This window comes from Gorilla gorilla, chromosome 1, assembly GCF_029281585.2.
Source record: "Gorilla gorilla gorilla isolate KB3781 chromosome 1, NHGRI_mGorGor1-v2.1_pri, whole genome shotgun sequence".
In the NCBI taxonomy this organism is placed as follows: Eukaryota; Metazoa; Chordata; class Mammalia; order Primates; family Hominidae; genus Gorilla; species Gorilla gorilla.
The window spans coordinates 187,883,076-187,985,855 of record NC_073224.2 but is presented as its reverse complement, the minus strand read 5'-3'; the positions used below and the strand labels follow the sequence as shown (position 1 = coordinate 187,985,855).

The window sequence follows — 102,780 nt, the reverse complement described above, 5'->3', positions numbered from 1 at the left end:
CTGAGGCAGAATTGCTTGCACCCAGGAGGCAGAGGTTGCAGTGAGCCGAGATCACTGCACTCCAGCAGTGCACTCCAGCCTGGGCAACAGAGCCAGACTCCATCAAAAAACAAAAAAACAAACAAACAAAAACCTCTCAATGGTTTCCCATTACCAGGAGGCTGTCAGCAGGAATAGAAAAATGTTCTTGCCTGGCCTGGCCCTAGGAAGTCCCACTTCCACTAGAGGAGGCAGATACAGGAGGCAATAAATACCCCACCCTCAAATCCTGACGTGGACTTCCAGTCTTCCTGAGGTCACAGGAGCCAGCTGAAGGCTTGGTCTAGAATCACTGTCTTTCCCCACACTTCTCCCCCATCTCAGATCTTAGAGGTCTGAGTCAAATACCAAAACAATTTTCCCCCCAAGTTCCATTATGACCCTGTCTACAGTGTACATCTCCAGCCTAGGAACCACCCAAGCTGACAGCTCCTCTGCTTGTCTGGCCTCTGCCTCAGACGCTTACTCTTCTGAGCTTCTTGCCCAGCCCTTTCACTCACATTGCCCACCACACTGGCAGCTCTTTCCTCTGTGCCTTCTAGAATCCTGTTCTTTTGTCAACAAACTCTCCTATACCCTCTGCTTCTTCAGAGTACTCAGGTGACTTCTTTGCCTGAGCCTCCTCCAGGTACTGCCTCCTTTGCTGCCCTCTGCTAGAAGGCTTCTCATTTTTCCACTCCCCATATACTATAAAACCAGGATGTGGGGATGGCATGGCCATTTCCACCCTTGTACAAAAATTGTTTTTCCTGTGCTCTCCAGCCATACCCCCCTCAACCCCTCCTCATCACTGACCCCCCAGTTGCTCCTTATGCATTAAAGATTGCAGCCCCTGGCTCATGGTCATCCTCACTTGCCCCTGTCCTGCCATCCTCCTGGTGACTTCAGTAGCTATGGGATTTCCTGGTCCCTCAGTCCTTGGCCTCCACATCACCTTGGCCACCAGCTCCCATGGTCACTCTTGAGCTCTTAATCACCCACTGCTGGTACCTCTGTAATAGCAAAATCAAACATGCTACTCTGAACTGCTCCCTCACTCCCTTTCTCTCACAAGGCCCTACTTTCCTCATTTCAAAATAGACGAGATGATAATGATTATTCTTTCTTCCCAGGAATAATGAGACAGCATATAGAGCCATCATTTTAAAGTTGTGAGACAATATGAGAACAGATGGTATTGCTTTTATGTAGCCTCAGTTCTTCTGGTTGCTTTCTCCTTCTCCCTCCTCTGAAAGGCAGTATAGTAAATTAGAAAGGGCACACACAGGCTTGGGGCCAGGCAGACCTGGTCTTCAGTCCTTGCTTGCTGTGTGATCTTATGCCAATTACCTCATTTCTCTCGCACACACACCCCTTCCTCATTTGTAGAAAGAGCAATAATAAGAGCTGCTTCTCAGAGTTGTCGGGAAGATCAAATGAGAACACAAGCTACTGGAGAGGACTTGATAGAGTGGTAGGCACACAGTAAGCATTCAATAAATAGGAAGCACTGTGCTTCGTATAACAGAAAAAAAAAAAAAGTGCTATTTTTAAACCACAACTTCCTTCCAGGAATGACAGATCCCAATGCACAGAAAGTCCTTTTGTCCTGCTTGGGGCCTCAATTGATGAGAGTGAATATGTAACTTTGGGAGAAGAAATTGCTCTCTATGTTTAAAAAGGGGGTAGGGGTAGGTGGGGCATGATGGCCCACGCCTGCAATCCCAGCACTTTGGGACCACCTGAGGCCAGGAGTTTGAGACCAGCCTGGCCAACATGGTAAAACTCTGTCTCCACTAAAAATACAAAAATTAGCTGGGCTTGGTGGTGGGTGCCTGTACTCCCACCTACTCGGGAGGCTGAGGCGGGAGAATCACTTGAACCTGGGAGGCGGAGGTTGCAGTGAGCCAAGATTGTGCTACTGCACTCCAGCGTGGGCAACAGAGTGAGACTCCATCTAAACAAAATTAGGCGTAGCAGGAGGCAGAGGTTGCGATGAGTCGAGATTGCGCCATTGCACTCCAGCCTGGGCAACAAGAGTGAAACTCCATCTCAAAAAAAAAAAAAAGGTGGGGGTGAGAGGGTTGGGGGAAAGCAAATTTGGAATTCACTTGACAAAATGGGAGGGCAATTTAATAGAGAGAGATCGGAGGGGAAAAGGAAAAAGATGAGTAAGAAAATCAATGTAAGGATAGGTGCTACATAGGTAAAGAGTCAGAAGAAACTCTCCCATGGTAGTTGACAAGAGTGTTTCAGCAGTGGGATGCCTAAAATGGGATAAGTTGTTTGTTACACTAGGACGTGACCATCCTATGTGACTCTCAAGACTTCAGGAAGGGCTATTACACCCAGGAACGCTTTTTGAGAGAGGGGAATTGTGAGAGTGCATGAGTAGGGAGTTGAGCAATGTGCTTTGTTAGGTCTCAATTGAAAAAGGAGACTGGAAGCAGAGGTAACTGTGAGACCACAAGCCCTTGTGGAACTTGCAAAAACTCGTGTAGGACTTTGCACTTACATGAGTTGGGAAATGTGAATATTGAGGTTCAAGCCCATTGCATTTGGATCTTGAAGAGGCAGAGAGGCAGCCAGACAGTGGCTCACACCTGTAATCCCAGCACTTTGGGAGGCCAAGGTCGGCAGATCACCTGAGGTGAGGAGTTCAAGACCAGCCTGGCCAATATTGTGAAACCCCATCTCTACTAAAAATACAAAAAAATTAGCCGGCGTGGTGGCAGGTGCCTGTAATCCCAGCTACTTGGGAGGCTGAGGCAGAAGAATTGCTTCAACCCGGGAGGCGGAGGTTGCAGTGAACCAAGATCGCACCACTGCACTCTAGCCTGGGTGACAGAGTCAGACTTGGTCTCAAATAAAAAAAAAAAGCCGGGGGCAGTGGCTCACGCCTGTAATCCCAGCACTTTGGGAGGCCGAGGCGGGCGGATCACGAGGTCAGGAGATCAAGACCATCCTGGCTAACGCGGTGAAACCCTGTCTCTACTAAAAACACAAAAAATTAGCCGGGCGTCGTGGTGGGCGCCTTTAGTCCCAGGTACTCGGGAGGCTGAGGCAGGAGAATGGTGTGAACCCTGGAGGTGGAACTTGCAGTGAGTCGAGATCGTGCCACTGCACTCCAGCCTCGGCGACAGAGCGAGACTCCATCTCAAAAAAAAAAAAGGAGGCAGAGAGGCCACATCTGACATTTGGGTTGTATCATTTATGCCCTCATAAGCTACCTTCTTATTGACTAACGTAACCACCTGAGGGAAGAACAACACAAATCAAATTATACTGGACTGTCTTCACTTCCAGATCCAAATGCCCAAGGAAGAATGGGAAGGAAAACAAAATTCTTTTTTTTTTTTTTTGAGATGGAGTTTTGCTCTTGTTGCCCAGGCTGGAGTGCAATGGCGTGATCTTGGCTCACTGCAACCTATGCCTCCCGGGTTCAAATGATTCTGCTGCCTCAGCCTCCTGAGTTGCTGGGATTACACGCATGTACCACCACACCCAGCTAATTTTGTATTTTTAGTAGAGACGGGGTTTCTCCATGTTGGTCAGGCTGGTCTCAGACTCCTGACCTCAGGTGATCTGCCCCGCCTCAGCCTCCCAAAGTGCTGGGATTACAGGCATGAGCCACTTCACCTGGCCCCTGAATGAAGACAAAATTCTACTTTTTGTCTTGGCTCAGATTAGTTAACAATTATATTCATTGAATCTTTAAATTACACTAAGATTATTCACATCTTTTATCTCATTTAATCCTCAATATAATTATGCAAGTTATAGATTATCATCTCTTTTTTATAGACAAGGAAAGAGAATTGAGAAAGTTTAAGTGACTTGCCCAAGGTCATACAACTGGTAAGTGGCAGAGCCAGATAGCAGGTCTGTCTGACTCCAAGGCCAGGGCATTTTCTGTTAGACTCTAAAATTATATTTTGATTGCCCAGCGAACATCATTGTGATTAAGAGTCCTGCAAGGGCAAGATGGCACCTGCCTGTAGTCCCAGCTACTCGGGAGGCTGAGGCAGGTGGATGATTTCAGCTCAGGAGTTCTGGGCTGTTATGTGTGTTATGCAGAACAGGTGTTCTCACTAAGTTCAGCATCAATATGGTGAATTCCCAGGAGTGTGGGGCTACCAGGTTGCCCGAGGAGGGGTGAACAAGCCAAGGTCAGAAACAGCAGGTCAGAACTTCCGTGCTGATCAGTAGTGGGATCATGCCTGTGAATAACCACTGTACTCCAGCTGGGGCAACATGGAGAGACCCTGTCTCTATATTTAAAAAATAAATAAATAGGCCAGGCACAGTAGCTCATGCCTGTAATCCCAGCACTTTGGGAGGCTGAGGCGGGCAGATCACCTGAGGTCAGGAGTTCGAGACCAGCCTGGCCAACATAGTGAAACCCCATCTCTACTAAAAATACAAAAAATTAGCTGGGCATGGTGGTGCACGCCTGTAGTCCCAGCTACTCGGGAGGCTGAAGCAAGAGAATCATTTGAACCTGGGAGGCAGAGGTTGCAGTGAGCCAAGAGCATGCCACTGCATACCAGCCTGGGTGACAGAGAGAGACCCTGTCTCAAAAATAAATAAATAAATAATAGAGTCCTACAACAAAATTTCCTTTTGTAGTTGCCAGAGTAATCAGCCTTCCAACTCCTAGTTTTATAAGAAGTATAGAATTGATGCTCTTTTGTTGTTATTAGGGTTGGGGGGGCGGTCTTCCTATATTGCCCAGTCTGGTCTTGAACTCCTGGTCTCAAGCAATCCTCCCACCTCAGCCTTCCAAGAAGCTAAGATCGCAGGTGTAAGCTTTTTATTGAATGATAATCAGTGGCTTAGAAAATGGCACAAGCGGATATCATTTGGAATGTTCAAATTTTCACAAGGTGAATCTTTACCCTAGTGTGAGTCCCTCATGGCCAGCTTAGGAACTCAGATGTGTTGACAGGTCAGACATTTCCATCCAACCCATTCAATAGATTGCTCCATGCAATAGGGTAGCTGAAGCAGGTACCTGTGAAACAGCTCAGAAATATAGGATTCATTGAGAGGAGTGATGGAAGATTGGGGAGGAAAGAGAAGCAGAGGCCAGATGGTCCAAGGCCTTGTACATCATATTAGGGATTTGGGACCTTACCTTGCAAACAAAAAGGTTTTAAGCAATGGAGTAACATGGTTACATATTCTTGTAAGAAAGATAGCTCTGCCTGTAGCAGGGGAATACAACGGACTGGATGGGAAGGATAGGGAGCAGAGAGATAGGAGACAGAGAAAACAATAGAGATTGCTGTAATAATCTAGATAAGAGATGACTAGGACCTGAGCTAATGTCATAGCAATGGGAAAGGTAGAAAGCAGAGGGATTTGATATATATTTAGGAGGTAAAGTTCCCTGGAATTGGTGACAGATTAAATGTGAGATATAAAGAAAAGGGCACCAGCCTAAACAACCAGGTAGATAGTAAAACCATTTACTGAAACAGGGAGCAAAGAAGTTGTTTCTGTCATCTATTGCTGCATTTAAAAAACACTCCCAAAAGTTTAGTGGCTTAAAACAACAATAATTCACTATTTCTCATAATTCTGTGAGTGGCTAACTGCCTCCTTTGCTGGTTTCACCTGCGATCATTCAGGAGCTGCATTCAGTTGGAAGGGCTGCTGGCCTGGAAGGTCTAAGATGTCCTTAATTCATAGGCCTGGCAATCAGTGCCAGCTGAGGACTGGCACCCCAGTTTTTCTGCATGTGATCTCTCATCCACTAGTAGGCTAGACCAGCTTACATGGTGGTCTCAAGGCAGCATTCCAAGAGTATAAAGGCAGAAGACACAATCTCTAAAGACCAAGCCTTAGAAATCGCACGACCTCACATATGCTGCATTATATTAACCAAATCAAGTCACAAGCCCAGTCCAGATTTAAGGGGTGGAAGAAATAAATTCCACTTTTGATTGGGAAGAAGAGCAAAGTCACATCACAAAAAGGCACAATATAAGGAACAAGGAGTCTATTGCCTTTAACCAAACTACTACAGGAGTACAAACAAATGTGGGTAATAAGAGAAAATGATGAGTATCTCAAATACCATCTCCTGCACAAATCATTCCTTTCTTCTCTGTGCTTCAGTTTCTTCATTTGTAAAATGAATGAATGTTCAAGTCCATTCCTCTCACCAGCTGCTGTTTACGAGGTGAAAGTGGTTAAAATCTACAACAAGGACACTGCTCCATCGCCAGGGCACACACTGTCAGCAGGGGTGGAATCTGAGACACACACATGGGAAACACTCAACATGTGAATGGTCAGAACCCTGGTACCGCCCACCACCCCTCCCTCCCCACCCCAACCCTGCCAATGCTTCACCAAGCCCAGCCCATTCTACTTCCCAGGAACTCTTCATTCCATAGCCACAGTCTCCTCACTATCCTGCTCCTGCAATAGCCTCCAATCTGCCCTTAGTCCGCACTCCACACTGCAACATAGGACGCTTCCTAAAGCCAGCTTGAAACCTCCCATTGCCCTACTCAGAAGCTTATCTGTTTAATAAGCCTAATGGCCCCTGGTGATCTGGTCTCATCTACCCTCCAGCCTCACTGCTGGTCACACCCCCTTCACACCCTGAGCTCCCACGACATTAAACTACTTGCAGTTCTTTGAATGTGGCCTGCTCCATAACATCTTTGTGAATTTGCATCTGTTTTTTTCTCTCTACCTAGAATGCCATTCAGTCATTTATTCAATAAATCGCTGGTTCACTCACCCAACTAGCAAATATCTCCTGAACACCTGCTGTGCAGAGATGAATAACATATGGTCCCTGACCCAAGGAACTCAGTGTCTGGTGCAGGACAGTAGACTACAAGATCCACTAATCTGTACTCCACAAGAGGAAAGGCCATACTAGTACCCAACACGGGGCCTCCTAAACCATTCTTAGAAGAGCTCAGGGATAAGTATATAAATATTAAATACTTATACTGATGCTGAATAAATAAGGATATAAGTATTAACAAAGGATTTCTTCTCATATCTGCCATCTCATTTAACTTTCACAATGAACCTATGAAGTTGGGACTGATTCATGCCATCTTAGATGTGAGCAAGTAGTAACTGGCCCATGGTTTCTCAGCTACTGAAAGCAAGGAAAACCAGGACTCAAATTAGCCACAATAAGAGATTTGGTGAGACGTGACTATTTTCTCACAGTGGGACAGATCAGCAGAGAGGAACCTGAGATGTTAGACCTGGCCCTGTGCTAGGTCCTGGGATGTAGACTTAAGAATTAATTAAACTGAGCCACCAAGGAAAAGTAGGAGTTAAATGCATGGAGAAGCCATCTAGGCAGATGGGCCAGCATGAACAAAGGCCCAAAGGGTGTGAAATAACGTGAAGTCTTCAGAGAACTTGGAGTCTCTAGAAGCATAGGCATAATGGGCAGAGCAGCAAGTGATGAGTGAGGCAGAAGAGCTAAGTCGGAGCCAGAGGTCAGGCAAGGCCTCAGTAGCCATGCTAAGGACAATGGATTCCATGATCAGGGCAGTGCAGGGCTGTTACAGGCCTTTATCCGAGGGGAAGACTTGGCAAAAGTTGTGTTTTAAAAAGATCTTATAGCCTGCACAATAGGGATTGGATTGGAGGTTCCAAGATACTGGGAGCAGGGACACCAGAGAAAATGCTGGTGGAGTGACTTCAAAATAGCTCAGCTGGCTGGGTGCAGTGGCTCATGTCTATGATCCCAGCACTTTGGGAGGCCGAGGTGGGCAGATTTCCTGAGCTCAGGAGTTCAAGACCAGCCTGGGCAACATGGTGAGAACCCGTCTCTACTAAAAATACAAAAAATTAGCCGGACGTGGTAGCACAAGCCTGTAGTCCCAGCTGCTTGGGAGGCGGAGGCAAGAGAATCACTTGAATCCAGGAGGCAGAGGTTGCAGTGAGCCAGGATCATGCACTCCAGCCTGGGTGACAGAGCAAGACTCTGCCTCCAAAAAACAAAACAAAACAAAATAGCTAGGAGCAGTGGCATGCATTTACAGTCGCAGCTATTTAGGAGGCTGAGGCCAAAGGACCGCTTGAATCCATGAGTTTGAGACCAGCCTGGGCAACAAAGCGAGACCCCACCTCGACAACAACAAAAGAAAGAGAGATTATAAGACCTGAGCTGGGAAATGCACTGGGACATGAAAGAAACAAGATTTGGTGACTGACTGGATGTAGATGAGGCAAAAGAAAATTGAGGCAACCAGGAGAGCTTTCTAACTTGGGTAGTGTCATTTGCTGTGTGAAAGAGAACAAAAGAGACAGTCATGGGGACAGACGGGCCAGAAGAAGGGGAATGGTGGTAAAAGCAGCAACTGCTCTGGAAATAATTATTATACTTTATTTATTGTATTTAAATTTAATAGAGGCCATTACTGTCTCAGTCAGGCCTCTCCCACAGAGCCCAGAAGCAGAATCTAGCACTATCCGTCCCCTGTCTCTGCTTCCCTGGCCCTTTGGGCCTCTTTTATTCCAGTTATTAAACAGAGAGAATACCCATTCCATAATTTAACACAATGACTGGATAGCATCCTGTTATCGGAGTATTAGTTTAAAACTTAATCAAGGTTTTAATGAGAAGCCAGAGGAACCTCAAATCAACCCCCGACCAAACCAACATGGGGGCCCCCTTTATAGCCCTAATCTGCTCACTTCCAAGGATGGGGAGACCACCTTCTCTAGGGCAGATCACCTTGCCTTGGGATAACCCTTATTGTTAGTAAAGTCCTCTGCTAAAATCTGCCTGTTTGTAGCTTCCACCCTCTGGTCCTAATTCTTCGTCATTACATTATTTGTTCATTCATTGCACAAAGATGTGTTGATCACTTAGTATGTGCCAAGCATTGTACTAAGCACAGAGTACACAAACGTGAACTAAACAGGCAGAACCTCTGCTCACACAGAAGTTAGGAATCTGCAGAGAAGAGACAAACAATCAGTACACAAATTATTTATGATAATTTCAGATGGTGATGACCATATTTAAGGAAATATGCCGAAGAGATGATTATCTTAGGATGATTAAACAGGGACAGCCTCTCTGAGGAAGTGACATTTTAGTTGAGACCTGATGGATGAAAAAGAATCAATCCATTTTAGAGATGATTTAGGAAATTAAGATGCAGAGAGAACCAGTGGTTTTCCCAGGGCAAGACAACGGGTAAACAACTGACTAGAACCTTCCCCCCTTGGCTGGGCACAGTGGCTCATGCCTGTAATCCCAGCATTTTGGGAGGCTGAGGTGGGAGGATCACTTGAGCTCACGAGTTCGAGACCAGCCAGAACGACATGGTGAAACCTCATCTCTACTAAAAATACAAAAATTAGCCGGGCATGGTGGCATGCATCTGTAGTCCCAGCTACGTGGGAGGCTGAGGCACGAGAATCACTTGAACCCAAGAGACAGAGGTTGCAGTGAGCCTAGATTGTGCCACTGCACTCCAGCCTGGGTGACAGAGCTAGACTCCATCTAAAAAAAAAAAATTGTGCTCACCCTAGGCACAAAGTTCTTCCTTGGTCTCACATCACCACTGACCAGACCCCTTTCTGGATGACCTCTGTTAAATGAGGGAATTGAATTAAAATAAGTATAATCGTCGGGGTGCAGTGGCTTCCACCTGTAATCCCAGCACTTTGGGAGGTCAAGGTGGGCAGATTGCTTGAGGCCAGGAGTTCAAGACCAGTCTGGGCAACATGACGAAACCCCATGTCAACTAAAAATAAAAAAAATTAGCCAGGTTTGGTGGCACGTACCTGGAGTCCAACTACTCGGGAGGCTGAGGTGGGAGGTTAACTTGAGCCCAGGAGGTCGAGCCTGCAGTGAGCCCTGATTGTGCCACTTCACTGCAGCCTGGGCAACAGAGTGAGACCCTATCTCAAATACATAAATACATTAAATAAATTAATTAATATAATATAATAAATTTAAGTTTTGGAAACAGGCAGTTCTGGGTTCAAATCCAACTTTTACCATTCACTAATTAGGTGATTGAATTTCTCTAGACCATAGGTTGCTTATCTGTAAAATGAGGATGAGGATTATTTCACTGGCTCATTGAGAGAGTTAAATTAAAGATGATAATGTATGTAAAATAGGTGGTGCATACTAGACTATTGAATAACATCAGCTACTTTCAGCATGATAACTAAGTACATTATGCTTGCCAATGAGTCCACCTTCAAATATGTGTCCAGGGAATGAAGAACAGTTACCAATGGCTTAGTATCTATAAAACAAGTCAGAGTAGGCCGGGTGCAGTGGCTCATGCCTGTAATCCCTGTGCTTTGGGAGGCCGAGGCAGGGGGATTGCTTGAGCCCAGGAGTTGAGACCATCCTGGGCAACATAGCGAAACCCCATCTCTACAAAATACAAAAGTTAGCTGGGTGTGGTGACGTGCACCTGTAGTCCCAGCTGTTTAGAAGGCTGAGGTGGGAGGATCACCTGAGCCCAGGGAGGTTGAGGAGTGATTGCACCATTGCACTCCAGCCTGGGTGACAGAGTAAGACCCTCTGTTTCTCAAAAAACACTCTGTTTCTCAGAAAAACAAAAATAAGACAGATGCCTTTCTAATTTTGGAAGAATGTCTCCTATTTGTCTTTCCTGGAGGGCTTGCTAAGTAAGGGAGGCTGTTAGGCAAGCCTGTGACCTTCGGCAAAGGTAAGTCTCATACTCCCTCTTGTGTCCGAAATTGGAACTGTACTCTCTCTGGACTGACCAGTAGCCACGGTGCTGAAATCAACCTGGGTATAGGGGCTGAATGGCAGGGAACTAGTGTTTGTTAAGCACCTGCTATATTCCGGGAACCTTCTGAGGTAACTTCCATATATTATCTCATGTCTCATCAACCATTCAACAGAAGTGAAAACTGAAACTCAGCAAGGTTAAATGACTTCTCCAGGTATTCGTGGATAATAAAGTACAAAACAGATCTAAAGGGAAAAACTGGAAAAAAGTCAGTGATATTGATTGTACTACAGGATAAAATCCAACCTCCTTAGCAAATATGATTAAATTCTTTTATCTTCAACTTTATTTTCAACCAACTAACCCCCTTGGTCCTTGTGCTCTGGCCACACGGAATGACTTAGAGTTCTCAGAAATTGCTTTAAATCTCAGCATTTTTGCCCAAGCCTTTGTCTCTTTCTTAGGTGACTTCCTCAATACCCCTCCCTGATCTAGAAAATTCCTTCCTACACATCGTGTCATCCCATCCAACTTACTTGGAGATAATTTAATCACCCCTTCCTTTGTACTACTTTAGGACCTCAGACATTATATATATACATATATATTCAATAAATACTTGTGGGATGGCTATATATATATATATATATATATATACCACATGTATATAATACACACACACACACACACACACACACACACACCAGGTCCTATACACTAGGTTTTGTTTTTTCTTTATTTCTTTTACAATATCCTTTTTTTTTTTTAAGACATAGTTTTGCTTTGTCACCCAGGCTGGAGTGCAGTGGCAAGACCTTGGCAGCCGGGCATGGAGGCTCACGCCTGTAATCCCAGCACTTTGGGAGGCTGAGGCAGATGGACCATGAGGCCAGGAGATCGAGACCATCCTGGCTAACATGGTGAAACCCCGTCTCTACTAAAAATACAAAAAAAATTAGCCAGGCGTGGTGGCGGGCGCCTGTAGTCCCAGCTACTCAGGAAGCTGAGGCAGGAGAATGGCGTGAACCTGGGAGGTGGATCATGCAGTGAGCTGAGATCGCGCCACTGCACTCCAGCCTGGGTGACTGAGCAAGACTCTGTCTCAAAAAAAAAAAAAAAAAAAAAGACCTTGGCTCACTGCAACCCCTCTGCCTCCAGCGTTCAAGTGATTCTCCTGCCTCAGCCTCCCAAGTAGCTGGGGTTATAGGTGCACACCGCCATGCCGAGCTAATTTTTGTATTTTTAGTAGAGACGGGGTTTCAACATGTTGGCCAGGCTGGTATCGAACTCCTGACCTCAGGTGATCCACCCGCCTCAGCTTCCCAAAGTGCCGGGATTACAGGTGTGAACCACCGAGCCTGGCCTCTTTCACAATATCTTCATGACATTCAATATACTAGGTTTTGAAGGCATATCAGTGAACAAGAAGACAGATAAAAGCCCTATCCTGATGATGGATCTTACACTGAAAGTGTCTAGGCAACAAATGCTGATGGTTTAGACCATGGTAGTAATGATGGGGGTGAAGAGGAGTGAATTCATTTGCTAGGGCTGCCATAACTAAGTAACACAGACAGGGTAGTTTAAACAACAAAAATTTATTTTCTAAGTCTGGAGGCTAGAAGTCCGAGAACATGATTGGTTTCTTCTGAGGCCTCTCTCCTTGGCTTGTAGATGGCCTACTTCTCCCTGTGTCTTCCAGTGGTCTTCCTCCGTGTTCAACTATGTCCCAATCTCCTCTTCTAATAAGGATGCTGGTGCTGTTGCATTAGGGTCCACCTATATGACTTCATTTTAACGTCATTACCTCTTTAAAGACCTCATCTCCAAATGCAGTCACATTCTGAAGTACTTGGATTAGGACTTTAAAATATGAATGGGGTGGCTGGGCATGGTGGCTATGCCTGTAATCCTAGCGTTTTGGGAGGCTGAGGTGGGTGGATCATCTGAGATCAGAAGTTCAAGACCAGCCTGGCCAACATGGTGAAACCCCATTTCTAATAAAAATACAAAAATTAGCTGGGCGTGGTGGCATGCACCTGTACTCCCAGCTACTCAGGAGGCTGAGGCATGAGAATTGCTTGAACCCGGGAGGCGGAGGCTGCAGTGAGCCAACATTGCGCCACTGCACTCCAGCCTGGCCAACAGAGTGAGACTCTGCCTCAAAAAAAAATAATAATAAAATATGAATGGGGAATGGACACTTCATGTATAACAAGGAGTGATTTTTTTTTTTTTTTTTTTTTTTGAGACAGAATTTTGCTGTCACCCAGGCCAGAGTGCAATGGCTCTATCTCGGCACACTGCAAGCTCCGCCTCCCAGGTTCACGCCATTCTGCTGCCTCAGCTTCCCGAGTAGCTGGGACTACAGGCGCCTGCCACCACGCCCGGCTAATTTTTTGTATTTTTAGTAGAGACGGGGTTTCACCGTGTTAGCCAGGATAGTCTCAATCTCCTGACCTCGTGATCCGCCCACCTCGGCCTCCCAAAGTGCTGGGATTACAGGCGTGAGCCACCGCGCCCGGCCTCGCTTTTCAATATGTATACACTACACTTTAAATACCACAGAAATTTGATACCCAGATTATCCACTTAAAACTAATACATGCACAAGTCCTTGTTAATAGCTGGAAATTTTACATCATTTCGTTTCCCTTTGAACTTGTATTTCTTTCACTCCACCTGAGCCAGAAATTAAAAAATAATAAGTGCTGCATTTATTCACTCCAAGAAAAGTAAAAGCTAAGGCCCAGAATGTGGCAAGGCAAGAGTTAAAAAAGAAAAGAAGAAGGCAGGGCATGGTAGCTCACGCCTGTAATCCCAGCACTTTGGAAGGCCAAGGTGGGTGGATCATGAGGTCAGGAGATCGAGACCATTCTGGCCAACATGGTGAAACCCTGTCTCTACTAAAAATACAAAAACTTAGCTGGGTGTGGTGGTGTGTGCCTGTAATCCCAGCTACTCCGGAGGCTGAGGTGGGAGAATCCCTTGAACCAAGGAGTCAGAGGTTGCAGTGAGCCGAGATCATGCCATTGCACTCCAGCCTGGTGACAGAGCAAGATTCTGTCTCAAAAAAAAGAAAAAGAAAAGAACAAGTTTTCCTCTGCTTAGCAGCTCACTTCAAGGACAGTTATAAGGTAACACTATCAGAAAAACCAAGGCCAAAGGAATGGGCTCCAGACACCACTCCCTCCAGAGCAAGGTTGACGGAAAAAAAAGAGAGGAAGACAAATTCCTTTACTGTTACTCCTTTCCCTGGCTTCTTAAGCATGACTATGTTTTACAAATGTCTGTATTTAGCCAGTTCTTGTTTTTCTTTCAACACAGCTACAAGGCCACCAGCTATGCAAGGCCACAAGTTATGCACTATATGATTAACTGCCTTTGTTTTGCTTTTGTAAGCCTGCTTATAAAAACCCTGCTCTGTCTTTGTTCAAGGCTCAGGTTTTTGGATGTGAATCCACTGAGCTGATGTGTACCTTAAAATAAATATCCTCCTGGTTTCCCATATCAGTCTCTCTGTTCCTCAGTTTACCACAACACACCCACAGAATCTTAACCTAATTGTGGAGTCCTAATTAGGGAAAAGGCGTTAGGCTGGTGGAGCAGGGAAAAGCAAAAAGACAAGGCAGATAAACTCTAAGTCTGCCTTTCTTCATGGTCCAGGACACATAGCCCTCCTGTGCAGATAACTCACATAATCCACAATCTTCCTGTGCCCACTTTGTAACCACCCAATGGGTTGACCTTGCCCGCTGCCTAGACAGAGCTGATTTATCAAGAAAGGGGAATTGCAATAGAGAAAGAGTAATTCATGTACAGCCATCTGTACAGGAGACTGGAGTTTTATTATTACTCAAATCAGTCTCCCAAAGCATTCTGGGATCAGAATTTTTAAGGATAATTTGGAGGGTGGGGGAGGCCAGTGAGTTGGGACTGCTGATTGGCTTGGTTGGAGATGAAATCATAGGTGGTCAAAGCTGTCTTCTTTTGCTGAGTCAGTTCCTGGGTGGGGACCTCAAGACCAGATTAGCCATTTTATCCATCTGGGTAGTGCCAGCTGATCCATCAAGTGCAGGGTCTGCAAAATATCTCAAGCACTGATGTGAGGTTTTATAATAATGATGTTATCCCCAGGGGCAATTTGGGGAGGGTCAGAATCTTATAGCCTCCAGCTGCATGACTCCACCTAAACCATAATTTCTAATCCTTTGACTACTTTGTTAGTCCTGCAAAGGCAGTCTAGTCCCCAGGGAAGAGGGGGTTTGTTTTGGAAAAGGGCTGTAACCGTCTTTGTTTCAAAGTTAAACTATAAACTAAGTTCCTCCAAAGTTAGTTCGGGCATACACCCAGGAATGAACAAGGACAGCTTGGAAGTTAGAGGCAAGAGGGAGTTGGCTAGGTCAGATTCCTTTCACTGTCTCAGTTACAATTCTGCAATGGCAGTTTCAAAAATGTTAAAAACTTGGCCAGGCGCGTGGCTCATACATATAATCCCAGTACTTTGGGAAGCCAAGGTGGGTGGATCACCTGAGGTCAGGAGTGAGCCAAGATCATGCCATTGCACTCCAGCCTGCGTAACAAGACAGAAACTCTGTCTCAAAAAAAAAAAAAAATTAAAAAAAAATTAAAAACATAACTCTCAAACAGATTCTGAACACATACCAACATTTTAATTAATTCATTAACAAAGACCAGCAAGAAGACAAACCAATTCAAAGGATACAAAAACTTGCATACATACATATTGTCAGTGACAAAAAGGAATACTAAAGTAAGATTGCTAAATCAGATATAAAACTGGTTAATGACTTACAGTCAATAAAGTCATAACATTTGAGATTATCTTCCCCTTAGGAAAGAAATCATTCACATCTAATTAGTGTCCTATAAATTAAAATTCAACTCTATAAAGTTGTAAAATGTCTGGATCCTAATTAACAATAAAAAAAAAAACCTCTTGGTGTCAGGTAACTTTAGACAGGCTTGTTACAAAAATGCTCTACAATTACATTAAAAGTTTTGAACTCCTATGCAAGGTGGTTCACACCTATAATCTCAGCACTTTGGGAGGCCGAAGCTGGTGGATTGCTTGAGCTCAGGAGTTCAAGACAGTCCTGGGCAACATGATGAAATACTAAAGAAATATATGACAGGCAGGACGTGGTGGCTCACACCTATAATCTCAGCACTTTGGGAGGCCGAGGCGAGTGGATCATAAGGTCAGGAGTTCAAGACCAGCCTGGCCAACATGGTGAAACCCCATCTCCACAAAAAAAATACAAAAATTAGCTAGGCTAGTGGCACGCACCTGTAGTCCCAGCTACTTGGGAGGCTGAGGTGGGAGGATCGCATAAGCCCATGAGGTCGATCACAGGCTACAGTGAGCTGTGATCAAGCCACTGCATTCAAGCCTGGGCAAAAGAGTGAGAACCTGTCTCAACAAAACAAAACAAAACAACAACAAAGTTTTAAATGCTTTTTCTTAACAGTAATTACTTCTAGAGATATTAGTGCTGAGAAACAATCTTCACATAAAAAGTACCTGAGAGGCTGGGCGTAGTGGCTCCCACCTATAATCCCAGCACTTTGGGAGGCAAGAGGATTGCTTGAGGCCAAGTGTTCAATACCAGCCTGGGCAATATAGAGACACTGCCTCTATCAAAAAAAAAAGTAGCCAGGTATGGTGACACATGCCTGTAGTCCTAGCTACTCAGGAGGTTGAGGTGATAGGATTGCTTGAGACCAGGATTTCAGCGTTACAGTGAGCTATGATCAGGTCACTGTGAATCGGCTATGTTTTGTCTGGGGTATATACCCTGGGGTTCATTGTCGTGTGCCAGGAAAATTTAGGACACAGACACAAGGAGTTTAAGAGCAGAGGTTTAAAAGGAAGAAAAGAAAGAGAAACAGCTTCCTCTACAGAGGAAGTAGTCTTCAAGTGGCAAAGACCCAGGGGTGGTGAATACACCAAATTTTTTTTTTCTTTTTTGAGAGGAATCTCGCTCTGTGGCCCAGGCTGGAGTGCAGTGGCTCCATCTCGACCCACTGCGACCTCCAGCTACTGGGTTCAAGCAATTCTCCTGTCTCAGCCTCCCGAGTAGCTGGGATTACAGGTGCCCACCATCACATCCGGCTAATTTTTTTATTTTTAGTAGAGACAGGGTTTCACCATATTGGTAATGCTGGTCTTGAACTCCTGACCTCAGAAGATCCACCTGCCTCGGCCTCCCAAAGTGCTGGGATTTCAGGCGTGAGCCACCGAGCCCTGCCAGATGCCCCAAATGTGATAGTTAGATTTGAGGAAGTGGTGTCCGATTTACGTAGGCCTCACAGATTGGTTCCATCAGCTATGATGGCAGGGAAGCCTGGTTGCCTAACCCTAATCTTATTATGCAAATAGACTTTCCAGTTGATCCGCGCCATTTTGTCTGCTTCTTACTGTACTGTGGCTGGCAGAAAATGGGAGATGGAGCCGCCATCTTGAACATGTCTAGTTCCTAGTTCCTGCCAACGTTCCCTGTGCAAGCTCCCAGCTTGCTTGTCTATGTCTGCGGCTGGATTTTACAGGCTGCTCTTTGTTAGAAAATGATTTGGGGCTGCTTTTTATTAAAAAGAAAATCCTGACTGCTTGAACCTGGGAGGCAGAGGTTGCAGTGAGCTGAGGTCGTGCCACTGCACTCCAGCCTGGGTGACAGAGTGAGACTCTGTCTCCAAAAAATAAAAAAGAGGCTGGGAGCGGTGGCTCACGCCTGTAATCCCAACACTTTGGGAGGCCGAGGCAGGCAGATCACAAGGTCAGGAGATCGAGACCATCCTGGCTAACACAGTAAAACCCCGTCTCTACTAAAAATACAAAAAATTAGCCAGGTGTGGTGGTGGACGCCTGTAGTCCCAGCTACACGGGAGGCTGAGGCAGGAGAATGGCGTGAACCCATGAGGCGGAGCTTGCAGTGAGCCGAGATTGCGTCACTGCACTCCAGCCTGGGGGACGGAGCGAGACTCCGTCTCAAAAAAAAAAAAAAAAAAAAAGAAAAGAAAAGAAAAGCCTTACTGAGGACTCCCATTCCCTTACTAGCTGCCTAAGTAATTTATTCTTAACTCCTGTATCAACTGTACTTCAGCCTAGGCAACAAAGTGAGATTCTGTATCTAAAAATAATTATATGGGAATAGAAGGCGTTTCTTCATTGCAATGGCATTAAATTCTTTGAACTCTGAGTTATATGCCCAAAAATCACAGCAATCTAATATCAAAAAAACTTTGAGACAAGGCCTCACTTTGTCTTCCCAGCTGTAGAGCAGTGGCACAATCTCGGCTCACTACAACCTCCACCTCTGGGTTCAAGCGATTCTCAGCCTCCGGAGTAGCTGGGACAACAGGCATGTGCCACCACGCCTGGCTAATATTTGTATTTTTATAAGAGACGGGGTTTCACCATGTTGGTCAGGCTGGTCTCGAACTCCTGTCCTGAAGTGATCCACCCACCTTGGCTTCCCAAAGTGCTGGGATTACAGGTGTGAGCCACCCTGCCCAGCCAAATGGATCAGTTTCTAAATCAGACTTTATTTCAGAAATAATTCATTTTGGAGAAAATTGGAATATGTGTTTTAAAATCAAATGTAAAGCTGGGCATAGTGGTTTATGCTTGTAATCCCAGCACTTCAGGAGGCTGAGGCTGGAGGATTGCCTGAGTCCAGGAGCTCGAGACCAGCCTGGGCATCATGGTGAGAGTACTTGTACTTATTGGCCTTATGTGTCTCTCCAGCCTGACTCCATGCTGTTAGCCTTTCCTCACCTCTTATTCTTCCTATTTATTTATTTATTCTGAGTCTGCTTGCTAGAGAACTCTTATTATTATTGTTAGACCAGGTCTCACTCTGTCAGCCAGGCTAGACTGCGGTGGCACCATCTCAGCTCACTGCAACCTCCGGCTCCTGGGCTCAAGTGATCCTGCCACCTCAGTCCCTTGAGTAGAGGGGACCACAGGTGGCTCCGCCACACCCCACTCTGTTTTGTAGAGACGGGGTTTTGCCGTGTTGCCCAGGCTGGTCTCGAATGCTCGTATTCTTTTTTCAGCCTCTACCGCTCCACTCCAGCTTCTGCTTTCACAATTCCACCCAAATGGCTCCTCTTAGATAAATCCTCTTAATAGGAGGAGATATAGGATTTGGAAGTGAGAGAGGGAAGTTTGGTTGATAAAATCATTTTTGAAATTTGTCTTTCTAATTTATACTTGCATGGATAATCCTTGATTCAACTCCCCAGGCCTATTGGGTACATGTGCCAATAAATATCCTGATAGGCAGCTGGGCAAACTAACGTATTTTTGTACGTTGTCTTAGAACCCCTAAAGGACCAAAAAAAAAAAAAAAAGAAAAGAAAAAAAAAAGAAATAGATTCTGGTAGTCCTAACAGTGATCTTTCTCTTTCTCTTGCAGTGTTCCTTACCGAATAAGTAAATAGCACCACCCTCTGCTGTTTTACATGCCAGAAACCTGAGACCTGTCTTTGACTTCTTCTAACCTCTCTCCTTAATCATCAGTTATTGTTTATTTTTTCTCTTAAATATTTAAAAAATTCACCCACTCCAGGCCGGCCACGGTAGTTCACACCTGTAATCCCAGCACTTTGGGAGGCCAAGGCAGGCAGATCACGAGGTCAGGAGATAGAGACCATCCTGGCCAACATGGTGAAACCCTGTCTTTACTAAAATACAAAAAATTAGCCAGGCATGGTGGTGCATGCCTATAGTCCCAGCTACTCGGGAGGCTGAGGCAGGGGAATCACTTGAACCCGGGAGGCAGAGATTGCAGTGAGCTGAGATCATGCCTCCAGCCTGGCGACAGAGTGAGACTCTGTCTAAAAACAAACAAACAAACAAAAAATCAAATATATTGAGGTATAAATTACACACAATAAATATTCACATGTCGGCCAGACGCGGTGGTTCACGCCTGTAATTCCAGCACTTTGGGAGGCAGAGGCGGGTGGATCACCTGAGGTCAGGAGTTTGAGACAAGCCTGGCCAACATGGCGAAACCCCGTCTCTACTAAAAGTACAAAAATTAGCCAGGCGTGGTGGCGCATGCCTGTAATCCCAGCTACTCAGGAGGCTGAGGCAGGAGGATAGCTTGAACCCAGGAGGCAGAGGTTGCAGTGAGCCCAGATGGTGCCACTGCACTCCAGCCTGGGCAACAGAGCAAGACTCAATCTCAAAAAAAAAAAAAAAATTCACATGTCTAGTTTATGATTCAATGTATTTTGACAAATATAAACAACTGTGTAACCACCACAATCAACATTTCCATCACCACAGAATGTTCCTTCTGGTGCCTTTGCAGTCAAACCCTTCTCACCCCCATCCCCAATGCCACGTAACCACTGATCTGCTTTCTCCTGCTATAGTTAAGCTTTGCCTGTTCCAAAACTTTATATAAATATACAATTTTTTTGGCCTGTCTTTTCACTCAGTATGTTTCTGAAATTCATCCATGTTGTTGCATGTTATCAGTAGTGTGTTCTGTTTCTTTTCTGTTTTTTTTTTTTCCGAGATGGAGTCTTGCTCTGTCACCCAGACTGGAGTGCAGTGATGCAATCTCGGCTCACTGCAACGTCTGCCCTCCGCCTTCCAGTTCCAGTGATTCTTCTGCCTCAACCTCCCAAGTAGCTGGGACTACAGGTGCACACCACCACACCCAGTTAATTTTTTTTTTTTTTTTTTGAGATGGAGTCTCGCTGTGTCGCCCAGGCTGGAGCACAGTGGCGTGATCTTGGCTCACTGCAAGCTCTGCCTCCTGGGTTCATGCCATTCTCCTGCCTCAGCCTCCCGAGTACCTGGGACTACAGGTGCCTCCCACAACGCCCGGCTAATTTTTTTTGTATTTTTTAGTGAGACGGGGTTTCACCATGTTAGCCAGGATGGTCTCGATGTCCTGACCTCGTGATCCACCCGCCTTGGGCTCCCAAAGTGCTGGGATTACAGGCGTGAGTCACCGTGCCTGGCCAGTTTGTTCTGTTTCATTCTGAGTGGTACCCTTTTGTATGAATATACCAAATGTTATCCATTTATTTGTTGATAGGCATTGAGGATGAATCGAGTTTTTTGGATATTATGAATAAAGTTGTCATAAACATACTTTTTCACATTTTATTTGTAAAGATGGGTCCCACTGTCACCGAAGCTGGGCTGCAGTGGCATGATCACAGCTCATTACAGCCTCAAACTTCTGGGCTCAAATGATTCTCCTGCCCCAACCTCCCAAGTACCAGGGACTGTAAGTGCACGACCCTATGCCTGGCAATTTTTTGTAGGGAAAGGGTTTCATTATGTTGCCTAGGTTGGTCTCAAACTCCTGGCCTCAAGTGATCCTCCCACCTCGGCCTCCCAAAGTGCTAAGATTACAGGCATGAACCACCACACCTGCCCATGAATATTTTTGATAAGCTTGTGTGTGGGTGTCTGTATGTGTGTGTGTTGTGTTCCTATGTTTCATATAATCCATATAGTCATATAATTCTGGGATTTGTGGGTTACATAGTAAGTGTATATTTAGCTTTATTAAATATTGCAAACTGTTTCCAAAGTAGTACCATTTTACACTCTTAGTAGCAATATATAAGAGTTCCAGTTGTCCCACATCCTCTCTGACACTTAGTATCATCAGTTTTTTTCTTAATTTTAGCAATTCTGGCAGTTGGGAAATGGTATCTCATCATAGTTTTAATCTGAATTTCTCTGATACCTAATAGTGTCACACATTTTCATGTGCTTTTTGGCCATTCATATGTCTTCTTTTGGGAAATGTCTGTTCAAGTCTTTGCCCAGAAGCAACATTGTAACTCTATTCTTCATTTTCCAATGCAAATAAATACGTTAACATAACTCTCTATGACAACTATCTTAGTTCCAAATTCTAATCCTAAAATGTTCCAAATTTTAATCCTAAAATATTCCAAATTCTAATTCAAGATATTCCAAATTCCAGTTCTAAGAGGTGAAGGCTTGTCATGAATTTCCCACCTGGATGACTTCAAAACTTTACCAATGCTCCTTTGAACTCTTCCTCAGGAGAAGTGCCTTCTTTAATAATACTTGAGGATTGGAGGAAGCAAAATTTCATCACTGCCAGTTTATTATGTCTAAATTCAAAATATCATCAAACTGTGCAAACTGTCCCATTGCTCATGTCAGGTTTTGCTCTTCAAAGAACCATGTTTGGACAGAACTATGTACAAGACAAAAAGCCTCTAATCAAGAAAGTTTAGTCACATTTTATTTTATTTTATTTTATTTTATTTTATTTTATTTTATTTTGAGACAGGGTCTCACTCTGTTGTCCCGGCTGGAGTGCAGTGGTGCAATCTTGGCTCACTGCAACTCCGCTTCCCAGGTTCAAGCGATTCTCCTAAGTCAGCCTCCCAAGTAGCTGGGATTACAGGCACACACCACCATGCCCAGCTAATTTTTGAATTTTTAGTAGAGATGGGGTTTCACCATGTTGGCCAGGCTGGTCTCTAATTCCTTACCTCAGGTGCTCCTCCCACCTTGACCTCCCAAAGTGCTGGGATTACAGGCATGAGCCACCTCACTGGGCCGCTTAGTCCCATTTTAGGTTTCCTTTGTTTGGCTTTTACAAAATAGGACAATGTAGCATATTAAAATTCAGGGTGAGTAAGAGGTATGCCTTTTTTTCCCCATAGGATGGGGAAAGGTGAGTAGTGACAAAGAAGGTGGGAATGAACTATCTTGATCAGTGATCCCCAACCTTTTGGGCACCAGGGACCAGTTTTGTGAAAGACAGTTTTTCCATGGACTGAGGCAGCGGGGTTGGTTTTGGGATGAAACTGCTCCACCTCAGATCATCAAGCATTAGTTAGAGTCTCATAAGGAGCACACAACCTAGATCCCTTGCAGGCACAGTTGACAGTAGGATTCGCTTTCCTATGAGAATCTAATGCCGCCGCTGATCTGACAGAAGGCAGAGCTTGGGCAGTAATGCTTGCTTGCCCACCACTCACCTCCTGCTGTGTGGCCCAGTTCCTAACAGGCCATGGACAGGTACCAGCATGCAGCCCGGGGTCTGGGGACCCTTGATCTTGATGACATTTCCTGGGAAATCACCTTTATTATGGTGAAATATACTTAAAATTTACTGTTGTAACCATTTCTAAATGTACAGTTCAGTGGTGTTAAGTACATTCACATTATTTGGCGACCATCACCACCATCCCTTTCCAGAAATTTTTCATTTTCCAAAACTGAAACTCTGTATCCATTAAACACTAACTCCCCATTCACCCTCCCACCAGCCCCTAGCAACCACCATTCTACTTTCTGTCTCTAGGAATTTGACTATTTTAGGTAGCTCATGTCAGTGGAATCATATAATATTTGTTCTTTTGTGCTTGACTTATTTCACTTGGAACATCTTTAAGGTTCATCCATGTTGTAGCACATGTCAGAATTTCCTTTCTTTTTAAGGCTAATAATATTTCGTTGCATGTACAAACCACATTTTTATTTTTATTTATTTTTTATTGAGACGGGGTTTCACTATGTTGCCCAGGCTGATCTGGAACTCCTGGGCTCAAGCGATCCTCTCTTCAGCCTCCCAAAGCGCTGGGATTACAGGCGTGAGCCACCTTGCCCAGTCTGTACATAACACCTTTTGTTTACCAATTCATTTGTCAGTGGCCACTTGGTTTACTTCCACCTTTTGGCTGATGCGAATAATGCTGCTATGAACACAGGTTTTACAAATAATCTGTTCAAGATTCTGTTTTCAGTTCTTCCAGGTATATACGTAGAGGGGGAATTGCTGAATCACATGATAATTTTAATTTTTTGAGGAATCCTAGGAAATCACTTTTAGGAAGATGAAGATCTAGAAAAAAATTCACTAAAGTTTCTATGTCCATGTATTCCATGTAAAGTCTTTATGTACCCCAGATTGAAAACTCCTGGGCTGAGTGCGGTAGCTCACACCAGTAATCCCAGCACTTTAGGGAGGCCAAGGTGGGTGGATCACCTGAGGTCAGGAGCAAGACCAGCCTGGCCAACATGGTGAAACCCTGTCTCTACTAAAAATACAAAAATTGTCCAGGTATAGTGGCACATGCCTATCATCCCAGCTACTCAGGAGGCTGAGGCAAGAGAACTGCTTGAACCCAGGAGGCGGAGGTTGCAGCGAGCTGAGATCACACCAGTGCACTCCAGCCTGGGTGACAGAGTAAGACTTCATCTCAAAAAAAAAAAAAAAAAAAGAAAAAAGAAAAAGAAAACTCCTGTACCCCGGCCTGGGCAACACTGTGAAACCCCATCTCTACAAAAAATTAAAAAATTAGCTGGGCATGGTGGCTGGTACCTGTGGGCCTAGCTATTTAGGAGGCTGAGATGGGAGGATTGCTTGAGCTTGGGAGGTGGAGGTTGCAGTAAGCCAAGATTGCACCCCTTCCCTCCAGCCTGGGTGACAGGGCAAGACCCCATCTAAAAAAAATAAAAAATAAAAAATAAAAAATGCCAGGCGCAGTGGCACACACCTGTAATCCCAGCACTTTGGGAGGCTGAAGCGGGTGGATCACTTGAGGTCAGGAGTTCAAGATCAGCTTGGACAACATGGTGAAACCCCATCCCTACAAAAAATACAAAAATTAGCCGGGTGTGGTGGCACACACCTATAATCCCAGGTAATGGGGAGGCTGAGGAACAAGAATTGCTTGAACCCAGGAGGCAGAGGTTGCAGTGAGGCGAGATCGCACCACTGCACGCACTCCATCCTGGGCGACAGAGCGATACTCTGTCTCAAAAAAAAAAAAGAAAAAAAGAAAGCAGAAAGAAAGAAAAAGAAGGGAAGGAAAGAGGGAAGGAAGGAAGGAAGGAAAAGCAAAACAAAGCAAAGCAAGGCTGGGCATGGTGGCTCACGCCTGTAATCCCAGCACTTTGGGAGGCCGAGACAGGCGGATCACCTGAGGTCAGGAGTTTGAGACCAGCCTGGCCAACATGGTGAAACCCCGTCTCTACTTAAAATACAAAAAATTAGCTGGGTGTGGTGGTACGCACCTGTAATCCCAGGTACTCGGGAGGCTGATGCAGGAGAATCGCTTGAACCCGGGAGGCGGAGGTTTCAGTGAGCCGAGATCGCACCATTGCACTCCAGACTGGGGGACAAGAGCGAGACTTCATCTCAAAAAAAAAAAAGAAAGAAAAAATAAAACTCGTTCCAATGAGACACCTCAGAACATAAAGGAAGTAATGTGGTTGGAAAACCATGAATATGGAATCAGACAATGCTGGTTAGAATCCAGTATTTACTTAGTTTAGAACCTGAAGACTGCTGAGCCTGGTGGCTCACACCTATAATCCCAGCATTTTGGGAGGCCGATGGAGGTGGATCACCTAAAGGTCAGGAGTTTGACACCAGCCTGGCCACCATGGTCTTTACTAAAACCCCATCTTTACTAAAAATACAAAAATTAGGCCGGGCACAATGGCTCACGCCTATAATCCCAGCACTTTGGGAGGCCGAGGCGGGTGGATCACCTGAGGTCAGGAGTTCGAGACCAGCCTGGCCAACATGGCAAAATCCTGTCCCTACTAAAAGTACAAAAATTAGCTGGGCGTGGTGGGGGGGCTCCTGTAATCCCTGCTACTCAGGAGGCTGAAGCAGGAGAATAGCTTGAACCCGGGAGGCAGAGGTTACAGTGAGCTGAGATCACACCACTGGACTCCAGCCTGGGCGACAAGAGCGAGACTCTGTCCCAAAGAAAAAAAAAAAAAAATTAGACGAGCATGGTGATGGGTGCCTGTAATCCCTGCTACTTGGGAGGCAGAGGCAGGAGAATCGCTTGAACCCGGGAGGCGTCCAATGTTGCAGTGAGCCAAGACCTCACCATTGCACTCCAGCCTGGGCAACAAGAGCAAAACTCCGTCTCAAACAACAACAACAACAACAACAACAACAACAAAAGAACCTGGCTAGTCTTTGCCTTCTCTAAAGTTCCCCCTAAAATGAGGTTACTAATACCTATCCCACAGGACCACTGATGGTGCTTAGAGAATGGATGAAAAGAACCTAACATAGACCTTGGCAAGTCACCCGAAAGTTTTAGATACACAGGACAGAGGACTAGCTTCTGCCCTCAAGGAGAATGGCCACCTGATGACAGCCCCAGATGTGCAATTGGGTTACTTCAATATAAAGTGGTCCAGGGCTCCTCTCCCTCTCCCTCTCCCTCTCCTCCTCTCCCTCTCCTCCTCTCCTCCTCTCCCTCTCCTCCTCTCCCTCTCCTCCTCTCCTCCTCTCCCTCTCCTCCTCTCCCTCTCCCCCTCTCCTCCTCTCCCTCTCCCCCTCTCCTCCTCTCCCCCTCTCCTCCTCTCCCTCTCCTCCTCTCCCTCTCCCTCTCCCTCTCCTCCTCTCCCTCTCCTCCTCTCCCTCTCCTCCTCTCCCTCTCCTCCTCTCCCTCTCCTCCTCTCCCTCTCCTCCTCTCCCTCTCCTCCTCTCCCTCTCCTCCTCTCCCTCTCCTCCTCTCCCTCTCCTCCTCTCCCTCTCCTCCTCTCCCTCTCCTCCTCTCCCTCTCCTCCTCTCCTCCTCTCCCTCTCCTCTCCCCACGGTCTCCCTCTCCCTCTCTTTCCACGGTCTCCCTCTGATGCCAAGCCGAAGGTGGACTGTACTACCGCCATCCCGGCTCACTGCAACCTCCCTGCCTGATTCTCCTGCCTCAGCCTGCCGAGTGCCTGCGATTGCAGGCGCGCGCCGCCACGCCTGACTGGTTTTCGTATTTTTTTGGTGGAGACGGGGTTTCGCTGTGTTGGCCGGGCTGGTCTCCAGCTCCTAACCGTGAGTGATCTGCCAGCCTCAGCCTCCCGAGGTGCCGGGATTGCAGACGGAGTCTCGTTCACTGAGTGCTCAATGTTGCCCAGGCTGGAGTGCAGTGGCGTGATCTCGGCTGGCTACAACCTGCACCTCCCAGCCGCCTGCCTTGGCCTCCCAAAGTGCCCAGATTGCAGCCTCTGCCCGGCCGCCACCCCGTCTGGGAAGTGAGGAGCCTCTCTGCCTGGCTGCCCATCGTCTGGGATGTGAGGAGCCCCTCTGCCTGGCCGCCCAGCCTGGGAAGTGAGGAGCGCCTCTTCCCGGCCGCCATCCCGTCTAGGAAGTGAGGAGCGTCTCTGCCTGGCCGCCCACCGTCTGAGACGTGGGGAGCGCCTCTGCCCCGCCGCCCCGTCTGGGATGTGAGGAGCGCCTCTGCCTGGCTGCGACCCCGTCTGGGAGGTGAGGAGCGTCTCTGCCCGGCCGCCCCGTCTGAGAAGTGAGGAGCCCCTCCGCCCGGCAGCCGCCCCGTCTGGGAAGTGAGGAGCATCTCCGCCCGGCAGCCGCCCCGTCCGGGAGGGAGGTGGGGGGCAGCCCCCGGCCGGCCAGCCCCCGGCCGGCCAGCCGCCCCATCAGGGAGGGAGGTGGGGGGCTTCTCCGCCTGGCCGCCGCCCCGTCCTGGAGGTGGGGGGCGCCTCTGCCCGGCCGCCCCTTCTGGGAAGTGAGGAGCCCCTCTGCCCGGCCACCACCCCGTCTGGGAGGTGTACCCAACAGCTCATTGAGAACAGGCCATGATGACGATGGCGGTTTTGTCGAATAGAAAAGGGGGAAATGTGGGGAAAAGATAGAGAAATCAGATTGTTGCTATGTCTGTGTAGAAAGAAGTAGACATAGGAGACTCCATTTTGTTCTGTACTAAGAAAAATTCTTCTGCCTTGGGATGCTGTTGATCTATGACCTTACCCCCAACCCGGTGCTCTCTGAAACGCGCTGTGTCCGCTCAGGGTTAAATGGATTAAGGGCGGTGCAAGATGTGCTTTGTTAAACAGATGCTTGAAGGCAGCATGCTCATTAAGAGTCATCACCACTCCCTAATCTCAAGTACCCAGGGATACAAACACTGCGGAAGGCCCCAGGGTCCTCTGCCTAGGAAAACCAGAGACCTTTGTTCACTTGTTTGTCTGCTGACCTTCCCTCCACTATTGTCCTATGACCCTGCCAAATCCCCCTCTGCGAGAAACACCCAAGAATGATCAATTAAAAAATAAATAAATAAAAAAAATAAAGTGGTCCAGGGCTATGATAGATGTATTGGGGAAAGGATATTTTATCCTCATGAGAAAGATCAGGGAAGACTCTCTGGAAGAAGTGGCTCAAAATGGGTATGAAGGAAGAACAGAAAGAACATATTTTAGGCTGAGGAAACAAGATGAACGAAGATAGAAAAGCATAAAACAGCATGTTGTCAGGAGAACTCAAAGCAATTTGATGTCACAAGAATACATAATGCAAAGACATAAATGGGAATAAATGAGGTTGAAGAAGTAGGCAGCTTCTTAAAGGCCATGGTAAAGATCTTGACTTTATCCTGTGTCTTGGCTTCCTCATGTTTCAAATTCTTCCTCTGTACTCTGGGAGTACAGTAGTACCTTTATCACAGGGCTGTTAGGAGTACTAAAGTGAAACTAAATGGGATAACATATATAAAGCACTTAGAAGAGTACTTGGCACAGACTGAGGTTCAAATATCTCCTACCATTAATACTATTATCTTAAAGATGGCAGGAAAGGTTTTTTTTTGAGATGGAGTTTCACTCTTGTTGCCCAGGCTGGAGTGCAATGGCACAATCTCAGTTCACCACAACCTCCGCCTCCTGGGTTCAAGCGATTCTCCTGCCTCAGCCTCCTGAGTAGCTGGGATTACAGGCATGTGCCACCACATCCGGCTAATTTTGTTTTTTTGTTTTTGTTTTGTTTTTTTGAGACGGAGTCTTGCTCTGTCGCCCAGGCTGGAGTGCAGTGGCGCGATCTCGGTTCCCTGCAAGCTCTGCCTCCCGGGTTCACGCCATTCTCCTTTTTCAGCCTCCGGAGTAGCTGGGACTACAGGCGCCCGCCACCGCGCCTAATTTTTTTTTTTTTTTTGTATTTTTAGTAGAGACGGGGTTTCACCGTGGTCTCGATCTCCTGACCTTGTGATCCGCTCGCCTCGGCCTCCCAAAGTGCCGGGATTACAGGCGTGAGTCACCGCGCCCGGCCTAATTTTGTATTTTTAGTAGAGCCGGGGTTTCGCCGTGTTGGCCAGGCTGGTCTCAAACTCCCTACCTCAGGTGATTCGCCCACCTTGGCCTCCCAAAGTGCTGGGATTACAGGCGTGAGCCACTGTGCTCAGCCAGGAAAGGTTTTAAACAGGGGAGTGATATGGATCGACTGCAGGAGGAGGGAATATTAGAGCCAATAGGCAAGTTAAGGGGCTATAGCAATAAATAGTCGAGGAGAGAAAAAGCCTGCCCCGTGCTAAAACAGTGATAGTGTGGACAGAGGAAATTCAGGTATGTAAAAAGTAAGAGATGAGCCATTGTGCTCATTTGAATGTGGGAGGTGAAGGAGCAGGAGTCCTAGGTTAGGACTCCTAGATTAGGTTCTCTAGGTTAGTTTTCTTCCTGAAGTGATCTCCATCCCTCCCTCCTTTTCCAATAACAAAAAGGCCATCGCAGCACATTTCCTTTTAAAGTTTTATTAAAGTTTAATGGTACAATATTTTATCTCTTTTTTTGTTAATGCCAGTACAAAAATACAGTTGATGACTTGACAAAATGGCTACAACTAGGGCTTGAAGGTTTGAGTTTCTCCAACAGTAACAAGGGAAAGCATGCTTCCACCTGGAGCCGAGTCCAAGCACACAGCCAGTCCTGCACACGCATGCGTGCAAACAGGGAAGCTCAAGCATGAGAAGAGGAAAGAGGCTGTAGAAATTTGGGAAGAAGCCCACAATTATTCCCAGGAGAAAAAAGGGAAAAAACAGGCTGATCTCCTTGGTAGGGGGTAGAATTACTGATTTACACTTAGGATTTATTATTATTGTTGTTGTTGTTGTTGTTGTTTAATGATAAGCTATTTCTGCAATTTTAACATTGTTGAAAAGATGCTACTAGTCTCCTTTCACCACTAAGGTGAGTAAAGTGGGAGGAAATGGGAAAAGACTCAAATACTTAAGTGCGAGGAGTAAACATCCAAGTGGCTCAAGTTTTGTGTCAGAAGGTTTCATTCTTTACATTCAATGACAAATTGACATTTAGGTGAGAGGGAAAAGGAGAAGAAAGTCTGCCACTCTCTGCTGGATCCACAAACATGCAGACCAGCTTCTGTTAGCAGAACTCTTCCACAGTGAGAGCGCTCCTTCCAGTGTAGGTAGGAATGAGGTTTCCTGGTCGGCTTAATTGTTCTGGATGATTCCTCAATATTCCCTTCCCTGCTGCTTTCCTTCCAGAACACTAACTCTGATGAAAGAAGGGGCACATTCATGTTACAATTCATCTTCAAGATGTTTCTTTCTGAAGGCATCACCCGTCAGCCTTTCCTGAGCTTCCTTCATCCCCTGAACAACTGTGAAATAAAGATTGGAGGAAAAAAGTATGAAGTAAGTAATGTTTGACATTTGACAACCAATGTACACTTTTAAATGTTTCAGAAGAAATATGAGAGGAGTACAAGATCTGGACTCAAGATCTAGCTCTGGATTTTGGCCCTGGCAAGTCATTTATCTCTTTGAATTTGTTTCCTCATTTATAAAATGAAATAATATAACTCACTTCACACAGTATTATAAAAGTTAAATGGGAGAATGGATAATAAAAGTGCTTTATCAACTATGAAATCATACCAAAATCTTAGCAGATATTTTGGCTTACCCTCTAGGATTAGAGCTGATCCCCTGTCCTAGACTGTAGATGTTCACTTCACCCCCAGGGAAGAGGAAACACCTTCCTACCATCCCCATTGTATCTTTTGGATGAATGTTGCACTTATTTTACTTCCTGTGGAGGTTACAGATTACACTGAGGGGTGTGTGTGCTGGGACGGGGGTGTCTCTACTGAAGGGGGTCGTCATTTCCAGTATCAACTATACATGGATGAAGCCAAGTTCTCAGGCCAAAAAAAAAAAAGAGAGAGAGAGAGAAACCTGGAAGGAGGACCTTAAGTAGACTCGAGATGAAACTTCTTGTCTGTCTTGGGGCATCCTGCTTATGGATTTAGACTCAAGGGGGACAGCTATTTCAGTATAGGCTCCTGAATGGTGGTTCTACAAAGCACCCCTATATAATGGCAGGCCAGAAGCTGGGTTGAGCCAGAGTCTATGAATCTTGCAAAGCCAAACCATAAGCTCATAAGAGGCAGATAATATAGTTTGTTATTTCTGTTTTGTTTTGCCTATGCCTTTAGTAAAGCTGGGTTTGAATGTTCCAGTTTCATGTCAGCTGAGAGATGGAGGATTCAGGGAAGGGTCTCATGTTCACATCTGGACTATGTCAGTGTGGAGACAGCAGTGGTAACTTGGATGAAATTCTAAAGGGAAGGTGAATCTCAAGATACAAGAATTGGAGACCTAAAGCCCAGCTGCCCTTCTCCACATGGAAAATTTCCCTTTGATACCAATCTCCAGTGATCTGCATTTGGTTAAGGAACATGACATTCTCCTTACTCAGGGGAAGAAGGTAATAGCTTCTACAGATCTCCTCCCCGTCCCTAGTCTGAGAATAAGAGTATCAAGGACTCAAATCATAAAGTGATCAACAGCCTGGCAGCATGGCAAATAGGGACACATGGCAACTTAGCACACAACTCCCTTTCATAGATGAGGGGAAAAGGAAGGAAAGCAGCAACAATACATGGCATGAATTCCAACCCCTGCCTCCAGAATGACTGTGCTCAAAGATTAGAGAACAAAAAAGCATGACTGGCTGACGGTTGCAAACTTCCTTCACTTGTTTGTGCTGGTGCTCTTCTCTCTCCTGGAACATGCTTTTTCCATTCTGCTACTGACAAGGTCTCATTCTCTAAGGCTTAATCCAGTCATTATTTCTTCTAGCAAGCCTTACAAACTCTATGTTGGGCTACATTCCCCCGCCACTTCACTTCCATAGCTTGAAATGTCCTCCTTATATCTGTCCAGAGATGAAATTTTTATCCTTCTAGGTCCATTTACGTTTCGGGGTTTTTTGGGTTTTTTTTTTTTTTTTTTTGAGACAGAGTCTCGCTCTGTCACCCAGGCTAGAGTGCAATGGCACACGATCTTGGCTCACTGCAACCTCTGCCTCTCAGGTTCACGCCATTCTCCTGCCTCAGCCTCCCGAGTAGCTGGGACTACAGGCACCTGCCACCACGCCAGCTAATTTTTTGTATTTTTAGTAGAGACGGGGTTTCACCATGTTAGCCAGGATGGTCTCAATCTCCTGACCTCAAGATCCTCCCGCCTCGGCCTCCCAAAGTGCTGGGATTACAGGCGTAAGCCACCATGCCCAGCCCGCTCAGCTATTTTTTGTATTTTTAGTAGAGATGGGGCTTCGCCATGTTGGCCAGGCTGGTCTTGAACTCCTGACCTCAAGTGATCTGCCTGCCTCGGCCTCCCAAAGTGCTGAGATTACAGGTATGAGCCACTGTGCTCGGCCTATTTAAGTTTAATATCTATAAAATCTCCTAGACTTGTTCACCTAACACTATTCCTCTTCCACTGAATTTTCATAGGAAAAACAGTATTAGCTCAGTAGGAAAAAAACTAAGTTCTGGACTCAAATTCTGGCTCTGCTACTTATTAACTATGAAACTATGGGCAAGTGACTACCTCAGTCACTTGTGTGCCTCAGTTCTTCACAGCTGCCTGTGGGTCAGTCAGCTCTTCCGAGGCAAGGGGCTCAGTCTCATCTTCCTCCTATATCCTACACAGGATCTGGCCAAAAGCTATAGACATGCAGAAGATGCTCAGCTAACATGCTGAATTTACTTTCCTATCACAGACCTTGCATGTGGTTCATCCTAGTTCAATCTAGCAATAATCCTCCCTCCCTTCAGCATAACTATACCTTGCTCGGCACTGACATAAAAATACTTGTAGCTGGGGTTTCCATTCTCATTGATGATTTCAGGATGCACCTTGCCACTGGGATCTGTTATAGACAAAATGACACAGGGTTTTGCAGTAATTACAATAGACAGGTACTTCAAACACTACATGGTACATCAGGCCCTCTGGGAAATAAGATCTGCCCATATTTGCAGCTCATTACTTCACCATAATACCTCCTACATTTCTGCTTCCTTTTCTGCTTGATGATTTTGACTTCTATCCCCCATAAAACCTAGCAGAATTTATGCTGAACAAAGATTAGGTGGTCATTAAATATCTCTTATAAAATTGTTTGTGGAAAGACATTTATCTGGTTATATTATTCCATTGCCTTAGGTGCACTATAGGTTCAAGGGTGAGAATTCTGGCTTATATCTGTCTCTGTAGTGTCTAATACAGTGCTTGACATATGGCTGATGCACAAATGGCTATTGAAGTGAATAAATGATCAAACTCTTTTTTTTTTTTTTTTGAGACAGGGTCACTCAGTTTCCTTCTGTCATTCAGGCTCAAGGGCAGTGGCATGATTATGGCTCACTGCAGCCTTGACCTCCCAGGCTCAATTGATCCTCCCGCCTCAGCCTCCTAAATAGCTGGGACTACAGGTGCGTGCCACCACACCCGGCTAATTTTTGTACTTTTTGTAGAGACGGGCTTTCACCGTGTTGCCCATGCTGGTCTCAAATTGGACTCAAGCAATTCACCCATCTCAGCCTCCCAAAGTGCTGAGCCACTGTGCCCGGCCAAACTTTTGTCATTGCTTACAAAAGCAGTTAGTTAATGGGAAAAGTTTTCCTTCAGACTTGTAGTTCTAGCATTCAGAACTCCCCCACTCTCTCTTGAAACTGGTTTTTATTTGTTTGTGGTCATCCTGGTATAGTTTCACTAGGTGGAGTCAGTGCCTTGATTCATTTCTCTCTCCATCCACATCATGGATTCCCAGGTTAAGATCATGTGCCTTACCCAGAAAAAGGATTCGTGGAATATAACCCCCGTCAGGGCTGAAATCTTCATCTTTGGGTTCCTCTTCATCCTATTAAGATTAAATGTAAACCTTAAGTCAGATAACATCCTCTCTCTCCTCAAAACCATTCAGTGGCTTCCCCACTTGTCAGGGCAAAACCCCAAGTCCTTGCAGTGGCCTATAAGGCCCTACATGATCTATCACCTAGGCACTTCTCTAACTTAATGTCCTACCCCTTGTTAAGTCCTCTTCAGCTACACTGACCTCTTGCTGTTGCTGTCATTAAACAAGCCAGGAATAATCCTAACACAGGCTTTTGGACTTGCTCTTAACTCTCTGCTGAACACACTTTCCCCATTATTATCCACATGGTTGACTCCCTCTTCTGTTTCAGACCTTTGCTCAAATATCCCTTTATTTTCAAACCATCTATTTAAAACCGCAGTCATCCCTTCCACCTTTCTTTTTTAGCCCTAGCATTTACCACCATCTGACATATTCTAAAATACTTATTTTCTGTCTTCCCACACTAGCATGTTATTTCAACGAGGAAATTTTGTCTGTTTTGTTCACTGCTATATTCCTAGTACCTACATCATTGACTTGCACATAGTATTTCTTTAGTGCATGAATCAATAAGACTGGCATTTTAGTCAAAGTTGTGGACTCATAGTCCTCCCAGGAGATTAAAAACCTACACAATCAGTTTTCTTTTTTTTTTTCTGAGACGGAGTCTCGCTCTGTCGCCCAGGCTGGAGTGCAGTGGCGCGATCTCGGCCCACTGCAAGCTCCGCCTCCTGGGTTCACGCCATTCTTCTGCCTCAGCCGCCTGAGTAGCTGGGACTACAGGCGCCCGCCACCATACCCAGCTAATTTTTTTATATTTTTAGTAGAGACGGGGTTTCACCATGTTAGCCAGGATGGTCTCAATCTCCTGACCTTGTGATCCACCTGCCTTGGCCTCCCAAAGTGCTGGGATCACAGGCATGAGCCACCACGCCCGGCCTAATCAGTTTTCTTTTTAAGAAATTTCCAGGCGACAAAAGGAACCCTGGAGAAGAGAAGTATTTAGAAAAACCAAAAGGGTCCCTCTCCCCTCTCCCCTCTCCCCTCTCCCCTCTCCCCTCTTTCCACGGTCTCCCTCTGATGCCGAGCCGAAGCTGGACGGTACTGCTGCCATCTCAGCTCACTGCAACCTCCCTGCCTGATTCTCCTGCCTCAGCCTGCCGAGTGCCTGCGATTGCAGGCGCGCGCCGTCCCGCCTGACTGGTTTTCGTATTTTTTTGGTGGAGACGGGGTTTCGCTGTGTTGGCTGGGCTGGTCTCCAGCTCCTAACCGCGAGTGATCTGCCAGCCTCGGCCTCCCGAGGTGCCGGGATTGCAGACAGAGTCTGGTTAACTCAGTGCTCAATGGTGCCCAGGCTGGAGTGCAGTGGCGTGATCTCGGCCCGCTACAACCACCTCCCAGCCGCCTGCCTTGGCCTCCCAAAGTGCCGAGATTGCAGCCTCTGCCCGGCTGCCGCCCCGTCTGGGAAGTGAGGAGCGTCTCCGCCCGGCAGCCACCTCGTCCGGGAGGGAGGTGGGGGGGTCAGCCCCCCACCCGGCCAGCCACCCCGTCCGGGAGGGAGGTGGAGGGATCAGCCCCCCGCCCGGCCAGCCACCCTGTCCGGGAGGTGAGGGGCGCCTCTGCCCGGCCACCCCTACTGGGAAGTGAGGAGCCCCTCTGCCCGGCCAGCCGCTCCGTCCGGGAGGGAGGTGGGGGGGTCAGCCCCCCGCCTGGCCAGCCAACCCATCCAGGAGGGAGGTGGGGGGGGTCAGTCCCCCGCCCGGCCAGCCGCCCCGTCCGGGAGGGAGGTGGGGGGGTTAGCCCACCGCCCAGCCTGCCGCCCTGTCCGGGAGGGAGGTGGAGGTTCGGCCCCCCGCCTGGCCGGCCACCCGGTCCGAGAGGTGAGGGGCACCTCTGCCCGGCCGCCCCTACTGGGAAGTGAGGAGCCCCCCCGCCCGGCCAGCCGCCCCGTCCGGGAGGGAGGTGGGGGGGTCAGCCCCCCGCCCGGCCAGCCGCCCCGTCCGGGAGGTGAGGGGCGCCTCTGCCCGGCCGCCCCTACTGGGAAGTGAGGAGCCCCTCAGCCCGGCCAGCCGCCCCGTCCGGGAGGGAGGTGGGGGGGTCAGCCCACCGCCCAGCCTGCCGCCCTGTCTGGGAGGGAGGTGGGGGGTCAGCCCCCCGCCTGGCCAGCCGCCCCGTCCGGGAGGGAGGTGGGGGGGTCAGCCCACCGCCCAGCCTGCCGCCCTGTCCGGGAGGGAGGTGGGGGTTCGGCCCCCCGCCTGGCCAGCCGCCCCATCCGGGAGGTGAGGGGCGCCTCTGCCCGGCCGCCCCTACTGGGAAGTGAGGAGCCCCTCTGCCCGGCCACCACCCCGGCTTGGAGGTGTACCCAACAGCTCATTGAGAACGGGTCATGATGACAATGGCGGTTTTGTGGAATGGAAAGGGGGGAAAGGTGGGGAAAAGATTGAGAAATCGGATGGTTGCCGTGTCTATGTAGAAAGAGGTAGACATGGGAGACTTTTCATTTTGTTCTGTACTAAGAAAAAGTTCTTCTGCTTTGGGATCCTGTTGATCTGTGACCCTACCCCCAACCCTGTGCTCTCTGAAACATGTGCTGTATCCACTCAGGGTTGAATGGATTAAGGGCGGTGCAAGATGTGCTTTGTTAAACAGATGCTTGAAGGCAGCATGCTCGTTAAGAGCCATCACCACTCCCTAATCTCAAGTACCCAGGGACACAAACACTGCGGAAGGCCGCAGGGTCCTCTGCCTAGGAAAACCAGAGAACTCTGTTCACTTGCTTATCTGCTGACCTTCCCTCCACTATTGTCCTGTAACCCTACCAAATCCCCCTCTGCGAGAAACACCCAAGAATGATCAATAAAAAAAAAAAAAAAAAAAAGAGAAAAAAAAAAAAAAAAAGAAATTTCCAAAGTCGGAGAATCCTCTATGAAGACGTTTTTACTGTTTCCTTTGAGTAGGAATCCTAATTCACCACAGAAAGTGGTGAGGAATTCATGTGCAAAGGCAATCAATACTTTCACAATTTATGATGCGGTTCCCATTTCAGGGGTTAAATACTTCGCTATGGTGAGGTGTATCAGCATTCAGGCTATCCACTAGCTATATAAGCAATCCCTTAGCTGCCTCACTGTTAACTGTTAATGTGTTCACAAGAGTCCCAGACCTATGTTTAAGTAAACATTATCTTTTTTTTTTTTTTTTTCTCTTTTTTGAGATGGAGTTTCACTCTCTCACCCAGGCTGGAGTGCAGTGGCACGATCTCAGCTCACTGCAACCTCCGCCTCCTGGGTCAAGCGATTCTCCTGCCTCAGGCTCCCTAATAGCTGGGACTACAGGCACGCATCACCACACCCAGCTAATTCTTTTGTATTTTTAGTAGAGACAGGGTTTCACCATATTGGCCAGGCTGGTCTTGAACTCCTGACCTCGTGATCTACCCACCTCAGCCTCCCAAAGTGCTGAGATTACAGGCATGAGCCACCACGTCTGGCCCAAGTAAACATTATTTTTACAGAAACGTATGGCTAGCGGTATCATCATAGAGCATCTGAGTACCTCACATGTGAAAAGTATGGCCTAGAAGAGAGCACGGCTAGGTGAGAGTACCTATTCTTATCACTTATTAGGCTCTATGACCTTGACCAAATCACATACCTGCTTCAGGCCTAAGATGGTTCTTTCTGTAAAATGAGGATAGTACCAATAGCCTAAAAATCCCTTCCAACTCTAAGATCTGACATTCTATGACTCAGGATTCCAAGACCTGCAGCCTATATGAGGTATGTAAAAGCTATTTTCATAACGAAACAAGCAGGTTGCACATATAAGCCCAGCACAGATTAGGTGCTCAGTTGAATCACATTTTGCAGAAAGTTGTGGTCTGCATGTATGACTATACCTTTAGTCTAGCTTTACAAAGACATAAAACATGTCATAATCATAAACTAAGGATAAAAGGACCTTAAAATCTAGTCATCTTAAGGCTGGGCATGCTGGCTCATGCCTGTAATCCCAGCACTTTGGGAGGCCGAGGCAGGCAGATCACTTAAGGTCAGGAGTTTGAGACTAGCCTGGCCAACATTGTGAGACCCTCATATCTACTAAAAATACAAAAATTGGCCAAACGCGGTGGCTCACGTCTGTAATCCTAGCACTTTGGGAGGCTAAGGTGGCTAGATCACCAGAGGTCAGGAGTTTGAGACCAACCTGGCCAACATGGCAAAACCCCATCTCTATTAAAAATATAAAAATTAGCCTGGTGTGGTGGTGCATGCCTGTAGTCCCAACCACTTGGGAGGCTGAGGCAGGAGAATTGATTTAACCCGGGAGGAGGAGGTTGCAGCGAGCCAGGATCGCACCACTGCACTCCAGCCTGGGCAACAGAGCCAGACTCCATATCAAAAAACAAAAAAAAATTTAGTCATCTTATTCAATCTCTCCTCTCCTAGTTCCTCCCAGAAATAGATGTTAGATGGCTTTCTAACATATCTGATGCAAGCCTTAGTATTAGAGGTCAAGAGAAAAACACATACATAAATTTGACTTTATACCACTAATGAAGCTGTAATGAATATGCACGAATGATACTAACTTTAAAAGTCTTAAAATCATAGCAGAAAGGAGAAATTCTCAAAGTCTTACCTCAAGATTTACCATAACAAAATTATGGGAGAGTTCTGAAATTTCCGTAGATTCTGCAAATTTGGGCTTTAGAGCTGGGGGGAAAAAGATTTTGGAATAGAAGAAAAAACATCATTGTCACAACTAAACCTTAACGAACATAAGCATCACTATTTCTCTTTGGTAGTTTAGGCATTTGTTTAGTTGATTCATGTAACAAACTTTTTTTTACACTCTAAAAAACAAGAATTAGGCTACCTGGATTCTGAACCTGCACAGCTATGTGACCTTGAGTGACTTACTTCATTTCTCTGAAGCTGTTACCTCATTTATAAAATAAGGATAATGGCATATGAATAGGGGGGAAAAGCATTATTTGCTTTTTATAGTTACATTTCAAAAACCATTGATGTGAAAGACAATAGAGTGACAGTCTGCCACATGTGTATATGTGTATACATATATGTATGTGTATATATATGTTATATATACATATATATGTATATATTATATACGTTATATATGTTATGTATATATGTGTATATATGTTATATACACACATACATTCCTATTATTATTTTTGAGACAGGGTCTCACTCTGTCACCCAGGCTGGAGTACAATGGTACGATCTCAGCTCACTGCAACCTCCGCCTCTCGGGCTCAAGCGATTCTCAGCCTCCCGAGTAGCTAGGATTACAGTCGCGTGCCACCAAATCCAGCTACTTTTTTTGTATTTTTAGTAGAGGCGGGGTTTCACTATGTTGGGCAGGCTGGTCAACTCCTGGCCTCAAGTGATCTGCCTGGCCCAGCCTCCCAGAGTGCTGGGATTACAGGCATGAGCCACTGCGCCTGGTCTTTTCCACTATTTTTTACACCCCTTTTCCATCTAGGATTTTAAGTGCAGCATACTAAATAAAAGAAAAAGCCTGTCTGGGGAAGTGGCAAGGTGGTATAGCAGAAAGAACACATGCCACAGAGTCAGATAACTTGAGTTCTAATTTGGGTCCTACTTCCTTCTCATGTCTCTGTCCGTACATTTCAGCTTCCTCTAACATGTATTGTTCATTTGACATTTTAGCACTTAATCCCATACGTGACATAACTGTATCTTAATCACCTTAACTTCCCTAAAATCCCCTCCAAATATAATTGCAAATCTCATGAAGGCAGGAAATCTATGTCATATATTTCTTTAGTATTCCTTAAACAGTCAGTAGTGCTGGGCCAGAGTCAGTGCCAATATTTGTTAAATGTTAATATTTAACAACACATCTGAGTTTTGAATTTAGATTGAGCATTTGCACTTACCTTTGCAAGCTCCACACCAGGATTTATGAATAATCACCATCAGGGGCAGTCCACTTAAAAGCAAAACAAAGAAATTATAATCTAGTAATTCTACTTCTTGAAATTTAATGATAAAGATTAATATGTGAAGACAGTTCTGTAGTATTATTTCAATTGGGAAAATCTTTAGACAAATGTTCAATAATAATAGATAATTGCTGTAACAAAATTATTGTTAAATTCTAACACTTCTGTAAATTCTGCAAATTTGGGCTTTAAAGTTAGGGAGGGCTGGGCACGGTGACTCATGTCTGTAATCCCAGCACTTTGGGAGGCTGAAGTGGGCAGATCACTTGAGGCCACGGATTCAAGACCAGCCTGGCCAACATAACAAAACCCTGTCTCCACTAAAAATACAAAAATTAGCTGGGCGTGGTGGCATGTGCCTGTAGTCCCAGCTACTGGGGTGGCTGAAATATGAGAATTGCTTAAGCCTGGGAGGCAGAGGTTGCAGTGAGCTGAGACCGCACCACTACACTCCAGCCTGGCCAACAGAACAGACTCTGTCTCAAAACAAACAAAATGTTACAGTATTTCTAAATGATCATTGTTATATAATCATTGAAAATAATTTTTCATTGGTAGCTTATATAAAAAACTAGGATACAAATGTATCTATAGTCTGGTTTTAATTATAAAATATGTACAGAGAAAAGAGCCTAAAAGGAAATGTACCAAAACATAATAATAGCAGTTTTCTGTGGATGATGGGACTGTGGATGTTTTCCTTACACTATATCTGTATTTCATGATTTTTCTACAATATAATTTTCATAATCAGGGAGGAAACTGTTCACAATGAGCAATGCAATCCACCCGAACCAGACTGGCTAGAGGAAGCTCTTAAGCTCTCAAGGCTCAAATGACAGTAGGAAGACCCCACATAAGTAGGTAGCCATTAGCTTTCTCCATCACACAACCCCATGTCACCATAACAACATACACTGTATAATAGCTACCATGCACTTAACATATTGATCTGTACCTATTATTTACCCATCTCCCTCCACTGGACTTGGAGATTCCTAAGACAAGGAACTCTTAGCTGTCTCTATATCCTTTACATCTGACACATATATTATTGATAGCAAACACTTATATACCATTTGCCATGTGCCAGGCACTACTGTAAATATACATAAATTAACTCATTTAATAAGTGTCAAATGAATCATTCAGTCACCTCATCTTAGGCCTACCTCACATCTGGATGGACTTCTGCCTGCAATACTTGTAAAAGCTTGTAAACCAAATGAGCAGGGCAAGTTTAGGTGGGCAGTAGGATATAGGTAACCATAATAGCCAAAATGTGCTGAACGTTTATTACATGACATTGTGCTGTATATGCATTATCTCATTTAAATCCTCAAAATAACCCTAGGGTAGATACTATTAATGGTCTCACAATAGAAACGAGAAAATTGAGATGCTCAATAGAGTAAATATTTGGCCCCATAAAATCTAGGTTCTAGGCCAGGCACAGTGGCTCACACCTGTAATCTCAGCACTTTGGGAGGCCGAGGCCGGAGGATCACTTGAGCTCACAAGTCCAAGACCAGCCAGGGCAACATGGTGAAAACCTGTCTCTACAAAAAAATACAAAACTTAGCCAGTCGTGGGGTGCATGCCTGTAGTCCCAGCTACTCACAGCACTGCACTCCAGCCTGGGAGACAGCCAGACCTTGTCTCAAAAATAAATAAATAAATAAAAATAAAAACCCAAAACAAAAACCTAGGTTCTGCCACTTAATAGCTAACTCAGAAGTCTGACTCCAAAACCAATGTTCTTTCTGACGGTTACAGTCTACTTCAATTTAGAATGGTAATCCAGAATCCATGTTTAAACCCAATTCAATCAATAACCAACTTAATGAAGGTTGGAAAAAGCCTTTTGAGTTTGCCTCATCCAAACTTCCATTTCACACATGAATCCTGTTTATCAGAAACAAAAGGTAGTATAGATTACCTGATGAGCAAGGAATATACCATCAACCAAGGCAGCCCATCTACCCTATCTTTTAACAGCTCCATAGTTTCAGAGCATGCATGTTTTAGAATGTCTTGCTTTCTCTTTTCTCCCTGGCAAACATCTGTTTATCCTTCTAGAGCAGGGGTTGGCAAACTAGAGTCTGCAGGCCAAATCCAGACCACCGTCTGCTTCCATAGGGCCCATGATATGCAAATATTTTGTTGTATATTTTTACATTTTTCAATGTTTGCAAAGCAAATCTAAAGACTCCTTTGTGATATGTTAAAATTAATTGTAATTCACATTTCAGTGTAGTTTTATTAAAATACATTCATGCTTATTTGTTTACTTACCATCTATAAGTAGCAACAGCATTTGATGGTCCACAAAGCCTAAAACATTTACCATTTGGCCCTTTACTGACTTTATTCTACAGTGATGGTTCAAATGTTAACTCCTCTATAAAACCTTTCCAAAACCACCTCTCCCAACAGCTAGTTAGTCCTCTTCACCAGGTTCCCAAAGCATTTTGTCTTTTGTCATCATCCTCTGACCACCAGCCCATTTCATCCTATCTTTTTTTTTTTTTTTTGAGATGGAGTCTCCTTCTGTCACCTAGGCTGGAGTGCAGTGGCGCGATCTCGGCTCACTGCAACCTCCGCCTCCCGGGTTCAAGCGATTCTCCTGCCTCAGCCTCCTGAGTAGCTGGGATTACAGGCGTGTGCCACCACGCCCAGCTAATTTTTGTATTTTTAGTAGAGATGGGGTTTCACCATGTTGGTCAGGCTGGTCTTGAACACCTGACCTTGTCATCCACCCGCCTTGGGCTCCCGAAGTGCTGGGGTTACAGGCATGAGCCACCGCACCCAGCCTAATTCTATCTTTTACTTGTATTTCTCACCACATATCTCTTTTTGTTTTTCAAGATCCAGTTTCACTGCTGCCCAGGCTGGAGTGCAGTGGTGCGATCACAGCTCACTGCAACCTCCACCTCCCAGGTTCAAGCGATTCTCGTGCCTCAGCCTCCAGAGTAGCTGGGATTACAGGCACACCATCACGCCCAACTAATTTTTGTACTGTTAATAGAGACGAGGTTTTGCCACGTTGGCCAGGCTGGTCTCGAACTCCTGACCTCGATTTTGGACTCCCAAAGTGCTAGGATTACAAGTATGAGCCACCACACCCGGCTTCTCACCACATATCTCAAGAGCAAAAACACTGTATCTAATTGGTCTTTGAAAATCACAGCCACTGTTAAAGTAGGTACCTACCATTTGTTCAATGAAATCAATGAAGAATGAAAGACAAGCTTACAATATTTGCCTTGAAATGCAGAATGAAGCAAAACAGTTATGGAAATTGTCATAATATAATTACTGTAGAGTAGCTCAAAACATCTACTCTCTCAGAACTATCAAAATACTACTTCACTTAAAGGCAGAACAATGACAAGTATACCTAAAATGTTACATGAAGTTACACAGGGAACATTAAGTGAAAGAGATTCCAGTAGACTATTTTAAAAGATTTTATTAGAGGAAATAATCTAGTAGATAACTTTCTTACTTCCACACAAACAAAGTTTCTCAAGGATACAAACCAATGGATTTATCTGTGAACTCGGTCCCAGAATAGAAACTATCAAAAAGTCAGTACAGTACTCCAAAAATACTTCTGTGGTATGAAAAAAGGGCAGGTGCAGATGTAGAACTGTGCCATCTTCAGTTTCTGTTCACAATTGTTTTAAAACAATTCTCATCTATCCAGTCTGCTCTCCCAAGCCTCATTTGAGGGAAGCCAATGGTCAATGCTCTGTGATAGCCCAAGTAGGATCCAATCTAGGTAATCCCTGTCCACCTTAGCTCTGTCCTCTGGAGGGATTTGCCAGGTTGCACCACAATAGTTCTCCATTCTCTTTAGTCTGAACTTATGCTGTAAACCCAAGGCCTGGCACAGGGGTATGCAGGAAAGTTCGAGTGAATCAGTCACAACAGCTCTAGTACAGTACTGCATCGATATGCTCTGGAGACCTGCAGCCTATTTTTCCCAGAGAAATAAAGTGGAGTGGAGATCAGAAGCCATGGCTTCCCCCCTACCTCCTCTGGTTAGTGCAGGCTCTGGCTCAAATACTGAAGAAACATGTTGGCCAGTTGCGGCAAGTTCTCATTGTTGGGATGCATTTTAGTGTACGAAATAAACTGGCGACGAAGGCGACTCAGTTCTGCCATGGTCAAGGGCCGGGTAAACCGCAAGTGCTCTGTGGTACCAGGAAGCGTGAGCAAGTCCCCGGGGACAGCGCTCTTCTGCGCTTCCATCAATCCGGCCAGTACTTGACTCGTGACCTGGTCCAACTGGTGCAGAAAGCTGCCGGAGGCGAGCGGCTGGGACTGCGTAGACTGATGGGGTGGTGGGGCCCGGTTCTCAAACAGGGCAGAGCGGATCCCCGCCAGGGGCAACGGCTCCTCTAGGCCCACCAAAGTGAATAAAGGCCGGTCCCAGCGATTCCGAGAATCGGGAGCCTCAAAGCGCAGCGTTAGGGCCTCCAGGAGTTCGGGAGAGTAAAAGGCACCGGACCCATGCTTTGCAGATTTCTCTGATTCCGGAGTCACAAGAGCTGGAGACTCCGCAGCCCCGGATTCTTCTCGCTCCAGTTCCTTGGGTACGTCGGCCTGGGCACTTCCATTTACTACAGAGTCCGCAGTATGCAGTTCCCTGAGGACGCTGCTGCCCGCCGCCTGGGCTCTCCCGTCCTCCTCAGCGCGTGGCCGCCAACTCACACTGACGTTCCGGCCAGAGTTCTCGTTCACGCCCGCCACCTGAGGTCCCGCGATCGGGCCGCCGGGCCGTACGCAGTAGACCAGGCAGAGCGGGGTGCGCGCCGCCCGTGCCAGGCAGTAGAGCTCGTAACGGAAACCTTTGATGTAGTTAAGCGAGTCCAGGATGACCACGTCGTGGCGACTCAGGCGCCGTTCCACGGAGGCTCGCAGAGCTCCACGCAATGCCTTCTCACGGGCAGAATCGCCGTACACCGCTGGGTCCTCTGCGCCCAGGACAGCTGCGTCGTCCACCACGTACACCGTGCGGCCCTCGGCAGCCAGCGCCACGCGCAACTCTTCAGCACGCCGGCTCTTGCCGCTGTACGGCAGCCCGCAAAACACCACGAGCGGCATCCTCTCAGGGAGCGACCATAGGCAACCGCGCTGCGCCAACTTCCGGGTTCTACGCGTCTCCGACGTAAGCCGGAAGTGCAAACTGCTCTTCCTGTCTCCCTTGACTTTTACAGACCCTCTTGTTTCTATGGAAACAGGAGTTCTACGCCAACTAGGCCCAGGTTCAGCTTTCTCAGAAAGGAGATACAGAGACTATAATGGCATCAGTTATTTATGCCAAATGTTATAGGCCTCAGGAGAATGTGATCTTCCTGCGGCGAAAGACTGCTCGTCCATTTTATTAATAAGGCCTAAGGGGCATTAAATATTGTAAGCAATCAGCACTATATTTAGCATATAGAAGGCAATTAATAAATGCTGGTTCTCCTTCATTCCTCCTCTTAAACCTACTGGCTCTCAGTAAATGTTTATTCAATTACCATTTCAATCATTCAACATCTCCAAGGTTGGGAATTCAGAGATGAACATAAAACGCTTTCCCCACAAAAGATAAAAGGTCTGAATGGGAAGGATCAGGCGCCTACAATCAGAGTAATAAATACTATAATGGATAGAAGCAGGTGAGGTTATAAAAGAACAGAAGGGAAAAACAAACTACCCAGAGAAATCACTGAAGACTTTCTGTAGAAATAGTCATTTGACTTAGAACTTGAAAGACAAATAGGAATTTTTCTCCTTAGTAGGGTTGCCAGATAAAATACAGGATGCCCAGTTACATTTGAATTTCAGATAAACACCAAAAACATTTTTAAGCTTAAGTGTGTCCCAAATATTGCATAGATATATTTAAAATTATTTGGTGCTTATCTAAACTTCAAATTTAACTGGGCATCTTTAATTTTTTATTATTATTTATTTTTTCTTTTTTAGAGATGAGGTGTATGTTGCTAAGGCTGGTCTCAAACTCCTGGGCTCAAGTAATTGTGCCACCTCTGCCTCCCAAAGTACTGGGAATACAGGTGTGTGAGCCAAGGTGCCTGGCCTGCATCCTTTATTTTATTTTATTATTATTATTTTTTGAGATGGAGTCTCACTCTGTCACCCAGCCTGGACCACAGTGGTATGATCTCAGCTCCCTGCAACCTCCACCTCCTGGGTTCAAGCGATTCTCCTGTCTCAGCCTCCCAAGTAGCTGGGACTATGGGTGGGCGCCACCATATCTGGCTAATTTTTGTATTTTTAGTAGAGACGGGGTTTCGCTATGTTGGCCAGGCTGGTCTCAAACTCCTGACCCCAGGTGATCCACCGGCCTTGGCTTCCCAAAGTGCTGGGGTTAAAGGCATGAGCCACCGTGCCTGGCCATCCTTTATTTTTATTTGCTCAATCTGGCAACTCTATTATTACAGGTTTGAGACCCAGAGCCATGAAACTGTTGGATCTCTTGTATAAACAGCAAGCACTATAGGATGGTAGGTGCAGAAATGTGAGTGTGCCTGTGCATGTGTGTATATTGTAGATGCACATATATTGGGGTCTTTGTATCTCTCTTGTACAGTATAGTAAAAAACATTCAAGTCTTGGCTCCTCCACTTACTAGTGTTGTAACTACTGGCAAATTATGTAACTTTTCTGTACTTCAATTTCCCCTTCTATAAAATAACAACCGCTATTTCACAGGTTTACCAATCTAGTAGGTTGTTGTGAGGGTTAAATAAATGTAAACACAGGCCCGGCATGGTGGCTCACGCCTGTAATCCCAGCACTTTGGGAGGCAGAGGGTAGATCACCTGAGGTCAGGAGCTCGAGACCAGCCTGGCCAACATGGTGAAACCCTGTCTCTACTAAAAATACTTTTTAAAAAATTAGTCGGGTGGGGTGGCGTGTGCCTGTAATCCCATTACTGAGGAGGCTGAGGCAGGAGAATTGCTTGAACCCGGGATGCGGAGGTTGCAGTGAGCCTAGATCGCACCACTGCACTCCAGCCTGGGCAATAAGAGCGAAACTCTGTCTCAAAAAAAAAAAAGTAAACACAGACCAGTGCTTAGCTTTCCCTCCCCTGCCCTGCCTTTTCCTCCTCCTTATGCACTGAATTGTCTGTGCATAAACTAAACCTACTTGAGACTTTATAGACTATTCAACTTGACTCTAGCAGGCAGTGTGGTATACAGGTTTAAAGAGCAGGCTCTGAAGCCAGAGTGCTTGGGTCTGCCACTTGCTAGCTGTGTGCTCTTGGGCAAGTTATTTTAGTAAACTTAGAAAAAACGGTGCCTTACTTTTTTCATCTCTAAAATTAAGATAACAATAACACCAATCTCAAAAAGTTGTTGTGAGAGTTAAATGAGTTGATTTGCATAATTTAATGCCTAATGCACAGTAGCACTTAGTACAGCTGACCCTTGAACAACCCCAGGATGAGGGGCACTGACCCCTGACACCATCAAAAATCAGCATATAACTTTTGACTCCCTAAAACTTAACTATTAATAGCCTACTGTTGACTGGAAGCCTTACTAATAATATATTCAGTTAACACATATTTTGAATGTAATATTATATATTGTATTCTTACAATAAAGTAAACTAGAGAAAAGAAAATGTTATTAAGAAAATCTTTCCAGGAAGCAGGGGGGCAAAAAAGAAGAAAAAGAAAATCATAAAGAAGCAAAAATATATTTAGTATTCATTAAGTGGAAATGGATACTCATAAAGGTCTTCATCCTTGTCTTCACACTGAGTAGGCTGAGGAGGAGGAGGAGGAAGAAGAGGAGAGGTTGGTCTTGCTGTCTCAGGATGGCAGAGGCAGAAGAGGGTGGAAGGGGAGGCAGAACAGGCAGGCACACTTGGTGTAACTTTATGGAAATATATTATAATTTGTCTGATTTTGTTGCTTTTTCATTTCTCTAAAAATGTTTCTATACAATACCAATCATTTTTCTTTGCTTTAGTTTCAGGGCACATATCTTAGAAGGGTCCATGTTGTAAAATAAGTCAAAAGCAGCTCTAAATAATTAGAACTTTCTGCCAGATCTGTTTTCTGGCACTGCCTCTTCTACGTGTTTTTCCTCATCATCTGGCACTCATCTCCATCAAGTTATCTTCTGTTCATTCCTCTGGTTTGGTGTCTATTAGCTCTTGAATTTATCCAAGATCATATCTTAAAACCCTTTACCCCTCACCTTTTTTTGCCATATCCACAATCTCTTTTATGATTTTGATTATCTGTCATAAACCCTGTGAAGTCTTGTGTACACAGTTTTATCCAGCAGGAATTTATTGTTTCAGGCTTGATGGTCTTCACAGCTATTTCTATAACAACAATGGCATCTTCAACGGTATAATCCTCCTAAACTTTCATGATGTTCTCTTTATTGCAGTTCTCTTCCATAGCTTTGACAATCTGTTTTCTAGAGAGTACTGTGTGTAATGAACCTTAAAGGTCCTTATCACCACCTGATGTAGTAGCTGATTTAAATATTGTGTTTGGAGGCAAATAGACCACCTTTTTTTTTTTTTTTTTTTTTTGAGACAGAGTTTCACTCTTGTTGCCCAGGCTGGAATGCAATGGTACGATCTCAGCTCACTGCAACCTCCACCTCCCAGGTTCAAGCAATTCTCCTGCCTCAGCCTCCCGATTAGCTGGGATTACAGGCATGCGCCACCACACCCGGCGAATTTTGTATTTTTAGTAGAGACGGGGTTTCTCCGTGTTGGTCAGGCTGGTCTGGAACTCCCAACTTCAGGTGATCCCCCCACCTCGGCCTCCCAAGTGCTGGGATTATAGGCATGAGCCACTGGGCCCAGCCGCAAATAGACTTTTTTATTTGCCTTTGGTGCTGAACTCATGGGGCTCTGGGTGGCCAGAGTATTGTCCAACATCAAAAGAACTTTAAAAGGCAGTCTCTTACTGGCAAGGTACTTCCTGACTTCAGGGACAAAGCATTGATGGAATCAATCCAGAAAAAGGGTTCTTGTTGTCTAAGCCTTCTTATTGTACAACCTAAACACTGGCAGCTGGTGTTTATCTTTGCCTTCGAGGCTGGAGGTTAACAGCTTTATAGACAAGGGCAGTTCTGATGACAAACCTGACTCAAACTCCTGGGCTCTGGTAATCGTCCCACCTCTGCCTCCCAAAGTGCTGGGTTTTTTTGCACAAAACAGTAGAGTTAGCCTGTCTCTTCTTGCCTTCAATGTTGGTACTTGCTTCTCTTCCTATTTTTTTTTTTTTTCCTTTTTAAAAACTGAAATAGGGTCTTATTCTGTTGCCCAGGCTACAGTTCAGTGGTGCAGTCATGGCTAACTGCAGCCTCAATCTTCCAGGCTCAAGCAATCCTCCCACCTCAGACTCCTGAGTAGCAGGAACAACAGGTGTGTGCCACCACACCCAGCTAATTTTTGTATTTTTTGTAGAGACAGAGTTTCCCATGTTGCCCAGGTTGGTCTTCCTTACTATTAATGTCCTTTGTGGCTTTTTTTTTCCAGAGTAGGGTACCTTAATCTGCATTAAACACCTGTTCAGGCAGATATCCTTTCTCTTCAATGATTTTCTTAACGGTGTCTGAGAATTCATCTGCTGCCTCTTGGTCAGCATAAGCTGCTTCTCCTGTATCTTGCTTTTTTTTTTTGAGACAGGGTCTCACTCTGTCACCCAGGCTGGAGTGCAGTGGGGAGATCTTGGCTCATGCAACCTCCGCCTCCCAGGCTCAAGCGATTCTCCTGCCTCAGCCTCCCAAGTAGCTGGGATTATAGGCATGGGCCACTACCACCTAGCTAGTTTTTGTATTTTTTGTAGAGACAGGGTTTCACCATGTTGGCCAGGCTGGTCATAAACTCTTGACCTCAAATGATCCACCCGCCTTGGACTGCCAAAGTGCTGGGATTACGGGCAACACTGCGCCCAGCCTATCTTGACATTTTTAAAGCCAAACCTCTTTCTAAAATCAGCAAACCATCATTTGTTGTCATTAAATACTCCAGCTTTAGATCCTTCACCTTCTTTTTGCTTTAAGTTGCCATATAATGACTTTGCTTTTTCTCAAATCATATTAGAGTCAATAGGTATGCCTTTTTATAGTACCCATGTAAAAGCTACATATTATGCACATAAAAAGGCATTTGGCAAAAAGTGCAAGGTTTTTGCACCTGTTGGCATAGCTACAGTGACAACTTCATGAATTTTCTTTTTTTTTCTCTTTTTCTTTTTCTTTTTTTTTTTTTACGCAATTGGTCCTTACGCTGGATTTATCTTTTAAAAAAATTTTTTTTGTAGAGACAGGGTCTTACTTTGTTGCCCAGGCTGGTCTCAATCTACTGGGCTCAATCAGTCCTCCTGCCTCAGACTCTCAAAATGGATTCATCTGGCCAGGCCAGAGCAAGACACCGTCTCAAAAAAAAAGGGTTCATTTATCTTGAAACGACAAGCAACTACCTCTGTAGACCTCAGTCTACAGTACATATCAAGCAATTCAATTTTTTCTTGTAATGTCATGAGCATTCTCTGCTTCTTGGGAACACTTCCAGCATCACCAATAGCACCTTGTATGGGTTTCATGGTGTTATTCTAGGTTTATGATATTGTACTAAGTACCAGGAAAAATATGCAAGAGTTGTAAGAGATTAATGTTTTTTTTTTTGAGACCAAGTCTCACTCTGTCTCCCAGGCTGGAGTGCAGTGGCGTGATCTTGGCTTACTGCAACTCCGTCTCCCAGGTTCAAGCGATTCTCCTGCCTCAGCCTCCCGAGTAGCTGGGATTACAGGCATGCGCCCACCACGCCCAGCTAAGTTTTTTGTATTTTTAGTAGAGACGGGGTTTCACCATGTTGGCTAGGCTGGTCTCGAACTCCTGACCTCAAGTGATCCACCCACCTCGGCCTCCTAAAGTGCTGGGATTACAGGTGTGAGCCACCGCGCCCAGGTGAGAAACTACGTCATACTGCGATACGCAATACACTGGAGAGACGTACTGCTCACTGAAGATGATTGATGTTGCACGGCATTTTAAGTGGATACTCACAATACCTGAGTTCACCTCCATAGCAACAGGAGGTGGCCACAAAATGATTAGTCATGTTATATACTACAGTTAATTTTTATGCAGTTATTATTTAATATGGCATCTTTACATTTGTTTACATTTCTCCCTTCTGCAAATGGCAGCATGTGTGGTCTATAGGTGTTTGTGTGCAGAAGTTTTTTATTTTTTTATTTTTATTTTTATTTTTAATTTTTGTTTTTTAAGACAGAGTCTCGCTTTGTCTCCCAGGCTGGAGTACAGTGGTGCAATCTCAGCTCACTGCAACCTCCACCTCCCGGGTTCAAGTGATTCTCTTGCCTCAGCTTCCCCTAGTAGCTGAGACTACAGGTACACACCACCATGCCCAGGTAATTTTTGTATTTTTAGTAGAGACGGGGTTTTACCATGTTGGCCAGGGTGGTCTTGAACTCCCGACCTCAGGTAATCTGCCCGCCTCAGCCTCCCAAAGTGCTGAGATTACAAGCGTGAGCCACCATGCCTGGCCAGAAGCTTTTTAGACAGGGTCTCACTCTGTTTCCGGGCTGCAGTACAGTGGCATGGTCTTAGCTCACTGCAGCCTCAAACTCCCAGGCTCAGTTGATCCTCCCACCTCAGCCCCCTCAAGTAACTGGTATTTTTTGTAGAGAAGGGGTTTCACCATGTTGCCCAGATTGGTCTCAAACTCCTGGGCTCAAGTGATCTGCCCGCCTCAACCTACCAAAGTGCTGGGATTACAGGCACGAGCCACCGCACCCAGCCAGTGTGCAGAAGTTTTGATAAATTTTAACTTGTAGATTTCTATATGTTTTATGGTAGTAAATGATAATATAGACTAATACCTACATATATTTTTATACTTGTAACATACCATTTTTTTAAGTTTTTTGATATTTCTAGGCTATGCTGTTCATCTGCAAGTTTTTTCAAACTGCTTGAAATCTCCAAAACAGTTTCCAATACATTTATTACTGAAAAAAATCCACATATAAGTGGACCTGTGCAGTTCAAACCCATGTTGTTTGGCCGGGCGTGGTGGCTCACATCTGTAATCCCAGCACTTTGGGAGGTCGAGGCAGGCGGATCGCCTGAGGTTGGGAGCTCAAGACCAGCCTGGCCAACATGGTGAAACCCAGTCTCTACTAAAAACTACAAAAATTAGCCGGCAATGGTGGCACATGCCTGTAATCTCAGCTACGTGGGAGGCTGAGGCTTGACAAGAATTGCTTGAACCTGGGAGGTGGAGGTTGCAATGAATGAAGATCGCACCACTGCACTGCAGCCTGGGTGACAGAGCAAGACTCTGTCTCAAAAAACAAAAAAAAGGCCGGGCGCGGTGGCTCACGCCTGTAATCCCAGCACTTTGGGAGGCCGAGGCGGGCGGATCATGAGATCAGGAGATCGAGACCATCCTGGCTAACACGGTGAAACCCCGTCTCTACTAAAAATACAAAAAAATTAGCCAGGCGTGGTGGCGGGTGCCTGTAGTCCCAGCTACTCGGGAGGCTGAGGCAGGAGAATGGCGTGAACCCAGGAGGTGGAGCTTGCAGTGAGCTGAGATCGTGCCACTGCACTCCAGCCTGGGCGAGAGAGCGAGACTCCATCTCAAAAAGAAAAAAAAAAAAAAGAAAAAAAACCCATGTTGTTCAAGGCTCAACTATAAATGTTAGCCAATATTATTGCTGTTATTGTAATTAGGCAACTATTCAGTTCTTGCTCTGCCTTGGTATAGCCCTTCACCTGAAATTAACGTTAAGTTGATAGCTGAAAAGTGTTTTACCACCATAAATGACCTAAAACCATGTCTTGTACCTGGCAGCTGCTTCTTTCTTCCCATCTTCCAGTGTCCTCCAATGAATATGATCTCCAAAGCCTGGAAGGAAAGAACTTTATAAGCATTCACACAATGAACAAAGGGCACAGTCCCAAGAAGGAAGTGTGCATGTTCACAAGATACCCACTAAGAAGGTTTTCTTCTGTCAAGAGCTTGGTGTTCAAGTCCCAGCTCCACCACCTTCTAGGTGTATGGGACCATACCTCAAGCCTCGGTTTTCATACCTGCAAAATGGAGACACCACCACCTAATTCACAGTTTCAAAGGAGGCTAAATTTAAAAATGACGTTAAATGCTTTGTAAACTATCACGGAATATGCTAATAATACTGTAAGAATGAATGAGAATTTCCCACAGAGTAAACATAAAGCAGGTCATAACAAATCATAACCAGTTGAAGGTGATTCAGCAATACAGCTTTAGATTCAGAAAGACCTAGGTCCGTGACTCCACTTCCTATTATGTGTGTGAAGTTTTGTGAGTGAAGTAAGCTCTCCAAGTCCCAATTTCTTTCTTATTTTCCTCCTTCATCTGTAAAAGCAAGACAATAAGACCTACCTCCAAGTGTTAGTATAAGGATTAAATGAAGTAAGTATTTAAAGCTATTGTTGTTATTATTCCCACAATTCACCCAGAGTAATCTTCCTATTTTATTTTTTGAAACTCTTGAACATGTTTTGTAGAATAGCACAGAATGGTCTTTCTAAATGATGTTACTCCAGGAAAAAAACAAAAAACAAAAACAAAAAAACTCTCAAAGGCTTTCCAATGCCCTAAAGATAAAGGTCCAACTCTTGCAGTAGGGTTTACAAAGCCTTTCAGAATATGGCACCTGCCTACCTCTCCAGCCTCACTTTCCACATTTTTCCTAAAATCTTATATATACACCCTATACTTTCACTTTTTTTTTTTTTTTTTTTTTTGAGATAGAGTCTCTCTGTCACCCAGGCTAGAATGCAGTGGTATGATCTTGGCTCACTGCAACCTCCACCTCCCAGGTTCAAGCGATTCTTGTGCCTCAGCCTCCTGAGTAGCTGGAATTACAGGCGACTGCCACCACGACTGGCTAATTTTTTTTTTGGAGATGGAGTTTTGCTCTTGTTGCCCAGGCTGGAGTGCAATGGCACGATCTCGGCTCACCGCAACCTCCACCTCCTGGGTTCAAGCGATTCTCCTGCCTCAGTCTCCCAAGTAGCTGGGATTACAGGCATGTGCCACCAAGCCTGGCTAATTCTGTATTTTTTGTAAAGACAGGGTTTCTCCATATTGGTCAGGCTGGTCTTGAACTCCCGACCTCAGGTGATCTGCCCGCCTCAGCCTCCCAAACTGCTGGGATTACAGGCGTGAGCCACTGTGCCTGGACTGTAATTTTTGTATTTTTAGTAGAGACAGGGTTTCGCCATGTTGGCCAGGCTGGTCTCGAACTCCTGAGCTCAGGTGATCTGCCAGCCTCCTCAGCCTTCCAAAGTGCTGGGATTACAGGCATGAGCCACCGCACCCGGCCCTTTCACTTCTTTAAATGAGAGTAGCACGCACTCTCTCCCCTCCAGGCTTTCACAATCACTACTACCTGTGCAATTCCTTCCGTCCCTCACCTCCAACTCATTCTTCAGGTATAAGCCTAGAGGGCATTTCTTCTGGTATAACTTCCCTGACTCCCAAAGCACCCTATTCTTACCCCATCACAGCACTCCCCAGGCTGACTTGTAAATGTTTATGTGTCCATCTCTGGACCATATCTTTCTTATTCCTCTCTGTTTCCCTAGCATTTAGCAGTACACATGGCCACAGTAAGTGCTCCATAAAATATTTATTGAGCAAATGAATCTTATTTAGATCATATCACAAAAAGAATTTTATATCCAAAAATTATTAGTGATCATAATGCTAGCTGCTATTTACTGACCACCTTATATGTGCCTGACATACCACATGTGTTATCTCATTTAAATTTGGCCTTATTAATAACCCAGTTTTACTTAATCTCTGTATGCTTGTTTTCTCATCTTTAAAAGAGGCATAAAATAATTATATCTCATAAGGTTACTGAATATTAAATAAGAAATATATGCAAAAAACTTAGCATAGTGCTTAGCATATTATAAATGATCAGTAAGTAGTAGCTTTTGTTATTCTATACAATTGAGACTTCTGAGGCTCAGAGAAGTTACATCATCTGTACTGGTCACATAACTGCTAAATGGCCAAGCTGAGATTTAAATTGCAATCGTGTGCCATTCTGGTTTACTACACTCATCTTTCAGATTTTTCTTTCTCAGAAATAAATTCAAATCTAATTTTCATCAGTGCTACCACAGGGAAACAAAAGGTCATCCAGATGAGCACATGCAGGCAGTATTGAAACTAACCATCCTCACTTTTCATTCCCAGCAGCATGGGATGCTGTCACTTGCCTAAGGCTCAAGATTTGACTCTGAAGTGTAAGTGATTGAGAATGAAATTGAGAGGATGCCCAGGAGAACTGGAAGGTGTCTAACATGATCACCATCACTCTATTGGTCAATATCTAAACTCAGGCAACTGAATCCTGCTTTGGCAAGATGTCCAATTAGACAGTCTGAAGGGATATATATACCTACAAAACAATGAAATCCTAGATAAAATGGACTTTCAGTATGTGCTCACTAGACTCAGTAATGACAGAACTCCTCCATAAACACAAAGCAAGCTAAAACCTATAAGCAACAAGCAAGTGAGGCTGCCCTGAACGCAAGCGTCCATTATGATGTGGCAAAATGGAGATGAATCTGAAACTCCCACATTAACACAACCCTCAAAAGAGACTAAAGTGATTCCACGTGAGTGGTACCCCCTGGTTTTCAGATGAATCAAATGCCAAAACTTTCTGGAGGAAAATATTCTCCACTTTAGGCCTCCAGGATAGCCAATGAAGAAGAACAACCATTATGAGCTCACAATCATGGATCACCAAAAATGTGAGAAAAGAAGTCGCCACAAGAACACAAGCAACAAACAGATTTTGATCCCTGAGGAATTCAGATATTAGAATTATCAGCCACAAAATACAGAAATAGCTATGCATGAAATGTTTAAAGAAATAACACATGGAATCACAAAAACAGGCATGCAGCATGCAAAATAAATAGTCAAATCTGGCCAGGTGTGGTGGCTCATGTCTGTAATCCTAGCACTTTGGGAGGCTGACGTGGATGGATTGCCTGAGCTCAGGAGTTCGAGACCATCCTGGGCAACATGGTGAAACCCTGTCTCTACTACAATACAAAAAATTTAGCCAGGTGCCATGGTGCAAGCCAATAGTCCCAGCTACTTGGGAGGCTGAAGTAGGAGAATTGCTTGAACCTGGCAGGCAGAGTTTACAGTGAGTTGAGATCATGCCACCACACTCCAGCCTGGGTGACAGAGCAAGACTCTGTCTCAAAAAAAAAAAAAAAAAAAAAGTCAAATCTGTGAAGTCATCAAATAGAACTTCTAGAAATTAAAAATACAGTTTTGTTGAAATACAAAGTGAATGAATATGCAGTGATAAAAGGAAAGGAGTAATCAAGCCACGAAAAGACATTGAAGAACCTTAAATATATACTAAGTGGAAAGAGCAATTTGAAAAGGCTATATACTACATAATTCCAATTACATGACATTGGAAAAAGCAAAATTATGGAGATAGTAACAGATCAGTAGTTAACAGGGATTCTGGGGGAGAGAGATGAATAAGTGGAGCTCAGGATATTTTTGTAACAGTGAAACTATTCTATATGAAACTGTAATGGTGGATACATATTGTTACGGCCTCAATTGTGTCTCCCACCCCACTCCAAAGTTCATATCTTAAAGTCTTTAAAGAGGTAGCTGAGGTAAAATGAGGTCATTGGGGTGGGCCCTTATCCTTATGAGAAGAGGAGATTAGGACACAGACAAACTTAAAGGGAAGATCATGTGAAGACATAGAAGACAGCCATCCACAAGAAGAAACCAACCCTACCAAGGCCTTCATATTGGACTTCTAGCCTCCAGAACTGTAAGAAAATAAACTTCTGTTGTTTAAGCCGGTTAGTCTGTGTATTTGTTATGGCAGTCCTAGCAAACGAATACATATGTTATTATACATTTGTCAAAACACATAGAATGTACAACACCAAGAATGAACCCGAATGTAAACTAGGGACTTTGGTTAATAATAATGTATCAATATTGGTTCGTCAATTGTAACAAACTATCTTTCAAAAATAAGAGCAAAATAGACATTTTTAGATAAGCTGAGTGATTTTTCCATCCTTCCCTCACAGCCCTCAGAAAAAACAATCCTGCTGACACTGTGATTTTGGACTCCTAGCCTCCAGAACCGTGAGACAATAAATTTCTGTTAAGACACAGTTTGGACTGTGGATGGTGGCTCATGCCTGTAATCCCAGCACTCTGGGAGGCCGAGGTGAGAGGATCATTTGAGCCCAGGAGTTTGAGACTAGCCTGGGCAACATAGTGAGACCCCATCTCTATAAAAAATAGAAAAATTAGCCAGGTGTGGTGGTGCATGCCTATAGTCCTAGCTACTTGGGAGGCAGGGGCAGGAGGATCGATTGAGCCTGTAGTGAGCTGTGATTGCCCCACTGCACTCCAGCCTGGGTGACAGAGCAAGACTCTGTCTCAAAAAAAAAAAAAAAAAAAAAAGACACAGTTTGTGGTACTTTCTTACTGTAGCCTTAGCAAACTAATACAGGGGAGCAAGGCAAAAGCAAGGAGACTAATAAAGGGGCTACTACAATAATCCAGGCAAGAGATGATAGTGGACTGGACCAGCTGGGGTGGTAGAGGGGTAAGATACCAATAGGGTCTGGATATATTTCAAAGGCAAAGTTAGCAGGATTTTGCTATGGATATGGGATATGAGAGCAAAAAGAGAAGTCAAGGATCACTCTAAGGTTTTTGGCCTGGACAAGTAGAAGGATGGAGCTGCCATTTACAGTGAGGATGAAAGCATGATTAGAGCATGACCAAGACAGTCCAAGGAGAAAAATTAGATCGAATACATACAACTTTTTCAAAAAATTTTTGACTGGGTGTGGTGGCTCACGCCTGTAATCCCAGCACTTTTGGAGGCCAAGGCAGGCAGATCACTTGAGGTCAGGAGTTCGAGACCAGCCTGGTCTAACCTAACATGGTGAAACCCCATCTCTACTAAAAATACAAAAATTAGGCCGGGCGCGGTGGCTCACGCCTGTAATCCCAGCACTTTGGGAGGCCAAGGCAGGCAGATCACGAGGTCAAGAGATCGAGACCATCCTGGCCAACATGGTGAAACCCCATCTCTACTAAAAAAAAAATATATATATATATATATTAGCCGGGTATGGTGGCACGCACCTGTAATTCCAGCTACTCAGGAAGCTGAAGCATGAGAATTGCTTGAACTTGGGAGGCGAAGGTTGCAGTAAGCCAAGATCATGCCACTGCACTCCAGCCTGGGTAACAGAGTGAGACTCTGTCTCAAAAAGAAAAGAATTTTGCTGTACCAGGGACAATTGAAAGCTGATAGAAATGATACAATACAGATAGGAAAAAGGGGTAATACAACATGAGAAGGGAGAGTCACTGGTAAAATATTGGTGAGTCGGTGAGAGGAGACGGGATTTAGCACTCAAGTAGAGGGATTAGCCTTTGCTAGGAATAATGATGGTTTATCAGGTAACAACAGGAGAGGGAGCATGTATGAACACTAGTGGGTAAATGCAGTAGTGAAAATTTTTGAAAGGCCTCTTCCGATTCCTTCTGTCTTCTGGTAAAGAGGGGCCATAATTACTAACTGAGAGCAAGGACTATGGAAGAAGTATTGGAGATTTGAAAAGACAGGAAGAAGTATGAAATAGTCCCCTAGGAGAGAATCAGAGAAAATAAAAAGGATAGCTAAAGGACATATTTCAGGTAGGAAATGATCCCAGAGGAAGGCCTAGATACAAAGAATAGTGAGCAAATAAACCAGCAAACATGTAGATAAATATGTAAATATTGTCTGTATAGCAATTTATAATGCCCAATTTGTAGAGTTAAAAAAGAAAGAGAGAGAGAACTAAGCCAGGCACAATGTGCACCTGTAGTCCCAGCTACTCTGGAGGTTGAGTCAGGAGGATTGCCTGAGCCCAGGAGTTTGAGGCCAGTCTGGGCAACAGGATGAGACTCTATCTCTAAAAAATAAATAATTAAGTTTCGAAAAAAAAAATTAAAATTAGAACTAAATATGAGACAACTCCTTATAAGTAAAGAGTGGGTGATTGAAATTAAATGTTCTAAAGTCCCTCTTACCACTGGGGGTATAATAGTGTTAGATTTTGTTAAGTATGCAAGTAAAATTTCAAGAGTTACTACTAAAAGAAAAGAACTAGAATGCCAACTTCCAAACTAATAAAGGAGATAAAATAAGAACAAGCAAATATTCAACCCCCAAAGAAAGGGCAAAAAGAAAAAAAAGCACAGAAAAAAACAGTAGAAACTGGATAACAGAAACAAGAGCTGTTCTGTCAATAATCACAACAAATATAAGTGGACTAAACTTGCCAATTAAAGTGAAAAGACAAAAATTGTCACACTTGGTTTAAGAAAAAAGTACCTCTACGATGCTTATAAAAGCATACCTAGCCAGTTGTGGTGGCTCACACCTATAATCCCAGCATTTTGGGAGGCCAAGGCAGGAGGATCACTTGAGGCTAGAAGTTCGAGGCCAGTCTGGGCAACATAGAGAAACCTCACCTCTACAAAAAAATTTAAAAATTAGCTGGATGCAGTGGCATGTGCCTATAGTCCCAGCTACTCAGGAGGCTGATGTCAGAGGATTGCTTGAGGCCAGGAGTTCGAGGATACAGTGAGCTATGATGGCACCACTGCACTCTAGCTCGGGCAACAGAGGGTGACCCTGTTTCTTTTCTTTAAAAAAAAAAAAAAAGCATGCCTAAAACAGAAGGACTTACAGAAGTCCAATGCCAAACAAAATAGAGTCAAGGAAGCTAGAATAATATAAGGTTAAATAAAATTTCTCAGCCAGGCACAGTGGCTCATGCCTGTAATCCCATTACTTTGGGAGGCTGAGGCAGGCAGATCACTTGAGCTCAGGAGTTCAAGACCAGCCTGGCCAACCCCATCTCTACCAAAAATTTAAAAATTAGCTGGGTGTGGTGGTACACACCTATAATCCCAGCTATCTGGGAGGCTGAGGTGGGAGAATCGCTTAAACCCAGGAGGCAGGGGTTGCAGTGAGCCAAGATTGGGCCACTGCACTCCAGCCTGAGTGACAGAGTGAGACTCTGTCTCAAAAAAAAAAAAATTAATTAATTAATTAAAATAAATTCTCCATGTACCTAGGCCACTCAGAAGCTAGGTGTCAAACCTTACAATCACATAAGGTTATTACTAATAGAGACCTAGAACAGCACTGTAAAGTAGAACTTACTGCAATGAGCTGTTCAATATGGTAGTCACTAGCCACATGTGGCTACAGAACAATTGAAATGTGGACAATCCAGCTGAGCTCAACTTTTACTTTTATTTAACTTTAATAAATTTAAAGAGTCAGAACACTAGAGATTTAGTCTAACCCTCTTATTTTACTGAGGCCTAGAAAAGAAGTTATCCAACACTCCAAGGTAGACCACAACCAAAATTTAAGTCTCCTGACTCCTAATTAGCATTCTTTTCTAATACCCCAGTACTTCCCAAGCTGTTCTGCTGCAATATCCCTAGAGTAAGTCTAGAGGTGTAACGTGAAAATAGTCCACTGTGGCTGGGCGCGGTGGCTCAAGCCTTTGGGAGGCTGAGGCGGGTGGATCACAAGGTCAGGAGTTTGAGACCAGCCTTGTCAACACAGTGAAACCCAGTCTCTACTCTACAAAAATTAGCCAGGCATGGTGGCAGGTGCCTGTAATCCCAACTACTTGGGAGGCTGAGGCAAGAGAATCGCTTGAACCCAGGAGGGGAAGGTTGCAGTGAGCTGAGATTGCGTCACTGCACTCCAGCCTAGGCAACAGAGCAAGACTGTCTCAACAACAACAACAACAATAAAATAGTCTACTGCATGTACAAAATTTCCTTGAGAATTCATATTAAAATTTACATTGGAATTTTTTATAATAGTAATAATCACCACCACCACTTATTAAGCAATTGCATTTTTTTTTTTTTTTGGTAGAGATAGGATCTTGCTATGTTGCCCATGCTGGTTTTGAACTCCTGGCCTCAAGCAATCCGCCCACCTTGGCCTCCCAAAGTGCTAGGATTATAGGCATGAGCCACTGCACCCAGCCTAAGTGCTTATTTTATGTAATAATTATATTATAATAACAATATTAATGACTAACACATGAAATTTATTATGTGCCAGGTACTTAAATGCTTTTATATGTGTTAACTTATTTAATCTTCACAACAACTTTATGAGGTAGAAACTCTAATTATCCCTTTATAAATAAGGAAGCTGAACTGAAACAGCTTGCCCAAGGTTATGTTGCCAGTAAGTGGCAGAGCTGGGACTAGAATCTAGGTGGTTGGGTTCCAGGGTCTGTAGTTAACAACCATTCACTACACTTTACTGTCTCTCTAGCAAACATTAAATGAACAAATGAATGCAGCTTCACCAAAGCAGAATGGGAACACCAACTTCAGATCTGGAAAACTTGGGCCTTTTGTTTCCCTCTCAAAAAGATGTTTAAAAGGTACAATGTTTACCTTGTTACTAAAAACATCCATTCCCCAGCACCACTAACACTCCCACCTGTGCCAACATGGAACATCTGAAGGCAGTCCAATTTCCTAAAGTGTCACCTGTATAGCCACTTAATTTATGCCAGTTATCTGCAAAGTAAAGTCTCCCACATCAGCAACTCTTACCCTGTAACATTAATTTTTTTAAAAAGAAAAGCAACCATTTCTAAACACAGCATTCAATCAGAATTTTCAATCCCTTCATCCAAAAATTGTTTTAATGAATGTAAGCTAAAGACATCTGAAAAGTGTTATCCACCCCCTCCTAGCTGATGAAACCTAAATAACAAAAGGTCAAGCATCAGAGCTGGCAGCCAAGCCTCTCAAACAGGGAACACTGTACCTGAGACATAGAATATAGTGGCTAAATACTGATTGTCTCAGTCAAACAGACCTGCATTAGAATTCTTGTTCAGCCACTTACCATTTTCATAAATGCAAAATATGGCTAACAAAAACATGTATCCCATAGGCTGTTGTGAATGTGAGTAGAACACTGTGTGGGAGGTAAACACACTTCATATGTGTTAGTGCCAAATTTTTATTCCAGAGACTTGACAAAGTTATCCATTTTTGTTTCAGGCAGAAGAGCACAAGAACCACTCCCAATGACAGCTTTCTAGTTTCTCCTTTAAACTTTAGAGGAGTTTCTGCACTGAGAGACTGGAATGGTATGCTGGTTAAGGGCACTGGCTCTGGGATTTGTATTCCAGCTAGTTCACTGGACTCCTTTGCCTCATTTGAGGTTTTTTCATCTGTGAAGTGGGGATAATGATAAAAACATTGTCCATCTCATAGGGTTATTATGAGGCTTAGTCAATACATGAAAAACACACACAATAGCACCTGGAAGATAGTAAATGTACAGTAAATACTGGTCACTATTTCTCCCCATGGGTGATGTATTCCAAATTTTTAGTCCATGGAGAACAATGTAATTATTTTGGAACTCTATAGAACGTTAGAGCTGGAAGAGATCTTAGGAAGTACTTCTAGTTCAACTCTCTCATTGATTAATTGGTTGTCACGTAGGACCAGAACTAAATGGCCCGATCAGGATTATAATCCAGGCCTCCTAATTTCTTTTTTTTTTTTTTTTTTTGAGACAGAGTATCACTCTGTTGCCCAGGCTGGAGTGCAGTGGCACTATCTCGGCTCACTGCAACCTCCACCTCCCAGGTTCAAGCAATTCTCCTGCCTCAGCCTCCCGGGTAGCTAGGATTACAGGTGTGTGCCACCACGCCTGGCTAATTTTTGTATTTTTTTTTAGTAGAGATGGGGTTTCGCCATGTTGGCCAGGCTGGTCTTGAACTCCTGACCTCAGGTGATTGACCTGCCTCAGCCTCCCAAAGTGCTGGGATAACAGGCGTGAGCCACCACGCCCAGCCTGGGCCTCCTAATTTCTATTTAGTGCTAAGTCCACATCACTGTGCTGCTGCTTCTTAATGAAAACAGTAGAGATCATTCAATCTTTCCTCTCTGCAAACCACCAGGCCATCGTCCGGAAAGAGCTAGAGCTAAACATCTGGGAAGAAATCCATCTCATTAAGACTTTCAGCAACCATTGCCTCAGGTAGCACTTTTTTGGAAGGTAGGGTAAGTGGGGTATAATCTACTTCCCAAGAATCCATACCCAAGAGATACATAAAACAAAAGTTTGAAATAGTATTAATTCCTTTTAGGGATTATTATTATTATTTCCATGGGAGGAAATAATACTGGTTAATATTTATTAAATATTTTCTAAGTGTCCGACACAATATTAAGTGCCTTTTGTTTTTTGATTGAATCCTCCCAACCCAGCCCCACTGCCCTAAGCTGCCCTTCTATGTGCTCCTGCAGCTACCTGGTATTTCCCTGCTTAAAGTACGTATCATGCTGCCATGTAACTGTCTGCTTACTTGTCTTGGTATCTTACCAGACTGCAAGCTGAAAAAGGACAGGAATCACAATTATCATGTTTATCATTCATTTCCTCTTTCAACAAATATTCCTGAGCATGAACAAGACAGAAATAGTCCTGGTTCACTGTGGCAGATATGCCCTTCTTACAATGTGACCTCAACATACCTCCCACTGGGGGTGAGGGTGGGGGTCCTAATTTTCCATTCCCTTGAATCTGCCCCTACAGGGTACTGTGGAAGTGATGCTATGTGCCTTGTAAGGCTAGGTGACAAAAATGCCACGCATTTCCACCTTGTTCTCTTATGGCACGCACGCTTGGAATCCAGCCTCCCATAAAGCTATTGTGAGGAAACCCATAGGAGCCCATGCAGAAAGATCACATGGAGAGGTAACCAGCTTAGCCAAGGCCCCAGTCATCATAGAACAGGGACAAGCCTTTCCCAGTGTGCCTTGTTTGAATTCCTTACTCACACAATTTTGAGCATAATAAAATGATTTCTTCATGCCCACTAAATTTTGGAGTGATTTATTACATAACAATGGTAACTGGAACAACCACACAAAGCTTAATATCTAACAAGGAATAAAAATACAAAATACCTGATTCCAAGGTATTACCTACACTTAACACAGTAACTTGAACAGAGTAAATTATTTGTTGAGTGTCTGAGGTAGTTATGATGCCCATTTTGCAGATGAGGAACTGAGGCTTTGAGAGTTAAGAAACTTGCCCAAGGCTACTCAGCTAGTGAGTGGCAGAACAAATTAAAACTCAGATCTAGGCCTGGCGCAGTGGCTCGCGCCTATAATCCCAATACTTTGGGAGGCCAAGGAGGGAGGATCACCTGAGGTCAGGAGTTTGAGATCAGCCTGGCCAACATGGTGAAACTCCATCTCTACTAAAAATACAAAAAAATACAAAAAAAAAAAAAATTAGCTGGGCATAGTGGCACATGCCTGTAGTCCCAGCTGCTCGGGAGGCTGAGGCAGGAGAATCATTTGAACCTGGGAGGCAGAGGTTGCAGTGAGCCGAGATCGCACCACTCCACTCCAGCCTGGCAGAGTGAGACTCCGTCTCAAAAACAAAAGCAAACAAACAAACAGAAAAAACAGCAAAGAAAAAACTCAGATCTAAACCCACGTACCCAACACTCTACTCTTCTGTTACTCTCAGTACTTACAACTTTACTTTAAATATACAGTAGCTGGCTGGGCGCAGTGGCTCACGCCTGTAATCCCAGCACTTTGGGAGGCCGAGGCGGGCAGATCATGAGGTCAGGAGTTCGAGACCAGCCTGGCCAACATAGTGAAACCCCGTCTCTACTAAAAATACAATAAATTAGCCAGATGTGGTGGCAGGCACCTGTAATCCCAGCTACTCAGGAGGCTAAGGCAGGAGAATCGCTTGAACCCAGGAGGCGGAGGTTGCAGTGAGCCAAGATCATGCCACTGGACTCCAGCCCGAGCAACAGTGCGAGACTCCGTCTAAAAAACAAAACAAAACAACAAAAAAAACAGTAGTCTGTTTTAAAATGGGATTGTCAGTATTTAAAACATTCTGGCCTAACAGGATTTGTCATGCAGTTTCATCACTGAGATGGAAACCCACATGTCACCTTCTCCAAAAAGCTTCTCCTGACCTTCATAATTCAAGTGATGCCAGCTCCCCCAACCTCCCCAGCCTTTCTACTTCCTATTCCATCACAGTCTTGTTGTTTTCCCAGTACTTGTTCCTAGTTGAAACTGTCTTATTAATTTGTTCATGAGTCTACTCTGTCTCTCTGACATGAATATAAGCTCCACCAGAGTAGGAACCTTGTCTGTCCTGTTTACAGCTATATCCCTAGTGCCTAGGACAGTGCCTGAAATATAGGAGGTGATCAAAACTTATTTACGGAATGAAGGAATGATTGCATTCAGGCAAAATGAATGCCCACCCAATCTTATTACTCACCAATAGATGTGAAAATAGAGAGGATAAGAGAAAATAAAAACAGAAGGATTGCAGCAGAATCATTCCATACAGTAAGGTCAGTGAAAAAAAAAAGGAAGAGGGGTTGGGATCCATGCTACAATTCATCTACTTAGAAAAGCATAAACTCTGAGTTCACAGACTGTCAATCTAACTTTCAACTAAGTAAGGGCTGATGAGGAGAGAGGTGTTAAAACTTAGAATGGAGATGTAGGTAATGGATGGAGTAGGGGGCCACACCTCCTAACCTCCATTCATAACCACTGATCGCTCACTTACAAAAAAAATTCGCTGAACCACAGCAAGGACAATTGTTGGGGACCCTTAAACAGCAGACCTTCTACCCTTCACTTGGCTCTTCTTGGGATGCAGGTGCTGTTTCCCAAAGGCAAGCAAGTGGCATTAACCCAGCTCTTCGCGGAAGAAGTAAGGAGAGAAATCTTCAGACCCAGAACAGGGTTCTCTGCATATGCAGGTCCCCAACGGCTCTATTTCTCCCAGGTGGGAAGGTGACCGTTCCTCAGGACCTCCCAAGTGCTAGGCACTATGCCGGGCTCTTAAACATGCTTTCCTTAATTTACGGGCCATTCCTTCCCCCCCTACCCAATAATTTAGAGAGGCCTCAAGTACAACTTCTCCATTCCCCAGACCCGCTACCCTCTACCCCAAAAAATCTTCGAACTCCAGGAGCGGTTGGGGAAGATAAAAAGAAATCTGGAGTGGCCTAAGAGTTAGAATGGGAGGGGAACGGTGCTAGGGCAAGAAGAGATTATACTGGAATCAGTATAGTAAAGATCAGTAAAGAGAAGATAAGAACGCGGTCTGACCCTTTCCAAGCCCATTATGTCCATCAGAAGAGATGACGAGGAGCAGGAAACTGAAGCCCAGCAAACAGGTGGCCCCGAGACGAGGCCGCGTCTCCATGGCAGTAGGTGCGCGGGGCCACGGGGCTGAGCGGACGCAGGGCCGGAGTCCCAGCAGACGGTCCACACCGTTCGCCGAGCACGGCTCAGCACAGCCCCTCTCCTTAGATTTTTTTTTTTTCAAACTCTGAAGGAAGTGATGTTAGACGGATGTGGGTGGTGCCTCCGGGGTCCGGTTTGGGATGGAGTGAGTTTAAAGGTGCAGATCACGTAGAAGGGTACGAGAGCTGTTCTCGAGCGCGAGTTGCTTTCCGTGGATTCTGGGTGTCCAGGTCCCGGGACGGAGCGGGAAAATGTAGGCCAAGATAGTAGGGGCGGGGGACAGGTTCGGGAGAACCGTTGCTCCTCGCGTCCGCCACCCAGTCCAGCCCCTCCCCCCAAGAACCGCTGCACTTCCTAGTCAAAAGCAAATTATTGATTCGTGAGGTCAGTCGCTCCCAACAGTGGGCGGATTGCCCACTGGCCTCGGATTCTCCTTACCCCTCCACAAATCAAGACTGGACAACTGGATTTCATTGTTAGGTTCCTGCGAGGGTCTCTGAGGAGACCTGGCAAGCCTGTTCTGCGGTGCGTGGGCTCGTGCCGTGCAGACATGCACTTTCCCGCTGGAGAAGCTCTGTACCTTATTTTTCCTTGCAACCGCAAATCTTCTACTCAGGGATGATGCAACCAACTGATGCAAGCTCCAAGAAAACCAAACTTGGGACCTCTTATTGCAAAACTGACTTAGGTGGACTTAGGACACCAGGATATAAGTCACTGCAGGCTAAAGTGTAAAGCTTCTTCTGGTTATTTTTCTTGTAGCTTGAGGATTTCTTCCCAATTTTTCCCCTTCGCTGTATAACAAACAGGTGAAAATGTCCGGTCTTTTTCTTCCTGGTACTAGTTGAGTCCTAAAGTCCGTACTTAATGCATAGCGAAAAAGCGACCTAACAAAAGTACACACCCAAATAAAAACATACCGACCACCCTTTTATTAGGTTCCCTAAAATTGTAGGCAGGGACACAATAGAACGCTCGGGAGACTGCAAGCCCCAGGATGCCGCGCGGCCACCTGCACCTGCCGCCACTAGCACTAAGAGGGATGCGCAAAGCAGGCGGGGCGTTGGAGTTCAGATGTTCGCTCCCGGGATAGGCTGCCCCGGAGAGGGAGAGGCGGGGTCGGCTGTATCACGTGGATCTGCTCCCGCCGCCGCCGCTGCCGCCGTCGTCTTTCTCTGTCTCGGCTGAGGTAGCCATCTTGCTCTTGCCGCGTGCTGGTGTTGGAGGACCCTCCCTGCTTCAGGTGAGACCCCCGGCGGTCCCGCCACTTCACGGCCATAGGCCGCTGCGCACGGTCTCCCCGCGCCCTCTCCTTCCGACACCCGCCAACCGCTCAGGCTGCTACTTCCGCCGTGGTGCGGCGAGCGGGGGCGGAGGCGGCTGGCTTGGCCTGTCGGTTACCGGCGGCGCAGCTGGGGGTCGGCACCTGTGGGAAGGTTCCCAGCACCACCGCCCCCTGTGGGAGCGAGCGGGCCCGCGCTGTTGCCGCCCAGACCCTGTCCCAGGAGGCGGGTGGACGCCCCTCCTCTGTTCCATTACTCCTCGCTCACAACAGCAGTGTTGTGTGCTTTGAGCTTTATACAGGCTTTCTGTTGTCATCTCATTTGATGCTCCCAGTCTACAGATAGGGAAGCTGAGGTTACCACTTCCCGCCCTTGAGTCCAGGGAACCGAACTCAGTTGCAGCGCTCTTCACCTTGTAATGGCAATGTTTGTTTACAAATCGGCGTCCCTTGCCCATCTTTATAACCCCCCTCCCACTGCCCGCTGACCGACAGGCTCAGTGTTGCACAGCTAGTGAATGGCGGTTTCAACTTCCGTTCCCACATTCTTGCAGTTTACCATAGTTGTCCCCTCGGGAGTGGTAACAATAGTTACCAGTAACTGTGTATCTTCTGTGAACCATTCCCTGTGGTTGATAATCTTTTAACCCTCAAAACAACCCTGTGAAGTACGTGGTGTTATACCTTTCCAAATGCAGGAGGAATACAAGTTCAGAGAAGAAAAATACCTTTCCCAAGTGGTAGAACCTTGGTCTTTCTGATTCCAAAGCCTGTGCTTGTCTTAGAGAAGCCCTACATAATAAAAAGTCAGGACTCAAGGTTGCAATTATTTTTATCTTTGTGTAAACATGATGTATGTGAAAGTGCCTACCACAATGCTTCTAACTTAGGCACTTAATAAATATAAACCTGTTTACACCCTTTCTTGAGTCCTTGAGAACAGTGCTAAAAGATCCTGGGATCCCCAAGGAAGAACTCATTAATCATGTGGCTTTAGGAAGTTATTTCTCCCTTTTGGGTCTAGGAAGGGACTTCTCCCTTCTGGGCCCTTATTTCCTAATCTATTAAGATGGGAGGGAGGGAACTGTTTCGTTTGTAATTTATACTTTGCTGGTGCTAGCAGATGTTGAGATGACATCACAGATAGGAATGATGGGTGCAATAAAGTAGAGGTTGATTGAGAATAGAGAATTAAACCAGGTGATCTTGGAGGTCTACTCCAGATTCTGAGCTTGGCATCGCATAGACTGAGTCCAGTCCTCTTTCCTACTTGAATTCCACACACCACAACTTGCCAAGAAACAAAAGACTATACTCTTGTTCCTCCCCTACTGCCTTGAGCTCTCAGTCTCCCTAAAATCATTTTTCTCTGAGATACTCCTTAGGAACAAAATTTCTCAATTCTGTTGTCCTGACCACCTGGAATGGAATCTGTTCTTTCATCTATACCTTGATTTGAAGAGTTAATTTTGTTCTTGCTTTTATTTCAAACAAGTCAAGACTTTGTCTTGGCATCCCAACCTCTGTCTCTTCTCTTGGGAATTGTTACTTCAAAATGCAGAAGAATCCCAAAGGGTTTACCAAGTATCTAGGTCTAATGTTTTTCCTTAGCCCCTTTTTTTTGCAATAAATTCCTTTGGCTCTTTGTTAGTTCACTACACTCTCATGGCCACATTCCTTTGAGAAAAGTGAATGTTGGTCCTTTTCTGTGGATATTTGAGCATAGGAATTGGGATTTAAGTCATCAAATTTAAGTCTATGGCAGAGCTAAGATTGGCACATACTTAAGACTTCTTGTTTTGGACTCTAAACACACTTCCTCCTATAAAAGTGTTTTTAGCTGCTTCAGCATTGTGATACAGTGCTGAGCAGAGTGAAGAATCATAAATTCTAAATATTATTTGGGATCTGGACATTAGCCTTAAAGAAGAGATAGTTATATAGGTTATTGCCTAAGGACAGTGTCAAAGTACAAAATGGTTAGTAATTATATAGTCTTTGATGCTCCTTTTTTTAATCTCTCAAATGAAGCAAACAGTATTTTTTTCATGTGAATGATGACTATACAGGGTTTAGAGAATTGGCCAAAGAAGATTTGATAACAACCTAGTCCCTTATTCCCTCCCTCACATCTCAGTAATGATTTGTTGATCTGCAGAACAAGTAAAACAAGACTTTTAATTTGGCTTTTTTTTTTTTTTTTTTTTTTTGAGACGGAGTTTCGCTCTTGTTGCTCAGGCTGGAGTGCAATGGCATGATCTTGGCTCACCACAACCTCCGCCTCCCGGGTTCAGGCGATTCTCCTGCCTCAGCCTTCTGAGTAACTGGGATTACAGGCATGTGCCACCACGCCTGGCTAATTTTGTATTTTTAGTAAAGACAGGGTTTCTCCATGTTGGTCAGGCTGGCCTCGAACTCCCGACCTCAGGTGATCCACCCGCCTCGGCCTCCCAAAGTGCTGGGATTACAGGCGTGAGCCACCGTGCGGGGCCTGAATTTGGCTTTTCTTTGTTTATGTAATGTGGAATGTGATGACCCATTATAAACTTAAGAATTTTTTTTCTTAGTGGGATTATCTCTGACCAGACTAGATTCATGACTATAATTTTAGAATCTTCAAAATCAAGATTAACTTTAAAAAGCTTGTTTTAGGAGTCTCCTCTCCCCTCCCCCCAACATTTATTACTGTAGCAAAGATATGTTTTTGTTAAATTGTGCAATGAAGCATTTTACCCTGTATGCAAGAATGTCTTGACAAGTATAACATACTATATCAGTGCAGGGTGTTGAATGAACTCTGGAGAGTGCTGCAGAAGCACCACATGTCTGAAAACCTGGTTCTCTTTCCCCATCATTAACATACCATCTGACCTTGAATAGAGGACGTGACTACTTGATATCTTGACAGCTAGACAGCCTTTTGTTGAATTTCTTCTTTGTTCAGCTTTTTTTTCCTTTTGTCATCTTTATGGTTTATAAGAAATACAGAATGTGATTTGGGAGGAAAAAATCTACTTGAAGATTTTGCTAATAACATTTGGTAACAGCTCTCTGCTGTAAAAATCTTTGGGGGAAAAAAACTGGCTTGCCTACAGAGATTTCATAATTGGTTAGGCTTAACTGAATGCCAAAGGATTGAATCATGTTTTAAGGAGGGATCTTTGAATAGGTGACTTTGAATCCCGTTCTATTTTCTGTTTGTATATTTGATTCCCTCATGGTAATTTAATTTTGATTTTTAAAAATATCTGGTTTATGAAGCTAGAACAAGTTGTTAATGTTTATTAAGAATATAGACAGTATTAATATGGTCATGGTGTTGATGCATACTACAAGCTCAGTGAACCAGAAGGTACTGTTGCATAAACAGTTTGTTAATTTCGGCAAAAGAGTGACTTTAACAAATTTATTTTTCCCCCCCTAGATTTACCAACAGCATGAATCAAGAAAAGTTAGCCAAACTTCAGGCTCAGGTCCGGATAGGGGGCAAGGTGAGTGTGGCATAAGAAAAACTGATAGGAGAATGTATGATTACCAGATAGTGTTATTATTTCGGATTTGTGGTCATTGAAAATCTAAAATCTTTTCAATAATCAAGATCAAACCACATTCCAATTTGAAAATAACTTGTCTAGATCTAAAATAGGTAACTAGAACACTTTTCTCTCTGATGATGCAATGGAAATAGCCACATTTGTTTGAATCCTAACTCTTACCATCTGCTAGTTATATGATGTGAACAAGTTATCCAACCTTGTTAAGCTTCCACTTTCTTATCTGCAAAATAGAAATAATCCTACATAAGGTGTTTAAAGATTAGGGTAATATTCATAAAACACCTAATGTGGTGTCTAGCACAGAGTAGATGCTTAATAAATGATAGCTATTATTATGGTTAGACTCACTTGCAGGGCATACCAGATGTTAGGGTTACTTTGTCTTGACTGGATGTTACCTACTTGTACAGAGGTTTAGCTGGAGATGCTTAAGTTGATTATATATTTTGTTCAGGTTTTCCTCACAAATTCTTACCTGTTCTTCCATGTTGGTGAATATGAATATCAGCTTTCTTATTCCCTGTACTTTTTAAAGCCTGAGGAAGAGCTAGTTGTGAGCAACCGAAGTCTTTGATTCTCTTCAGCTGTGGCACCAGGCTCAAGGAGAATATTCTACCCATATCTCTGCCCAACACAATCTTTGCAAAAGCGAAAGAAAGAATAGTATTTACCTCAGACCTGAAGTGGTAGGTAGGACACTACTTTTTGTAGTGGGTCCCACTGTGTCATTTACACTGATGATAACCACAGTTCCTGGGGATGAGCACAAGGGAAGGGAAGGGAAGAAGAGCCAGTACTTTCTCCTTCTCCCACAGTGATACAGTTATATGAGTCTGGAGTTAGATTAACACACTCGTGTAACCACAGTAGTCACATTGTAGCATCAAGTGTGATGTGATGTGCCAATGCAGAAACTAGGGATATTCAAGAACCATAGAATATACCTAGAAGAGCTTGATGTACCACATCGCCATTGTGTATTTTAAAACTGGTTGGTACATTCAATTTAGCTGTTGTATATTGAGCACCTACTGTGTGCCAGCACATAGAAGATAAACAAGATCACAGCTCTGCTTGGGAGAGAGATGCTCACAATTATAACGCAGAATACTGAGTGTTATAATGAAGTACAAGGTGCTCTTGCCTAGTGGAGACAAGGAAGTTATCACTGAGCTCTTGTTTAAAGGATAAACAATTTATCACTAGGCGAAAAGGTAATGGCTGGCAGAAGGGTAATGGGTGGTGGCTCACGCCTGTAATCCCAGCACTTAGGGAGGCTGAGGTGGGTGGATCAGTTGAGGTCAGGAGTTCAAGACCAGCCTAGCCAACATGGTGAAACCCTGTCTCCACTAAAAGTACAAAAATTAGCTTGGTCTGGTGGCGCATACCTGTAGTCCCAGCTGCTTGGGAGGCTGAGGCAGGAGAATCACTTGAACCCGGGAGGTGGAAGTTGCAGTGAGCCAAGATCGCACCACTGCACTCCAGCCTGGGCAACAGAGCAAGACTCCGTCTCAAAAAAAAAAAAAAAAAAGAAATAGGTAAGAGGGTTCATGAGATAGAGTAAAAAGGGTTGTCATTTCCATACTTGCAAAGGCACATATGGTGCTAAGATAACACAGTACTTAATGGAATGGCTTGCTTTAATTTGGTACAGCTATTCTTTTTTTTTTTTTTTTTGAGACGGAGTTTCGGTCTTGTTGCCCAGGCTGGAGTTCAATGGCACGATCTCAGCTCACTGCAACCTCCGCCTCCTGGATTCAGGCAATTCTCCTGCCTCAGCCTCCTGAGTAGCTGGGATTACAGGCATATGCCACCATGCCCAGCTGAATTTTTGTATTTGTAGTAGAGATGGAGTTTCTTCATGTTGGTCAGGATGATCTTGAACTCCTGACCTCAGGTGATCTGCCCATCTCGGCCTCCCAAAGTGCTGGGATCACAGGCGTGAGCCACCGTGCCCGGCCTCTTTTTTTTTTTTTTTTTTTTTTGAGATGGAGTCTCTCTCTTTCGCCCAGGCTGTAGTGCAGTGGCGCAATCTCAGCTCACTGCAAGCTCCGCCTCCCAGGTTCATGTCATTCTCCTGCCTCAGCCTCCCGAGTATCTGGGACTATAGGCACCTGCCAGCACGCCCGGCTAATTTTTTGTATTTTTTTCAGTAGACACAGAGTTTCACCATGTTAGCCAGGATGATCTTGCTTGATCTCCTGACCTCATGATCTCCCGCCTCGGCCTTTTTTTTTTTTTTTTTTTTTTTTTTTTTGAGACAGAGTCTCACTCTGTCACCCAGGCTGGAGTGCAGTGGCGTGATCTCGGCTCACTGCAACCTCCACCTCCTGGGTTCAAGCGATTCTCCTGCCTCAGCCTCCTGAGTAGCTGGGATTACAGGCACGCGCCACCACGCCTGGCTAATTTTTGTATTTTTAGTAGAGACTTGGTTTCACCATGTTTGTCAGGCTGGTCTCAAACTCCTGACCTCGTGATCTGCCCGCCTCGGCCTCCCAAAGTGCTAGGATTACAGGCGTGAGCCACCGCACTCAGCCGGTACAGCTGTTCTTTAGTGTACGTAATGGATAGAGAATGGCAGGAAATGAAATGACCAGGTAGTTTGGGATTCCATTATACTTTTATATGCCATACTGAGGAGCTTGGAGTTTTATCCTTTAGGCAGTGGGCAACTATTAAAGGATTTTAAGAAGGAAATGACTGCCATTTTAGAAAGGTAACTGCTGGCGTTGTGGAAAATGGAACAAAATGGAAGTTTGGCATATAGGCGAACAATTGAGACACTATTGCTATAGTATAAGGCAGCAGTCCGCAATCTTTTTGGCACCAGGGACTGGTTTCGTGGAAGACAGTTTTTCCACGGATGGGAGGATGATGGTTTTGGGATAAAACTGTTCCACCTTAGATCATCAGGCATTAGTTAGATTCTCATAAGGGGTGCGCAACCTAGTTTCCTCGCATACGCAATTCACAACAGGGTTCGCCCTCCTATGAGAATCTAATGCTGCCGCTGATCTGACTGGCTGTGGAGCTCAAGCAGTAATGCTCGCTCATGCCCCCTACCCCACCTTCTGCTGTGCTGCCGTGTTCCTAACAGGTCACAGACTGGTACTGGTCAGTGGCCTGGGGGTTGGGGACCTCTATTATATGGGATACAAATTTAGGAGTTGTAATTGACACAATTTAGTGACTGATGGGATATGGGGGGTAAAGGGCATGCAGAAGAATCTAGGATAACCCTCAGATTCATGATTTTAGAGACTTGAGTATATGGTGGTACCACCAGCTACAAAAGTTAGGAAATATAGAAAGAATAGATTGGTGGACTGATAAGCTTTAAGACATATTGAATTTGAGGTGCCTGAGGATCATTCGAGTTGAGCAAGCACCAAGCAGTTGAGCTATCCCTGAGTCAGGAATGCTTCACAAGTGAGTGCCTATGTAAATAGTCAGTCCTTCAGCAACTAGATTTCAAGGCATCCTCTGCTGTCAGATCTCTCCTCCATTTCCACCGGAATTGCTGAGACTGAAGCCCCTACCTTCCCTCTATAAGGCTGATTCCCTGAGTACTACTATAGGAGCTACCCAGAGATTGAAACCACTATTCCTTTCTCCTTACACCTACCAGTTTTAGAAAGATTTAACCCTCAAGACTTAATAAACCGATCCAGGAATCCATTATTTTAAATGGTATTTCAATGGAAAAATGTATTTAGAGTTTCACAGTATCAATTTAGAAATGAACTTTTTCTTTCTCAGTAACTAGTATAATTTTCAACCTGTTTGCTCAGGCCAAGATTCTAAGCATCATCCAAATGTCCTCTTTTTCTCATATCCGACGTGTAATCCATCAGCAAAGTCATGTGGTCTCTTGTGAGAATCTGACCCCTCACCATCTTCACTGCCATATCCCTCATCTCTGGCCAGGACGGCTACAGGAGCCTCCTGACTGGTCTCTTTATAATCCATTTTTTACATAGCAACTTCAGTCATAAGTAATCAGATCAAGTCACTCCCATGCTTAAAACCTTTCAATGGCTTCCCATTGCAATCAGAATAAAATCTAGCTCCTGCCCATGGCATTCTAGGCTACATAATCTGGTCCTTGCCTATCTTTCTGATTTCATATTCCTCTTCTGTTCCCATTATTCACTCTGCTCTAGCCATACTGGCCCATTTTCTCTCTTCTAGAAAGGACAAGTTCAACCTTGTTTCATTCTGCTTTGATCATTCTTGCCCTAGTTATGGGTCTCAACTCATATGTTACCTCTTCAGAGGGGGCTTTCCTGGACCTTCTAATAAAGTAGTGCTTTGCCCCTACTTAGTCATTCTTGCTGTGCTCTAGTTTTGCTTTTTTCTTTATAGTACTTAATCCCATTTGAAATTATCTAATTTGTTTATATATTTATTGATTTTTTTCCTCCTACTGTAATGTAGACATTAATTTTCAGTTATGTCCTAATTCCCCAAATTTCAGAATATCTTTAGACTACTGGCAGGGGGTGGTAGTTACTATAAGAAAAGATGATGTTTTAAAATTGTTATAAAGTATTTAAATTGTCTTGAAGTTATAAATTATGTTTTATTAGCAAACAGTATCTTGTGTTGAAATGATAAAGTCTGGATATTAGATAAGAATAATTCAACCTGAGAAAGCTGATAAGGAAAAAAAAGGAACTGGCTAGAACCAACCTTTAAAAATCTGCGTTAGGCTGACAATCACAACCTCTGAGAAGTCTTATAATATTAATCATTATTATTTTGTCCATTTTTTAATGTGGGTTTTAGATTATTGTGATACGTAAGATGTGATTGCAGTTGCCAGATGCCAGGCATGCTAACACTTCTGCTTCTGTTTGGTTATTTTTCAGGGTACAGCTCGCAGAAAGAAGAAGGTGGTACATAGAACAGCCACAGCTGATGACAAAAAGCTTCAGAGTTCTCTAAAAAAACTGGCTGTGAATAATATAGCTGGTATTGAAGAGGTATGATCACTTTGCAAGTTGTTAAATTGTGTGGGTACATGCACAAATAATTGTCTGGACCTTTCAGATGTAAAATATCAGCTTAGAAAAATCTTTGATATTGTCACTCTGATGTCTTTGAAGGACTGTGGCACTTTGATTTTTGTATGAAATTAAATGATGGTCAAAAAAATAATTTTGGTAGACAGTTAAGGATTTTCATCATACTTTTCAAGCTCAAGATATTTGCATATATGACAAAATTATTTAAGTGTTCTTGAATATTAATATAAAATATGTCTCTAATAATGTAGAAATAAACCCCAACATTTCTTCAGGTGAGATAGACTTTTTTATTTTTTTTTTTTTGAGATGGAGTCTCGCTCTGTCACCCTGGCTGGAATGCAATGGCACGATCTTGGCTCACTGCAACCTCTGCCTCCCGGGTTCAGACGGTTCTCCTGCCTCAGCCTCCCGAGTAGCTGGGACTACAGGTGCATGCCACCACGCCCGGCTGATTTTTGTGTTTTTAACAGAGACGGGGTTTCACCATGCTGGCCAGGCTGGTCCCAAACTCCTGACCTCGTGATCCGCCTGCCTCGGCCTCCCAAAGTGCTGGGATTACAGGTGTGAACCACCGCGCCCTGCCAGACTTTTTTTTATTATTTAAGATTTTGGACTCATGGCTCAATAGAGATAGACTTTTTTACCCTAATGCACCTTTATATTCTACAGAGCCTCATTAGTTACTACCTCAGCCAAAAGGCTTCAGCAATAGCTTTACATGGGTTAGATTTCTTATTAAAACTGTTTCAAAAATTGTTTAAAATGTATTAGTCAGCCGGGTGCAGTGGCTCACGCCTGTAATCTCAGCACTTTGAGAGGCCTAGGCAGGCGGATCATCTGAGGTCAGGAGTTCAAGAGCAGCCTGGCCAACATGGTGAAACCCTATCTCTACTAAAAATACAAAAATTAGCTAGCTGTGGTGGCACATGCGTGTAATCCCAGCTACTCGGGAGGCTAAGGCAAAAGAATCACTTGAACCCAGGAGGCGGAGGTTACGGTGAGCCAAGATTGTGCCATTGCACTCCAGCCTGGGTGACAGAGTGAGCATCCGTCTCAAAAAAAAAAAATTGTATGTCAGTTTATTGTATTTTGATGACACTATTTTTCTCAAATATGAGACCAAAGATTAATGTTATTCCAGAAGATACTTAATAAATAACAACAACTACTTGTGATGTTACCACCTAGATGCACCTCTGCCTGATGATTCCATTTGTTTTTTTGTTTTTTAAGACAGAATCTCACTCTGTCACCCAGGCTAGAGTGCAGTGGTGTGATCTCTGCTCACTGCAACCTCTGCTTTCTGGGCTCAAGAAATTTCTCCCTCAGTCTCCAGAGTAGCTGGGATTACAGACGCCCACCACCACGCCCGGATAATTTTTTTTTTTTTTTTTGTATTTTTAGTAGAGACAGTGTTTCGCTATGTTGGCCAGGCTGGTTTCAAACTCCTGACCTCAAATAATCTGCCCACCTTGGCCTCCCAAAGTGCTAGTATTGCAGGCATGAGCCACTACACCCAGCCAATTCCATCTGTGATGGTAACCAAAGTTTACGCTTTCACTGCTATAAGTTAAATTTAACCGGCCGGGTGCGGTGGCTCACACCTGTAATCCCAGCACTTTGGGAGGCTGAGGCGGGTGGATCACAAGGTCAGGAGATCGAGACCATCCTGGCTAACACGGTGAAACCCCGTCTCTACTAAAAATTAAAAAAAAAATTAGCCGGGCGTGGTGGCAGGCGCCTGTAGTCCCAGCTACTCGGGAGGCTGAGGCAGGAGAATGGCGTGAACCCAGGATGGGGAGCTTGCAGTGAGCCGAGACCGCACCACTGTACTCCAGTCTGGGCAACAGAGCGAGACTCCATCTCAAAAAAAGAAAATTTAATCATTACTGTGTTTGGTATCACCTCACAATTTTAAATAGGTGACTAGTGTACATGTGCTATAAAACAAGAATCAGAAATAATGTGGAGGTAGGGGCTGGGCGCGGTGGCTCACACTTGTAATCCCAGCACTTTGGGAGGCCAAGGCAGGCAGATCTTCTGAGGTCAGGAGTTTGAGACCAGCCTGGCCAACACGGTGAGACCCGTCTCTACTAAATATACAAAAATTAGCCAGGCATGGTAGTGCGTGCCTGTAATCCCAGCTATTTGGGAGGCTGAGGCAGGAGAATGGCTTGAACCCAGGAGGCAGAGGTTTGCAGTGAGCAGAGATCATGTGAGACTCTGTCTGAAAAAAAATAATAATAATGTGGATAGGGATCATTAATAAAGAAATAGCAGAGTTAAATGGCAAAGAAAAGGTAGTGGAATGGCAAAGTGCCACATGTTCCTTCCACCTTGCGTATATAAATGAATAAAATTAACACATCATTTAAATCTGCTTTGTACATTGAAAATCAGTGTACTGATAAAATAGTAGAAAATGTAAGCCACATGCATCTTTTTCCTTTCAGCTTGATGTGACTGTGCCTTGTTACTCTGAGATACAGATTAGAGCTTCATTTGTAAGACCTGAAATTATATTTAGACATTTTTTTTTCTGAGTTATTGAAAGCTTTTATATATTTTCATGGACCTGAAATATTTTAGAGACCGTTCTCTTAATCTTAGATACATATTAGAACAAACAAATCTAAGTCCTTTCAAACCTCTTTTTAAAAATCTAAAACTTGGTAAAAATGAATAAGTTGCAATAATACACATGAATTCTGGTAATATTAAACCTAACCTACTTGTAAATGTTTATGCAATTTTATATCTTTGCCTACCTTTCTACCCTTCAACTCCTCTGCCCCCCAACCTCAGCACTGTTGACATTTTGAACTAGATAATTCTTTGCTGTGAGAGCTGTCCTGTGCATTATAGGATATTTAGCAGCATCCCTGGCCTTCACCAACTAGGTGCTAGTAACACCCCTATACTCCTAGTTGTGGCAATCAAAAATATCTCTAGAGATTGCCATGTATATGTACCTTGCAGGCAAAGGGCAGGCACCGTTAGTTGAGAAACACTTCTTTAGAGAGGAAAAAAAATTATACCTTCCTTGCAGTATAGATTTAACTGTGTAATATCTCCAAGGACATGTTTTTCTAAAGTTTTTGTTCAGATTTGGAAGACTTTATGCCTCTCATAATTAGTAAAACTTTTAGTGTAGGGGCAGCATTGATTTTATAAGTGTTTTACATTGAAATAAGGAACCAGTTAGTAATTTTTGATCTGTTCAGAATATAATCAAACCTATAATACTGTGCCGAGGTCATGGTGTTGCTGTAATTGAAATCATCATAACAAAGTACTTAATGATAGTCAACGTTTATTAAACATCTGCATGCTAAGCATTTTGCCAAGGACTTACTGGACAGTGGTACAAGATATTGTGCATGGCCTCTGTCTTTTGTAGCTTACGATCTGGTGAGGAGACTAATTAGACAACTAGACAAATCAATATGTATTATACCATTTCAGCTTCACAATATCCCTTTGAGTTGGTTGTTGTTGGTTACAGATGAGAGAGCTGAGGCTTAGAGAGTTAGGTGCCTACCTAAGATCACGTAGCCTAGTAAGTGCTAGAATTCCAGGTTTGAACTAAGGTGTGTCAAAACCAGAGTTCATACTATTCATTAATTTATCCTGCTTTTGCTGTTTTCATTTATACTTGATTATACTCATTCTTGGCCTTTTAATTTCCTCCTGTCCCTCCTCCCCCACCAAAAAAAAGGGAAAGTAAGAGGTTTACCTGCCTTATATAGGTACTGAGCACCTACCATGCAGAATTCATTCCTTAAACCATTATAGAAAAGAAATCCCCATCAGTATTTCCAAGGACATTGCTGTTTCTCCTTTTTCAGGTCTTAATATAGGCATTATTTCCTCCCAGAAGCCTTCCTGATAGCACCTGTACAGCATTTGTGCAGAGAAGGGTTAGGTGCCTTTCGTGTGTGCCTCCACAATACCCTGTATCTGCTTTTTATTATAGCACTTATTAAATTATATTGTGAATTCTTTTTTGTTAATATTGCCACTGCAATTTTTTGAGGAGTTAGTACACCTCACAACATCACACAGAGAATTAATGCCACATAATAGATATGTGGCATGTGTGTACACTATAGCAGCTTCTCTGCCCTCCCCCCATCCTGGTGTTGTCTTCTAACCCTCACAGGATAGTTGTACAGGGAAAACGTACAAAATAATAATACAAGGTGGCAACCATAAAATTTCTGAATATTTGAACCGAAGATGGAGAGGAGTTTTACTTTTTGTTCTTCTTTCCCTCTTTCTAAAATTGATTTTTTGAGAACCAAGATATTTGTTACTTTATATAACCCTTAACAAATCTGAAATATTCCTCTTTGGAAACATCTAGTATACTATATATAACCTGGCTTGCTCATACACTTGGGTTAAAAACAGCTTCTTGAGAAGGAAAAAAGAAGCTATTGCATTAAATGTATACATGGAAATATAGATATGATTTTCAGAAACACTCAGATATGAACATATATATATGTCTTAGAGTAGGAAACACATTAATTAAAATTTTGTTATTTTTACTTTGGGATGTTTAAAACTTGTTACAAAGTGTGAACTCAGGAATATACTGCCTTTTTGAGTTTTGGCAGTTTAAAGCAGATAAAAACTTTTGAGAAGAAAAGACACTTTTTGCCATTATTGTGAAACAATATGATAGTACTTTCTGTGCTTAGACCTTCAAAACATGAAAAAGTAGAAAGTCTCAGTTTAGGGAGTGAAGAACAGGGAGAGCAGTAGTGGATCTCAAAATTCATTGAATGCACTTAGGCCAAGTAAAGTTTCTCCATACCCCTAATTTTCTACTGTCAGTACTGAATGTCACTAACATTAGTACTATCCAAGCTATCAGTATTTGTGATTTTTTTCCCCCTTCCAGAGCTTAACTGGTGTCCTCTTCAGAAACTTTAAAAACTAAGATTGGGTGCGGTGGCTCACTCCTGTAATCGTAGCACTTTGGGAGGCCAAGGCAGGTGGATCACCTGAGGTCAGGAGTTCAAGACCAGCCTGGCCAACATGGTACAACACTGTCTCTACTAAAAATACAAAAATTAGCTGGGTGTGGTGGTGCATGCCTGTAATCCTAGCTACCCAGGAGGCTGAGGTAGGAGGATCGCTTGAACCTGGGAAGCAGAGGTTGCAGTGAGCTGAAATCGTGCCATTGCACTCTAGCCTGGGTGACAGAGCAAGACTCTGTCTAAAAAAAAAAAAAACTAAAAGACTATTCGGAATAAGACAAGCTTCTCTGACCTTCTTTGGTTCATTGATTTGGTATAATAGTTCATTGGTATAATAGTTCATTTGGTATAATAGTTTATTGGTATAATAGTTCATTTGGTATAATAGTTCACTTGGTATAATAGTTCATTGATTTGGTATAATAAATTATATATAGGTTTTTTTTTTTTTTAATGTTACCAAACAAAGAAAAATCCAAGGCTGTCAAAAACTAAAGGATAGGACTTCAGGAGGCTGAGGCAGGGGAATCGCTTGAACCCTGGAGGCAGAGGTTTCAGTGAGCCCAGATCATGCCACTGCACTCCAGCCTGGGTGACAGAGTGAGATTCTGTCTCAAAAAAAAAAAAAAAAGAAAGAAAGAAAAAATTCCTGTCTTGTCAGACTTGTCACCAGAGAATAAGAGAAAGTGATCCCAGCATATGTTATAGACTAATGATAGCGTAAGCTTTAGCTTAATAATAGCCATTAGAAATAAGCAGATGCTGAGCTAGAATTGAATGTGAAGGATACTGACTGATTTATAAGAGCGTGTGCAAAGCCCATAATCCTCAAAATCTCACGTTCTTCAGTCTCACAACACCCCAGACGCTTATGTGCCTTATTCTTAAGAAGTCTGTTGTTTCACCCTATTAAGCTGTAAGAAGAGGCTAGGTGTGGTGACTTGTGTTTGTAATCCCAGCACTTTGGGAAGCCAAGGCAGGAGGATCACTTAGGGCCAAGAGTTCAAGACCAGCTTGAGTAAAATGACACCGTGTCTCTAAAGAAAATAAAAAATTAGCCAGGCATGGTGGCACATGCCTGTAGTCCTACCAACCTAGGAGGCTGAGGCAGAAGGATCCCTTGAGCCCAGGAGTTTGAGGCTGCAGTGAGCTGCTATTATCAAGCCACTGCACTCCAGCCTGGGAGACAGAATGAGACCCTGTCTCTTAAAAGATATAGGAAGAAGTCAGTAAAAGATGAATTTTCTGGTAAACAGTTAAGTGCCATTACATGTAGGATGGAGTAGGCAACTGCTGGCTGGGCGCGGTAGCTCCTACCTGTAATCCCAACACTTTGGGAGTCCGAGGTGGGTGGGTCACCTGAGGTCAGGAGTTTGAGACCAGCCTGGCCAACATGGCGAAACCCCATCTGTACTAAAAATATAAAAATTAGCTGGGCGTGGTGTCACATGCCTGTAATCCCAGCTACTTGGGAGGATGAGGCAGTGGAATCACTTGAACTCGGGAAGCAGATGTTGCAGTGAGCAGAGGTTGAAGTGAGCCGAGATTGCGCCATTGCACTCTAACTTGGGTGACAGAGCGAGACTCCATCTCAAAAAGAAAAAAAAGAGACAACTGCTAATTCTCTTTTATCATTCTCAGTTGGATTCAAAAAAAGTCACAAAGAAGAATTCAAGCCTCCATGAACTGAGAGGGCAGTTATTAGCAAGAGCTATGGAGTCAAATATAACTTTGTGAGCCTCCTCTAGCCACAAAAATGTACTGCAGTATAGGAACAAAGTGAGCATCAAATTTACCAGGTAGGAGGCTACTATGACTAACTTACATACCCTATGCAGAGCCCAGCAAAGGTAGGGATTGTTAAGGTGTTTGATAGCGGCATAAAAGGACCACCCAGCAGTTGCCAAGAGTGCCTTAAAATGCCCCTAATTCTGGAGGGTAGGTTGGGCTGATTCTGAAAGGTCAAAACTATAGGAAAAGTCAGGCTAAAGATACAGCCCAGGAGATTCTGGGCATCTTCATTGGAGGCACTGCTGGTGCTATGTTTAAACCTTAATGTGACCCATCATCTAGCATTTGGGGAGTTGGTCTGACAATATCCTTTTTTTTCCTTTTTTGAGACAGGGTCTCGCTCTGTCACCCAGGTTGGAGTGCAGTGGTGTGATCACAGCCTCGACCTCCTAGGCTCAGCAATCCTCCCACCTCAGCCTCCTGAGTAGCTAAGACTATAGGCATGTACTACCATGCCACCTGGATTGCTTTTGCTTTTTTTTTTTTTTTTTTTTTTGGTAGTGATGGGGTTCTCGCTGTGTTGTCCAGGCATCTTGAACTCCTGGATTTAAGCGAGCCTCCTGCCTCAGTTTCCCTAAGTGCTGGGATTACAGACATGAGCCACCATGCCCAGCCATGATTTTAGAATAAATTGTATAGGAGGTATCCATTCATTCATTCAGCAGATTTGAGTGATTATTATGTACTAGATATTGGGGGAGATACTATGTCGAATAAGGCATGGTCTCTGATCTTAAGAAATTAACCTTCTAGTATGGTCAATGATTTACAAATGCAATTATACTACAAGACAATTCTGTATAATAGCAGAAAGCGCATAAACCACCTTAAGTTTTCACAGAGAAAGAAGCATCTTACCTCAATCTTGGACAAATGGGAATGTGCAAGATGGAGAAGTAGGAAATGGTTCTTCTAAACAGTGAAAACAGCATATATAAATACACTAGGAATGAGAGGACAAAGTTTACTGCTAACTACTATATACATCAGTATTAAAGCAAAAAATGAGAGCAAGGGCATTCTGTGGTTTGGACTGGGGTCTCAAAATGCCTCTTTCTCCTTAGCTCAAGTGGCATCCTTTACCTTCAGCTATCTTTAGGGAAAAAAAACAAATTTTGACCTAAAGGGGATGTTTGGTTGAAAAAGAGACCTCAGTGCTGATATAGTTGCTAGTTTAATAGTCCTTTTTATTTGGCTGCTCCTTGTTCTTACATTGTACATATATTATATGGCTTACTCAAACCACACAGTATAAAATCACTGAAAGAAGTGAAGTCTCGATATTAAATGCATATAATTTGCTTTATGACTTTAACAAGTTCCTTATCCCTTCTTTTACCCAAAATGGCAGGAGAGGTGTCTAACTGGTCTTGTTCAGCCAAACAATTCATCATTTGATAGTTTATAATAGCTTGTGCCCAGAAGCCTTATATAACCATGTCATTTGCTCAGAAGGAAGGAATGTTAGAAATAAAATAATTTGAATTAGTCGGGCATGGTGGCACACACCTGTAATCCCAGCTACTTGGGAGGCTGAGGCAGGAGAATCACTTGAATCCGAGAGGAGGAGGTTGCAGTGAGCAGAGGTCACATCACTGCACTCCAGCCTGGGCAACAAAGTGAGACTCCATCTCAAAAAAAAAAAAAAAAGAAAGAAAATATTCTAGCTGTTTTACCTTCTAGTATTTCTCTATATTCTAAAATTAACTAAACTCTCCATCACTTTCTGGACCTTTCTATTCCTGAAGCTGCATCTTTTAGACCACTCCATTTAAAACAGCCATGAATAAATTTATTTATGTTTCACAATCTGAGATGGAATTCATCTTGCTTTTCACACTAAACTCAAGCATATTTCAAACTAGAAAGACCTATATATCAGGGTGTAAAATATAACAACATTTAGCCTTCAGAAGAGAAACTTGAACATAAGGAAAAACTCCATGAGTTTGTTTATTGTTTTTGGCTCCATGTTAGCCTCTTGTTTTGTAGCCAATAAGGTAAATTTTATCTATATACCTGTGTTGTTTTTCTTTTGTGTTCTCGATTTGGCCTATATCCTGAAATAAATCATTCTCTGACAAGCTCTCATGAGGCCATGGAATTTTCTTTTTCTTTTTCTTTTTCTTTTTTTTTTTTTTTTTTTTTTTGAGACAGTGTCTCGCTCTGTTGCCCAGGCTAGAGTGCAATGGCATGATCTGAGCTCACTGCAACCTCTTCCTCCCGGGTTCAAGCGATTCTCCTGCCTCAGCCTCCCAAGTAGCTGGGGTTACAGGCACCTGCCACCACACCCAGATGATTTTTGTATTTTTAGTAGAGATGGGGTTTCACTATGTTAGCCAGACTGGTTGTGAACTCCTGATCTCAGGTGATCCACCCGCCTCAGCCTCCCAAAGTGCTGGAATTACAGGCATGAGCACCCAGCTGAATTGAATTTTTGTAGGCAAATAAGCGTTTTAAGTATGAGAATGATTTAGTAGGAAGGAAACTAAAGAACAAGTTGGGAAACCCAGGTTAAAGTCCTCGGGTCCTCGGTTTGCACTTAACAAGCTATTTGTCCTTGGGTATGTTGCTAACAAAGAGCTTTTGTCTTCAGTGTTTATTTCTTTAACATAAAGGATTTGAACTGGAAGACTTCTAAGTTCAACAAATATATAGCCTGAATTTTTTGAACAATATTGATTTCAGATTTCTTGTGACTTTAATGTCTGTAAATAAAAAAAAGTCTCAGATTCCAATATTTGAGACTCTGCACCCAGAAGCATTTTAGAAATCTTTGGTTTTTTGGGTGTTTTTTTTTTTTTTGAGACGGAGTCTGACTCTGTTGCCCAGGCCAGAGTGCAATGGTGCGATCTCAGCTTACTGCAACCTATGTCTCCCAGGTTCAAGCAACTCTCCTGCCTCAGCCTCCTGAGTAGCTGGGGTTATAGGTGCCTACCACCATGTCTGTCTAATTTTTGTATTTTTAGTAGAGACAGTGTTTCACCATGCTGGCCAGACTGGTCTCGAACTCCTGATCTCAGGCAGTCCACCAGCCTCGGCCTCCCAAAGTGCTGGGATTACAGGCGTGAGCCACGGCGCTCAGCCTTTTTTTTTTTTTTTTTTTTTTTGGGAGAAAGTCTCACTTGGTAGCCAGGCTGGAATGCAGTGGCACGATCTCAGCTCACTGCAACCTCTGACTCCCTGGTTCAAGTGATTCTCCTGTCTCAGCCTCCCAAGTAGCTGGGATTACAGGCACATGCCACCACACCCAGCTAATTTTTGTATTTTTAGTAGAGACAGGGTTTCACCATGTTGGCCAGGATGGTCTCTATTTCCTGACCTCGTGATCCACCCGCCTCAGCCTCCCAAAGTGTTGGGTTTACAGGCCTGAGCCACCGCGCCTGCCCTGTTCTTTTATTTTTTTGAGAAAGAGCTTCACTCTTGTCGCCCAGGCTGGAGTGGAGTGGTGCGATCTCACCTTACTGCAACCTCCGACTCCTGGGTTCAAGCCACTTCTGCCTCAGCCTCCGAGCAGCTGGGATTATAGGCACCCGCCACCATGCCTGGCTATTTTTGTATTTTTAGTAGAGACGGGGTTTCACCATGTTGGCCAGGCTGATTCTGAACTCTTGATCTGCCCACCTTGGCCTCCCAAAGTGCTAGGATTACAAGTGTGAGCCACCGCACCTGGCCTGAAATCCTTTTTTAAACCACGTGATTTGGTCTTGATTTGAAAAATATAGTCCTACCATATCTTTTGTTCTTTTCCCATTCTAAAATTATGTGATTCTAGGCTAAATGCAGAGCAACATCCCATTTCACATCCACTGTCATCCTTCTCGAGCCCAGATTTCACCCACTTTAACATTTAACTTTTATCAAAACTGTAATTATCTTCAAAACTATATAATTTATCTTTTCTAAAGTTAACTTACAGTGCTGTGTTTTTAGAACAGCTGGATTGAATGCTTGTGTGTGATATAATTAATAGAACCCTAAGTGTAATAGTGAGAGAGAGGGAAGGGTATAGAATTTAAATAGTGATTTTTGTCAGAAAAACCTGGGGAAATTATTTGTGGGTTTAGTTACAATTTTCCAGGGATTTGCCTTTATTTTCTCTGTGTTCCAGGTCTTGCCTGAAATTTAGAAGCCCCTTTCTTGCCCTTCCTTTCTGGTGTTATCAATGGTGGTAATCACCTCTGAGGAAGAAAAGTCCTCTTCCCACTGTCCGTGGAGAACACTCAGCATCTATGCTTGATTTTGGCAGGGCAGATTTTGGATGAATCATGAAATGCTTCTAAAGTAGCCAAGAGTTAACTCTTCCTAACCTTTTTATATAGTAAGCATGTTACCACCAAGGTAACTTACCCAGGGGAATCAACTACATAGTGGAATCATGTTATTCACACATTTAACTTACACAAATTCAACTCTACTGAAAAAAACATGAAGTACATGAGTGAGAGAGAAAAATAACAATCTTAAGTAGCACATGTTAAACCTTCCATTTCAGTAAGTCCCAGGCAATGGATGAAATCAAATCTGAAATAGTTCATATTGGTGAAAGTTATGGAAAGAATGTGAGGATGATTTTTAAAGGTTTCCTAGTTGATAAAGCATGTTCAGGTCACTAGGTGAGTGGGTGGGACAATTTCTTTGACCTTTACAGGGGTTATTAAAGATTGTTGAGAAGCTACCCTTAAGAATTAGAGGAACTGGCTGGGTGTGGTGGCTCATGCCTGTAATCCTAGCACCATGGGAGGCTGAGGTGGGCAGATCACCTGAGGTCAGGAGTTCGAGACCAGCCTGGCCAACATGGCGAAACCCCATCTGTACTAAAAATACAAAAATTAACCGGGCATAGTGGCACGTGCCTCTCATCTCAGCTACCTGGTGGGAGGCTGAGGGAGGAGAATGGTTAGAACCTGGGAGGCAGAGGCTGCAGTGAACCGAGGTCATGCCACTGCACTCTAGCCTGGATGACACAGCGAGATTCTGTCTCAAAAAAAAAAAAAAAAATTAGAAGAACTAGCAAAATCCCTTACAAAGAATGGCATGATTAGAACAAGTTGAAATTTTTATAAATGTACTAAGTGCTTGAAGGAATGAAACACCTGGTTACATTTCTGAGTGTTCTTTATGGATTTTCAGTGGTTGTTTTTACCATATACTATTTCCCCTTTGTAACCAGTCCCCTAAGTAAGATGCTACCCTACCAACTGGAAATTGCACTGATTTTGTTTGACAGTATAAATTGAGTAAGATAATGAGTAATTTCATAAAGAAGCTGGTTTGTGGCTGATACTTCCATTTTTTAAAAAAACATGGGCATGTACTTCTTTCTCTTGGAAGTCTTTGAATTTAAAATCTAGATTCTATAATGAATTGAATATTTCTTGTCCATCCTAGTAATTTGTGCCATCTACACCATTTTACTTTATTACTATGATCTTTTTCCACGAATGTCCGTTGCTTGGCCAGTTACTACCTTGGGATTACATAACTCCCAAGTAAAAAACCATAATTGGCTGAATTGCTTTTTAAAAATATATTGTTTTAGTGTACCTAGCATGTGAAGTACATTTTTCTTCTGTGATCATACAGGTGAACATGATTAAAGATGATGGGACAGTTATTCATTTCAACAATCCCAAAGTCCAAGCTTCCCTTTCTGCTAATACCTTTGCAATTACTGGTCATGCAGAAGCCAAACCAATCACAGAAATGCTTCCTGGAATATTAAGTCAGCTTGGTGCTGACAGTTTAACAAGCCTTAGGAAGTTAGCTGAACAGTTCCCACGGCAAGGTAGGTATTTCAATTTAGTAAATCTTTCTCTCCCCACCTTACTTAAAGAACCTAATCATTTAAAAGGTGTCCCATCTTAATTTGGATTTGCCTGTATGTAATTATTTTACTTTCTATAAAGTTATTTCTATGCTTCATAAAATTTTGAATTTGTTTAATGATTATGTAGTGTGACACATAGAATATTCAGAAACATGGCTGGACGTGGTGGCTCATGCCTGTATTCTCAGCACTTTGGGAGGCCAAGACGGGCGGATTGCCTGAGGTCAGGAGTTCGAGACCAGCCTGACCGACATGGTGAAACCTCGTCTGTACTAAAAATACAAAAATTAGCCAGGCATGGTAGCAGGCGCCTATAATCCCAGCTACTCGGGAGGCTGAGGCAGGAGAATTGCTTGAACCCAGGAGGCAGAGGTTGCAGTGAGCTGAGATCATGCCATTGCACTCTAGCCTGGGCAACAAGAGGGAAACTCCATCTCAAAAAAAAAAAAAAGAATATTCGGAAACATTTTGGTAGTAATAATAGTAAGTTGAGAAGTAATTACCTAAAAGGGTAGTGCCCAGATCTTCAGGCCATAATTTTATTTTATTTTATTTCATTTTATTTATTTTTGAGACAAAGTCTTGCTCTGTCTCCCAGGCTGAAGTGCAGTGGTGTGATCTCAGGTCACAACAACCTCCACCTTGTGGATTCAAGCAACTTTCATGCCTTAGCCTCCCGAGTAGCAGGGACTACAGGTGGTGTGCACCACTGCACCCAGTTAATTTTTGTATTTTTAGTATACACAGGGTTTCGCCATGGTGGCCAGGCTGGTCTTGAGCTCCTGGCCTCAAGTGATCCACCTACCTACCGCCTCTCAATGTGCTAGGATTACAGGCGTGAGCTACCATGCCTGGCCCATCATTTTAAATAGTTAATTTGATATTCACTGCTAATTAATGACAATCAGAAAATACTGTTGTATGGCTGGGCGCAGTGGCTCACTCCTGTAATACCAGCACTTTGTGATGCTGAGGAGGGAGTATTTCTTGAGGCCAGGAGCTCAAGACCAGCCTGGGCAACATGGTGAGACCCTATCTGTACAAAAAATACAAAAATTAGCCAGGTGTGGTAGCGCGTGCCTATAGTCATAGCTACTCAGGAGGCTGATGCAGGAGGATCACTTGAGCCCAGGACTTCAAGGCTTCAGTGAGCTATGGAATGCCACTGTACTTCAACCTGGGTGACAGAGGGAGACCCTGTCTCTAAAAAAAGAAAAAAGAAAATAATGTTGTCAGACATCTATGTTTTTGTTAAATATTGATTGCCCTATAAATGTGGCAACCGTAAGTTCTGAATTTCCAAGATAGTCCTGGTTTCAAATGTGTCATGTTGCCCCTAAAAATGAAAAAAATCTAGTATTGTAGTGCCCATACTACCTAGCTAGATATTTTCTTACACCAAAAGAAATGAAAAAAATCTTTTTTTTTTTTTTTTTTTTTTTGAGACAGAGTCTTGCTCTGTTGCCCAGGCTGGAGTGCAGTGGCATGATCTTGGCTCACTGCAACCTCCACCTCCCGGGTTCAAGCAATTATCTGCCTCAGCCTCACAAGTTAGCTGGGATTACAGGCGCCCGCCACCGTGCCTGGCTAATTTTTATATTTTTAGTAGAGACAGGGTTTCACCGTCTTGGCCCGTCTGGTCTTAAACTCCTGACCTCGTGATCCACCCGCCTCAGCCTCCCAAAGTGCTGGGATTATAAGCATGAGCCACTGTTCCCAGCTTTGTTGTTGTTGTTGTTGTTGTTGCTTGGTTTTTTTTTTTTTTTTTTTTTTTTTTTGAGACAGAGTCTCACTCTGTCGCCCAGGATGGAGTGCAGTGGATTACAGGCATGAACCACCATACCTGGCTGAAAAAAACCTTAATTTTAATTTTTTATTTGGAGAATATGGCCACTGTAAAGTTTTTTTACTCAGTGATCAGTTATTCCACTTTGCATATAAATTTTATCTTTGTAGGCCGTGTGTGGTGGCTTATGTCTGTAATCCCAGCACTTTGGGAGGCCAAGGCAGGTGGATCCCTTGAGGTCAGGAGTTCGAGACCAGCCTGGCCAACATGGTGTGAAACCCCATCTCTACTAAAAATACAAAAATTAGCTGGGTATGGTGGCGTTTGCCTGTAATCTCAGCTACTTGGGAGGCAGGGAGAATCGCTTGAACTTGGGAGGTGGAGAATGTAGTGAGCCAAGATCGCATCACTGCACTCCAGCCTGGTCAACAGAGTGAGACCCTGTCTCAAAAAATAAATAAATAAAAATAAATAAAATAAATTTCATCTTTGTCACACATGGAAATTGCCAGCTGTGTTATCAGTGTATTAACTGATAAAGTTTTATTTATTTTTAATGTTACTCAAGCAAAAAAAAATGAATGGCATTTTAGATTGACAATATTTAGCTATTTCTGAGCAACTGTATGTGATTTATACAGGAAAAAAGGGATAAACATTATAAGTTTTCTTTAAGGTCTTTGTTCTCAATGACTAATATTAAAATAAACTTTTTGTAGTCTTGGATAGTAAAGCACCAAAACCAGAAGACATTGATGAGGAAGATGATGATGTTCCAGGTAAGTGACATTTCCTTAGACTTAAGATTTTAAGCATCCTGTTTATCTCCTTTCAGTCATTGCATAGATGACTTTTAGGTTTGTGTTGATTGTAAGCTCATGAATTTAAACTGATTCACAATAATGTGGATAGGATCTAATGAAAAACAACGTAAGCCCCCACCTTAGAACCTAGAATCAGAAATTGTCACACAAAGCTCTGCTGCCTGGATTTATTAAATTGAAATCACTGTGATTATAAATTTGCATAGCTATCATTATAACATTTCTGTATGAATTATAATTGACATATGAAAATGCTATTCACCTCAGTAATTTGCATAGACAAAAGATGAACATTTCCTTAGGATTACTGTCCTAAGCAAATAATTAAATCATTGTTAGTAAAATGCCACCAGTTCATTTCTGCCTCCTTATGTTTTCAGGCTAATTCTGGTTGTACTAATTTTATTTTTGGGGGGGTTAGAAGTTAGGAGTTCCATTTACCTCTTTTTCCTTTTTTGTATTCTTTGATTCATATACTTTGTTTTTCTTTTTCAGATCTTGTAGAAAATTTTGATGAGGCATCAAAGAATGAAGCTAACTAAAAGTTTGGTTTTTGGAAGCTGGCATGGACTAGATTTAACAAATCAGCTATGTGGTTCCAAAGTTTTACAGACACAGAGAACATCACCTGTTACTAGTTCAGTAATATAAATATTTTGTATATTAATAATGCTGTTTGTTCAGCATTTTTCGGTCATTTGATTTTGCATTTTGCACTTCCTCCCAGGATATTTTTTTGGTCAAAATATGAAGTATTGGTGCAGTTTGAGGGTGTTTTGGTTTTTGATTCCTGGTTTTTTTGTTTTTTTGTTTTTTTGTTTGGGGTATTTTTGGTGTATGTATGTTTATGTATGTGTGTGGGTATGTGTGTATACAGTGGAGAGCAAATTGGAAAACAGTTCTATTTATCCTCCTCCCTCCCCAGTAGAAATAAAAAAAGTCTTTACATTTGTTACTTTTCTTTTCCCCTCGTAAGACACAGAATTAATGGAAAGTGAGTATCTTGGATTTCAGATCTGAAGAGATTTTTACCATTAGTGGTTTGATTTTAATTTGCTTGGCTAACTATCATATTTTTCATACACTTCTCTGGATTTAAAATATCTTGAGGTATTTTGCCACTGGCTTCATGCTGGAGTAATGGGTAACATATCTTTGGTATGGTTGCCTTAGATTAACTTACCTAGTCAGACCCAGAAGAACTTCTTTTACTAGCTTGCTTCCTAAATGCCTTTTTTCCTCTCCTTTTGGTCTCCAAATGGCCTGGTCAGCTTTTGGTAATATTCTTCCTCATCTTCCACCTAGCTTGAGAAGGATGTTCTCCATATAGAGTTAAGCGAGTGCCTAATCCCTCCTTTTGTAAGATTTTGTTCCCTCATCTTGAGGAACAACTTCATCTTCAACTTTTTATTTCTCCCTGATGTTACAGTTTGGTAGATTTCAAACTGGAATAGCTAGCATGTGCTTGCTAAATAATTTTATGTCAGCCTTATCCTGTATCCTAGCTGTTCTTAATAGCAGGTACAAAAATGCCTGTTTTTCAGCAAGGTTAAAATTGGGAATGTCCTTTTGAATCAGAAGAAAATAGGCCATAGACTCACCCCCCAGCACAAATGGGCATTCTATGAAATGGTACTGGCCCTAGGAGGATTTCCTCAACCACTCTCCTACTCTTGGCCTTGAACCTACCTCTGGGTTGGATCTTACTATTGTAGCTGCTCACTGTACCCTCCTGCATGCTTAGAATAATGCTTTGGGGGGAGCACTGGTAAAACACAGTATTTATTTTTTTACCTCCTTTAAGAGGACTTGGAGGTAAGTTGCATTCATTCACTCAAGTTTCCCTCTTGCTGTCTAATAGAAGCTTACTTTTTGCTATATCAGCATTTGTTACAGCCAATATTTAAGGACAAAATTTAGAAAATATATCATTTCCTGGCCCATCATCAAACTAATACAGCTTAACCTTGCAGCTACCAACTTTTGTGTCAAGCTAGATATCTTTATTTGATATCTAAGGTGCAAGACCAACAATATATTAAGAGATCTGTAGACATGAAGGCAAAGCTCTTGTATTTTTTTCATCCAAACACCTCAATTTATTTTATAAATTCGTTCATTTTTCCTGTTATGTTTTATATAATATATGGACTAAACAAAATAAAATAACAGTACAAAAGAGGAGAATATTTCCTCTTGTGCTTTTCTTGATGTTGTGTACAGAATTTCCTTTTATATTATTCCTCTACCCTCCACCTGTAAATGAATGTTAGTGCAGTAATTGTTTGAAATAATGCCTCATCCAGTGTTAGGTCAGTAGCTCCACAGTCTACACAGTCCAGAATTCTTTCTCTTATTGTCCCAAAGGGGGACATTGTGGAGGCAGAGTTAGGGGGAACCACTTCAAGTGGTTAGGGACAGATAAATAATAGGCAGTATAGCACATGAAAGAAAACACACACTTGGAAGCCAGGAGACTTGTGTCCTAGTCAAAATTCTGGCATTATGTGACCTTGGACAGGTCATCTAACTACTCTGAAATTTATCATCAGTCAAATAAGATTTTATTCTGTTTTGTTTTGTTTGAGATGGGGATTTGCTCTTGTTGTCCAGCCTGAAGTGCAATGTTGCGGTCTCAGCTGACTGCAACCTCCACCTCCCAGATTCAAGCGATTCTCCTGTCTCAGCCTCCACAGTAGCTGGGATTTTTTTTTTTTTTTTTTGTATTTTTAGTAGAGATGGGGTTTTACCATGTTGCCCAGGCCAGTCTTGAACTCCTGTCCTCAGGTGATTCATTTGCCTCGGCTTCCCAAAGTGCTAGGATTACAGGCGTGAGCCACTGCACCCAGCCCAAATGAGATGTTTCTAAATCTAAAGTTTCTCTTGCTTCTGCATTTCTGTGAATCTCATTTGAAATTTTTCAGGGAAGGGATTTTATCATTTGTTCAGAGATGTCTTTATTTTTATTAATACCCATAAAACGTTTGTGTATTTGCTTCTTCCTCTTTCTCCTTTTGATCACATTTTAGCTACTTATCTAGAGGATCTCTGGCCAAGTATTCCCTTTTATTGTATTGATAACAGTTCTTAATGGCTGGCCTCTCTTGTGTACAATGAGCCAATATTCTTTTTTGTTCTATATTTTTGTATCTTCCCCTTTCCTGAACAAAGCATATTTAGAGTCTCAAAGAAATCCTCTCCACAAAGACATGTTCCTCCCTCTGGTGTGGGTAGACATAGGGTAAGAGTTTGGATGAAACTTTTGTAAATTGTAGTGTTCTTGGCATAAATATGAATTAAATTTTTTTTATATTTAAAGAACTAGTTAAATATGTGCTTCTTACTAAGATTAGGTATTTTTTGCCAAGATAACAATGATAAAAACATTTTGGGGGGGGAAATTGACCTTAAAATTTTGGGATAATTCAAGAAATGTCTGCAGAAAATTGATTTATGATCTTAATTTTTGTGTTAGTCCTTTGAGGTTTTTTTTGTTTTTTTTTTTTGTAAAGCTCCTTATCTGTTTTGGACAAGTCCAAAGTAAATGGTTGGGTTCTTATATCTGTTTTACCCTTATTTTTCCTATTAAGTAATGGTTTAAGAATATATCAAGCACCTTAATTTGTTGTTAAGTAGCTAGTGTTTACAGGATTCCATTAAATTCACTTTAATAAGCCTATGAAGTTCTTATGAAAAACCCATATCTGGGATGTGTTTGATTTGTTTCTTTGTTTTAATTCAGTGTTTAACCCTAGGTATGCTACATACCCATAAATAAGATACCATGGTAAGAGATAGTATGTTATAGTGGGAAAAGCACAAGTTTTTAGATAGCGATCAATTCTGCTGTCTACCATTATGTTGTAACCTTTCTGACAGGGCTGCTGCAGTGCACAACTTCGGGAGCCATCACTTATTTTTGTTGTGTTCCAGAAGGTGTCATTTTCATAGACTACAGTGTGAATAGTGTCCCCCATTAATAATGCAATGATGGCCTTGCTCTCTGAGCCTCAGTTTTATCTATAAAATGGTACCTAGAAGAGTCAAATGATTTCTTAGAATCCCCTAGATTATTAAGGTGAAGGTAGAAGATGATTAAAGTGTGTTATCTCCTAAGCTATGGCTTAGATTTTCCAAAGCTCATTGTTCTAGGCACAGAAAGTCTCCATTCTACACTGCATTTCAACCTGTGTTGAACAACACTCCAGTTCAGCCTGTATTGCTATGCCACATAGAGTTTGCCTGAATTATTATAGCTTTCTTAATAGTTTTGTTTATGATCCACTCTCTCCAGCCCATTACACAGGAGCCAGCTACCTAAATTTCCTATCTGAGCATGTCCTTAAATTTACTTCCAGCATACTATTCATTTGCCATAGTAGAGTATTAAGATTATTTGATTTTCTTTTTACTTTCTTATAGTGCCCAATGTGTAGTTTACTCAACATCATAATATGTAACGTTTTTCAACTACTTACTGTTGAATACAAAGTTATCTCATTTAATTCTCAGTCTGGTGGGGCAGATATTATAATCCCTATCTTTTTTTTTTTTTTTTTTTTGGAGACGGAGTCTCTGTCACCCAGGCTGGAGTGCAGTGGCACAATCTTGGCTCACTGCAACCTCTTGAAGCGATTCTCGTGCCTCAGCCTCCCAAGTAGCTGGGATTATAGGTGCCCACCACCACGCCTCGCTGTTTTTTTTTATTTTTAATTGACACAGGGTTTCACCATGTTGGCCAGGCTGGTCTTGAGCTCCTGACCTCAAAATGATCTGCCCACCTCAGCCTCCCAAAGTGCTGGGATTACAGACATGAGCCACCGTGCCCAGTCTATACCCTGTCTTAAAGAAGAACAAAAAATGGTTTAGGGAAATTGGTAAAAGGCCAAACAACTAATTGGTGGGGAACCAAGATTCTAATCAAAAGCTATCAAATCCCAGGGTCTAAACTCATCACTGCATACCACTCAACAAATATTTATTGAAGTGAAAATTATGTTTACATAGCCTCTCCAGTTAGATATTCTCACCAATTAATATCACTCAATATTAACCTGAAAATCAAACATGTCATAAGGATTGTTCAGGGTCTAAGGATTTCCTTTTTTATATAAGTAGGGTTTGTAATTTTTGCATGTATTCAGGAGTTGACTTTTATAAAGTTAATAATTGAATATTTTGCATACTTCAGGATGTTTCATAGCAGCATTTGGGCAAAAATTCTTGGGTTATGTATGTTGATCTTGACACTGGTGTTTCTTCAAATTTTGCCACCTTTTAGGCATATCTTGTTAAAGAAAAACAATTCTATAAACTTGAACAAGGTAGTGAATTTGTCTTGCAGCCATATTTTTTCTGTGTTTAAAATCAAACTATTCAACGCAAAAACTGTTAGAACTAATAAAGGAGGCTGGTTGTGATAGCTCACACCTGTAATTCCAGCACTTTGGGAGGCCGAGGTGTGCCGATCACTTGAGGAGGTCAGGAGTTTGAGGCCAACATGGAGAAACCTCATTTCTACCAAAAATACAAAAAATTAGTGAGATGTGGTGGCACACACCTGTAATCCCAGCTACTTGGGAGGCTGAGGCATGAGAATCACTTGAACCTGGGGTGCAGAGGTTGCAGTGAGCTGAGATCACACCACTGCACTCCACCCTGGGTGACAGAGTGAGGCTGTTTCTCAGAAAAAAAATAATAATAGCCAGTCATGGTGGCTCACGCCTATAATCCCAGCACTTTGGGAGGCCGAGGTGGGTGGATCACCTGAGGTCAGGAATTCGAGACCACCCCGGCCAACATGGTGAAACCCCATCTCTACCAAAAGTACAAAAAATTAGCCAGGTGTGGTGGCAGGCCCCTGTAATCCCAGCTACTCAGGAGGCTGAGGCAGGAGAATCACTTGAACCCGGAAGGCGGAGGTTGCAGTGAGTCAAGATCATGCCATTGCACTCCAGCCTGGGCAACGAGAGCAAAACTCTGTCTCAGAAAGAAAAAAAAAAAAAAAAAAAAAAGGCCAGGCGTGGTGGCTCATGACTGTAATCCCAGCACTTTGGGAGGCTGATGCAGGCAGATCACGAGGTCAGGAGATCTAGACCATCCTGGCTAACACGGTGAAACCCCATCTCTGCTAAAAAATATATATATACAAAAAATTATACGGGTGTGGTGGCGGGCACCTGTAGTCGCAGCCACTCAGGAGGCTGAGGCAGGAGAATGGCGTGAACCTGAGAGGCGGAGCTTGCAGTGAGCCGAGATTGCACCACTGCACTCCAGCCTGGGTGGCAGAGCAAGACTCCTTCTCAATTAAAAAAAAAAAAAAAAAAAAAGCTAATAAACGAATTCAGCCAAGTTGCAGGATGCAAAATCAACACACAAAAATCATTTTTTTCCTGAGACAATCTCACTCTGTCGCCCAGGCTGGGGTGCAGTGGCGCAATCTCAGCCCACTGCAACCTCTGCATCCGGGGTTCAGGCAGTTCTCCTGCCTCAGCCTCCTGAGTAGCTGGGATTATAGGCGTGCACCACCACACCCAGCTAATTTTTTTTATTTTTAGTAGAGGTTTCACCATGTTGGCCAGGCTGGTCTTGAACTCCTAACTTCATGATCTGCCCACCCTGGCCTCCCAAAGTGCTGGGATTACAGGTGTGAGCCACCACGCCCAGCCTCAATTGCATTTCTACACACAAGGAATAATCCAAAAAGGAAATTAAGGAAACAATTCCATTTACAGTAGCATCAATATGAATAAAATATTTAGAAATAAACTTAACCAGCGATGTACAGTGACAGTATGTACACTGAAAGCTACAAAACATCACTAACATAAATTAAGACAAATAAGTAGACATCCTGTGTTAATACATTGGAAGGCTTAAGCTGTCAATACTAAAGGTGATCTACAAATTCAGTGCAGTCCCTGTCAAAATCCCAATGATGTTTTTTGAAGAAATAGAAAAACTCATCTGAGAATTCATACGGAATCTCGAGACCCAAAATAGCCAAAAGAGTTCAAAAAGAACAACAAAGTTGGAGGACTAACACTTCCTGATTTGAAAGCTTATTTACTTAAAAGCTACAGCAATATGGGCCAGGCGTGGTGGCTCACGCCTGTAATCCCAGCACTTTGGGAGGCTGAGGCGGGCGGATCACGAGGTCAGGAGATCGAGACTATCCTGGCCAACATGGTGAAACCGCATCCCTACTAAAAATACAAAAATTAGCTGGGCATGGTGGCGCGTGCCTGTAGACCCAGCTACTCGGGAGGCTGAGGCAGGGGAATCGCTTGAACCAGGGATTCGGAGGTTGCAGTGAGCCGAGATCGCAACTCCAGCCTGGCGACAGAGCGAGACTCCATCTCAAAAAAAAAAAAAAAAGCTACAGGAATCAAAACAATGTGGTACTGGGCATAAAGACATATATAGACCAATGGAGTCCAGAAATGAGTCCTCACATGTATGGCCAAGTGATTTTCAAGAAGGGTGCCAAGACCATTCCATGGAAAAAAATCTTCAACAAATGGCACTGGGAAAATGATACCCACATGCAAAAGAATGACAGATCCTTTACACCATATACAAAAGTTAACTCAAAATGTGGCCAGGTATGGTGGCTGATGCCTGTAATCCCAGCACTTTGGGAGGCTGAGTTGGGCGATCAGTTGAGGTCAGGAGTTCCAGAGCAGCCTGGCCAACATGGTGAAACCCCATCTCTACTAAAAATACAAAAATTACCCTGATGTGGTGGCGGGCGCCCGTAATCCCAGCTACCTGGGAGGCTGAGGCAGGAGAATCACTTGAACCCTGGAGTTGGAGGTTGCAGTGAGCCTAGATTGCGCCACTGCACTTCATCCTGGGCGACAGAATGAGACTCTGTCTCAAAAAACCTCAAAATAATCAAAGACAAAAACCTAAGATACAAAACTTGAAAGAGGGCCGGGCAAGGTGGCTCACGCTTGTAATCCGAGCACTTTGGGAGGCTGAGGAAGGAAGATCCCTTGAGCCTGTAATATATTGCCCAGGAGCTCAAGACTCCTGGGCAACATGGCAAAACCTCATCTTTACAAAAAATAGCTAAGCATGGTGGCGCCTGCCTGTAGTCCCAGAGTCTCAGCTACTCAGGAGGCAGAGGTGGGAGGATCACCTGAGCGCGGGGAGGTCAAGGCTGCAGTGAGCTGTGATTGTGCCACCGCACTCCAGCCTGGGAAATAGAGTGAGACCCCGTCTCGAAACACAACATGGCCAGGCGCGGTGGCTCACACCTGTAATCCCAGCATTTGGGAGGCCAAGGCGGGCGGATCTCAAGGTCAGGAGGTCATGACCAGCCTGGCCAACATGATGAAACCCCATCTCTACAAAAATACAAAAATTAGCTGGGCATGGTGGCGTTACCTGTAGTCCCAGCTACTCAGGAGGCTGAGGCAGGAGAATCGCTTGAACCCGAGAGCAGAGGTTGCAGTGAGCCGAGATTGTGCCACTGCACTACAGCCTGCTGGGCGACAGGGTGAGAGACTATGTCTCAAAAAAAAAAAAAATGCATATATATATATATAGAGAGAGAGAGAGAGAGAGAGAGATCTATAGATAGATATATAGATAGATAATCTGAGTTCTGAGTTCCTTCAATAGTTTCTTTTTTTTTTTTAGACAGAGTTTTGCTCTTGTTGCCCAGGCTGAAGTGCAGTGGCACGATCTCGGCTCACTGCAACCTCCACCTCCTGGGTTCAAGTGATTATCCTGCCTCAGCCTCCTGAGTAGCTGGGATTACAGGCGTGCACCACCACTCCCAGCTAATGTTTTGTGTTTTTAGTAGAGACGGGGGGTTCACCATGTTGGCCAGGCTGGCCTCGAACTCCTGACCTCAGGTGATCCACCCACCTCAGCCTCCCAAAATGCAGGGATTACAGGTGTGAGCCACTGTGCACGTCCTCTATTGATTCTTGAAAGTGTAGTTACTGGCTGAAAGAGCCATGAACATTTTTAGAACTCTTCATGCATTTTGTCAAGTTGCTTTTCAGAAAGAATATGCCAGTTCACATTACCTACAGCATAGATAAAGAGAATTCCTAACTGGACGCACTGTCTTACACCAGTAATCCCAACACTTTGGGAGGCCGAGGCGGGCGGATCACGAGGTCAGGAGATTAAGACAATCCTGGCTAACATGATGTATCCCCGTCCGTACTAAAAGTACAAAAAATGGCCGGGCGCAGTGGCTCACGCCTGTAATCCCAGCACTTTGGGAGGCCGAGGCGGGCAGATCACGAGGTCAGGAAATCGAGACCATCCTGGCTAACACGATGAAACCCCGTCTCTACTAAAAATACAAAAAATTAGCCGGGCGTAGTGGCGGGCGCCTGTAGTCCCAGCTACTCTGGAGGCTGAAGCAGGAGAATGGCGTGAACCCGGGAGGCAGAGCTTGCAGTGAGCCGGGACTGTGCCACTGCACTCCAGCCTGGGTGACAGAGCGGGACTCCGTCAAAAAAATAAATAAATAAAAGTACAAAAAATTAGCTGGGGGTGGTGGCACGTGCCTGTAATCCCAGCTACTCAGAAGGCTGAGGCTGGAGAATCACTTGAACCCGGGTTGCAGTGAGTCGAGATCGCGCCGCTGCACTTCAGCCTGGGCGACAGAGCAAAACTCAGTCTCAAAAATATATATACAAAAATTAGCCGGGCATGGTGGTGTGCGCCTGTAATCCCAGCTACTCAGGAGGCTGAGGCAGGAGAATGGCTTAAACCTGGGAGGAGGAGGTTGCAGTGAGCAGAGATGGCGCCACTGCACTCCACCCTGGGAGACAGAGCAAGACTGTCTAGAAAAAAATACAAGCCGGGTGCAGTGGCTCACACCTGTAATCCTAGCACTTTGGGGGGCTGAGGTGGGCGATCACCTGAGGTCAGGAGTTCAAGACCAGCCCGGCCAACAGGGTGAAACCCCGTCTCTACTAAAAATATAAAAAATTACCCGGGTGTGGTGGCACATGCCTGCAATCCCAGCTACTCGGGAGGGTGAGGCAGGAGAATCTCTTGAACCGGGGAAGTGGAGGTTACAGTGAGCCAAGATCGCGCCATTACACTCCAGCCTGGGCGACAAGAGTGAAACTCTATCTCAAAACAAAAACAAAAGCAAAAATTTCAGAAGAAAGGGAAGTTTCATGAAACTAAGTTTGGCAATGATTGCCTCAATGTGACAGCAAAAGGCACAGGCAATGAAATCAAAAAAGATAAATTGCATTACATCAAAATTCAAAATGTACAAAGGACACTAGAAAGAAAAGCAGCTGGGCATGGTGGCACATACTTGTAATCACCCCACCACTTTGGGAAGCTGAGGCAGGAGACCAAGAGTTGGAGACCAGCCTGGGCAACATAGTGAGATCCTGTCTCTACAAAAAAAGTAAAAAAAAAAAAAAGAAAAGAAAGACAAGAAGAAAAGAAAAGGCAGGCATGGTGATATGTACCTGTGGTCCCAGCTATTCCAAAGGCTGAGGTGGGAAGATCTCCTGAGCCAGGGAATTTGAGGCTGCAGTGAGCTATGATCAGGCCACTGCACTACAGCCCGGGTGGCAGAATAAGACCCTCTCTCTAAAAAAAAAAAATTAGAAAAGCACCCCATATTTACAAATCAAGTATCTGATAAGGGATTAATATTCAGAACATATAAAGAATGTCTACAACTCAATATAAAAAGAACCCAATTAAAAAGTGGTCAAAAAGGCAGGGCATCATGGCTCAGGCCTATAATCCCAGCAACTTTGGGAGGCTGAAGTAGGAGGATCCCTTGAGCTGAGGAGTTCAAGACCAGCCTGGGCAATATAGTGAAACCTCATCTCTATAAAAAAATTAAAAATTAGCCAGGTGTGGTGGCACACACCTGTGGTCTCAGCTACTTGGAGGGTTGAGATGGGAGGATTGCTTGATACCAGGTGGCAGAGGTTGCAGTGAGCCATGGTCAGACCACTGTACTCCAGCCTAGGTAACAGAGCAAAACCCTGCCTCAAAAAAGGAGTAAAAACAAAATACAAAAAAAAGTGGGCAAAAGACTTGAATAGACATTTCTCCAAAGATATACAGATAGCAGGCACATGAAAAGATACTCAGTGTCACTAATCATTAGGGAAATGCAAATGAAAACCACAATGAGCTAGCACACCTAATAGGTGTGAACCTATTAGGATGGTTATTATAAAAAATAAGTGTCAGGATGCGGAGGAATTGGGATCCTTGTACATTGCTGGTGGGAATGTAAAATGGTACAACCACTGTGGAAGACAATGTGGAGGGTCCTCAAAAAATTAAATGTAGAATTACCATATGATCCAACAATTCTACCTCTAGGTATACATCCGAAGGAATTGAAAGCAGGGACTCAAACATATTTGTACACCAATGTTCATAGCAGCATTATTCACAACAGTAACTCAAGTGCCCATTGATGGATGGATGGATGGATAAACAAAATATGGTATGTACATGCAACAGAATATTTTTCAGCCTTTAAAAGGAAGGAAATTGGAGGAG

At 43.8% G+C, this 102,780-nt stretch overlaps 3 protein-coding genes across 4 annotated transcripts; 1 reads left to right on the top strand and 2 right to left on the bottom strand.

Annotated features, from left to right (window-relative positions):
* Positions 1 to 29,263: 29,263 nt before the first annotated feature.
* On the bottom strand, positions 29,264 to 67,225 carry TXNDC12 (thioredoxin domain containing 12). Its single transcript, XM_019018500.4, has 7 exons — positions 66,035 to 67,225; positions 52,564 to 52,624; positions 39,626 to 39,678; positions 38,338 to 38,411; positions 33,630 to 33,699; positions 32,623 to 32,706; positions 29,264 to 30,148 (listed from the first exon to the last, which is right to left on the bottom strand). Exons 1-7 carry the CDS (start codon positions 66,129 to 66,131, stop codon positions 30,069 to 30,071), a joined length of 519 nt encoding a protein of 172 aa, XP_018874045.2. The 5' UTR covers positions 66,132 to 67,225; the 3' UTR covers positions 29,264 to 30,068.
* KTI12 (KTI12 chromatin associated homolog) lies at positions 43,146 to 46,680 on the bottom strand. The gene has a single exon (XM_004025794.5). It carries the CDS (start codon positions 44,801 to 44,803, stop codon positions 43,739 to 43,741), a length of 1,065 nt encoding a protein of 354 aa, XP_004025843.3. The 5' UTR covers positions 44,804 to 46,680; the 3' UTR covers positions 43,146 to 43,738.
* Positions 67,226 to 67,338: 113 nt separating the features above from the next.
* Positions 67,339 to 93,444, top strand: BTF3L4 (basic transcription factor 3 like 4). 2 transcript variants are annotated; one of them, XM_019018507.4, is made up of 6 exons: positions 67,339 to 67,415; positions 70,879 to 70,945; positions 75,883 to 75,996; positions 88,407 to 88,608; positions 91,156 to 91,215; positions 91,756 to 93,444. In XM_019018507.4, exons 2-6 carry the CDS (start codon positions 70,892 to 70,894, stop codon positions 91,800 to 91,802), a joined length of 477 nt encoding a protein of 158 aa, XP_018874052.1. In that variant the 5' UTR covers positions 67,339 to 67,415; positions 70,879 to 70,891; the 3' UTR covers positions 91,803 to 93,444. The 2 variants fall into 2 exon arrangements, with proteins under 2 accessions (XP_018874052.1, XP_063554825.1); XM_063698755.1 differs by lacking the exon at positions 88,407 to 88,608.
* Positions 93,445 to 102,780: the final 9,336 nt, after the last annotated feature.

What these genes read in the sequence shown, in the direction of transcription:
- KTI12 (XM_004025794.5), bottom strand. Translation starts at nt 44,803, where the DNA reads ATGCCGCTCGTGGTGTTTTGCGGGCTGCCGTACAGCGGCAAGAGCCGG.
- BTF3L4 (XM_019018507.4), top strand. Translation starts at nt 70,892, where the DNA reads ATGAATCAAGAAAAGTTAGCCAAACTTCAGGCTCAGGTCCGGATAGGG. An exon ending in TGAACAGTTCCCACGGCAAG is followed by an intron (nt 88,609 to 91,155) that starts GTAGGTATTTCA and finishes AACTTTTTGTAG; the next exon opens with TCTTGGATAGTAAAGCACCA. An exon ending in GGAAGATGATGATGTTCCAG is followed by an intron (nt 91,216 to 91,755) that starts GTAAGTGACATT and finishes TTTCTTTTTCAG; the next exon opens with ATCTTGTAGAAAATTTTGAT.
- TXNDC12 (XM_019018500.4), bottom strand. Translation starts at nt 66,131, where the DNA reads ATGGAGACGCGGCCTCGTCTCGGGGCCACCTGTTTGCTGGGCTTCAGT. An exon ending in CTGGTGTGGAGCTTGCAAAG is followed by an intron (nt 38,412 to 39,625) that starts GTAAGTGCAAAT and finishes TTTTCCCCCCAG; the next exon opens with CTCTAAAGCCCAAATTTGCA. An exon ending in TTATGTCAGTGCCGAGCAAG is followed by an intron (nt 30,149 to 32,622) that starts GTATAGTTATGC and finishes TTTATTTCACAG; the next exon opens with TTGTTCAGGGGATGAAGGAA.